This window comes from Chiloscyllium punctatum, chromosome 29 (assembly GCF_047496795.1).
Source record: "Chiloscyllium punctatum isolate Juve2018m chromosome 29, sChiPun1.3, whole genome shotgun sequence".
Taxonomy (NCBI): domain Eukaryota; kingdom Metazoa; phylum Chordata; class Chondrichthyes; order Orectolobiformes; family Hemiscylliidae; genus Chiloscyllium; species Chiloscyllium punctatum.
Genome location: NC_092767.1, coordinates 59,184,653 through 59,306,548, shown reverse-complemented (window position 1 = coordinate 59,306,548; position 121,896 = coordinate 59,184,653). Strand labels below are relative to the sequence as shown.

Genomic DNA, 121,896 nt, shown 5'->3' with positions numbered 1-121,896 from the left:
TCTTTTATGGGCTCTGAGTGTCTTCGCTGTCATTTATTGCCCATTCCTAGTTTGTATCTTGGGAAGGTGGTAGCAAGCTACATTCTTAAACCACTGCAGTCCATGATGATGTCCTATGATTTTGTGGGAGGAACAGTTTAGGAACTTGAAGGAGTGAGACCTGGCACTTTCCAGACAATTGAGTACTTCTGAAATTTAAAAAATCACACGACAACAGGTTTATTTGGAAGCACTAGTTTTCGGAGCTCCGTTCCTTAATCAGTGGTTGTGGTTGTTAAGACCATGCCCACAGAATGTATAACCAAAGGAGTCCAGTGTCATGGAGATATGATACAGTAAACAATCTGAGATTAAAGCTGTCATTTTTTAGAATGGGATATACTGGTTTCTGTTCTTTGTTATGTAAATCTCAGAACTTCTTTCAAATTACTTTCTCAAATTAGTTTAGCTTTTCAAACAATAGGTGTGAAGTCTGTCTGTGTCTCAATGTTTAGTCAGACGGCCAAGCCCTCTGTGTAGTTTTACAGAGTTTTACATGGATTCATGCAGTTTTTGAGCAAAATGAAATGCAATACTGCAAAAACAAATTCACCCCATAAGTTTATATGTGTGCGCACGTAGGAGCAACAGAGTGAGCGTGCATGTGAGTGTCTGCATGTGGGTGTGAGTGCACGTGATAGAGTGTGTGTATATGTGTAAGCTTGGTTAAGTGTGTGTGTCAGTGTGATGGGGTTAGTGTGGGGTGTGTATTTGTGTGTATATGAGAGAGCTTGTGTGTGACGGAGGGTCTGCGTGGTTGTGTGTGTGAGTGTGTGAGCATGTAAGAGTGTCTGTGTATGTGTGTTTGTGTGTGAGTGTATAGTGCAGTGGGGTCACCTAAAGTGTGACATGAACCCAAAGTCCTGGTTGAGGCCATCCCCATGGATACGGAACTTGGCTATCAGCTTCTGTTCAACCACTCTACATCGTTGCTTGTCCCGAAGTCCGCCTTGGAGGATGGTCAGCTGAAGGTCCGAGGCCGAATGACCCTGACTGGGAGGGAACACGCCTGCACGGTGATTGTTGTGCAGTGTCCATTCATCTGTTGCCGTAGCCTCTGCTTGGTCTCACCAATGTACCATGCCTCAGGGCATCCTTGCCTGCAGCATATGAGATAGACATCGTTAGCTCTCTGAAAGCTAGTGCTTCCAAACAAACCTGTTGGATTATAACCCGGTGTTGTATGATTTTTAACTTTGACCACCCCAGTCCAACACAGGCACCACCAAGTAGTCACTGCTCTAATGTAAAAAACGTGGCAAACAATTTGCATACAGCAATCTCCCACTTACAACAAAGTGACCAGTTCATCTGTTTTGGTGATGTTGATTGAAGGATAAATATTGGCCTGGACTCTGGGGAAAACTCGACTATTCTTATTTGAGTACATGTCATGGGACTTACCAGAGGGTAAGGTTGGTACCTCCCTTTTAAGAGAACACCCCTTGAGCAGTGCAGCATTCCATTGGTTTCAGTGCCTGTCAAGTTTATGCATTCAAATTCTCTGAGTCTAACCCTTACTATTAAATCTTATGATCAGGAGAGAAGAATATGGTCTCTCAACCATGGCTGATGCCTCAGTAAACAATAAGCACAATAAACATGGGAATAAACAGTGTCATGGTCTTGATTTGTCAAAATCAAATCTCCAAAGACTGCACCGTGCCTCAGCTGGTGAAGGGAGTATGCAATAAACTGTACAGAGCTGGAGGACTCAGCTTCAACTCTCACTTTGTGTAAAGCTGTGTACTTTGTGCACCTGATGACAATGTCAGTGTCAAAGGAGTTAATTTATTCACCAGGTCACCATTTCATAGGAGCGCAATGACAGTTCTCCTTGGTGTCCTGACCAATATTTCTCCCTGAACAACTTTCATGAGATCAGATTATTCTATTGAATAATATTGCCAATACATAGACCTTCAGACTGACTGCTCTACTCTCACCTTTATACTTCACAGCTTTCTCTCATCCTCTCAGCAAAACCATCAACATTTGTTTTCCTTACCTCCTTCTCTTCACTCTTCTCTTCTCTGTGTTCACCATATCTACAACATTCACCTCAAACTCTCATTGTGATCATGAGTTCCACATTTTTTTATTCATTTGTGGGAAGTGGGCATCACTGGCTGGCCAGCATTTATCGGCCAACCCTGATGAAGGGCTTTTGCCCAAACGTCGATTTTCCTGTTCCTCGGATGCTGCCTGACCTGCTGTGCTTTTTCAGCACCACATAATTTTGACTCTGAACTCCAGCATCTGCAGTCCCCATTTCTGCCCAGCATTTATTGTCCATTCCTAGTTGCCTTTGAGACGTTGGTGGTGAGCTGCCTTCTTAAACCGTTACAGTTCACATGCTGTAGGTTGACCCCTACTACTTTTAGGGAGGGAATCCTCACCACCCTTTGGGTAAAGGGGTTTTTATTGAATGCATCAGTAGATTTATTCATGATTATCTGACATGATTCAAGAAAAACACATTGGTCCATTCAAACTCAGTGACCTCACTGACACCAAACATAAAAGTATACACAGGAGAGAACTGCACCAGCCTGCACTGCATTCAATAAAATCATGGTTGATAGAATCATGGTCATAGGGCCATAGAGTTATACAGCACACAAACAGACCCTTAGGTCCAACCAGTCCATGCTGAACATAATTCCAAACTAAACTAGTTCTACCTACCTCCTGGCCCATATCCCTCCAAATCTTTTCTATTCATGAGCTTAGCTAAGTATCTTTTAAACATTGTAACTGTGCCCCACATTCACCGCTTCCTCAGGAAGTTCATTCAACACATGTACCAATCTCTGTGCTGAAGATTTGCCCTCATAACCCTCCTTAAAGATATTCCTTCCCCCCACCCCTACCCCAAGTCTTGAAATCCCCATCCTAGGGAAAACACACTTACCATTAGCCTATCTTAAAGAAACAAACAACTTACAATTGACTGATGTTTGAACTACAACGGAAACTTTTAAGAGCTCAACTCCTTGATGAATTATCAGTTTTACAGACTTGTGTTAAATAATGGGGAAGGGGAAAGCTCTCTGTTCAGCAGGTGCAAAGGTGAGTGATTTTGAATGCTTTTCTTTTATCTCCTATTCCTTCCTCTACCAAAAATGGGTTTTTACTTCAATTCTTTCTGAATTGCAGCAAAGTTAACATAGTTGAAAGTGGGCATACTCATGGCATTCCTGATGCTTATTCCACTTGAACTCATCCGACATACATTCTCTCGCCCTCTACACCACAAAAGTATTCATCAGCATCTTGGCGATTCTTGAAATTTTGGGGTGGGGGGCATTTTGTACTCTCTAGCCTGTGTAACAAAGCTGGTCCCTTTTTTCTAAAAGGTCTTCCTTTTCTCAAGGGTATTGTGGCCTGGGCTTTTTTCAGAATTGTTGTAAACAGCTCCCGGTTCTGATTAGACTGGCTTGGTACAGAGATTAAAGGGTATTTTTTGCTTATATGTAAACAGATGAGACTTCAAGTCAAAGTGGTCAAGTCTTAGAAGTGTCCTGTATAATGAAAGGGGAGTGGTTAGCTCTCTAGCTGAACAATTCAGTCCAGAACTAGTTAGGAGTTCAGCTGTGTGGAAACAGGCTGTGAAACTCTCTCTCTCTCCCTTTCTGCCCTTCTAACTTCAACCTTAAGCATATGTTCCATTATTACTTTTTTTCGAAAGAGGGTTTGATTATTGCTGTTGCATATAGTCGGAACAGCATAATTAAGTCTAGTTTGGATAGACTAAGTTCTGTAGGGTTACTTTATTCTGTTCTTTGTGTTTCATTGTGTAATTTTGTGAATACGTTTTTATCTGTTTGAAAACCAAGTAGTCAACCTAACTAACTTACCCCGGGTAATTTTCACTGTACACTTACTGAAACAAATTGCAAAGATATGATCTGGGCTGCCTGCTTAAGAATGTTTTGAGTGGTCTGGCCTAGTCCATAACACCTGTCCTACGAGCAGCTCAATGCTCATCCTAGACCAGTCTCCTGCCACCGTTCACAGGGATCTGGGAACCATCCTGTGTGGTCTCTTTGCCTTCATCTGCTCACATTCCAGCATGCTGCTTGGGGTCTCATGCTGTGGCCCCAAAAAAAAACCCAAAGAAACCATTCCTGGGCCCCGAGAAAATTCCTGACCTTGCACTCTACGCAACCGTCACTCCTGGTTGACAGCCCATGAAGACTGTGGGAGTCAAAGTGAGTCAGGAAGACAGTGCAGTCTCCTCACTGCACTCTCTCTAATGGCCCCTCATTTTAGTCTCCTCCACAAACCTCCAAGCATACTCTATCAGACACTTCTTCATCTTAAAAGATAAGATCATAATATTGAGGATCAGAAATAAGCCATTTATTCCATCGAATTTGCTCAGCCATTCAGTGAGATGCTGGCTAATCTGATAATACTTAACTCTATTTTCCTGACTTATTCCCATAATCCTTGATTCACTTAGTGATTAAAAATTGTCCTTCTCAGCCTTGAATACAGCAATAAAATAGACTCAGAATAACTACTTGAGGGTAAATCTATGGCACAGCAGTGGGTTCAAAAAAATGACTGACAGGAATATAGGCCCACATGTTCCCTTTAGGGTGAAATGTAGGACCAACAGGCCTGGAGAACCCTGGATATCTAGGAATATGCAAGATTGGATGAAAATGGAAGAACGATGCATAAAAGGTACGTAGGCAGCAAAACATTGGGGGTCATAGAGGAGGACAGGAAGTGCAAGGGAGCTAAAGAAAGCAATTAGGAGAGCAAAGAGGGGATTTGACAAAATGCGGGCAGGCAAGACTGGGGAGAATCCCACGATACTTTGCAAGTATTTCAAGTTGAAGAGAATAACCAGGGAATGGGTAGATCCCTTACGGCACTCAGGTGGGCAATCTATGTGTGAAGCTAGAGGATATTGGTAGAGTGTTAGATGAGAACTTCACACCTGTCTTTACTTGGGAGAAGGAGGATGCATGTAAATAATTTGACTACATGTACTGAGACGCTCTTGAGCAGATTGATGTAAGAAGCAAGGAAGTAAATGGACCCATCCCCAGGTCCACATGAGTTATATCCAGGGAGAAGATTATAGGCATTCTGACCAAATTTTTATAGTATCTCTTGCCACAGGGGAGACGTCAGAGGACTGGACGATAGGTATAGAATTATATAGAATCCCTACAATGTGGAAACAGGCCCTTCAGCCCAACAAGTCCACACTGACCCTCCGAAGAGTAACTCACCCAGACCCATTCCCCTACATTTACCCTGACTAATACACCTAACCTAAACATCCCAGAACACTATAGGCAATTTAGCATGGCCAACTCACCCTAACCTGCACAACTTTGGTTTGTGGGCGGAAACTGGAGCACCCGGAGGAAACTCATGAAGACATGGCGAGAACGTGCAAATTTCCACACAGACCGTCGCCCGAGGCAGGAATAGACCCTGGGTCGCTGGCACTGTGAACCACCGGGCCACTGTAACCACTGGGCCACCGTACCATCCCAAAATGTGGTTTTACTTTCCAAGAAGGGTGGTAGAGATAGACTAGGGAACTATAGACCAGCGAGTATAACATCAGTGATAGGGGTTAGTGTTGAGAAACATATCAACCATGATTGAATGGTAGACCAGACTTGATAGGGCAAATGGCCTAATTATGCTTCTGTATGTCATGGTCTAACCCTGATAAATGTGAGGTGATGCACTTTGGAAGAAGGACCAAGACAATGAAGTACACAGTGAGTGGCAGGACACTAGGAAACTCAAAGGTCTTAGTGTGTTTGTCCACAGATTCCTGAAGGTGGCAAGATAGGTTAAAAGGGTAAGAAGGCATTTGGGATGCTTGCCTTATCAGCAGTGGCATAAATTATACTAATGGTTTGGGGGGTGGCGGGGGGGGGGGGGGGGGGGGAACATGCTGGAACTTTGGTTAGGCCACAGCTGGAGTATTATGTACAGTTCTGCCCCCTGCACTGTAGGAGGGATGTAATTGGATGTTACAAAAAAGAAGTCGCTGGAAGATCTCAGCATGTTGCAGTATCTGTGGAGAGAAATCAGAATTAATGCTTTGGGTTGAGTGATCTTTCCTTAGAACTCACCAGGATGTTGCTAGGGATAGAGCATTTAGCTATGAAGAGAGGCTGGATAAGCTCAGGTTGCTTTCTTTGGAGCAGACAAGATTGAGGGGGTTACCTATTAGAGGTGTATAAGATTACAAGGAGCATGGACAGGATGAATTGAAAGCAGCTGGTTCCCTTAGTTGAAGGGTCAATAACCAGGAGGTATAATTTTAAAGTGAAAAGCAATAGGTTTAGAAGGGATTTGAGGAAAATCCTTCTCACCCATAGGGTAATGGGGTCTGGAAATATTGCCTGCGAAAGTAGTTGAGGTGGAAACTTCGTAACTTTTAAAGAGTAATTGAATGAGCTCTTGAAGTGTCATAACACTCAAGGCTATGGGCCTAGTGTGGGAAAGTGGGAGTAGATTAGACAATTGGGTATTGTTTGTGGTGCAGACCTGAATGGCCAAAGGGCCTCTTCTGTACCTGTATCATTCTATAATTTTAATTCACTTAATAGCCCAGTCTCCACAGCCCCCTGCCATAAATAATTCCACAAAGTAATTACAACCTGAGGGAAAAGAAATCCCCTTCATCTCTGTCTTAAGTGGGCATCCTTTTATTCTGAGATTCTGCCCTCTGTGTTAGGGTCTCCCATAAGTGGAAGCAATCTCTCCACAACCTACTCTGTCAAGCCCATCTAAGAATCTTATGTGTTTCAATCAGATCATCTTTCATTCTTTTGAACTCCAGCCAACTCAACCTCTCCTTGTAAGACAATCCCTCCATGCTCGGAATCAACTTTGTAAATGGTCTTTGGACTGCATCCAATGCCAGTGTATCTTTCTTTAGAGAAAGGGATCTTAAAAGATAAGGAAAACTGCTTCCAGTTTTTCTGAGTGTGTTCTGACTACTGTTTTGTTTTGTGCTTTGCAAGACCTCTCTGTGTTTATACTCCATTCCCTTTCAAGTAAGGTCAGAAGTCACATGATACCAGGTTATACCAGGTTTATTTGAAATCACAAGCTTTCGGAGTGCTACACGTTATTGCATGGACGAGTTGGACCGAAGGGTCTGTTTCCGTGCTGTGCATCTCTATGACACTATGAGTTCATCTGATGAAGGAGCAACACTCCGGAAGCTTGTGATTTCAAATAGACTTTTTGGACTATAATCTGGTATTATGTGACTTCTGACTTTGTCCACTGCAGTCCAACACCAGCACCTCCACACCTTTGAAATAAAGGCTAATAGCCCTTTCATCTTCCCTGATATTTGTTGAACATTACTGTGATTCATGCACAAGGAGCCCAAGTCCCGAGATGCTGCAGCTTCCTACAGACTTTTTCTATTCAAGTGATATTCCATTATTCTATTCTTCCTGCTAAAATGCAAAACCTTACATTTCTTCATTTATATTCCATCTGCCAAGTTTATGCTCATTTACCTAACCTGTCTGTATGTCTCTAAAGACCTCAAATCATGCCTTCCCATTATCCCCATCAGGTCACTCCTCAGAACTTTTGTTTCTAGATGGCCCAGCATGATTGACCTTTCCTAATAACCTTCTCTGTTTTTACTCTGGATCGCCAGCATTTGCAGTACTTTGTTTACATTGGTGTTTTCAACGCATTGCCTCTTCTCTTCCAGGTATGCCCACCTTGTAGAAGGTTTCTTCTCTCTGATGATACTTATTTTTTATTCTTTCAACTTGTTCACCTTTACTGCTTTCTAGTTCACTCATAACATTTGAATTCACATGGATTTGGACTGAAGCTCCATTCTTTGTGTTTCAACTCCATCCAGGACTATAGGTAATGTCATGACACACAACGCTGCTCAGACAGAATGTTTCTACTATGTCCTAAAATCCACACTCAATGCAATGTAATGTCATATGTACATTCTCAACCTCTCTGTCCATCAGCACCACCTCATTGACCAGCAGATTATAATTAGATTACCGACAGTGTGGAAACAGGCTCTTCGGCCAAACAAGTCCACACCACACCTCATAGGGAACAGTATGACGAGAAGCTGTTAATATAAGATAATCACCAAGAAAATAACAGGGAACTCATAAGAGACTGGTTAACATCAAACAGTGATGAGAACGTGGATCTCAGTACTGCAGGAATTGTTAAAGTGAATAATGCAGAGAGGTTTGAAGAACTTGATCATTCACATTTGGCAAATAAAAGGAGCCTCAGCAAACAGACTTCTGTACTGAATCAACACATTAAAACTTTACTGTGGATAAAGGGAAATAAGTACAAACTGGGAAGATGCAGGATGTCAGCTGACGAAGAGCTTATGCACAAAACATTGACTCTCCTACTCCTCAGATGCTGCTTTTCCAGCACCACACTTTTTGATACCGGCCAATTCAGTAAAATAGATTGTCTCACATACAATTCTAGCAACAAGAAGAGAACCCCAGCTTTCAGCTGAGGAAAAACAGCTTCCAGCTTCATGATTCTCCAACAGCAACTGCTACTGAAGGCTAAAACTAAACAAAACTCCTGGTTCTGTGAAAGCTTTACCCCACCCATTCAGGCTGCTTCTATTGTTCCAACTTTTAAAAAATCCCCAAAGCCCCTCACGCTGTTTATTTGAATACCTTTGGAGCAGACTGCAAGCACCTGTCCCAACCTTTCTTCATAAAAAGATACACGGCCAAATACACTTAAAGCCATAGTATTGTCACAATGATCATAGTTTATTTTATTAGGAACAGAATTTATTTTTTCAAAGATGCATTTATTTAATAATCATCTTCCAAGATCCAAGATGGCGGCGACCCAGCAAGTCTGAGACTATAGTGCTCCTCCCAAGACTTAGGCAAAGTGGGCCACCCGCCTCCACCACACTCACCAAATCATTTAAAATAGTTTTTACTTAATTCGTTGCTCTGTACTAAATTTAAACAGTCTAGTCTCCTGCAAAAATGACTAAGGGGAAAGGTGCACGCAGCTCTCAGCACACAGGAACCCCTCCCCCACCCTCCCCAGCTGCAGCAGAGGCGTCCACAGCCACCCCGGGAGACTCACCTATGGTGGCGATTCCTTTATTGAAGAGTCCCGGAGCAGAAGGAATTCACTCTTGGCCGCGCTACAAAAGCACAACTGAGACATTGAGGAAATCGAGCACCGAATCGGAGGGGCGGAGCTAAAGGCTGCGACCTCCAAGACTACCGCAGAATCAGGTCGTTGAAAACATATTCATTTGCTGGGCCTTTCTGAATGGAAAGATTAAGGCCAGCTTACAGCGTTCCTTGAGCAGTGGCTTCCACAGCTGTTAAATCTGGAGGCTGGATCAGGCCAGGTAAGGGTGGAATGGGCCTACCGGGTTGCAATGTGTAGGCCCAGCTCGAACCAGCGCCCCCGCCCGGTCCTGTTCCGGCTGCAGAGCTACAAGGAGAGGCAGATGCTCTTAGAAGCTTCCAGAAAGATCCCCAAGTTCATGATTTATAAAGGATTCAAGATTATGCTATTCCAGGACTTTTCCCCAGCTTTGGTCTGAAGAAGAAAGGCGTTTGACGAAGTGAAGAAGCGTTTAAGGGACTTAAACATTCAGTACTCCCTGTGCTACCCAGCGACGCGATGTTTTAGCCATGAAGGGTCCGTATACAACTTCAGATCGCCGGAGAAGGCCAAGCAGTTTCTGGACTCTCTTAGATAAATTGTAAGAGTTAATTCGAGTGGTGAATGATGTTGTTCTGCCCACCCCCACCCGGTTTACCCCCTTTTTTTTCCTTTCATTACCTTACTGTTTAATATTATCTCGGGGGGGGGGGGGCGGAAGAGAGGGATTTATTTATTTGTTCTTCACTTAGCGATTTTCTCCCCTTTATATATATATATATATATATATATATATAGGCTGGGGGTCTAGTTAATGTAGGTGGGGGGAGGTGGTTACCTTATCTTATTTTATCTCTGTCTTTAAGAGAGGGGCTGTTTTCCCCTGTTATTTTGTATTACTATATTTAATTATTATTTGTTGAGACTGTAATTTTATAGTTATATATGTTCATACATGGTATTAACATTACCAAAGATATCTAGGTGTTGGTGTGGGTGGGGAGGAGGGGTAGGGTACTCACTGTTAACTCTAGCTTTGTAGTACATTTGAATTTTCTTTATTCTATAGTGGGGTGCCTGGGTCAAGGTTTTGATGGACTTTTGGAAAGGAAGTGATGCCCCCTGGGAACAAGGGGGGAAATCTCCATTTAAATCTGTTTTATATTTTTTCCATTTAGAAATAGTTTTTTATTATATTGATGTGAGTGCATTAAAGAACCTCTATTTTTGTGAATTTTATATGTTCTATGCTCGGGATGTTTTGGATAGGGCTCCCCCTCCCGAGGGGTCTCAGGCTTGCCCGGACGACTATGGTTAATCAGTCGATTAAATGGTGCACCTGGAATGTCAAGGGGAGTAATTCACCAATCAAAAGGAAGAAAATATTATCAAACCTCAAGAAAGAAAAGGCTGATATAGCTCTCCTACAGCAGACACACTTATTGGATAAAGAACACTTGAAATTATGACAGGGTGGATTTGATCAGGCCTTCTTTTCTTCCTTCAGCTCAAAAAGTTGGGGAGTTGTCACCCTTATTCGGAAGAATCTCCCTTTCAAAATCCAAAATCAGATAAAAGACGAATCTGGAATATATATTCTGATTAAAGCCCTTATAAATGGAGAGGAATATGGGATCTTAAATCTGTATTGTCCCCCGGCACATCCTTTTAAATTTATAACAGAAGCCTTCTCCAAATTGATGGCTCTCGGTGCTCGTCATACAATTATAGGGGGAGATTTTAATTGTATTATGGACCCGGAAATAGATAGGATTCCCAAGAATACTGCAGGAGTATCCCCCAGATCCCCACTCCCTCTACACCCCACTCCCCCTACACCCCACTCCCCCTACACCCACTCCCCCTGCAACAGAACCCAGGCCATTCAATTGAAGATACTTCACAGGGCTCATACGGCACCGGACCAATTGGCAAAATTTAAGTCAGGAGCATCTCCTATGTGGTAAAAACAATGACTGCAGATGCTGAAAACCAAATACTGGATTAGTGGTGCTGGAAGAGCACAGCAGTTCAGGCAGCATCCAATGAGCAGCGAAATCGACGTTTCGGGCAAAAGCCCTTCATCAGCTCTTTTGTTTGGCTATTATTTATTTAAGATTTAATTGTATATCAGTGTTAATGCTCGGGTTTTTTATTTGTAAACTTGTAAAAATATGTTAAATTTTCAATAAAAATATCTATTAAAAAAATTAACTTCCAAAATGGGCTGGGAGTCAGGCTGGCAAATGTCTTACAATAGGTGACACAGTGGCTCAGTGGCTAGCACTACTGCCTCATAGCACCAGGGACCTGGGATTGATTCCAGCCTTGGCCCACAGTCTGTGTGGCATTTGCACATTTTCCTTGTGTCCACGTGGGTTTCCTTTGGCCACTCTGATTTCCTCCCACAATCCAAGGGTAGGGGAATGGTTCTGGGTGGGTTACTCTTTGGAGGGCTGGTGTGGACTTATTGGGCTGAATGGCCTGCCTCCAAACTATAGGGATTCTATGAATAGTTTTGCCAAGGAAATTTTTAAAAAATCTGTATATAGAACGGAGAGAGCAGAGTACTTTGAGAATAGAGAATTAAGAATAGCAATTGCATAACAGAGAGAGCAGACAACCCATTTAGCATATAAGTAATTATTAGACTGGGGTATTTATCTTTTTTGGAGTCAAGTAATAGACTTTATTCATTGCGTACACGTGAAATGGCACGGCAGTATTTTAAAATCTTCAACGGGATTTTCTTTTCTTGAATTTAAGTATGAAGGTGGCATACGAATGGGAGGAGCTTAATACCTCTCCCACCCTTTTAGGCATTGAGTTCGAGATTCCCCCACCCTCTAAGAGAAAATTATTTTTCTCAAATTCCCTGTAACCTTAAAACCAGTTACTGACCTCCCACGCCCTCACATCCCAACTAAGGGGTAAGGCCTACTTATCGACTCTGACCACCTTCACAACTTTGTTCACTTCAATCAGCTCCCCCTTAGCCTCCTCTGTTGAAAGGAAAACGGCGCTAGCCTTGTCCAGAAACAAGAATAATATAAGGCAAGTGTGACTGTAAACAGACAATGAACTCAAAGGTCACTTTGACAGGCATTGGGAGAGATCGGCGGAACACGTTTCTGATGAAAATCGAAACTAAATGTAAGTTTCGTTTCTGTGTGAGAGCCGACTCGCTTCCCGACAGTGTATTTTTCAGAGGGACAGTCGCAGTTGGGGGATTGCGCACAGACTAGCGCCAGAGATTCGCATTAGGACAGAATGGAACAGCAGCCCATCTATAACCCGGTATGTAGCTACAAACTGCCCCAGTGCCCGCAATCCCCATCCAGCACTCGCAAATACCAACTGGCCCAAAGCGTCAGCTCTCCGCCGCTGATTGTTTCCTCCGAGTAACCGCAATGTTGTGTTAAATTCACGAGTAAGAAGAGAATGAATTCACGGGGTGGGGGCGAGTGAAAGTGTGTGATAGACTGTGAGATAAAGAGAATGAGAGCGGGTGGGACAGAGTGAAGGAGAGTGGACGAGAGTGAGGGACTGAGGGAGAGACAGTGAGGAGGTGGAAGGTAGGAGGGAGAAGCAAGAAACTGATGGAGGAAGTAATGAGAGGGGAGGGCGTGATGGGGAAAGAACAGCAGGGACTGAGAGTAAAGCAGGGACTGAGAGAGAGTGAAGGGGAGAGAGTGGGATGGCGAGAATGAGGGCGTGAGGGAGAGAAGGGAGAATGAGGGAGAGTGTGAGGAAGAGGTGGAGGGAGAAAGAGAGGGTGAGTGAGGGACAGTGAGTGAGGGTGTGAGAGAGGGAAAGAAGTGAGGAAGTGAGTGAGGGGATGGGGATATGCTGTTGACCTGGTGATAGCAGAAGTTCCTCAGTTTTGTTTTTAACTTTGGTAAACATTGGGTCTCATAATTGGAGGACAGAGCGGACCGTTTGTCTGGCAGAGATACATCAATAAGATAAACTGCAGTAACTCAGCCAAGCTCCTTTCAACCCCACACTCATAAACTCAGAAGGACAGAGATAGCAGATGGATCACCAACACTACAGGAGAGGTACAGGAAGCAGTGAGGGGGTGGCCTGAGACAAGGGGGTGCTTTGTATGTATGGAGAAAATTCTGCAGCCACAGCAACATGGCGTAAGATAGAGTCTTGAGTATTCTACTTGTTCTATTTCAGATTATCCCTTTCATTGGGACTATCCTTGGTGGACTTCAAGATGGAAAGATGATTGTCGTTCAAGGGCAGGTGCCAGGACATGCCAAGAGGTAAGACAGGCGGAAGTGGGTACTTCAGATGTTGGAGATTAGAGTCAAGATTAGAGTGGTGCTGGAAAAGCACAGCAGGTCAGCCTGCATCCGAGGAGCGGGAAAATCGACGTTTCGGGCAGGATTCCTGATGAAGGGCTTTTGCCTGAAACATCAATTTTCCTGCTCCTCGGATGCTGCCTGACCTGCTGTGCTTTTCCAGCGCCACTCTAACCAAAAGAGGTAAGACAACCAGGTCTCACTGTTTGTCCTGTTCTGTCTTTGTCCCCATCCTCAACTGGTATCACTCCAGCACTGGTAACTGAACCTTCAGCTCCTAATGCCTTGGAGGAGTTCTCTCCTCAAACCTGTCTTTACGTAAGATGCTTTAACCACTTCGACCAAGCTTTCAGTTCTAGATCTGTAACATCTACTTTAAGGTCTTGGGACAGGGGCTCTGACTGAGTAATCATCAATTCTGCAAAGCACTTGGAATGGTTCACCACACCTGATTCCATTCTTTTCCATCTGATCGTAAGCAGAGAGTCCCTTGCAATGGCTTATCTTCCTGCTCCTGCATTGTTGCCCCTGCTGTTCTCCAAGACTATTCCTAGTCCACTTCTATTTCTCATCTACATGCTACTCTTTTGAGGCGTGATCTGAAAGTGCAGAATTTATCTTCAGATGCAACCTGACAACTTAGCTCTGCCATCATCTCTCTGCCAACCATCACCCCCAACTATATTTAAATTCACTTAATTTCACAGAATTGTCCCAAAACAGAAGGCAGCTTGACAGTACCCTCAGCGGAGTCACCCCATTTCTTTGACTTCTGCCCTCACCTCCCAGAACAACAATAAGGTTGCCCTTGTCCACAGTTTCCATTCCACCAGCTTTCACATTCAAAACACCATCCTCCACCATTACCACCATCTCAAAAAGATACCACCACCAAATACATCTTCCTCTCTCCTCTGTTCCAGAAAGACTATTCCTCTATGAAACCCTGAGTCTGCTCTATCACTCCAAATGCTTCCATGACATCTTCTCATGCAATCACAGATGTAACAATTGCCCTTTTACCGCCTACCTTCTTACTGTCCAATGTTCCAAATACAACTTCTAGGTGAATTTCCAGTGTTTCAGTTGTACATCTTTCAATCCAGTCTACTGTATTTACTGCTCACAATGCGGTCTCCTCTACATTGGTGAAACCAAACACAGACTGGCTAACAGTTTAGTGGAATACTTTTACTCTGCCCATAAGAATGACCCCCAACCTTTCATTTCCTTGCTATTTCAATGCACCATTTTGCTCTCAAGCTGTTTCTTACCTAGGCCTGCAGCAATGTTCCAGTGAAGCTCTGTGCAAAGTGGAAAAACAGCCCCTCATTTTTCATTTAGGTACTTTACAGGACTTCAGACTCAACATTAAGTTCAACAACTTGAGAGTATGAGCAGTGTTTTCCACTTTGATCAGAAGCCTCCTCAACATACCTAAGCACCTGCATTATGTCTTTTTTTTATCTTGTCGGCTTTGCTTTCAGCATCGTGGATCCATTTTCTCCTTCTCACTCCTATCATTAACACCTCTTTTACATCTTAATTGCTCTTTTACCATTTCATTTGTCACTCATGTGGGACCTTACTGAAAGTCTTTTGAAAATCCAAGGCTGCCCCTGACCAATTGGTTACATCCTTGAAAGATTCTAGCGTATTTATGACTTCCTTTTTCTAATTCTATGCTATCTAATCTTGTACTATTTTCCAAGTGCTCTATTTTTAAATCTTTGTTAATTGACTCCATTATTTTCTCCACAACTGATAGTCAGGCAAGCTGGTCTATGCTCTCTGTTCACCACCCTTTTTAAATAGTGGGGTTACATTAGCTACCTTCTGATCCATAGGAACTGTTTCAGAGCCTATAGGCTCTTGAAAGCTTCCACAAATGCGTCGATTATTTCCAGTGGTGGTCCCTTAAGTCTTTAAACCCACCATTTCCGCAACACCATTTCCCTAATAAAACATTAGACCCTTTGTTCCCTAATTCTTTGGGATGTTATTTGTGTTCTCCTGTTTGAAAACAGAATTAAACTATGTATTTAATTAATCTGCCATCTAGTTGTTCCCCATTTTAACATCATCTATTTTTGATTGGAAAGGCTCTACATTTGTCTTCACTAAACCTTTTCTCTTCATGTTAGTAGAAGCGCTTACAATCAGTTATGATGTTCCCTGCAAGCTTACTCTTGTACTATTTTCCCTCTCTTAATTAATCCCTTTGACCTTCTCCTAATCCTCAAATCTCCTGTTTTTTTTGGGAGGAATTTCTACAACCTTCCTTGGAACTAATGATATCCTTCCTTTCCCTTGTTCGCCATGGTTGGGCCACCTTTCCCGTTATATTTTTGTGCCCATCAGGAAAGAATAACTTCTTTGTGGATGCTGTCTGACCCGCTGTGATCTCCAGCATTGGTTGCTTTCAGGAAAGAACAATTGCTCAGTTCCTCCATATGCTCTTTAGATGTTGGCCATTGCCAATCTAGTCATCTCGTTAAAATAGTGTGTACCAATTTAGCACAACCAGCTCATATTTTTGTAGTTGCTTTATTTAGATTAAGGACCCTAGTCTCAGAATTAACTATGTCACTTTCTATCTTAACGAAGAATTCTATCTATGTCTCCGTCCGCCAAAGGGGCGAAACTGAGGACTGCAGATGATGGAGGTCAGAGTGGAAAGTGTGGTGCTGGAAAAGCACAGCAGGTCAGGCAGCATCCGAGGAGCAGGAAAATCGATGTTTCAGGCAAGAGTCCTTCATCTGGAAAACCTACCGAAATGTCGATTCTCCTGCTCCTCGGTTGCTGCCTGACCTGCTTTGCTTTTCCAGCACCACATTCTCAACTTTGTCCACCAAGGAACCTCATAGATTTAGATTACTAATATACCCTTCCAAGATGAGCTTATATCCAGTTTAGGATGACCTGTTGTCAAGTTGGTACCTTGATATATTGATCCAGAAAACCATCCCATACATCCTCCAGGAATTCCTCCTCTATGGAATTGTTACTGATTTGACCTGTCCAATCTAAATACAGAGTAATGTCACCCAAATTTCTGCTGTATCTCCATTGCTGGGGCCCTAATTTCATGTTTAATGCTTTCTCCAACATTACCATGCCAGTTTGTGGTCTGTGTACAATCCCCACTATGTTTTTCTGCCCCTTGGTGTTTCTAAGTTATACCCATTTGCTAGAACGAATATCTTCCCTCATTGTTACATCAATTTTCTCTTCAACCCTGCCTCCTTTACTTTTTTGTTTGTGCTTCCTAAAAACTAAATTCCTTGGATATTCAGTTCCCATCCCTAGTCACTCTGCTGTCACTAATCTCCCAATAATTTCATACCTACTTGTACATATTACCAGAGGAAATCTTTGCCCTTCCTCAAACTTGTGCTACTCAAACAATCCATTATGAAGTTACATTGTGCAGCAGCTTAAAGGATTCGGATGTATGGCTGCTGGAATATGGGAGGAGATGGGAAATTGAAATGGAATGTATAATTTCCTGATAATAATGCCAAAATTTGTTGTGATCATGATCCTGGATGCAAAAGTTCCACTGAGAAATAACAGGTATTTCATTTCCCTGGGGTCAGTTGCAGACTTTAACCTAGTGTATCCCACTGTTTGGAGCCAACAATTGTTCAACTCCAAATTTGCCAGTTAAAGTAAAACGCAAAAGTAAATTCCCAAAGTGGATATTTCACCTCCCTCAATAATCTATGGAAAGAACGCAATCTAAATTAGGAAAAAGACATCAACATTAGAAAGTGCAAATGAAAGTCTTTCATTTCGAAGGACCTTCTTCAACTCCCTCCCTTTGGAGATAGGCATCAGAAATGGCAATTGACGAGCTCAGAGCTGCAAAGTTGACTCGGAAAAGTCCTCCTTCCTCATGTCTAGGGCCATTACCAAAATTAGGACTATAAAGATGTTGCTTAACTCTCAGACCAATTAAGCAATATCCTTATAGTCATACTCACAGATTGATACATTACAAACCATTTCCAATCAACACAATCACCATTGCTGCGTATGTCCTGCCCGACTGGCACTGTTTTATACAGTCAGGAGGGAGTTAACCTGGGACTCCTCAACATTGACTGCAGACTATGAAGTCTCATGGCACCAGGTCAAACATGGACAATGAAATATTTACCACATACCACACTCCTTTGGCTGATGAATCTGTGCTCTTTCATGTTGAACATCAATTGGAGGGAGCACCGAGGGTAGCAAGGATGCAGAATGGACTCTGTGTGGGAGATCTGAATGACAACCTGCATACGTGGCAGCATCTGAGGAGCAGGAAAATCAACGTTTTGGGCAAAAGCACCAATCGTCGATTCTCCTGCTCCTCGAATGCTACCTGACCTGATGTGCTTTTCCAGCACCACACTTTTGACTCTAATCTCCAGCATTTGCAGCCCTCACTTTAGTCTAATTGCCACGAGTGGCTCAGCAGTACCATTACTGACTGCGTTGGTTGAGTCTTAAAAGACGTAGCTGCTCAACTGGGTCTGTGGCAGGTGGTAAGGAAAGTGGATAGAGAGAAAAACAAACCTGACCACATCCTCACCAAGCTGCCTGCTACAGATGTCTCTGCACAGAATAGCATGACAAGCAGTGATCACTGCACACAAAGTCTCAACTTTACATTGAGTGTTCTTTCCATCATGTTACTCGGCACTACCACTGTGTTCCATGGGATAGACTTCAAGCAAATCTAGCAACTCAAGACTGGGTATCTGTGAAGCCCTTTGGGCAATCAACAGTAACAGAATGGTACTCTAACATAAATCTGCAACCTCATGGCCTTGCATATCCCCTGCTCTATCATTACCATCAAGCCAGGGGATCAACCCTGGATAATCGAAGAGGAAGAATGACATGGCAGAAGCAGTACTAGGATGAGCTAACAGTGAGATGTCAACCTCGTGAAGCTACAACCAGGACTAATAAGCAGCAATAGACAGTCAAGACTAAATAATTCCTAAACCAACAGATCAGCCCTAAGCTCTGTAGTCCTGCTATATCCAGTTGTGAATGGTGGTGGACAATTAAATAACGATGGGGAGCCCAGTGCATCAGTGCAAAAGATATTTTTGAAGCATTTGTAACAATCTCCAGCCAGATGTATTGAGTGGATGATCTATCTTGGCCTCCTTCTGTGATCCCCAGACATTATACAATTCAGTTCACTCCATATGATGTGAAGAAATGCTTGGAGGCACTGGTAACTGAAAAGACTGTGAGCCCTGACAATATTCTGGTAGTAGTACTGAAGACTATGCTTCAGAATCTGCTGATCCCCCAGCCGCCAAGCCTCAAGACTGACATCTACCCTACAATGTGGAAAATTGTCCAGGTATGTCCTGTGCACAAAATGCAGGGCAAATCTAACCTGGCCAATTACTGCCCCATTAGCTCACCCCATCGTCCCCAACCCAAATCTGCTTAGAAAGTTACTGCTCACTGATACACGGATCGGACTTAACCAGAGGCCATTGACTTCAGTTCAAGCATGGACAGAAGAGCTGAACTTGGTAGGTGAGTTGTGAATGACTCCCTTGACATTAAGGCAGCATTTGCCTGAGTATGACATTAAATAGACCTTGCAAACTAGAGTCAGTGGCAATCGCGATGTGGAGGGGAGACCTCTCTGCTGGTTGCAGTCGTTTCTGGCACAAAAGATTCATTTGTTCTTTTTGGAAGTCAGTCATCTCAAGTCCAGGTCAGCTCTGCAGGATTTCCTCAGAATACTGTCCTAGGCTCAACCATCTACAGCTGCTTAATCAATGACCTTCCCTTTATCATAAGGTCAGGAGTGGGATGTTCACTGATGATTGTGCAATATTCAGCACCATTCACAAATGAAGCAGTCCATGGCAAAATACAACAAGTCCTGGACAACATTGAGGCTTGAGCAGACAAATGGCAGACAATGACTATTTCCTATGAGAGAATTTAACCATTGCTCCTTGACATTTAATGGCATTGCTATTACTGAATTCCTCCCTTATCAACATCCTGGGGGGTTACCATTGACCAGAAATTGAACTTAACTAGCCATATTAATTCAATGGTTACAAGAGGAAATCATAGGCTGGGAGTCCTGCCATAAGCAATTCATTTCCTGACTCCCAAAGCCTGACTCCCAGCTACAAATCCTGCCCATTTGACTGGGTCAGCGCAGCTCCAAAAACACTCAAGATACTTGAAACCACCCAAGATAAGCAGCCCACTTGATTGGCACCACATCCACAAACGTTCACTCCCTCTACCACCAACACACATTAGCAGCAGTGTGTACCATCTATAAGATGCATGCAGAAATTCACCAATTACAGGCATTCTAAGCCTGAGATCACTATCATCTAGAAGGACAAGAGCAGCAGAAATATGGGAATACACCCACCTGCAGCAAATTTCCCTCCAAGTCACTCACCATCCTCACTTGGAAATGTGTCACCATTTCTTCACTGTCACTGGGTCAAATTCCAGAAACTCCCTCCCTCATGATGTCATGTGTCTACTTGAACCAAGTGGACTGCAGTGGTTCAAGAAGGCAGCTCACCACAGCATTCTTGAGGTCAGCTCGGAATGGGCAATGATTGTTGACCTAGGCCAGCGAAGCCTATATCCCATGAATTAATTTTAAGAAAAATATTCATTTAAACCTCAGCCATAAACCCTGCCTCCATGTGTAAACAACACTTTTGGCCTCTATTTGGCCCTATTTTAATTACCCCTTGACTATTAAAATGTTGGTTTATGACATTGGTATTTTCTTTTATCTTAGTTGCTAGTCTTTTCCCATAACCCCGCATTGCTACTCTGACTTGTTTCATCACCTCCCTCTTAACCTTCTTATCACTCTTGGCTCAACTGTATTTTTTACATGACGTGTATTCCTTAGCTTACTCTCTATCACTTCCTTTGTCCTAAGTTTACCTACCTCTCCCTTTTGGGGAACTCTTTGAAGAATATACCCCTTTGACTGCCTGGTAGTCACTCATTCCCAAACTGCCTGCCTGCCCCCAACCCTGTGGTGTGACCAGTACTCTAACTACACAAACCACATAGTTCTCTATCTCATGGGTACACCACAATGACGCCAGCCACTCTTCGGTCTCCAAAGCCTGTTACTGGAGCTCTGAAATCTTTAGAGAGGAAAGGCAAGAAAATGGATTTGATGATGATAAGATCAGCCATAATCCCGTTCAATAGCAGAGCAGACTTGATAAGCCGTATGGCTACGTCTCCTCCTTTTCTTTGATCCACTCGTCTGATGTGTGCATCCTGGCTGGCCGGCATTTATCTTCTGCCCATAGTTACCCTTGAGGAAGTGGTGGTGAGCTACATTCTTGAATCACGGCAGTCCATGTGCAGGTAGACCAACAATGTCATTAAGGATGGAGTTCCAGGATTTTGTCCCCAGTGACACTGAAGTAACAGTGATATATTTCCAAATGAGGATGGTGAGTTTCTTGGAGGAGTTCTTGTAGTTGGGGTGTTATACTTGCTGCCCTCGTCTTTCATGGGTTTGGAAGGTGCTGTCTTAGGATCTGTGATGAATTTCTGCAGTTTATCTTGTAGATGGCTACTGAGTGCTAGGGACGGAGGGGCTTTTGTGAACGTATGTCAAATGAGCTGATTTGTCCTTGATAGTGTGCAGCTTCTTGAATGTTATTGGAGCTGCACTCATCTAGGCAAGTAGGGAGTATTCCATCACACACCTTGTAGATGGTAGGCGGACAATGGGAGTCAGATGCAGGATTTGCTTCAGGATTCGCAGTCCCTGACCTACTATTGTAGCCTCTGTATTTATATGGTTAGTCTAGTTCAATTTCTGGTCAATGGTAACTTCCAGGATGTTGGTTGCGGGAAATTTAGAGATGATAATGCTACTGAGTGTCACAGGGTGGTAGTTAGATTCTCCCTTATTGGAGTTGGCCATTGCCTTTCACTTGTATGACAGAACCAGGGGCATTATCTAAGAATTAGGGTCAGGCCATTCAGGAGAGATGTTCAAAAGCTGTTCTACATTTGAAGAGTAGTTGATGTTTGGAAATCTTTTCCTCTATCAATGGGCAATTCTAATCCAATTGTTAAATTTAAATCTCAGGTAGACAAATTTTTACTAAGCAATGCTATCAAGGAATGTTGGCTCAAGACAGGCATATGGAGTTAGGTCACAGATCAGCCATGATCTTATTGAATGGTGAACCAGGCTCGTGGGGCTGAATGGCCTACTCTTGTTGCTATGTTCTTATAAATGTTACTTATTGTCTTGTTTAAACTGGTGAGTCCCATTACAAGCTCCCATGAACCCTCTTCGGATCATACCACACTTCAACATATTTGCTTTCCCCACACAAACAACACTGACTACCAGGCATCTCATTCCAAATAGTAACCCGGAGTCCTTTCTCCAACCCCATTTTATCAGTCTGGTCTCAGGAATCCTCTTCCACATTCAAACTATAAGCATGTTCCTTAGGAATCTTTATCAAGGAATAGGACACTCTCAGTGAACTTCCCTTTCAAATCATAGCACTCTCCCAGACAGCACACTTCAAATATTAGGACACTCCCAGAGGAAACACTATACAGTTAATAGCATACTCTCAGGATTTCCCCTGTATTTTAAATTATAGGAAACCATTGTGCATCCTCCCCCTGCTCACCTTGCACACTCCCAAGCTGTACCCCAGAGATCTGTGCTGGGGGCCTAGCTGTTTGTTATGTACATGAACAACTCGGATGCGAATGTAGAAGGTATCATTTCCAAGGTTGCAGATTACAGAAAGGTTGGTGGTGTTGTCAATAGTGAACAAAATGGTGTCAGGCTATAGACAGATATTGTTCAGCTGGTAACTGGGCAGAGCAATGACAGATTGAATTTAATCCCGATAAGTGCAATGTCTAATAAACGAAGGATATACATAATGAATGGCAGGTGCCTAGGAATTACTGGGGATCAAAGGGACCTTGGTGTACAAGTTTATAGATTCCTGAAGCTGTCAGCTCAGGTAGACAGGATGGTGAAGAAAGTATACAGGATGCTTGCCTTCATTAAGTGGGGTGTAGAATATAGGAGCAAGGAGGTCTTGTTACAGCTTTACAAAACATTTGGTCAGGCTCATTGGAACATTTGGAATACTGTGTGCAGTTCTGTTCACCTCACTATAGGAAGGATGTGATTGCACTGGAGAAGCTGTAGAGGAGATTCATCAGAATGTTGCCTGGATTGGGAAATCACACTAATGAGGAGAGACTGGATAGGCTGGGTTTGTTTTCCCTGGAGCAGAGGAGGCTGAGGGGGAAGTTTGATTGAGGTATACAAAATTATGAGAGGCGTAGACAGGATAGATCATGAAAATCTTTTCTTCATGTGTCACAAAGCTGATCCCTTTTTTCTAAAAGCTGTTCCTTGACTCCAGGAGACTCTGTCCTTGATTATTTTTCAGATGGGCATAAACCGGTCCAGACTCCGATCAGTCTGGTTTAGTACAGAGATTAAAAGGATTTTGAGAGACCTTTTGTTGATATGTAAACAAATGATACTTCTGGCCAAAGTGGTCATGTGTTAGAAGTGACCTGTAGAATGAAAGGGGAGAGGTCAGCTCTGTAGCTGAGCAGTTTAGTTCAGTCCAGAAGTGTTGGGAGTTCAACAGTGATCTGTGTGGAAACTCTCTCTTCTGCCCTTCTAACTTCAACCTGTAAGCATCTGACCCCTTTTTGTACTGTGTTTTAAGGGGGGTTTGCTTATTGGGACTGTTGTGTATTTTCAGAATAGCATACTTAAGTCTAGTTTGGATAGACTGAGTCCTGTAGGGGTTCTTCATGTTCCATTGGGTAATTTTGTGAATTTTTTTTTGTCTGTTTTAATCCAGGTAATTTTCACTGTGTACTTACCAGAAGCAAATTGCAAAGTTATGGTCTGGGCTACCTGCTTAAGAATGTTTTGAGTGGTCTAGCCTTGTCCATTACACATGGCAGATGTGTCTAAGACTAGAGGGCAATAGTTTAAGGTTAAGAGTAAGTGGGGTAAAGAAGATCTGAGGAAAACTTTTTCACCTGGAGGATGGTAGAAATATGGAACGTACTGCCTGAGATGGTAGTGGAGGCAGCTACTCTCACATCATTCAAAATAGAGGTTCATAAAATCATGAGGGGCATGGATAGGATAAATAGGCAAAGTCTTTTCCCTGGGGTCGGGGAGTCCAGAACTAGAGGGCATAGGTTTAGGGTGAGAGGGGAAAGATATAAAAGGGACCTAAAGGGTAACGTTTTCATGCAAAGGGTGGTACGTGTATGGAATGAGCTGCCAGAGGATGTGTGGAGGCTGGTACAACTACAACATTTAAGAGGCATTTGGAAGGGTATATGAATAGGAAGGGTTTGGAGGGATATGGGCCGGGTGCTGGCAGTTGGTACTAGATTGGGTTGGGACATCTGGTCGGCATGGACGGGTTGGACCGAAGGGTCTGTTTCCATGCAGTACATCTATATGACTCTATGCATCTGGATGAACACTTAAAATACTAGGGCATAACAAGTAAATGGGCAATCCAGTATAGTTTACCATTTGTTGGTCAGCATAGACACAGCGGGCTGAAGGGCCTGTTTCTATTTTAGAAGACTCTATGATCCTCCCCCTGCCCCCAGCCACCACCACCACTACTATCTCATCCTTGTCTTTTGATAATAATCAGTTTCAGGGACACCTTATGTGTAATGTGCTGTAGCAGTGACTGTCACCATTCCCAGAACACTGGGAACCACATTGGGAGCAGCATGACTGCATCTGCATCTGTCTTTTTGCCTCATAGGTTTGCAGTGGATTTCCAGTGTGGCAGCAGTGTGAAGCCACGTTCTGATATTGCCTTTCACTTCAACATACGTTATGATGAGGGGACTGTGGTTTGCAACACATTGGAGCGTGAGCGTTGGGGAACAGAAGAGAGGAAGCCTCAGATACCTATCCCCACTGGCTCTTACTTTGAACTGATCTTCCACGTGCGTAGTTACTGTTTTCAGGTACGAGAAAAGACTTACTGACTCCATGGAAAGACGGTCCAATTATCTGACTTTATTCTGTAAGTGGCTGCCTGGCCAATATGACTGAAACTCAATGTTGAGGTGACCAGAGAGCCAGGTCCCAATTTGGACTCCTTGAAGCTGCTTTGTGTTCCAACATTATAGAGAATGCAATCTAAGATTGCCAATCCTGTAGGAATGGCCAGGTCTAATCTCCTGGACAAAGGCAGTGAGCAAACCAATTAGAAAAAAAAGATGACAAGCAATAAAGTAATTGTATTTTATAAAACTTTTCTTTTGTGATGCTTATTTACTAATTTTAAAGGTAATTGGATTTTAGTAGGAGGAGGGAAAGTGTAGTTTGCCAGTCAAGAGTCATCCAGTTTATTCTGTTTCCAACTGGAAGATCAGAGAGGGGTTTTTGAGGATGGACAAGTCAGGTGACCAGTAGGAGTGTGAGGGCAGGGGTAGAATGTTATGAGGGTCATGTGACAAAAATGCCCCATGAATGTGTCCCCCTGGAATTGGCCACCTGAAACCCAGGCAAAACAAGTTTGGGAAGGCCCTGGATAAAGAGATTATACTGTTGCATCAGGCTGGATAAACAGTATCTGCCAGATAGGATTGATACTTATCCTGAAACCTGCAGGATTTCACTTCAGTCTTGAATCTTGGGAATTAAATCTTGTAAGGAAGCGGGAGAGGGTGCGATTAATAAGTCTCATGAAGAATTCAAGATAAACTTCTTTGCACTGTGGTGAGAAAATCGCATATGTTGCCACAGTGGGTAGTTGAGGTGAATAACAAGAAATATATGAGGGAGAAAGGACAAGAAGGATATGCTGCTAAGGACATGTTGCTAGGGTGAGATGAAGTAAAGTAGGTTGGAGTTCACATAGAACAAACTTTTCATTCTGTTTTCTTTCTGTTAACACTGAGTAACACCATGGAGGAGATGAGAGAGAGCCTGAAATTTAATAAGTAACGTGCATGTTTTCTCTCTTACAAAGGTATCTGTGAATGGTTCTCATTTCCTTGAGTATTCTCACAGGATTTCCTACAATAGAGTGGACATACTCTCGATTTCTGGAGATGTCCATGTGAATACCCTCACCTTCAGAAACCCAAATGTAAGTAGCTTGTTGGCATTTGACAAGTGCAAGAGAGGACAGGGAGGCAGAGGGTAGTTTAGTTGAAGCTGCATTTTGAGCTCTGGCACTAACTGAGCTACTGATTAAAACTTGTTTGAAAATCTTTGTAACTATTCCACAAGACTTGTATAAATTTGAAGGATGACTTTCATTTACATGATGGTCTTCCAATCTCAATTTCCCTCACTCTACAAGTGGGGGTAATGACTGGGAAGGTGAAGGGTGAATTAGATTCTGAGGCCTACCGGAGCTTCAAAGCCTTAGACTCAATTTCTCTACCACTGCCCAAGACATGCCCACAATTAGCAGTGGATCCTTGCATGTGACTGTTGACAGCTTTGCCCGAATAGGCTAAAGTATGGAATAATGTGGATTAAATTAGATACATCTTCTTATAAACTAAACTATGAGCAGTCATCAGTTGGACTGGATTTAAAAAGTTATTGGATGTTGCAGTGACAGCACTGTAGGCATTCATTGGATGGAGAAGTTGCAATGGGCTGATTGGCCTTCCTTATGCATAATAACCTTGTCACCTGCATCAGTGCGGACGAGCCAAGTGGAAATTATTGATTGCCCAAGGGATCTGGGAAAGGAAATGTCCCCTTTCTTGGGCACCATTCAGAAACCTGCTTCAAAATGACACTGAAGAAGACTTGATGGAGTTGTGGATATGGGAGGAAGGTTCCCTTTCTTTCTAGTGGGGGAGTAATGACGAGCAAAACAAGTGCAGAAAATTCAAGAAGACTTTAAAAAGAAACAAAACATTTTCAATTAGAAAAAAGTGCAGGAGAAACTCAGCAGATCTATCAGGATCTGTGGGAAGAGAAACAGTGTTTATATTTCAAACACAATATGACTCTTGTTTTGAACTGAATAGATCTTAAGACCATAATAAATGGGAACAAGAGGAGGCCATTTGGCTCCTTGAGCCCAGTCCGCCATTCACTAAGATAATGGCTGATCTGAAACGCCTCACATTCACTTCCCTGCCCTTTCCCCTAATGGAAAATTATTTTCTGTTTTCTGGTTCTGACCAAGAATGTTGCCAAATACAAGTTTAGCTTCCTATTTCTAATTTAAGTGCCCTGAAATTTCAGGATATGACACTTTCCTTCCAGGTTCTTGTACTTTGGCCTGCACAAAGTTCTGATCATCAAACATCCCTTTGCTCGCTGAACAATTGTGGTCATTAGTGACTGAGTGACTTTATTTTTAAAATTCTCCTCGTGTTTCAATCCCTTTATAATCTTTTCCTTTGCTATCTTTGTAACCTGCTCAAGCTCTATGACTCTCTGAGATCTCTACATTCCTCCAACTTGAGTCTCTTGCGCATTTACGTTTCCTATATCTGCCATTGGTAGTCATACACTCAGTCATCAAGTCCCAAAGCTCTGGAATTGCCACCCACTGACCACAAAATCGGTCATATCCTGCTCTCTGATGCCTGGGTCCTTGATCACACGTGTCCCCATTCATCCAGACCCTCATGCTTTCTGACCTACATTGGCTCCTGGTCTTGCAAGTTTAGAATTCCCATCTCTTACTTTTAAATCCTTCTATGGCTTCATCCCTCTATCTCTTATCGAGTCCTATAACCCTGCGAGATAACTGTACATCTCCATTTTTTTGCATCTTGCATATCCCAATTATAGTTTTTCCACATTTGATGCGTGAACTTTCAACTGTTTGCATCTGAAGCTTTGGAGTTCTCTCCCAAACCTTCTCCATATCTCTAGCTCATCCCTCTTCCTGTGCATAGAATGGGGGTTCTCACATGATGGAGACATTGCTAGCTAAGCCAGCATTTATTGCCCTTCTCCAACTGCCCGTGCCACACTCTGTAAAGCCCGCCTCTTTGACAATGTCCCTATCCTAATGGGTTCTTCATGAAAGCAAAATATTGTGAATGCTGGAGATCTGTATTGAAAAAGGAACAGGAAATGCTGGAGAAACTCAGCAGGTCTGACAGCATCGGCAGAGAGAGACACAGCGGTAATGTTTCAAAACAGTTTTGAACAAGAGTCATTCTCGGGTTAATGTTAATGCTCTTCACAGGTCCTGCTAGATCTGCTGAGAGTCTCCAGCGTTTTCTGTTTTTATTTCTAGTATTTCATTCCTTGGCTTGCTTTAAATGTTTTATAATGTCAAAGGCACACTATAAACGCAAGCATTTCATGCTGTTCTGTTGTTGGCATACTATTTTGACCATCCCTAACTCCTGTTTTCTGATCCTCAATGTATTTTCAGGTTCCTCCACCTTATGCTCCTCCTGCTTACACTCCAATTCAAGCTTTCAATGTAAGTCTGCTTGTTTTGCATCTTTTCATAGTTTTTGCCAAGTGATTGATGTGAGTTAACTCAGCATTGCAACAGTGTCAGATTTGTCAATTGCCTTTGTGAATGCCTCTCTGGATCTGCCGTGTATAGAGAGTGATTTGCATGTGGAATGAACTTCCTGAGAAATGGTGGATGTGGTACAATTACGTTTAAAAGACATTTGGATGAATACATGATTAGGAAAGATTTGGAGGGATATTGGCCAGGAGCAGGTAGGTGGGACTAGTTTAGTTTTGGATTATGTTCGGCATGGACCGGTTGGACCGAAAGGTCTGTTTCCTTGCTGTTAGAGTCTATGATGTTATGACTATGAGACATGTATTAGAATGTTGTGGTAAGTGAGGAATTGGGTTTATTCTACAGCTGCCCGCAGCCCTGGGCAGGGGGTTCGGAACACAGTCAGGGTGACTGTGAAGAAGATAGAGGATCATACACCGCTCGACCGCACCCTGTTTATTAAGAAGGTACTGTTGGGATGCTGTGGGTTTGCTGCTGCGGATGTGTACTGCCTGCAGGATTTCCCTGGGGCAGGCTACTTTGATGTGCCCTTCAGAAGCGTGAAGCAGTGAGAACAGCTCCTGAAGGTCTTCAAGGAGAAGGAAGGGGAGCCGCTGTTTTCCATCTTGTCAGCGACCCCATTGTGTGTGCTTCCTGCGCAGAGGAATCGGGTTGTTACAATCCATATGTACAACCCTTATGTTCCAGCGGCTGATGTCCTGACCTTCCTGGGAAGGTACGTCCAAGTTGAGGGAGAAGCCACTGATGTGATCGACCCCTTTGGGATCTGGACCAGTAAGCGGCAGGTCAGGGTAACTCTGAGGGCCGATGATAGTGGGAATATCCTCCACCCACCCTCGAGCTTCGCAATTGGAGGGAGCAGAGGCTACCTGACATATGCAGGGCAGCCGAAAGTGTGCCGAACCTGCGGGAAGTCGGGACACGTGGCGGCGGATTGCAAAGTGACCATCTGCAGGAACTGCAAACAGGAGGGTCACTTGACTAAGGACTGTCGGGAGGAAAAGAGCTGCAACCTGTGTGGAGAGGCGGGCCATATGTATAAGACCTGCCCAAGACGGGGGGGCCCCACTTACGCACAGATAGCTGGAGGTGGCAATGTGAGCCGTGGACCCCCAAAGACCAGTAAGGTCCACCCGGAGAGCAGGGAAACGGAGTCTGGTGGCACCCAGAAAGAAGAACAGGCTGGAGTGGAGGAGGCAGCAGTCAGCGGGGAGACACAGCAGCTGATCCTAGCTCTAGCCGGGCAGATGGAAGAAATGGAGGAGGAGGTAATCAAGCAGGCGGAGGAGCGGATACCTGTTAAAAACAGGAAGAGGAAATCTTGCCAGGCCACCAAAGCCTCCCAGCAAAAGGGGAAAAGACGAGGGAGGGATGGCCAGCTCTTCGGAGGGGGAAGATGGATGCAAAGAAGGCCGTCGCCACCAGAAGAAGAGACAGAGCGCCGTCGGTAAAGAGGAGGGCACTTCCTCCCAACCAGGAAACAATGGACCCCCCGAAGTCCACCCTCCACCCAGTGACAACCAGGGGGTACCCACTGCCCCACAACTACAGGCAACCGAGAGCTGTGATCCTCTGACAGTCCCATTGTCAGACACAGAACTGGACAGTGAGGACCCTTGCCTCGGCTCAATGACACCAGAGCGGGTAAATGACCCCAGTGAGGAGCTGGATAGCTACCTCAGCCCAGCGAAGGTCCAGCAGTTTGTGCTTACCTTGGGGATGTAGACAAGCTACCCCAGAGACAGGACAGTCAAATGGACAATGGTAACCCCATAAACTGTGGGTTAAAGAAGTTTCATTTGCTTTCATATAACAGGGCAACCACTCAGTAGGTGGGTTCCGCTGAAGCCATAGCCAAATACCAAGAGACTGGATAGTTAATAAATGTAACTGTTAATAGGATAACTGTGAATTCGATTAATTCAATTTGTTCTTTTGTAATGTTAAGACATGCAATGTATATAACTATGAACAACATGGAAAATTGTACAAGTACCAGAGATTTATTTACATGAATAAAGTATATTTTGAAATTTAAAAAAATTATTCTTGGTGAATGTGCTTCAGTCGTCAGAATAACTTTATCCATTTGTATTTTCTTGTCATCTTTCCTTAAACGTTGCGATTAACTTAAATAAGATATAAATCAAAATTGTTCAAAGAAGGCTTTGTAAAAGGGAAATATGGGGATCATAGGGCAAAGAATGTAACTCTCTCATTCTGTTGGGGGCTTGGGAAACTCTCCCCCATCCTGTAGGGTGAGCTCTGTGTTCCTTTCCCATCTTGTATGTGGGAGCTGTGTGCATTCTGTCCATCCTTTAGGGGCTGAACTGTGCAAAATGCTCCCAGTCTGTAGGGGGCAAGCTGTAAATAGCCCTCCCATCGTTTAGGGAATGATCTGTGTTTAGCCTGGCCCATCCTATAGGTTGAGGGTGGGGCATAAGCTATGGATAGCCCTCAGATCCTGTTGAGCGGATAGTAAGTACCCCTCCCAAACTGCCTTCCAGTCTGACTTTTTGTTCCTTCACCAGCTTTGTTGTGACTTTGAACTTGTGTGTAATGTTTGTTCTCTGATATGTTCCAATTCCAAAGGAAGACCAAATTCCAATCACTTAATCTGAATTATTAACATCTTTTCTTCAGCAGCACTGTACACTCCACAATCCCCACCGCTCTCCCCCCAACTCATGCATAAATGTTGCCCCCTCCACACTTCACTTCAGCTCTGATGAAGAGGTATGTAGACTCTAAACGTGAGCTTGCTCTCTCTCCATGGATGCTGTCTGACCCACTGAGACCTCCAGCATTTGTTGTTTCCAGGACAGATCCCAGGATTTGTAGTAATTTGTTCTAACAATTGATACTGCATTAGAAGAGGGTGCTGATTGGTTGGTGAATAGATTCTGATTGGTAGGGCATTGCCATAGAAAATGAACCAGAAAACAGCTAACTGCCACTTTTTTGTTTAAATTCAAACCAGTGTGCTGAACTCTGATTGGTTGAATTGCTGCCATGTTGACAATGGTTATTGCACAGACTTTGTTCAGATGAAAAAGGCTGAATGTGTTGAAATGTTGTCTCTGTTTATGGAAGACCAGGTCATGTGTGCACATCTAGCATGTGTAAGTGAGCCAAACTGCAAGCCTGACTGTAAACCCTAAACTGGTTGTTAGTGTAATTATTGGCACAGTCAGGTTATTTTGCAAGAACTGTACAATGCAAGGTCACATTTAATGTTGGATATCGTGTTCTGAGTTTTGTAAGTGCTGGTTGGTTCGGTATGGTTAGTATTCTGCCTGTTATGAACAGCCTAAGAGGTGATCACCTTGTAAGATTCAAGAATATGAAGAGTAAAGACAAAAAAACTGCAGATGGTAGAAATCTGAACCAAGCACAGGGGTGGCACAGTGGCTCAGTGGTTAGCACTGCTGCCTCACAGCACCAGGAAACAGGGTTTAATTCCCACCTTGGGCCACTGTCTGTGTGGAGTTTGCACGTTCTCCCCGTGTCTGCGTTGGTTTCCTCTGGGTACTCCAGTTTCCTCCCACAGTCCAAAGATGTGCAGATCAGGTGGATTGGCCATGCTAAATTGCCCATAGTGTTAGGTGTATTAGTCAGGGTTAAATGTAGGGAATGGGTTTGGGTGGGTTACTCTTTGGAGGGTCAGTGTGGACTGGTTCGGCCAAATGGCCTGTTTCTGGAGAAACCCGGCAGCGTCTGTAGATGGAGCAACAGAGTTAGCATTTCAAGTCTGCTATGACTTCTCCTCAGAACGAGCTGAGATAATGAAGGGGGCTTGGCTGAGCAGAAATAGAGCATTAGTGCTACTTGGGAATTGTTTAAGAGTTAAAGGGCCTGACTGAGATGAGGAAAAGTTTGTTTACTCAGTGTTGTGAATTTGAAGAATTCTCAACTCCAAATAGTTGTGGCTGCTGCTGTGTTGAATATATTTGAGATCGGGATAGTCAGTTTTTTTTTGATTCTGTGAGAATCAAGAGATTTGGGGAGCATGCAAGAAAATGGGATTGAAGCACCAAACTTAACCATGATCATCTTGCATGTTTAGAGCATGTCTGATGAACTATTTGAAGTCCTGTCCATAGCTTTAAGTTAGAATTGAGAAGGGCACTGGTTTCAGCCCAGTTTAAGTGGAGCAGGTTATCATTTAAAAATAAAGAATGTGTAGGGTATGGGGAAACAAAGCAGAGAATGGGACTCGGTCGTGATGATCATTTGAAGAGCCAACGCAAGCATGATGAGCTGAATGGCCAATTTCCTCACAGTAACACTTCTGTGATTCTAAATAGAAGTATCAGTGCTCCTCAAATGGAGTCTTCTACGTTGCACACCTATCCTTGAGCCACACGTTTAATGTAATCTGTTTGGCTCGAAGCCATTTGACACATGACTGAGGTGACAATCCTGAGATGATCACCTTTCATGTTCTGCCTTTTCATTTGAAATATAACTCCCCAAATTGCAATATAGAACATCAATTCTACCTGTGTTCTATCCTATTAATTCTATCTCTGTCTTTGGTTCCCCTATGGACCACTGGATCTTTCTGTTCCCCCTCCAAGTCCATCTTTAGCCACAAGGAGATGTCATTAATTCTGACATCAAGCAGGCAACACAACCTTTGCAGTTCCCAGTCTATCCCCCTGATTACATTGTCTCCCATCTATACCTCTTTAGTATTTGCTTCCCCACTAGATTGGCTTTCTTCACCACTGTATCCTAGTCATTTTGCTCATCCACACTGCAGTCCCTCCTTTCACCTACACAGGCAATATAGTTCAGTGGCCAGGGCTCCTCTCTCGCTATCTATCTGCTGAATCCCCACAATTGTGCAGCTGGCAGTCACACAGCCTTTTGTCTCTGAATATTGACCAATTTTAAAGTTCTTTTCCTGTGGCCTCAACTTCACTTTCCTGTTTGCGCTCGATAACATTTGATTCCCTTATCAATTAAGAATCTATCAAAATCTGTCTTAAAAATATTCAATGGCCCAACCTCCATTACTCTCTGGAGAAGAGAATTTCACAAACTATCTTCTCAGAAAAGAGAACCTTCTCATCTCAGCTTCGTAAACAGGAGACCCTTATTTTTAAATGGAGTCTTTTAGTCCAAGAGGAAACATCTTATTGTATCTCTCCCATCAAATCCCTTCAGAACTCCTCTCGTTCTTCCAAAGTCAATTCTTGTCTTTGTTCTGGTGTCACATTTTGTTTGATAATGCTTGCGTGTAACCTTGAGATATTTTCCTACGTTAAAGGTATTGATGATGATAAGAACAAGAATTTCAGGAGCTCAATACTGCCACCTGCAGGGTCATGTTGATACTGCAGCCTTTCGGAAACAGTTTTAGTTCCTGGAGTAATCTTTAAAACTAAATTTTCAGATCAAGATTTGCGATGATTGAGAGATTGTGTTATTTCTTTGTCTCTCTCTTTTTTCCACAGCCTTTGTGGATGATATTGTGTTGTATTTTCCTCCTAGGTTCGCTCCACATTTAGCTCCAAACCTGCTTTACTTTTTGCTGCACCATGCAAGGAAGTTGTAAGTCTCGCTGTTTAAAGATTTGATTTTGGAGATGCCGGTGTTGGACTGGGGTGTACAAAGTTAAAAATCACACAACACCAAGTTATAGTCCAACAAGTTTGTGTGATTTTTAACTCTGTTTAGAGTTTAATTCTATCTTAACAGGTATTAAAGGTTGTACAAAAATGTGTTTTTTAGTGAGTGATGCAAGGGTCAGAACTAAACAAACCAAGAGAACATGTATGAGTTGTTCAATGTCAAACCTTATCACATGCACATAGAATGTAAATAAAACAACAAGAATACAGTTGTTGAAGTTGGACGGTATTCAGCCCAGTTTGACAAAGTTTCCCATGATGAGAGAAACAATCCCTACAGATGATCTTTGGCCTCAGACTTTCTCTTAAGAGTGGCCCACTTAATTTGGACAGATCAATCCATCCTATGTGGAACGACACCCCTACTCCCTTCCAAACTCATTCAATGCCCCGCCCCCAGCCCCCTTATCTTCACCTCCTCAGCCGCAACACAAGTTCATGTCAAGAGCAAACGATGAAAGCAAAGAGGCAGTAGAAGCTTATGACCATCCAGCCAAGCATTTGTAGGAGGCCTGTAGGAGGATAGAGATAGGCGCCATGTACAGGCTGCCCATGTCCAGCGGGACCTTTGTAAATCTATTGACTTTCCCCCCCCACCCCATCATAGGCGGCTCCACAAATGGTTGCAGGCAGCAGGCGAAATCGCTCGAAGGTGAGTCACATGGCATCACATGGGGAATTTATGTGGCTTGTTGGTGTGATAGCTGCTAAGGATTTGGAAAGGGCAAAGCTGAATTACAGCCAGATCTGGACTGGTGTATTTACCCATGTACTGTTACTATGGAAACAAGCTGAACAAATTAGAGGAGCGTCTCAAATTGACTTTTGATTCATTTTAATGAACTGGTGCAGACACGGTGGGCTTAATGACCTCCTTCCATACTGTAAAACTTCTATTATTCTGTGACTTGATTGTAGTGGCATTGGCTACAGAACAGGCTGATAAGCTTGAACTCAGTTAGTCAGCAACTTAGAATATTTATAGGAAAGAAAGAGGCCATTCAGCCCATTGTGTCTTTGCTGGTTGGTCCCAAGGCTAATCCCACTTTCCAACACTGGGTCCATAACCTTCTAGGTTACACAAAATGCCAAATGTAAATCCAAACATTTTTTCTTAATTTTGATGAGAGTTTTTGCCTCTATCACACTTTCCGGCAGTGAAGTTCCAGACACTGAACACTCTCTTGGTGAATACAGCACCCCTCTAATCTATTTTCAAATCAACCTGTTCGGAGATGTTCTAACACACTTCTGGAGCAGGTGAGACTTGAACCCGGGCCTCTGGCTCAGTTGTAGGACACTATCACTGCACCACAAGAGACCTTAAATCCAATAATCTAAACTAGCTTTGTTAACTCAATGCCTCTTGCCTACTGACGTTTCAGCACTGACGTCAGTGCTGAGTTTAACCTCAAAGACTGGGTGTTCAACTGATATTTTCATCCTTTTTTTTCTCACTCATCCTGGTTGGGACTGGCTGAATTGCTCACTCCTGTGGAACCCTATTGAACTCTGACTTCTTGCTCTGGTGCATGACCTGTCTTTGATTTTTGTTTGAATCTGATCACTTTTGCTATGTTTCATTCATTCAGTCTTGGAACAAGAAGGGACTTTTGTGCTGGACCGAAGTAAGGCCCGGAATCATTTTGTGGTGTTGGTACTCGCTGTGTAAACCATCACATTTTAAGATGGACAGAGACATTTTTCATCAGGCAGCTGTGCTTATTACAAGCAATCTTTGCATCTACTTGTTGAATTGGGTGCAACTTCAATTTGCTCAAATGTTTGCAACACTGAACAGATAATTAAAACTCGAAACCCAAATTATTACCTGATGCAATTATTTGCCACACCTCTGACACTGATGCAAAAGTTATGTCTTATTGCATGTCTGATCAGATCCACATCACTGCAAAAACAAATGAATCCCATGAGAAATCTGAAAAAGTGCATAAGACATCGCCTCCCTTCACCAGTGACTGTTACTGTGATGCATTATTCACCATCTACAGGATGAATTACAACTCACTTTAATGCCACTGGATACAAATCCTGGAACTCCCTCCCAAATAGAATATTGGGCACACCCTGAGGACTGAAGGGGCAGCTCACTACAACCTTCTTGAAGGCAGTTAGGAATAAGTAATAAATCCTGGCCTAGGCAATGACACCAATATCACTTGAATTAATGCACAAGAACTGTGCCAGTGACAGATCTGATAGGTTGTGCTTGTTTAAAAAAATGCATTCAGGGATTGAAGGTGTCGCTGTCTGGACCAGCATTATGACCCATCTCTAGTTGTCCTGGAAAAAGTGGGAGTGAGCTGCTTTCTTGAACTGCTGCAGTCCACATGCTGAAGGTAGACCCACCATGCCATTAGAGAGGGAGTTCCACAACTTTGACCCATTGACATGGAAGGAATGGTGATATAGTTCCGAATCAGGATGGTGAGGGGCTTGCAAGGGGTGGTGTTCCAATCTGCAAATCCATCCGTACGATCAATGAAAAAAATCAAATCCTAACCTCATTTCTTGTTTTTCAGAAAGCACCTACTCAAGTGACTGTAAATAATCCAGTGAGTATTTAGTTAAGTTTTTCTGGGCTTTCTTTTATGTAGAATTGGTACTGAATTAAAGTCGGATCATCTAAAAATTCCTGCTGAAGGTTAATAACATATTTAAATGGAAAAAGAGAAGGAAAGAGAAAGAGGTGAAAGTTATTGTTAGGAATATTGTATAACTTTAATTTGTATTTGTACATTTATCTGTTAGAGGAGACATGGTTTTAGTTTCATTTTAAACTTGCTTTTGTAGGCTTTGGACCTGCACTTAGAGGTCTGTTTGCTTTTTCTCCTTGTATCTCAATCTCTTCCTTCCTCACTGTCTCTCTCTCTCCCTGCCCCTCTCATACCATCTCACACTCTCCTGTGTCTCTGGACATACGTTGCCTAACCCATGGGTGCATACTTGATCCTCCCACCTCACTCTCCATTACTCACATAATGAGTACTGATGAAGAGTCACCAGATTCAAAATGTTAACTCTGCTTTCTTCCTACAGGTGTGGTCAGACCAGCTGAGTTTCTACAGCAATTACAGATCTCCAGCATCCGTAGTTCTTTAGTTTTATTTACTCCACTGCTGATCACCTGTCTTCTCATAGTCATAGAGATGTACAGCACAGAAACAGACCCTTCGTTCCAACTTGCCAACCAAATATCCCAACCTAATCCAGTCCCATTTGCTAGCACTTGGCCCATATTCCTCTAAACCCTTCTTATTCATATACCCATCCAGATGCCTTATAAATGCTGTAATTGTACCAGCCTCCACCATTTCCTCTGGCAGCTCATTCCATACACGTATCACCCTCTGCATGAAAACGTTGCCCCTTAGGTCCCCTTCATATCTTTCCCCTCTCGCCCTAAACCTATGCCCCCTAGTTCTGGACTCCCCCACCCAAGGGAAAATACCTTGTCTATTTATCCTATCCATGCCCCTCAGGATTTTATAAACCTCTATCAGGTCACCCCTCAGCCTCCGACACTCCAGGGAAAACAGCTCCAGCCTATTCAGCCTCTCCCTTTGCTCAAATCCTCCAACTCTGGCAACATCCTTGTAAATCTTTTCTGAACCCTTTCAAATGTCACAACATCTTTCCGATAGGAAGGAGACCAGAATTGCACGCAATATTCCAAACAGTGACCTAACTACAGCCGCAACAGTGACCTAACTACAGCTGCAACATGACCTCCCAACTCCTAAAATCAATACTCTGACCAAAAACGGAAAGCATACCGAACACCTTCTTCACTATCCTATCTACCTGCAATTCTACTTTCAAGGAAGTATGAATCTGCACTCCAAGGTCTCTTTGTCAACAACACTCCCTATGACCTTACCATTAATGTGTAAGTCCTGCTCTGATTTACTTTTCCAAAATACACCACCTCACATTTATTTAAATTAAACTCCATCCGCCACTCCTCAGCCCATTGGCCCATCTGATCAAGGTCCTGTTGCACCTTCTTCGCTGTCCACTACACCTCCAATTTTGGTGTAATCTGCAAACTTGCTAACTCTACCGTATATGTTCACATTTTTATAAATGATGAGAAGCAATGGACCCAGCACCGATCCTTGTGGCACACCACTGGTCACAGGCCTCCAGTCTGAAAAGCAACCCTCTACCACCACCCTCTGTCTTCTACCTTTGAGCCTCTGAATCCAAATGGCTAGTTCTGGCTATTGAGGGAGTGCAGCGTAGGTTCACGAGGTCAATTCCTGGAATGGCAGGATTGCCTTACACGGAAAGACTGAAGCGACTGGGCTTGTATACCCTTGAGTTTAGAAGACTGAGAGGGGATCTGATTGAAACGTATAGGCTTATGAAAGGACTGGACACTCTGGCAGGAGGGAACATATTTCCGTTGATGGGGGAGTGCCGAACCAGAGGACACAACTTAAAAATACGGGGTAGACCATTTAGGACAGAGATGAGGAGAAACTACTTCACCCAGAGAGTGGTGGCTGTGTGGAATGCTCTGCCCCAGAGGGCAGTGGAGGCCCAGTCTCTGGATTCTTTTAAGAAAGAATTGGATAGAGCTCTTAAAGATAGTGGAGTCAAGGGGTATGGAGATAAGGCTGGAACAGGATACTAATTAGGAATGATCAGCCATGATCATATTGAATGGCGGTGCAGGCTCGAAGGGCAGAATGGCCTACTCCTGCATCTATTGTCTATTGTCTATTGTCTATTGTCTATTGTCCCAGTATTCCATGAGATTTAATCTTGTCAAACAGTCTCCCTTAAGGAACCTTTTTCGAACGCCTTATTGAAGTCCACATAGATCACATCTACCGCTCTGCCCTCATCAATCCTCTTTGTTACTTCTTCAAAAAACTCAATGTAGTTTGTGAGACTTTATTTCCCACTAAGCCATGTTGACTATTCCTAATCAGTCCTTGCCTTTCCAAATACACGTAAATGCTGCCCTCAGGATTCCCTCCAACAACTTGCCCACCACTGATGCCAGGCTCACTGGTCTCTCATTCCCTACCTTTTCCTTACCACTTTCTTAAACAGTGGCACCACTTTAGCCAACCTCCAGTCTTCCGGCACCTCACCTGTGACTATTGATGATACAAGTATCACAGCAAGGGACCCAGCAATCACTTCCCTATCTTCCCACAGAGTTCTAGATGATACCTGATCAGGTCTTGTGGATTCATCCACTTCTATCTTTTTCAAGACATCCAGCACCTCCTCCTCTGTAATATGGACGTTTTCCAAGATGTCACCATCTATTTCCCTACATTCTATATCTACCATGTCCTTCTCCACAGTAAACACTGATGCAAAATACTCAGTTAGTATTTCCCCCATCTCCTGTAGCTCCATGTAGAGGCTGCCTTGCTAATCTTTTCTCCTCCCCCCCCCCCCCCCCCCCACACTTTTTCTCTCCCAGTCTCTTCCCACTCCCATCTCTCTCTCCATCCTTCATTATCACCCTCACCCCACCTACTCTTTTTCTCCCACGGCTTTCTGTACCAAATCTCAACCCCTTTCTCTCACCTCTACTTCATTCCATTCTTTTCTACCTCATCTGTCTGTTCTTCCCTTCCTGTCTGTATCCCCACAACCACCTCACTCTCCGATGCAACTGTCCCTCTCTTGGCTTTTGGCTCTTCCTTCCCTGCCCCCCACACCCTCACTCTCTGCCACTTGACCTGCTTTGTTGTAAGCAGAGGCTTATTAAAATGCACCTCATCCTCTTGCTGTCCATGACCTGTCCCCACTTCCTGTGGTGGTTAGACTCCCTTCTCCGCAAAGCATCTGGCGACATTTTCAGGTGTCAAAGGATCCTGCACCAGCACAAGTTAAAGAGAGTAGTTGTACAAATTTCAATTCAAATTCCTGGAATCCAGTGTCTGGGAATGTCCAGGTCCCAATATTGCCACTGTTGCTTTCAGAATACAGTTCCCCTGACACACGCCGATGGTCGAGAAACAAAGCTAGATTCCTCTGGAGGTGAGATACCTGGAATCACCTCCTCCTGATGGACTGCCATTTCTCTTTCAGCCGGTTCCATACCAGGCGTACATAGGAGGTATCAAGCCGCAGCAGAAGATAAAGATTATTGGGACTGTGAATGTCAAGCCTTACAGGTGTGGAAATTGAATAGAAGATTGTGTTTAAAGACATAGCGTTTAATGTTCTTTACAAATTGTTTGAAATTATTTGAACCCTATTGTTGGACAAGCCAGTCTGCCCAACACCTCAATTTCACAATTGTCAATCTTGTGTTCATTTCCAACCATGGTCTCATCCTGTTGAATCTTCATAAATATCACCACCCTCAGATTCTTGAGTGTTTGTGCTTTTCCTAATTCTGACCTCTTACACACCCTTACTTCTTTTTAGTAATGTTGTGGTGATGTCACTGCACTAGTAATCCAGGACCCCAGACTAATTTTCTGAGGACATGTACTTAAATTTGACCATAACAGGTGATGAAAATTGAATTCAATAAAAATCTGACATCAAAAAGCTGACCATGCAACTACTGTTGGTTGACATAGCGAATGGAGAAGGAAATCTGCCTTTCTTATTTGGTCTGGCCTATGTGACTCAAGACCCACAGCAATGGAATTGACTCTTACTTGCCCTCTGAATAATTTAGAATGGCCTAGCCAGTGATGTTTGCATTCCATGAATAATAATAATTCGAAAAATCAAAACAGGAGTTTCAAATCTTTTTCTGAGTTGGATCCCATTTCAAGGGTGGAAAATTGTCATGATCTCTCCGACCTGAGACAGTTCATGGAGGAGGGATGGTGGGGTCTGACCATTTTGTTACTCAAGTCAAGTTTGGCTTTGATTTGGGTTATTCAGGCCGGGCCAGTCATTTTGAATAATCTCACAGTTGGTCACTCAATCATCGTTCCATGGCAGCCATTGCTGCTGTCGACCATGACCCCAATGTTTTGGCACATGACTCTCACTTTGGAATGCTCTGTTTTACATGGTTTTGTTCCTGAATGAAGTTCTTCAGCGATGACATTGCTAAGTGCCCATTACGTAAGACCAGTGGATTTGTTTGTAATTTTGACACAATTTGAATTCAACGTTATTCCTTGTCTGATATTTGATCCAATACTCCCCAGATACTTATAGAATTGTGTCTGTCTATTTTTATTACTTGAATGATTGCTCCATGTTTTTAACCTGTTTACGGGGACGTTTTTCATATAAGCGTGACTCTGCTGTTCAATCTTCAGGGAGTGAACATTTTCCTTGGTTTACCTATGGTAATTTTTGTTTCAAACAGAGGAGGCCTCAAGAACAAAGAAATTTACAGCCCAGGAACAGGCCCTCCAACCCTGTGCCGTCCAAATCCACTGTCTGAACCTATCACCCAATTCCTAAAGATCTGTATCCCTCTGCTCCCCACCTACTCATGTATCTGTCCAGACGTAGCTTAAATGAATCTACCGTGCCTGCCTCTACTACCTCTGTTGGCAACAATTTCCAGGCACCTACCACCCTCTGTGTAAAGTATAAAGATGTGTAAAGTTATGCAAGGCCCAGCAAAGAGTGCCTAAGCAGCACCTGCTCCATTTAACATAAATTGCAATAAACTGGAGTCAGTGATGTTAAGTAATTTTCGAAAGGAGTGGGACGAGTTGAACATAACATTTTTACACCTTGGATGTGGTTGATTTCTTGAAAGAGTGATGGAGGCAGAAAAACGCAGCCTCTTTAAAGAGTGGGTGAATATTATTATCCCAGATTTCCTTTGCCTTACCATTGATGGCCACTAAGTTCTGAAATTCTCTACCTAAAACTCAACGCCTCTCTATCCTGTATAAAACTCAAATCATCTCCCAGTTGATGTTGTGCCTGTTTTTTTTTCAGGTTTACCATTAATCTGAAGGTGAGTTATTATGACAACATCGCCCTCCACATCAATCAAAGATTTGATGAAAATGCAGTAGTGAGGAACAGTTGCATCAACAAGAACTGGGGCACAGAGGAGAGGAGCCTGCCATTTCTCCCATTTTTGCCTGGTCAAACATTTGAGGTATGCTTTCTGCACGCTGCGTGGTCCTGATCAGACTTGCTGTGGATGAAATAAAAGCAAAGTATTGGAGAAGCTTAGCAGGTCTGGCAAGATCTGTGGACAGAAAGAGAGTTAATTAGAATATTGCATTTAGAATACTGTGTACAGTTCTGGTTGCCACATTACCAAAAGGATGTGGACGCTTTGGAGAGAGTGTAGAGAAGGTTTACACGGCTGTTGCCTGGTGGAAGGTGCTAGCAATGAAAACAGGTTGAGTAGGGTAGGATTGTTTTCATTAGAAAAAAAGAGATTGAGGGTGGACCTGATTTGAGGTCTACAAAATCATGAAGGGTATAGACAGGATGGACAGAGATAAGCTTTTTCCCAAGATGAGGGATTCAATAATGAGAAGTCACACATTCAAGGTGAGAGGTGAAAAGTTTAAGGGGGATACATGCAGAAAATCCTTTATACAGAGGGTGGTAGATGCCTGGAACGTGTTACCAACAGAGATAGTAGAGGCAGGCACGGTAGATTCATTTAAGGTGTGTCTGGATAGATGCATGAGCAGGTGGGGAGCAGAGGGATATTGATCTTTAGGAATTGGACGATAGGTTTAGATAGTGGATTTGGATCGGCACAGGTGGAAAGGGCCGAAGAGCCTATTCCTGTGCTGTAAATTTTCTTTTTTCTAATATTTCTAACGATTCTTCTTCAGAACTGTTCTGAAGCACTGTCAGCCTGTCATCCTGACCATGGAACATTCTGTCTGCACAGAAGCTGTCACACCTGCTGGGTTTCTCCAATGCTTTGTTTTGATTTCGGTTTCCAGTTTTTATTTTCTGTGAATAAGGCTGGTTTTGGAACACTAACTGTGTGTCTGTTAACTTTGAGCCCAACACTAGAACAATACTGAAGAGTTTTCTATTGAGGGAAAACTTTCCTAATCCCTCTCTCAGTGCATTCTATTTCCACGTTGACCAAATGTGGTTTGGGATTTATACTGAAGTCAAGCACTCCACTTGACTGCAACTTGAACATCTTGAGGCTGGGCAGCTGAGATTCCTTCCCGCAGCTGAGATTCCTTCCCCATGCCCAACCATTTCCCATCCTAGTCACCCGGGTGTGGGTCTTGCATCACTTTAGGCCAGCACAGATTGTAGTGTAAATCCAGTGTAAAGCTGTATCTTAAATCAATCTGGGTGCCTTGCTGGGCTTACAGGAGTTTTTTGAAGAGCTGACAGAAAGGGTTAATGAGGGCTCACTGTGCTATACATGAATGTCCAAAACACATTTGACTCTCAACAGATTTTTGAGGAAAGTTCTGGATCACTATATGAAAGGGACACCGGTAACATGGATTCAAAATTGGCTAGGAGATAGAAATCAAGAGTAATGGTCAATGGATATTTTTCAGGCTGAAGGAATGTTTGTAATGTAGTTCCCCAGGGGTCAATATTGGGACCCTTACTTTTCCTGATTTATATTAATGATCTGGATCTTGGTGTGCAGTGGACAATTTCTAAGATTTCAGATGACACTAGACTTGGAAGAAATATGAGGAGGATAGTGTGGATCTCAAAAGGATGTTTACAAGTTAGAGGGGATGGATAGGTGGCAGATTAGTTTTGATTCAGATATATGTGAGGTCAGAAGAATTCTGAAAGACAATATAAAATAGGGAGTATAATTTTAAAGTGAGCTGGGTGTATATGTGCACAGATCATTGAAGGTGATAGAATAAATAGAGAAAAAAGTTAACAAAGTACACAGCATCCTTGGATTTATTAATACAGTACAAGAGCAAGGGGTTGAAGCTGAACTTGTACAAATGACTAGTTAGACCTCAGCTGGAATATTGTGTACAGATGTGGGCACAATATTATAGGAAAGATGTGAATGTATTCGAGAGAATGCACAAGTGATTTGCTATGAATGGTTTCAAGTATAAGAAACTTCAGCTTTGAGGATGGACTGAAGAGGCTGGGACTGTTTCCTGGAAGGAAGAAAACTGAGAGAAGATCTGATTGAGGTTTTCAAAATCATGAATAGGCAAAATTTGATTTGATTTATTATTGTCACATGCACCTAGGTACAATGAAAAGTTTTGTTTTGCATGCAGTACAGGCATATAATACCAAATAAAGTGCATTAGGATAATAGAACGGGGCGATGTTACAGCTGCAGAGAAGGTGCACAAAGAATGAGATCAACATTTAAAATATGAGCGGTCCATTCAGAAGTCTAGTAACAGCGGGGAAGAAGCTGTTCTTGAATGTGTTTGTATGTGTGTTTAAGATTTTGAATTTCCTGCCTGATAGAAGAGGTTGGAAAAGATTATAACGAGGGTAGGAGGAATCTTTGAGTCCTGAGGCAGCGAGAACTATAGATGGAGTCGATGGATAGCAGGTTAGCTGACATGATGGACTGGGCTGTGTTCACAATTCTCTGTAGTTTGATACAGTCCTGGCAGAGCAGTTGCCATACCACGCTGTGATGCATCCAGATAGAATGCTTTCCCTGCTGCATCTGTAAAAAATTGGTAAGAATCTTCACAGGATTTCCTCAGCCTTCTGAGGAAGTAGAGGTGTTGTTGTGCTTTCTTGACTGTTGCATCAACGCGGATGGACCAGGACAGGTTGTTGGTGATCATCACTCCGAAGAACCTGAGACACTCTCGACCATCTCTGCCTCAGCTCCATTGCTGTAGACAGGGGTAAGCCCTCCACCTTGTGTCTTGAAGTCAATGACCAGTTCTTTCATTATGCTGATGTTGAGGGAGAGTTTGGTATCTTTACACTACACCTCTAAGCACTCTATCCTTTTTCTGTATTCTGTCTTGTCATTGTTTGAGATCTGGCCTACAGTAGTAGGTTTTTTCGTCAGCAAACTTGGGGTTAAGATGAAATTTGGTGACACAGTCATGAGTGTGTAGGGAGTATAGTAAGGGGCTGAGTATGCAGCCTTGCAGAGTGCTGGTGTTGAGGATTATTGTGGAGGTGTTGTTTCCTATTCTCACTGATTGTGGTGTGTGGGTCAGGAGTCATGGATCCAGTTGCAGATGGCAGAACAGAGACCTAAGTCCCAGAGTTTGGAGATTAATTTGGGTGGAATTATATGGTTGAAACTGGAGCTGTAGTCAAAATGTAGGACCCTGACATGGGTATCCTTGTTATCCAGATGTTCCAGGGATGAGTATAGGGCCGGCAAAATGGATAGAGTAGATGGGGTGAAGCTGTTGCTGTTGGTGAAAGAAACACAAATGAAAGGGCATAGATTTAAAGTGATGTGCAAATGAAACAAGGGTGATGTCAGAATTGAAATGGGAGATGACTGGAAGGTTAGGCTGGCCCCAAACAGTCCTCCCAAGTACCACCGCCCTCGCCTCCATCCAGGGCCCCAAACAGTCCATTCAGGTACCAACCTTCCTCACCTCCATCCAAGGCCCCAAACAGTTCTTCCATGTGTAACAGAGGTTTACCTGCATTGCCTCTACCCTAGTTTATTGCTCCCGATGTGGTTTTCCCTACTTCAGTGAGACCAAATGTAAACTAAGTGAACATTTGGGCCTGAAAGGGCTAGCCTGACCTCCTGGTCAATGCCCATTTCAATTTTTCCCACTCCCTCTCTGACATATCCATCCTTGGCCTCCTCCATTTCCACAGTGAATCAGACCACAAATTGGAGGAATACCTTATCTTCTCCTGGGCAGCCTGGAGCCCCGAGGACTCAACATTGAGTTATCCAATTTCAAATAACCTTCCCACCCATTCCCTGACTCCCCTTCCAGCCCTACTGACTCTTCCTTCCAACCGGATTCATGCCTCCCATCAACCAACCACTGCCCACTACCTGTGCTCACCTATCACTATCTCACCATTTCACCCGTCTCCCCACCATAACCCTCTGACCCACCGCCTTTATCTGCAATTCGCCCGACTCCCACCTCCATTCCTGAAGAAGGGTTCTACCCAAAATGTTGACTTCTCCACCTCCTGATGCTGCCTGGCTTGCTATGTTTTTCCAGCCTCCTGCTTGTCTACTCAGTAGGTTTGAACATGAGTATTCCTAACCCCAACTCACACTTCCTGTTGAAAGTGGCTTCCCACTGGAAATTGGGATATGGTGATTTTGCTGTTAAATCCTACCGTCAACGTAGATGCACTCAGAATTGTAGGATCAGGTGGCACACATGGACAGTTTTGCACTTGGTCCACAGCCCAGCTACGGATAGGCTTTCTTTGGCTTTCAGTTGGACTTGGATGGCTGTTTTTGAGCAAGTATGGCTCTTGTCTGTACATTTTGTTGGTTCAGATGGATATTAAAAATCCTATAGCACAACTCTAATAGTGTGAGAGTTTTTCCAATGTTCTGGTGAACCAGGCACCACCAGTCAACAAATTGATATTGTTCTTGCTGCTAATTTTGGATGCTGCATTGAAAATGTGATGCTTTAAGTGACAACTCTTCTGTGAACATTCTTGAGTCACAAAAAGTCTTTAGCATCACATTTTAAATGCGGCAAGTATCCAAAATTAGCAACAAGAACAGTTTGTTGACTGGTGGTGCCTGGTAATCCAATGTAAACACCTATCCTGTGTTGCTCAGGACTTTGTATCGAATCAACTCATAGAAGAGTATTTGAAAGTTGGCAGCTATTGATACATTTTTAATTATATCTTGTTAGATGCAGATTATGATTCAACCAATCTGCTACAAGATCTTAGTCAATGGAAGACACCTCTTCAACTTCAACCATCGTGTGCAGCCTCTGATTCAGATCGATCAATTGGAGGTCACTGGTGATGTCAGTCTTTCCCTTGTGGAGTACTAATGTTTTGAAGTAAACATTCTGCTTAATTTTATCCTTGGTAGAATACTTTCCCCTTCACAAGTACAAATTGTTTTAGGTTTGTCTTTTCTAGAAGAATAATCCTTTGATCTCGATCGTTAATCTAAATCCCCCTTCCACAGGGCCTAACCTGTGGTGATTTTGTTTGAGTGTAGTGAAGGAAGTCAACACCTCACTTGCATGATTAATAGCAGTGATTCATGTGGATCTCGTCTAGTGTTTGAGTTTTCCCCCTCCCCTTATTCCATACCCATCACAGCGATTTATAAAATAATACAATGACACAGAAAAGAAGAAGGCCTTTTGGTCTATTCGGTCAATACCATTTCTTTGAAAGAGCCATCCATATAGACCTACTCTCCTCTGAAAACACACAACAGTTTATAAAGGAGATATTGACCATATCATGAATTTGCTGTAGCATCTTGTGGAAATCCATGTGACACACCAAGATGGTGGCCAACAGATAACATTGAGGCGAACCCAAATGTTTGTTCAAAACACAAACATCTGTGAAATAAAATGCTCCATAGTCTTTTCACGTGGAGTACAAGTGTAGGAAAGGCCATTCCACCTCCAGTTCGATCATGCCTGACCTGTAGCTCAACTCCATTTTATTTACAGACTTGTTTCTAGTTCCAGGTTTCCTCAACCCTTTGTGCAAAAAGGTTCTTCTTAACATTTAACCTCCCCCACCCTACCTCCATTTAAACAACATGGCTTGAATTTTAAGCTTCTGGATTCCCGTTTAACCTTCTCACCAGCGGCTAGTTTCTCTCCATTTCAGACAGCAATAGTGTTTAAATGTTGTTGTAAACTCTATAATAACTGAATTATATCTTTTGACAGAACGTCTGTCTGTATAATGCTCTAATGATTTTAAAAATGTATACTGATGGAAACAACTTTTGCATGTTATTTGCTTGCTCCCATGTCAATGTTGTTGTCAATGTAACGGGTACAGAACTTGGCTATCAGTTTTTGCTCAGCAATTCCGCTTTGTTGTGTACCTCGAAGACCACATCGGAGGACGCTTACCCAAACATCAGAGGCTAAGTGTCCTTGACTGCTGAACCGTTCCCCGAATGGGAGGGAACATTCCTGTTTGGCAATGGTTGTCGGTGCCTATTTGTTCGTTGTCATCGCACCTGCATGTTCTCGCCATTATACCATACCATAGACAACATTGGCCGAGTCACGAGTATATGCCGTGAAGACCCATGAAGATGGCCTCAACAGTGATCAAGCATTCATGTCGCGTTATACCTAACCCCACTACACTGTTCTATATCTGCAAAATCTTCCTTACTGTCCTGTTTTGACACCATCACCATGACGAATTGTTATGATCTCTTGACCTTAATTAGCTTATATGGTTTGGATTACTTACTCAAGTTAGTCCCTCAACTCTTATATCTATCATGTTATTCCAGGCATTTTGTTTGCCTCCAGCACCACTTTATTTTTAATTCTTTGTAATTATCTCTCTCTGCCTCATTTAATCAGTTTATAGGCCATCCTTTTGCTTGTTATTCAGCTGCGTCTGTGTGCTTCTCTCTCACTTCACTTGACAAAGGGGCTATGTTCTGAAAGCTTGTGATTTCAAATAAATCTGTTGGACTATAACCTGGTGTTATGGGAGTTCTGACTTTGTCCACCCAAATCCAACACCGGTGCCTCCACATCGTAAGCCAAGAAACTCATTCCCCAGCTAGTCCACGGCCTTCCTCCAGTGCCTCTCTCCTGCTTTGATTTGATTTGATTTATTACTGTCATGTGTACCCAAGAACAGTGATAGGTGTTGGCCTTATGTGTTTTACTGGCAGATTGCGCTAAACAAGTGCATCTGGGTAACAGAACAGAGTGCAGGCTACAATGTTACAGCTACCAAGAAGGTGCAGAGAGAGATCAATATGAACATTGATTAGGTCCATTAAAAATTCTGGTAACAATGGGGAAGAAGCTGTTTATGTGTAGACAGAAGAGGATATAAATTGGGGTGGGAGGTGTCTTTGATTTATGTTGGTTAGTTTCCTAATGCAGCGAGCAGTATAGATGGAGTCAATGAATGGGAGGCTGGTTTGCATGATGGACTGGTCTGCGCTCTCAACTCTCTGTGGGTTCTTTGGAGCTTGGGAAGAGCAGTCACCATACTATGCTGTGATTCATCCAATAGGATACTTTCGATTGTGCACCTATAAATATTTTTAAGAATCTTGATGGACTTGCTGAATTTCTTTAGCCTCTTGAGGAACTAGAGATGTTGCTGGACTTTCTTGACAGTAGTGGGTGGACCAGGTGGGATTGTTAGGAACTTGACATTCTCGACCTCAGCATTACTGATGCACACAGACGCACATCAGTCCTCCACCTCACTCCCTGAGGTCAATGACCAGCTCCTTCGTTTTGCTGATATTGATGAAGAGATTGTTGTCCTTACACCATGCCATTAAGTACTCCTCCTGGACTTAATGTTGTTGGTGAAGAGATGCAAACAATGGTTAAATCTAATGGCATCAGATCAAATATAGGCTCTGAAACCTTCTGCTGATTACCCCCAATGATCTCCCTCAGCCAATGGATCTGAAGCCCTGCATGTTGAACACTATTTGAGAAAAATAGCATATAAAAAAAGAGAAAAATAGCACACTGGGTGGCAAGAGAACAGAATATACACTGAGTAGGGGATCTCAAGATCCATCACTAAGGAATCACAACTTAGTAGCACTGTGGAATCACAGAATTGTTATAACACTAAAGAAGGCCTTTACATACCAACAGATAAATTAGGAGCAGGAGTAATTATTCAGCCCCTTGAATCTGTTTCACCATTCAATAAGGTCATGGCTGATTTGTTTGTGTTTTGAATTCTACATTCCCATCTACCCTGATAACCCTTGGTTCCCCTGCCTAACAAGGATCCATCAACAAATACAAATAGTCAATAATTTTTTTTTCAGCCACAGTGTTGAGAATCCGCAACTCTGCCTGGACGAGTATGTGGCTGGACAGGCCGGCCAAAATAATTGATTTATGATGACCTTCAATAAAGTGGCCATACATTACAGCATGCTGGGAAATGTGACGTGACTAAAGTGACAATGTCAATCCCCATGCTGCAGTATCCAGACAGGCTGCAGGTACCCACATCGGTTTGCAAACAGACTTGACAGCTGCAGACCCTGCAATACACACCTGAAGTTGGACTTGCATGGGACAATGGAACATCGCCTTTGGGACAATTGGTAGCATGGCGTCATTTCCCAGACATGGAGGAGCCTAGCACCCTCACTTGGAGGAGGCTATATGCTCCCAGCACCTAACATTATGGACGCCTAAGGGCCACCTTACCATCAATGTACCAATCCTTATCAGGATAATCGAACCTGATCAATCCATTGGCAGATTCTCAAGACCCCTCTGAAAGGGTGTGTGATGATGCTGCTCTTTTAACAATGTTCTGTTATCCTTGGTTTCTTTTTTCAGAGTGGTCATAAGGACACAGACTCGGGGAGGTGTAGGTTTGAAGGATTTTAGGGCCAATTTGATTATAGCTAACAGATACTGCCTCAGGCAAAAGGCTTTCAGAAAACACTTGTACAAAGAAAGGGGAGCGGCCGGTCCTTCCAGCTCAGCTTCTCTCTGGTTTGGCTTGGCTTTAGTAAGCAGTCAGTTGTGAAGCTGCTGAACCGAAAGAAGCAGGTCCATGCTGATCCTCCCTCTCTCTGACATCTCTCCTGTAAAGGAGTTTGATTTGACCTTTTTTGGCAAGGAGCATTTTATGGGGATTGTTGCAAGTGTTTGGATTAGCATCATTAAGTTGGGACAATCTATTGGGTTTTCAAATAGGTTAAATTGTTCTGCACTATTTTCTCTTTTGTTTGTGCCAGCTGTATCACTCCTGGAATATCCACCTAACACCTGCTTAAAGCAACCAGCAAATTTAGGGTCCGGGCTAATTCTTTGAAACGTTTTGAAGGATAAGAATCGCTGCAAAATCCCGTTCAGGGGGGTAACTCAAGAATAACCACTGAAAGACACCCCTGAGACTCTCAGGGCCACCCTGCCATCAACGTGCCAAACCCTACCAGGATAATTGAACCTGATCAATCCATTGGCAGATTCTCAAGACCCTTCTGAGGGTCATATGGAGCCCAGCCAAGTGTGGTGGTATATGATTATGCAAAATTAAGTTAAAGCATAAGGTAGTTTGTAGTGTTTATTGTTAGCTTATAGCATACTTTATTGTTCTAATATTAATTGTGTCAAGTAAGTGAGTATTATTGAGCATCATTATTAAGAGTTGCCTCACAGTTCTTTTGTTGAATATATGAATTTAAATACAGTGTGGCAAGCACAATAGGCAGGAGGGGTAGATACCCTCATAACATTTAAGAAGTATTCAGATGTACACTTGTGATGCTAAGGCATGTAAGACTTTGGACCAAGTGAGATTAGAATTGTTTGGTGTTTTTTTTTGATGTACGAAGGGCCTATTTCTGTGCTGGAGATTTCATGACTCTCGTCTCACTGCCTTCTGAGGACAAGGGGTCCAAAATTGTACATGCCTTTGAAAGAAACTGTTTCTCCTTATCTCTGTCCTTGTAGGGTGACTGCTAAGTTGTAAATGGTGTGCCCAATGAAAGAAACTTTGTTTTTGCATTCAGCTTGTCAAGACATTTCAGGATCTTATATAATTCAAGAAATTCATATGATTTTTTTTATTCATCCTACCAAAATGTCCAACATTTTCCTCGTCTGAGAGATTTTTGTCTACTCACTCAAGCTAACTATGCCCCCTCACCCCCTATCATTGGGTGGCATGGTGGCTCAGTGGTTAGCACAGCTGTCTCACAGCTCTAGGGATCCCAGTTTGATTCAGAACAATGAACCTGCATTCTTGTTCAACAACATTCCCCAGACCTTACCATTAAATATATAAGCCTGTCCCAATTTCCCTTACCAAAATAAAGCACCTCACATTTATCTAGATTAAACTTCATCTGCCACTGTCGGTGAGTTCTATCGAGTTTCTGGACAATGGCAACCCCTAAGATAGCAGGGGTTCAATGATGGTAACATTATTGAATGCTGTTTGTAATAAGATCATTCCAATACTTTGTATTTTCTTTGTATAAGAAACTTTCATGTTATTTTGCTAAAACTACATAGGCAGCCTCTTGAGAATATATAACGAAAACAGCAAGTGCTAGAGGAATGCAACAGGTCTGCTAGCATCTGTAGAGAGAAAAACAAAGTTACCACTTAAAATCCAGTGACCTTTCATCATTACACTGAACTATGCTTGACCACTGTGTTAAATAAAAGGGAAAGTAGAATTTATGGTCTGTTAAGCTGGGTTTCATTCTGGGAACTGACATGTCCATTATTATGATGAATGCTGGGGTCATAACAATATGAACTGCAATGAGAAAATACAGGAAGGATCGGAACTAATTCAAATAGAGACTAAGTAAATCTCTGTCATATACAATGCAGCTCAACAGTCACTCCCCCAGAGTAAAGTTGTCAATGTGCCATCAAATCATGTTTACATTTGAATTTTTCCTACATATGAAAGTGTACAAGCTGGTGTGCCAGAAGGCGAATAGCAGAGAGAACCTGTTCCCACAACAGAACAGTCTGTTTCTGGTGTGACTACATCAATTAACTTCCAGTTTTTAAACTTTCCAGTATCCTTTCCCATAGTTTCCAAATTTTTATGGATTCTCAGTTATGAGGGTGCCCTTTTGTCTCTTCAGGGTAGATGATCAATTGAGGCCTCATTTCCATACATGCAGAATGTTATAATCATCTTGGCCATGGTTCTGAAGAGAGGAGATTCACCAGAGTGCATACATCCTCCGATTTTCTTGCAGATCACTTGAGACTCTGTTTTTAGTTTCCCCTTTTTTATTTGAGCATTTGCAGGGGAGAATGCACAACTAGTCAGGTTGAGATACAATCTCCCAGATTCAAATACAAATAAGTGCCTTGTACTTTATTCTTATTGTAACTGATAACATTGCTCTCTGGTCTGCTCTGGTAGAATCCAACTGGCATCCTTCAGACAGTAACTTGTTATACTACCTTATCACAATTCATTTTACCTGCATCATTCCTTATAAGATACGAGCTACATTCTTGCAGTGTCACTTAACCACTTTATACCAGCTAGGCAGTGATAATGTATTGGGTCTAACCCAGTTTGAGAGTCATACAGCATGGAAACACCCTTCTGTCCAACATGTCCATGCCAACCAAGCTGCCCAAACTAAACTAGGCCCACTTGCCTGCATTTAGTCCCAATCCCTGTAAACCTTTCCTATTCATGTACCTATCCAAATGTCTTTTAAATGTTCTAACTGTATCTACATCTACCATTTTGATTCCACTTTACAACCACCCTCTGTGTGAAAAGGCCCCTTTTAAAATCTTTCTCCTCTCACCTTAAATATGACCCCTATTTTGAACTCCCTCACCCTGGGGGAAAACAAACTTTGCTATTCACTTTATCTATGTCCAAGTTGGTTTTATAAACTTCTATAAGGTCACCACTCAACCTCCTATGTTCCAGTCAAAAGAAATTCCCAGCCAATCCAACCTCTTCTTATAAATCAAATCCTCCAGTCCTGGCAACATCCTGGTAAATATTTTGTGAAGCTTCTCAAATTTAATAATATTCTACCAATTTTGATTTTTCCCACAGCAGGGCAACCAAAACTGTACTCAGTACTCCAGAAGTGGCATCACCAATGACATCCCAACTCCTATACTCAATGCTCTGAGCAATGAAGGCAAGCACACTAAATGCCTTATAAAATCTGTCTACCTGTGACACAACTTTCAAAGAACTATGTACCCCTAGGTCTCTGTTTAACATCACTACCCAGGACCCTACCATTAACTGAAAAGTCACACTAGGCGAAAGTAAGTACTGCAGATGCTGGAGATTAGAGTCAAGAGTGTGGTGCTGGAAAAGCACAGCGGGTCAGGAAGCATCCGAGGAGCAGGAAAATCAACGTTTTGGGCAAAAGCCCTTCATCAGGAATTAGGCTCGGAGCCTTGCTGGTGGAGAGATAAATGGGAGGGGCTGGGGCTGGGCGGGGGGGGGAAGGTATTTGAGAATGCAACAGGTGAATGGAGGTGGGGGCAAAGGTGATAGGTCAGAGGGGAGGGTGCAGCAGATAGGTGGGAAGGAAGATGAACAGATGGGACAGATCATGAGGGCGGTGCTGAATTAGAAGGGCTTTCTGCTGCTATACTTGTAACTATTACATTCATACTTGTACGTGAATTCATCATTAACAAAACTCCCTCCCCATTATCAGTGAGAATTGTGCTGGTGTTCCAAGTTACTCCCTGTCCAGTTTCTATTATCTTATCTACAATTATTTTCTTATCTTTACTACGTATTATTGTTATCACACAAACTCTGGATGTCAAATATACAAGGTATAAAAGGAAATTATTTATTTGTTCTACATATTCAAGTCCATAGCCACTACCTCATTATAATCTCATACTAAGGTTGGACTTACTGTCGACTGCTGTCAAAGAATCATGTATGTCTTCTGTTATTAATATAGGCATTGTTGTGTGCCAACTTAAACATTTTTCACTTTTTTTTTGTAAAACTTGCAAATGATAATAAGTGACTATTCTATCCCATCTTTTGCACTGACAAAAAAAAACCCATCAACCATCCACATTAATCCCACTTTCCAGCACTAGACCCATAGCCTTGAATATCATGACATTTCAAGTGCTCCTGTAAGTACTTTTTGAAGGTTGTAAGGTTTCCTACCTGGGCAGTGAATTCCAGATTCTCACTATCCTTTGGCTGAAACAACTCTATTTCAAATTCCCCCAGAATGAGATCTGGAGGACAGCAGCGAGGCAGCTGATGAGTCCAGAGTGGGACTCTGGAATCTGGTATCGGCTGCCACATCGACAGAGGCCCGTGGTAGCTCAACATTGAGGTGATTTCCTAGTATCCAACAGCCCTGGAATCCTTTGGGCAGCTTTTGTGATGTCTTCCCAGGATCAGCAATGAGATAGGTCCTTGGAGCAGTTTCTGTGGAGTCTTGTGGCGTGGACGACCTGCTTCAGTGGTGGCTCCTGGCCCAGTATTCCAGCAGCCCTACGTGATGGTCTTGCAGCAGTACTGGCTTTTTCTTTACCCAAGAGCTGGGCATTGAACATCTTAAGAAAACAAGTTTTAAAAAAATTATATAATGTCTTCTGTTACTAATGTAGGCATCATGGTGTGGCAACTCAAACACTTTTCACTATTATTTTTGTAAAACGTGCAAATGATAATAAGTGACTATTCCATCCCATTTTTGACAAGGTTGTGTACCAAGAATCAAACCATTCTTGTGTTAAATAAACGTTCAATGTCTCTGCTTCAACAATGTTTTCTGGAACAGAGTTCCAAAGACTCATGACCTTTTGAGAGAAAACATTTCACCTCATCTCTATTTTGAATTGTCAATGAAAACATTTTAAATTAGAAGAGATCCTTTCCACGTCTACCATATCAACTCCTCAGGAGCTTATATATTTGAATCAAATATTCTCTTACTCTTCTAAAATCCAGCCTGCCTAGGTTTTTCTACTAAGACAACCCCCTAATTCCAGCCATTAGTCTGGTAAGCCTTCTTTGAAATGCCACCAATGCATTTATATCCTTCCTTGAATAAATTGACAATGCAGACTTACAAATGTGGTCTCATCAGTACTCTATATAAATTAAGCATAATGTCCCTAATTTTGTGTTCAACTCTCCTTGCAATTAACAATAGCATTCCATTAGCTATCCTAATTACTTGCTGTACCAGCACATCAAACTTTTGTGATTCACGTATGAGGACACAAAATTCTTTTCCATCTCAGAAGGTTCAATCTCTCAACATTTTCTTTCATTTATCCTGCAAAATGGTAAATTTCCACATATTTCATATTTACCAGATCTTTGGCCACTCACGTAACAAAACTCTAATCTTTTGATAGCCTTCTTCTGTCCTCTTTACAACTAACTTTCCTATCTATCACTATGTCATGAACAATCATATGTTGTGTCCTTTCATCTAAGTCACTGAGAATAAGTTATAGCCAGTTGAGGTCACACTGCTGATCCCCGTGGCACACCATCAGTCACACCTTGCCAAGCTGAAAAAGACCCACCATCTGCTTCCGGTTAGCCAGCTAATCTTCCAACCATGTCAATATGCTACCTCTTACACCATGGCATTGATGTTAAACATTATCAAATGTCTCCTGGAAATTTAAGTACAGTACATTTACTAATTCATCTTTACAACATCGTGAGTTCCGCGTGATTTTCCTCTCGGTAAATCATACTAACTCCGCCAAATTACCTTGAATTTAAGTGCCCTGTGATAATTTTCAGAACAGATTATTACATTTTCCTTATGCCAGATGTTAAGCTGTCTTGTTTTTCCAGTTTTCTGTCTCCGTCGCTTTATAAAAAGAAGGGATTTATTTGCTATTTTCTAACCAAATGGAACCTTGCCCGAATCTATAGCTATGGAAAATTAAAACCAATGCATCTGTAATGTTAAAAGATTAAATGGGAAGACTATATCCTGGCCACAGAGAAAAACGTCAAACTCTGCACAGATACATGGTTCACCATTGGGGTGGCCCACAACTTTGGCCAGCTTTGGCCCAGCGAGGATTCCTGACCTCTTCAGGCACCCACATACACAACACACTTTATGTCCAAAATCTCCTTAAGGCCATCCTCCTCCCGAAGCAATTGGCCATAATCAAACATGCTGCCCATGTCACAGACACTACAGATGTCAGCCATAGCAATGACAGAGCTGACCAAGCAGCCAAGGATGTGGCAAGGGCTTGCAATTCAATCGGCTCCACTATTAACCGGCAGGCACCCAACCGAAAACCTGCCTCAAAAACAAAAGATATTTCAGACATTGTCACGGTGCAGTGTTTACAGGGAGACACCCCTGATTCAGAAAAGCAGATATGGAAGACGCATGGGATCACTCCAGCTGGTCGAGTACGTATACCAGATACCTTGTTAACAATGCTCGTTGATTGCCTTCATACTGATACACACTTTGGCAAGGGGGGAGTTGAGTAGAATCATGTTGCGGACCTGGCGGCACCCCTGACTGGCCAAGGCAGTTCAAAAGTACGTCAGATTATGTTTGATATGTCAGCAAAATAATGCAGGTCTAGGGTGCAGTGTGTAACAGGAAAAACTCCCTTGCTAGTGGGTCCATTTGCATGTATTCAGTTTGATTTTATTGAACTTCTGTGTGTACATTATAATAAGTATTGCCTTGTTGTTATTGATGTCTTCAGTAGATGGATTGAGGCTTTTCCCACTACTAATAACACGGCCTCAATGGTGGCATGATTACTCCTAACTGAGATCATACTGAGGGTTTGGGGTGCTCCGACAGGTTAGTTCAGACAATGGCCCCCACTTGGTAGGGAAAGTTAACACAGAGCTGTGTGAAGTATTATATATCCAGCAGCAGCTCCATTGTGTCTACTACCCCCAGGGGTCAGGCATAGTGGAGAGGGAAAACGGGACCCTTAAAACCAAACTGACTAAGCTAGCATGTGAAATGGGCCTGAACTGGTGGAAGGTCTTGCCTTTGGCCCTGTATCATGAGGATTACCCCACACTCGACTACTGCTGAGATAATCTACGGCAGACCCAGTAGGACCCCTTGGGATGCAGATACAAACCCACCCACCTGCGTAGACCTAAATATTATGGGAGAGGAAATGCAGGCATGGTTTTGGCAGCTAATCTCGTCTCTAAAGTTCCTTCACTCACAGGTCAGGAAGGCCTTTTGATCACCACCTCAAGCAGTCAACCAGGATTCGAACAACCCAAATAAACTTCCCAACCTGCAGACAGGAGAGCACGTGCTGATCAAAAACTTGGACCGCCCCAAGCTCGGTCCTCGGAAAGGACCGTACCAGGTGCTCCTACAAACACCGATTGCAGTCAAAGACCAAGGACAAAGCAGCTGGGTCCATTTAAATGACTGTAAATGATTGTCCCCTCAAACAACCCTACAACTGTACTCGCAGTCTACGGCACTATAGCCGCCGTTGTGGCATTCGGCCAAGAGGACAATTTGTTCTTCCAGACTCAGATGGGTTTGCACGGTAATCAGACTGTATGTTGCCCACTCCCCCAGTCAGTAGATGCGCTGTTGTTGCTATTCCTGAGTGGGACCCTCTTAACCTGTACACGGTAGATACCTCAGACGCCCCCTGTGTAGGTCAGAGCAGGAACCATAGAAGGATGGCTTCGGGCTGGTGCATAGAGCTGATAAATTCAGATACCACTCAGCCCCCTAACTGCACAGGAACCCAGGGAAGAGAAGGTATCATTTCCCACAACCCCACAATCTATCTGCTTTGCTTCTTGGGATGGGGCTGGGGTTGTGCCTTGGTCCTCACAGATGCCTTATGTGCCCAGAAACAATTTACCTGCAAGCATTGCCAGGTCAACCACGGAATGCTCACCTGCACCTGTCATGAGCAAAGGTTACATGTTACTGCAAGACGGCTGTTCATTTGCGGGCACTGCAACGGTACCCACGTCAGCTCGGCCTTTTGGTCGTGCCCTTTTTCCAGCCAGGACAGGAGCTGGCAGTACATAACAGCCACAAAGCAATTAAGTGCTACTGGGTCATCAGAAGATTGTGCCAGTGAAGAGATATAGGACAGATTGGAGCACTGACTATCCCGCTCAGTGTGATCCTGAATGGCATACAGGCTGAGGTTCTGCTCCTGTCACAAACCCACAGCCACTTCCATCTCGAAGGACAAGGCCAGCAGATACATGGAAACACCACCTGCAGGTTCTCCTCCAAGTCGCTCACAATCCTGATCTGGAAATAAATCATTGTTCTTTCACCGTCACTGGGTCAAAATCCTAGAATTCTCTCCCCAGTGGCATTATGGGCCAATTTAAAGCATGTGGACTGCAATGGTTCAAGGCAGCAGCTCATCACCAGCTTTCAAGAGCAACTAAGGACAGGCAAAAAGTTCTGGCCAGCCAGTTACACTCATATCCCAACAATGAATAAAATAATTGTTTGCTGTGAACTCTAACAAGATGATTAAAATCAAAAACTAAAACAATGGTCCAGAAATTCCATACAGATTAATATAGTTTAACTTCTTATTTAATTGATTTTAAGATTGAATCTGGTCTGATTAAAAAATATTCACTGGTTTGGTGCTGCAGATTACTGGACAGGGGCCTCCTATGATGAACCTATCCAGGAATCCTTGATCATCGTAGAAATCATGCACCTTTTTTAAGTAGAGTGCTGTATTCTGAAGTTTAAAACTTCCAGCAGAGACATGACAGGTTATGTGAAAGACTAAGTGAGAGGGTAGGTTGGAAACAGTTGAATGGTGACAGGAGGATGAGGTGGGGCATACTGGTAGTTGAGGGAATTAGGGTGCCAAGTGAATGTAAGACATAAATGCCAGGTAAGATAATGAGTGCTTACAGTAAGTTGGAGAGTTGTCATCACAGGTGAGGTCAGAGTGTTGCGTTAAGGGTAGGTCTGGTGGGCTCAGGTCAGGAGTGCGGCTTGTAAGGAAACCCAAGGGGGTGTCATTGGTAAGGACTAATACTGAGTCAAACTTTCATTTTTTTCATCTTCTACCCTTTCCTGGATAGCAATTGAGCTTCAGGGAGATAGAACTGTCAGAATTCTTAAACTTTAAGGCTCTTTTCAAAGAGCTCTGGACACAGGAAAATTGTCCATTGGAATTTTCAATTTCCTTACATTTCCTTTTGCATCACTGATGCACAACTTCAGTTTACTCTGCTGAAACGAAGGGCTTTTGCCTGAAACGTCGATTTCGAAGCTACTTGGATGCTGCCTGAACTGCTGTGCTCTTCCAGCACCACTAATCTATAAAATATCTAGGTTAATGTCATTCAACAATGCTTCCTGATTTACTCAAAATATCAAATTCCATCTCAGTTAACCAAGTGATCAACATCAGTCGGAACAAATACAGTTCAATCTTGGATGTGAATAACAGCATTATGAACAGCAGAATCCAGCCCTGCAGTCACAGGTGAAGTTGATGGTGTCTCAGCAGATCAGATGACTGAGTGAATCCTTTCCCACAGAGGGAGCAGGTGAAACGCTTCTGCCCACCGTGAGTGCGTTGGTGCTTCAATAGGTACCTTTTACTTTTAAATCTCTTCTCACATTCACAACACTGAAAAGGTCTCTGATCAGAATGGACAAGTTCATGTTCAATGAGGTGGGATGACTGAGAAAATCCCTTCCCACACATAGAGCAGGTGAATGGCCTCTCCCCAGTGTGTGTTTGTTGGTGTCGCAATAGATGGGATGAATCAATGAATCCCTTCCCACACACTGAGCAGGTGAATGGCCTCTCCCAAGTGTGAACTCGCTGGTGTGTCAGCAGATCCTTTTTGCTTTTAAAACTTTTTTCACAGTCAGAGCACTGAAATGGTCTCTTATCAGAGTGTGTGAGTTTATGTTCAGTGAGATGGGGTGATTGAGTGAATCCCTTCCCACACACAGAGCAGACAAATGGCCTCTCTCCAGTATGAGCACGTTGGTGCGTCAATAAGGCAGATGATTGAATAAATCCCTTCCCACATATACAGCAGGTAAATGGCCTCTCTCCGGTGTGAATACGCCGATGAGTTTCCAGCTCATAAGGATAACTGAATTCCTTCTCACAGTCTCCACATTTACAAGGTTTATCCCCAGTATGACTGCGCTCATGTCTTGACAGGCTAGATGACTGGCTGAAGCCTCGTCCACACACAGGACACATGTATGGTTTCTCTCCACAGTGAATAGTGTTCTTTGCTTCAATATTCAAAGGCCGATGATGTTCATGAGAGTCTGTCAGATCTTGATGTGACATTTGGTTTATGCTTTACCTCAACACATTCTCCTTCTAAAAGCCTGTAAAATTGGGAAAAAAGAAAGCATAAAAGAGAATTCCAAAACACAAAGCAACTTTTGAAACTAAACTTAATGAATTTGCCCATTTGTGGATCAGGTACTAGGACATTGCCCATTGAAAGTGATGGATTATCTTTACCACAAGGACTGCAAAAGGTCCCAGAAGGCCTATCACTTTTTCAAAGGATCATAGGGGCAATAGATACTGGTCTGACTACTGATATGCATATTTTACCAAGTCATTATGAATCTATATTTGAAAATGGATTAAGAACTTTCAGAAAAATATTTACTGCTAAAATTGTTCTTCATATTGGAGGGGGTATATCTAGCAACCCCCTGAATATCAGCTAAAGTCTACTTTCCATGAGAGTCTGACATTAGCAGTTGTTAACCATTTTTTAAAGTTCAAGATGATTTGAGGTTAATCCCAGCGGCTCTTCCGTCATCTCTAACCAACGGAAAAAAACATGCAAGTGGACAGCATGCAAAAGGACATCTTCCGCATTCAACGCCTACCCTGATTTAAACCGGTTTATGTTTTTTTTAAATATTGCCGATGTTGGAAATTAAAGAGCGAGAATGCTGCAACCATGCATGAGGTCGGGTAGGAATTGTGAATTGTTTCTAGTCGCCGACCTACCGTGCGAATGTAATAAAAGACACATGGTGGCCCGTTTTGAGTAATGGCCGTCACCACTCCCACAATTCATAAGGCCTCAGAAACTACTCTATCCAACACGCGTCTTCACCGGGGGGGTTGAGAATGCGCGTACACCTTAGGGCTAACCGCAAGGCATTCTGGGCAGTTCCTTTGTTGTGAGTCAGACTCAGTTGAAACTGGAGAAAAAACGAGGAGGCGGCGGCTTGCATCAAGAAGACAAAACATCATCTATTTAATGATGTTCCCGTGCATCCTACAGCCCGGATCACGACGCACATTCACCGCTGGGCCTGCTTTGATTCGAGGCCCCTGAACCACTGAGACTCGATGTCCCTGAAGCTCCGCTCGCTCCCGTGCAATCTGGTGTCGCACTACGCTTGCGCCGTGCTGGCGGGCGTTAACTGGGTTGGTGTTTGTGGGGGGGGGGGAAAGGCGGCGTCTGCGCAGTTTGTCTCCGGTTATTGATAAGGCGTATTCAGGTTCGCCACGCATTCTGGGTATGTCCAACTGCCATTTCATGAATACGGTGTAGAAGTGCCGGTGTTGGACTGGAGTGGACAAAGTTAAAAAATAACACAACACCAGGTTGTAGTTCATTAACTTTATTTGGACATACACGCTTTCGGAATGGTGCTGCTTCGTCAGATAGCTAGTGGAGCAAGATTGGACCATAATCTAGTATTGTGTAATTTTTAATTTTATGAACAGTGCAGAGTAAAGTTCGTGTATGACAATCATTAAAAAGTTTGATTAAATTGGACGTTTTTCACACACAATCCACAATTGTCACCCAAGTTGTTGTTTCATTTCTAAGTTAAATATTTTGGTTTATAAACGGAACTAGATTTCTTCAATTGTGTTTCCCAGCTCAGATTCAATGGTGTCACCTTTCTTTTTACTCTCAGCCTCTCAGCTGAATCTGGTAGTATAATGTAGGTGAATGGTAATTGATTGCCCTGGGAGTCAACAGAAAGATAGTTCAAAGCTTCTGGGAGGCAAGGATGAAGCATGTTCTGTGATTGGTCTTGGTACTTGAGGGGTGGAAGCGGAGTCCCAGTACCATAAGACACCTTTAGGAAAGAAAGGGAGAAAAATCTAAACCTGCAACCTATCTTGAAGTCAAACCACAAGAAGGTGAAGAAAGAACATGCACAGTTTGAGAGATTTGTAGATAGAAGAGGGGGAAAATTCACGAGAAACAAAAACTGTTCAGAATTTCTAGTCTGCACTTAGAGTTTAACCTTTGTACAAGTTTTCAGGCTCATATTCCTCTGAAATATGGAACATTAAGACTTAATTTTTTGGGGGGGGGAGGAGGTGGTGTTAAATATGTTGAAAGGACAAACTAGAGAGAGACTAGTTCATCTGGTGAGGACAAGGAATGTAACATTGAACTCAGCGCTGCTCTACAGTGTTGTCAGGAGGCACTTCTTCACATAAAAGGTGTAAATGTGGAACATTGTCATTTCAGAAGCTGATGAGAATACGGGTTAATCAGAAATTTCAAAGCTATGTATTTCAGACTTTTGTAAATCAAGATTACTGAGGATTACAGGACAAAAGTGGTTAGATGCATTCAAGATTCAGATCAACTATGAATATCTAGGCTGAATGGCTTCCTCCTGTTTTTATGTTCCTACTTACTGTGATGAATTCTGTGAGTTCTATGAGGATGTAACTAGTAGAGTTGACAAGGGGGAGCCAATTTATGTGGTATATTTGGACTTTCAAAAGTGTTTGACAAAGTCCCCCATCAGAGATTATTATGCAAAATTAAAATGCATAGAATTGGAGGACGTGCATTGAGACAGATAGAAAACTGGTTGGCAGAGAGGGAGCGAAGAGTAGGAATTAATGGGTCCTTTTCAAATTGGCAAGCAGTAACTAGTTGGGTGCCACTGTGGATTGGTGTGGGGACTCCAGCTATTCAAAATTATATTAGTGATTTGGATGGGAGAACAAAATATAACATCTCAAAGTTTGCAGATGATACCAAGTTGAGTGAAAGGGTGAACTGTGACGAGGATGCAGAGATCCTTCAGCATGATCTGTACAGGTTGGGTGAGCTAGCAAATCAATGGCAGATGCAGTGTAATTTGGATAATTTGCTTTGGAAGCAAAAAGCAAGAAGGCAGATTACTATCTGAATAGCTGTAAATTGGGAGTGGGGAATATGCAGCAGGACCTGGCTATCCTTGTACACCAGTCACTGAAGGTAAGCATGTAGGTGCAGCAGGCGGGAAAGAAGGCAAATTGCCTTCATTGTGAGCAGTTTCATGTTGTTGTGGTTATACAGGACCTTGGTGAAGTCACACCAAGAATATTATATGCAATTTTGGTCTCCTTTTCTGAGGAAGGATGCTCTTGCTCTAGAGTGAGTGCAGTGAAGGGACTGATGTATGAGGTCAGGTTGACTAGGTTAGCATTGTTCACATTAGAGTTCAGATGAATGAGTGGGTATGTCACAGAAACTTATAAAATTCTACCAGGATTTGACAGGGCAGATGCAGGGAGGATATTTCCAATGATGGATATGTCCACAACCAGGGGTCACAGTTTGAGGATTTGGGGTAGACCATTTAGGATGGAGATGAGAAGACATTTCTTCACCCAGAGTGGTGAGCCTGTGGAATTCATTACAACAGGAAGTAGTTGATGCCAAAACATTGAAGGTATTCAAGAGGCAACTAGATACAGTGCTTGGGTGAATGGGATCAAAGTTTGTGGGGAGAAAGCAGGATTAGGTTATTGAGTTGGATGATTACCCATGTTTGTGATGAATGGCAGAGTTGGCTTGAAAGGCCAAATGACTTCTTCCTGCTCCTATCTTTTATATTTCTATGTTTTATGTTTCAATAGGGAATGAGAAAAACAGACAGGAAACTCAAATCAAACACCATGTCAAGATCTAACAAATTACTTAATCCATCTGTCTCTGAATGTCAGCAATCATTGAGTATAGAAGGAGGAGTGCTTGTGGGAAAAGATTTCAAATATCAGTTTAACATGGAAATCACAGAGATACACAGCTCCATGTGAAAGTGTTTTAATGGACTGACTATAAAGAGTTTTAACCAGTTACACAGCCTAAAAAATAATACCAATTCATTTTGAAGAGAAACTGTTTGTGTACTCATTGTGCAGACAAGGCTTCAATTGATCATCCAACCTGGAAAGACAGAAAGACACCAGCACCATGTAGAAACCATGGTGATGTGGGGACTGTGAGAAGCAATTCAACTATCCATCCCAGTTGGAAATTCATCAACGCAGTCATACTGGTGAGAGGCCATTCTCCTGTTCTGTGTGTAGGAAGGTATTTAGTAAGTTGTCTGGCCTTGTGATACATCTATGCATTCACACCAAGGAGAAGCCTTTTACCTGCTCAATGTGTGTAAAGGCTTTCACTGAGTTATCCAATCTTCAAGCACATCAACTTGTTCACACTGAAGAGAGACCTTTCAAATGTCCTAAATGTGAGAATAAGTACAAAAGCAAACAAGATCTGCTGACACACCAGCGCACTTACACTGGGCAAAGGCCATTCACTTGCGTGGGAAGAGTTTCTCTTGGTCATACAATCTGTTGAGCCTCCAACTTGTTCACAGTGAAGACAGTCCTTTTAAATGTTCCATCTGTGAGAGGAGGTTTGAAACAACAAAGGATCTGCAGGCACATCAATTTGTTCACACCAATCAGTGACTTTTTTAAAAGTGTTGACTGTGAGAAACGTTTTAAAAGCACAAAGGACCTGTTGACACACCAACACACTCACACTGGTGAGAGGCCATTCACCTGCTGTGTGTGTGGGAAGAGATTCACCCATTAATCTGACCAGTTCAGACACCAGCAAGTTCACATCTGACTGTAGGCATTCAATTCTGGCTGTCAATTGCAGCTAGTACTGAACCATCTTCATTCTAATACTTGGGTTTGGTTTCTGCTGACAAATTCCAATCCAGACAGAGGAGTTATTGTTCTGGATGAACAACTGAGGTTCTAACTTGCAGCTCCAATTGAGGGGCAAACGACGTCTGATGCCTTGAATTGTTTCATGTTGAAATCAGTTCAGATTATTACTTAAGAAGAAAAACCTAAAGGACAATCTCGCAGGATTGCTGTAACCAGAAAACAAAAAAAGCATTGTAGATTAAGCTTTCAGGCAAATTAAACAGGAAAGATACAAGGTTAAGTCTCATAGATGTTCCAGGCAGTTCATTGAGTGTAAATGGCATTAGTTTCAGCTGCAAAGTCCTTCAAATTCATGAAATTTCTCCATTAAAATTCCAGTTCATTTTCAAGAGTCTGATCCCAAGGATTTAGCATAACGCAACACCCAACCAGCTCAATATTCATAGGCACAGACTTGACCAACTTGCTTGATTCTGCTGATATTGTTCTTGATGCCATGGATCAATGGTAATATCAAAGAGCAGAAATAGCTGCAGAAACTGCATTTGCCATTGTCTCCTGAGCAATCTCCATCTTCAATCTGCCTGTAGTGCACCAGTGAGATCTGAGCTTGATGGTTCTGTAACTTATTTTCTGCATTTCAGTTTTAGTGTTCCTAGAAATCTGTAGGTTCAGTTTCCAGTTCAGTTCTGGTTAGAGTCTGTTTTAAATAATACATGCTTTAGAATCTATGGAACCATAGATTCTATCACACCTTGGAACAGTTATTAAAAGATAACTGGAACAATGTAACCGAATAGACCAGCATTTGTCTACAATCGGGAGCTAAGAAGGAAGAGAGACTAGTGCAGAATTGGCTCATCATTTTGAAACTTAAGGAAAAAAAATGTGCTAATACCATGTAGATTCAGCCAAAACTTCAATAATAAAACAAGCAGTATAAAGTAGACATGTACAAATCTGAACAATGAGAAAAATTATAAAGGGATAAGTTGGAAAGAGATTTTTAAAAAATCAGTGATTTAAAAAGAAAGAGATTCATTAGTAAGTAGATTTTCAGATGACGCAAACATTGTTGGTGATGTTGATAGTGAGCAGGATGGTCTCAGACTACAGTCAATGTTGATCAACTGGTAAATTATAGAATACTTCTGCTTTGCCACTTAGCACAGGCACAAAGCCAGGCAGCCTGTCATCATTGGCAGCAGTGATCAGTCAAGGGTGTGAATATGTTGCTGTATGTCACCTTGTTACATCTATCTCATACCTGCATCATATGCCAATAGCCCATGTGACAAACATACGTTGTCTGCACTTTTGACATTTTGACCAGATTATGTATTAAAATCACTTTACCCAAGTGCTTTTGCTGGTGAATCAGACAACTCGATTTTATTAACAAAATATTCCTTAGTAAAACTCAATGTGAGCATTTCCAAAATTTCCACAATATGTATTCTCTTTCTAGCACTATCTGACTGAAAAGGGATATTACCTACGATGATCCATGTTTGAGATGGGCCGTTGCAGTTTCCTTCCACTCCAATGCAGGGCTGGCTTTATTCTATGAAGCTGGTTCTCACAGGTCAGGGCAGATCTTCTCTTGGATCTTTTTGGGTTTCTGGGTAGTCTTCTGCCATAAGTTTTTCCATGATTAATTGCCGAGTCTTCACTTTGTCACTGAGAGAGGTGGTGTCCAGGTTTGTGTACTTATCCCATCATCCCGATCTTGAGAATGTTCTGTGGCCTTTGGCAAATGAATGGTGGCTCCTTTTTAATGATGTTTAATCAGTTATCTGTCAGACCTGATTTCTCCAGCTTGGATCAATTTAGAATGTCTGATTTTGGGCCCATGGTCACTTGACTAAATACTGCACATGCTTCAGCCAAGCAGCCATGTTTCAAAGTCTAAGGGATGTGGTTCCCAGACAAGACAAGGAAGAATATCAGTCCAGGGAATTGGCCACTTGAACTGGTTAGGCCCAGGGTTCCATTTTGTGAGCATCTACACTATAGGTCCATGTATCCAAAGCAAGCTTGCTGAACTTTGATGTCCAAGGCAGCAGTCAACTAGTGCATACAGAAAGCTAGATGGTCACATGCCAGAGGTAGCATGGTGCAATTTAGCGTCAGTGCAGTCCTCCAACTTTTGAGATAGCTTTCCCAGTGATTCCAGAAAACCTGCCTGCTGTTTCTATTTATGCTTTACAATGGAGATCTGAATTGATGACAACATAAGATCATCTTTTGCCTCAGGATTAATAGGTGCCTGGTGACTGGCATTCCTCTAATTGCCAGCTACCTGGGATGTTGTTCCTCACCTGATTGTGATATGTCAGTGATCTTCTCTCCAGCTGGTGCTCCGAATTCTAATCTGGCTAAAATACCCACCAAGGTGTCAGTATTTGAGAATGTGGAGGGGGCAGCCATACAAATGCATTCTCTGAGGCTTCCAGAGGAGGGAGTGTCTTGCAGGGTCAGCCTGTTAGCTGAGAATACTTTGCAGTATCTACTGACATCTGCTGGGACAACAGGGTAAAAGGGCCTTGAAAATGGGGGAGACATTTATGAACATCAAGAGAATATTCACAGTGGCGATGATGGGAGAGAAAGGCAATGATTCTTACTTGTTGCTGAGACATGGAGGTTTCAGCATCTCAACCCGAGTGGGCTCACTCATCAGAATGTTCTCCTCACAGGGGTGAGCAATTGTATGTTGAGCGCCCCCACCATCCATCTTGGCTCTCTCCACCCAATGTACATTTCTTAAATCAATGTGGGCCATTTTATCTTGGAACGGGACAAAGGGAGAGATTAAGTAAGATGGAAGTGAATAGCTCAGTTGTTAATGCTGCTGCAGGGTGGAGTGGGATGGGAGCAGTGGTGAGATGTCCTGGGTGAGTAGGCAGCTCATGCAGGGTTAGTAGGCATCAGTGGTTAAGAGTGACTGAGGGAAGACCCATATAATAGTGAGAATGGGAAGATATTGGCTTGGTGGTATTATTGCTAGGCTATTAATCCAGAGACCCAGGTAAATGTTTTGGGGACCAAGTTTGAATCCCACCACAGAAGATGGTGAAGTTTGAATTTCAATAAAAATCTGAAATTAATAATCCAATGATGACCATGAAACCACTATTGATTGGCAGAAAAATCTGGTTCACTAATGTCCTTTAGGGAAGGAAATTGCCACCCTCACCTGGTCTGGACTACATGTGATTCCAGATCCACAGAAATCCACAGACTCTTAGCTGCCCCCTGGTCAATTAGGATTGGATAATAAGTCTTTGAAAATTATATGTACAGGAAATATTAGATTAGATTAGATTACTTACAGTGTGGAAACAGGCCCTTCGGCCCAACAAGTCCACACCGCCCCGCCGAAGCGTAACCCACCCATACCCCTACATCTACATCTACATCTACCCCATACCTAACACTACGGGCAATTTAGCATGGCCAATTCACCTGACCTGCACATCTTTGGAGTGTGGGAGGAAACCGGAGCACCCGGAGGAAACCCACGCAGACACGGGGAGAACGTGCAAACTCCACACAGTCAGTCGCCTGAGGCGGGAATTGAACCCGGGTCTCTGGCGCTGTGAGGCAGCAGTGCTAACCACTGTGCTACCGTGCCGCCCACATATAGACTGCAAATATAGACTGCAAATTTGCATACAACATGGAGCATGCACAACTCTCTAGTGTAGAGGGTTCCAAAGATTTATAATCCTATTAAGGAATTTCTCCTCATCTGAGTCTGAAATCATTAGCACTTTACCCTGAGACTGTGCTCCTGTTCTGGATTTCCCTGTCGTGGGGAAATAACCTATCAGTGTCTGCTCTGTTGAAATCGTGTGTGTTTCAATGAACTGTACCACCTCCAAATACCTTTATATCATCAGCAAATTTGAGTGTAATACAGTCTCATTCTTCAAAAACATTATTAAAATGTATCTCAATATTTGAGTAACCAGGAAAAATCCCTAAAGCACTCCAGTAGTTCACTTTGCCAACTTGAACAGAGCCAATTTCTGCTTACTCTGTTTCATATTGGTTGACCAATCCTATGTCAATGTTAATATATCACCACCAACACCAGCAGCATTTTTCCTGTGCAATAACCTTTTATATGGCACCTTCATAAATGTCTTTTGGATATCTCAGTACATTACGTTTACTGGTTGTGTTTTATCCACCCTGCAATGATTACATCAGTGCTGTATTCAATTCTGGGTGTAACACCTCAGCATCAATGTCACAGCCTTTGATAGTATGAAGAAGAGATTAACCAGAATGGTAACTCAAATTACAACCTTCAGTTCTATGTAAAAATTGGAGTTGTTCTCCAGTTGAAAAGCACAGCAAAATAAAGTTAAATTAACTTATCATAGAGATTTTCAAAAACATGAAGAACTTTCACATTAATTATGGAAAAAGTGTTTTCAATGGCAGAAGCTTTAGTAATCAGGTGACACAGATTCAAGATAATTACCAAAAGATGTTTTTAAAAATCAATTGTGTTGTGATGTTCTGGGATGCATTGCTTGAATGCAGATGGAAGCTGCATTGTTGAGTATCATGACAGCAAGAAATAATTTAGAAATTTAGAGTCATGGAGTATGCAAACCAACCACATTACAGAAGAGGAAGTTCGGGCGATCTTAGAGAACATAAGGTGAATACATCTGTGGGAGCTGATCTAATGTATTCCAAAACATTGTGGCAAGACCTCACAATTATCTGTATTAAACTCCATTTGCCATTTTTCAGCCCACTTCCCCAGCTAATCAAGGTCCTACTGCAATTTCTGATAACCTTCCTCATTGTCCACGATACCTCCTATTTTCGTGTCATCTGCAAATTTACTACTCATGCATTGTACATTCTCATCCAAATCATTGATACAGATAACAAGCAGCACCAATCCCTGAGGCACATCTCTAGTCACAGGCCTTCATTTCCACAAGCATCCTTCCACTATTCCCCTCTGCTCCCTACCATCAAGCATTTTGTGCATCCAACTTACCAGCTCCCCCAGATTCTGTGTGATCTAATCTTCCAGAGCAGCCTACCATGCGGAACCTCAGTAAAGGCTTTACTGAAATCCACATAGAGTACATCTTCTTCCCTGTCCTCATCAACATTCCTGGTCACTTCATCAAAGAACTCTAATGAATTTGTGAGGCATGATCTTCGACACAGAAAGCCATGCTGATTATTCCTAATCAAACCCTGTCTTTCCAAATGCATGTATATCATATTTCTCAGAATCTTCTCAAGTAACTTATCCACCACAGATGTTATGGTTACTGGTCTATAGTTCCCAGGTTTTTCTTTGCAGCCCTTCTTGAATAAGGGCACAACATTTGCTACCCTCCACTCTTCTGGGACCTTACCCATTGCTAAAATAAATGATGCAAAAGTATCGGCCAGGGTCCCTGCAATTTCTTCTGCGGTCTCTTGCAGTGTTTTTGGATATATCTGGTCAGGACCAGGAGATTTATCCACCTTCATATATTCTAATACATCCAACACTGATGTGGACTGTCCCCAAGATATGACTACTAACTTCCCCAAGTTTCCAAGTCTTCAAAAATGCCATTCCTTAATTTGTCAGTGATGTTATTGTCAAATCATGCTGCTGAAATGCATGTTACCCCAGAACTACCTGTACTTTCATATGGAGGTAGTTACTACTCAATGATACAATCATTCATAAAATTGGCAAGGACAAAGTATCCTCAAGATGGATACAGGTAAAGAGAGCAGGAGAAATTTTGAGTCCATATATGATGTTACTTTACAGTTATTGAGTGAGGTGAGCTGTGGATAGGGGACTGCAGGATAATGAAAAGCACAAATTATGGAACTTGAATTTTAGAGCAAATTATGTAAATAGATTAACTGAAAAAAATGTCAACAATATTCTGATCGCCTCAGTCAGGTGGCAGCAGGAATTAAAACTAAAGCACACAGAAAGATGCAAGTGTTAGAACAGAAATGAATCAACAAACAGCCAGCTAGTCTGGCACTCTCTCTCTCGTCTCTCCCTCTTGCAGCTTTTAAGGGCCCTCACCACATGATCACCAACAAGCAGTAAGAACAGGATCCTTGACCCCACGATTAGATTAAGTTTGAATGTAAACAAATGTGACACGTGTTATGCACCAGACCAGGCCCCCTCAAATCATTTCAAGAAGGTAGGCCAGATCCTAACTTGTCTAGCTGTTTTGAGCAGGTATAAAGCAAATATTTCAGGAGTGACCAGCTGGTCAAAATCTCTTGGTTTTAAACAAAACAGAATTTAATTACAGAGTACTGAATGAAAGAGAACAGAATACAGAAAAAAGTAACCTATTCAAAAACCCAATAGATTATTGCAACTTAATGATGCTATTTCAAATTCCTTCAACAATCCCCATAAACAGCCCTTGGCAAACAAAAGGTAAAATCAAACACAGGGTCTTACAGGAGAGATGTCAGAGAGAGGGAGGATCAACATGGACCTGCTTCTTTGGGTCCAGCCGCTTCAAAACTGACTGCTTGCTCTGAACATCCATACTGCTTAACCCAAACCAAACCAGAGAAAATCTAGGAGAACTGGCCACTCTTCTTCCATTGTACAAGTTTGCTTTATAAAACTCAAAAGCTTCTTCAAGTAGACAAAATGGAGCCTCTGTCTTTACATCCCCTCTGAAAGAAAAGAAACCCAAGGACCACCTAACCTTGTTAAAGGAACAACACTATCACATGCAATTGTGCCATGACTGTAATTAAGAATATTACTACTATTAGTATAACTATGAAAACGTTAATGCTCTGTGAGGTCTTCTCAACCTTGATCCCATTGGAGGCAGACAGGCAAATGGTGAAATGAGAACATAATGTTCATATGACTTGCTGATTCCATCATGGTCTTGAACATACATCACTGGTAGGATATATTTACGGGTTGGTCTCCAAAGGCAATTATGATAATTAATTTGATGATACATCCTTATTGTCATATTGTTCATGTTAATGATGATTATTTTCATTGTAGATTTAAGTATCTGGTGTAGGTTATATACTGTTATTTTACAGTCTCACACAGTTATCGCTGATTTGTATCTGCATGTGCAATTGTAACATGTGCAAATGTAATATCAGCAGGGGTGGATTGTATAGGATGGGTTAGAATTGGTGATGACATTCCACACCTGTGTGACCTTGAAGAAGTCCTGTGATAGGTGACTCAAATTTCTTTATGTGCCAAAGACAGCACATATCAACTTCTTTTTCTGTACTTGTGGCTCATTGCACTGTACAAGTGAGAGAGCTTTGTTCTGAATCATTGGTCTTCCCCTCGGACCAGGACCGCGCACAGTGTCAAGAAAGAACTAAGCCTTCAGACCAGCTGTTGTTTGAGGAGTCCTTGATGGGCATAGGGGCATGAGACTTATTGTTGTTTTCCTTTCCTTTTCATTTTTAAAATTTACTTATTAAGTGTTCATATTTAAGTACATTTCTGTTGTTGAGCCTTCTCTTAACTACATTTAATCAAATCCGTTTGGATATATTTTGTGATCCAGATCTTAACCGTTTAGAGCATAAAAATATCTTTCATCATGTCATGTTCTTTTTTTGAATTCCACCTTAAATCTGTGCCCTCCAATTTCGATCCAATTTTTTTGAGGATGTAACTATGAAGATGGACGAGGGAGATCCAGCAGATGTAGTGTACCTAGACTTTCAGAAAGCTTTTGAAAAAGTCCCACATAGGAGGTTAGTGAGCAAAATTAGGGTGCATGGTATTGGGGGAAAAGTACTAACTTGGATTGAATTTTGGTTGGCTTGTAGGAAACAAAAAGTAGTGATAAATGGCTCCATTTTGGAATGGCAGGCAGTGACCAGTGGGGTATCGCAGGGATCAGTACTTGGACCACAGCTTTTTACAATATATGTTAATGATATAGACGATGGTATTAGTAATAACATTAGCAAATTTGCTGATGATACTAAGCTGAGTGGCAGGGTGAAATGAGATGAGGATGTTAGGAGATTACAGGGTGACCTGGACAAGTTAGGTGAGTGGTCAGATGCATGGCAGATGCAGTTTAATGTGGATAAATATATGGTTATCCACTTTGGTGGCAAGAACAGGAAGGCAGATTACTACCTAAATGGAATCAATTTAGGTAAAGGGGTGTTCTTGTACACCAGTGAATGAGGGTAAGCATGCAGGTACAGCAGGTAGTAAAGAAGGCTAATAGCATGCTGGCCTTCATAACAAGAGGGATTGAGTATAGAAGCAAAAAGGTTCTTCTGCAGCTGTACAGGGCCCTGGTGAGACCACACCTGGAGTACTGTGTGCAGTTCTGGTCTCCAAATTTGAGGAAAGACATTCTGGCTATTGAGGGAGTGCAGCGTAGGTTCACGAGGTCAATTCCTGGAATGGCCGGATTACCTTACACTGAAAGACTGGAGCGACTGGGCTTGTATCCCCTTGAGTTTAGAAGACTGAGAGGGGATCTGATTGAGACATATAAGATTATTAAAGGATTGGACACTCTGGAGGCAGGAAACATGTTTCCGCTGATGGGTGAGTGCCAAACCAGACGACACAGCTTAAAAATACGGGGTAGAACATTTAGGACAGAGATGAGGAGAAACTTCTTCACCCAGAGAGTGGTGGCTGTGTGGAATGCTCTGCCCCAGAGGGCAGTGGAGGCCCAGTCTCTGGATTCATTTAAGAAAGAGTTGGATAGAGCTCTCAAGGATAGTGGAATCAAGGGTTATGGAGATAAGGCAGGAACAGGATACTGATTAAGGATGATCAGTCATGATCATATTGAATGGTGGTGCAGGCTTGAAGGGCAGAATGGCCTACTCCTGCACCTATTGTCTATTGTCTATTACTAGGAATATTTTTCTTTATGCACTCTGTATAGACTTTCTACATGATTTTGCATATCTCGATCAAATCTTCACCAAACTTACTTTTGAATTGAATTGAACTAATTGTCACATGTACCAAGGCACAGTGAAAAGCTTTGTCTTGTGAGCAATACAGGCAGATCAGAGTTAAGTAGCATAGATAAGTAAATAATGGGTAAACAGCGGCAAAAACGAAAATGCAGGTACAGGCGAATGTTAAGAATTTGTGAGTCCATTCAGTATTCTAACAACTGTAGGGGAGAAACTGTTACGAAACTGGCTGGTGCATGTGTTCAGGCGTCTGTACCTTCTCCCTGATTGTACACGTTGTAGAAAAACATTGCCAGGATGGGATGCATCTTTGAGAGTGGGCCTGGTAGATGGACTCTATAGATCGGAGGTTGGCCTTTGTGATTGTCCAGGCTGAGTTCATTAATCTCTGTAACAGTCTCTGATCTTAATGGTACAGTTGCTATACCAGGTAGTGATACATCCAGACAGAATGCATGGTGCACCTATAAAAGTTGGCAAGGGTATTTGCCGTCATGCCAAATTTCCTCAGCTGCCTGAAGAAGAATAGACATTGTTGGGCGTCCACATGAAGAGTCCAAGAAAGCTTGTTGTGGATGACCACTCCCTGGAGCTTGACACTCTCCACTCGTTCCACCTCTATGCTGTTAATATGTAGAGGGGCATGAGTAACATCCCGCCGAAAGTCAATAATGGTTTCCTTGGCTTTGCTGGCATTGAGAGCTAGGTTGTTCTCAGTGCACCATTTTTCCAGGTCTTCCACGTCCTGTCTGTAGTCTGTTTTTTTACCATCTGAGATTCGACCGATAATGGTGGTATCATCAGCGAACTTATAAATGGTATTAGTCTGGTATTTGGCAATGTTGTCATGGGTATACACTGAGTGGAGTAGGGGGCTGAGTATGCACCCCTGGGGGGATCCAGTGTTGAGTGTTAGTGAGGATGAAATATTATCCCAAATCTTCACTGATTGTGGCCTGTGGGTCAGGAAACTTAGGATCCAGTTGCAGAGAGTGGGGCTTAGTCTGAGATAACTAAGGTTAGTAATCAGTTTTGAGGGGATAACAGTGTTGCAGGCTGAACTGTAGTCAATGAGTAGGATTCTTACACAGCTGTTCTTGGTGTCAAGATGTTCTCGGGAGGAGTGAAGGGCAAGTGATATGGCATCTGACATGAATCTGTTGGTCTGAGAGGCAAACTGGAGTGGGTCAAGAGTAGTGGGGAGGCTGGAGTTGATTAATGCCATTTCTCCAAGGAGAACAGCCAAGGCTTTTTTAAAATTGTGGATTGAAATGAGAAAATAACAGTTTTAAAACCAAGGATTGCTACATGGTTTGAAAGTAAAAAAAACTTGATACTAATTGTGAAATACTATTTCCATAGCTGTGGGTTACACTAATGGTGACATGCAAACTGAAGCTGAATGGTTGTGTACAAATGTAGCCTTGGTTGGTAACAAGTAATAGAATGATTTCTTTTATCGTGACCAGTTAGCACAGATAAAGGTCTTCTAACTGGCAACAACTGTGTGATGGGTTCTGAAGTAGTTGAACAGTTTGGGACCATAAACAAGATGGAGTCAGACCTTTGGACCTCCACCAGTTTAGGAGTTTAGCAGTAATCCACCTGAAGCCTGATGAAAAAATAAACAATTTTATCTTTCATTCAGTACTTACTGTAAGGTGTGACTTTTAGTTGATAAATCACAGAGTTTTCATAAGTGAACCAGCTACTTTGTACTTTTTTGCAAATCAATGGAAATATCTGGAGAATAACAACTGAAAAGCAACTTTTGACCAGCAGAAGAATCATAGGAATCATCTCAGCAATCCTTGTGAAATGGAAACAGTGAACTGCTTTCCCTTTGTCCATTCCTGTACTTTTAATGTCTGTATCTGTATGTACGTAAAGGGGTGTTTATGAGGAAATTAGAGTTTTAACTAGTAGAGTTATATGCTGATAGTTCATAATTGTTTACCTGTAGCTAGAATCTAATTGCTTATAATAAATTGTAATTTTTGTTAAGTACAAAAAAACTGGTGTATGCTTTGTCAACTGGGTGTGGACATCAGGTGAATTGAAGAGTCTGCATTTATAAAAAAAACTTAAAAAAAAAACTTTTATGATAACTCTGGGAATAGCAGGTCTTGATTTCCAGTGTCCCAGTGAGGTGTGACAAGATTAAATAATAAGTTTCAGGAAAGCTTTGGATAAATAAATAAAGACTATGAAGAAAGATCAAGGGATTGTAACTCATTTGATAATACACTGAAGAATCTGCACAGGCACGAAGATGTGAATGGTACCTTCTAACTGTGGACTAGTTTATGCCTGTTTCTTTGCCACAAATTCTGCCACCAACACCAGGCACTCATTCTCCTCCCTTCTCTCGTCCACATCTTACAGGAACCATTCCCACCTGGACAGACTTATCCACTCCTCGAACAACTCACCACACCTTCCTTTCAGAAGAAGCAGTGATTTACTTGTATTTCATTCAATCTAAGCTCTGTGTGGAAAAATGTCCGCAAACTTCCACTTGTATGCTACTCCAACACACCACTATGTTCCCATGCCAACATTTCTGTCCCAGGCTTGCTGTTGTGCTCCGGTGAAGCTCAATATGAGGGGAAGGAATAACACTTCATCTTCTGTTTAGATAGGACTCAACACTGAGTTTAACAATTTCAAAGCATCCATATTTGCTACCCTTCTCCACACCTCTCGGTCCTGCTCTGTATGGGTCGTTCTGAGCTATCATATTTTCACTAATCACACTTCCCATTAACATTTATTTAGCATTTATTTCTTGACTGACTTATTATCAGCACTCCTTTTGTCTGTTTCTAATTTCCCTCCCTCAATGTGTACCTTCTTTACCTATTCGAAAAACTCCATTCCGTCTCCCAACCTCACATGAATACTACTATTTTTCAGCTGCTTTTCAGTGGTGACGAAGGGCCACTGGACCCGAAATGTTAACTGTTTTTGTTTCCCCAGATGCCGCCAGACCTGCTGAACTTCTCGAGCACTTTTTGCTTCAGATCTCCAACATCCTCAGTTGTTCCATTAAATGACCACCTGAAGGCAATGGCAAATGCCCCTACCCAGAATACCCCGCGAGACAGAAGCAGCTCTGGTTCCCGCAGAAGGGCGGCTCTGCGCAGGCGCACGACTTGCCCGCCCCCGCGATGACCGCAGGCCGAGTGACGCATGCGCAGTGCGACACCAGGCGGCTGAACGCGCGACCGGCGAAAGCATCGAGAAGATCTGAATCGCGGCCCCGAATCAGAGTCACTGGGTCCCCAGGACCCGAGGGAAGGGGTGCACCATTAAACAGATGGTCTTGTGCTTCCCCGATTCGAGCCGCCGTCTCACGCTTTCTTTTCTCATTTTCACTGAGTCTGACGCATAACAAAGGGACTGTCCAGAAGACCTCACGCATGTGCACGGAGAGCCGGTGTACAATGGATAGAGCGGTTTCCGAGCCGTGAGGAATTGTGGGAACTGCAGCCGCTATTAACGAAGCCTTTGATGTGGAATTGTGGATTACACTGGCATGGAGATCGGCCAGAAAACTGTCGGTTTAACCTTGAGTACATGTGAGTATAGTCGTACCAAGTAATTTCAGCAGTAAAATTGTAAAAGGTGATACATTCAAAGTTTGGGAGAAGATTTGTAGCTCGGGTGCTCGTTGTTGTGGTCGTGTTCGCCGAGCTGGGAATTTGTGTTGCAGACGTTTCGTCCCCTGTCTAAGTGACATCCTCAGTGCTTGGAAGCCTCCTGTGAATCGCTTCTGTGATGTTTCCTCCGGCATTTATAGTAATTTGTATCTGCCGCTTCCGGTTGTCAGTTCCAGCTGCAGTGGCCGATATATTGGGTCTAGGTCGGTGTACTTATTGATTTGAATCTGTGGATGAGTGCCATGCGTCTAGGAATTCCCTGGCTGTTCTCTGTTTGACTTGTCCTATAATAGTAGTGTTGTCCCAGTTGAACTCATGTTGCTTGTCATCTGCGTGTGTGGCTACTAAGGATAGCTGGTCATGTCGTTTCGTGGCTAGTTGGTGTTCATGGATGCGGACTATTAGCTGTCTTCCTGTTTGTCCTATGTAGTGTTTTGTGCAGTCCTTGCATGGGATTTTGTACACTACATTGGTTTTGCTCATGCTGGGTATTGAATCCTTCGTCCTGGTGAGTTGTTGTCTGAGAATGGCTGTTGGTTTGTGTGCTGTTATGAGTCCTAGTGGTCGCAGTAGTCTGGCTGTCAGTTCAGAAATGTTTTTGATGTATGGTAGTGTGGCTAGTCCTTTGGGTTGTGGCATGTCCTCATTCCGTTGTCTTTCCCTTAGGCATCTGTTGATGAAATTGTGGGTGCATCTGTTTTTGTTCTTCCTCTTTTTGCAGTTCTGGTGTACTGCAGTGTGTTGTGGTCCTTTTGTCTTGATGCAACTGCTTTTGTGTGTGTTGGGGTGGTTGCTTTTGTAGTTTAGGACTTGGTCTGTGTGTGTGGCTTTCCTGTATACCTTTGTGGTGAAATGTCCATTCGGTGTTCTCTGTACCATCACATCTAGGAATGGGAGTTGGTTGTCCTTTTCTTCCTCTCTAGTGAATCGGATTCCTGTGAGTGTGGTGTTGATCCGGTGTGTGTTCTCTATTTCTGTGTTTTTAATGATTACAGAGGTATCATCTACATATCTGACCCAGAGTTTGGGTTGAATTTGCGGTAAGACTGTTTGTTCTAACCTTTGCATTATTGCTTCTGCTATGAGTCCAGAGATAGGTGAGCCCATGGGTGTGCTGTTAATTTGTTCATATATTTAGTTGTTGAATGTGAAGTGTGTTGTGAGGCACAGGTCCAGTAGTTTGAGTATGCAATCTTTATTGATAGGTTCCTGGTCTTGTTGTCTGTTCTGTATGTCCAGCAGGTTGGCTATTATTTCTCTGGCTAGAGTTTTGTCGATAGAGGTGAAGAGTGCCGTTACATCAAATGAGACCATTGTTTCTTCCTTGACTATGTGTATATTTCTGACGATGTCCAAGAATTCCTATGTTGACTGTATAGAGTGTCTGGGTCCGCTGATTAGCTGTTTCAGTTTCTACTGTAGTTCTTTAGCCAGTTTGTGTGATGGTGTCCCTGGTAGTGATACTATGGGTCTGAGTGGGATGTTTGTTTTGTGCAGAAGCAGTAATGCAATGGACTCATAGCAGAAGCAGTCATGTAAAGGTTAGAACAAACAGCCTTTCCGCAAATTCAACCCAAACCCAAAGGACTAGCCACACTACCATACATCAAAAACATTTCTGAACTGACAACCAGACTACTGCGACCACTAGGACTCATAACAGCACACAAACCAACAGTCACTCTCAGACAACAACTCACCAGGACAAAGGACCCGATACCCAGCTTGAGCAAAACCAACACAATATACAAAATCCCATGCAAGGACTGCACAACACACTACATAGGACAAACAGGAAGACAGCTAACGATCCACATCCATGAACACCAACTAGCCACGAAACGACATGACCAGCTATCCTTAGTAGCCACACACGCAGATGACAAGCAACATGAGTTTGACTGGGACAACACTACTATTATAGGACAAGCCAAACAGAGAACAGCCAGGGAATTCCTAGAGGCATGGCACTCATCCACAGATTCTATCAACAAACACATCGACCTGGACCTAATATACCAGCCACTGCAGCGGACAGCTGGAACTGACAACCGGAAGCGGCAGAGACAAACCACTATAAATGCCGGAGGAAAGATCACAGAAGCGCTTCACAGGAGGCTCCCAAGCACTGAGGATGTCACCTAGACAGGGGATGAAATGTCTGCAACACAAATCCCAGCTCGGCGAACAGAACCACAACAAGGTGATACATTATAGGATGCTAAACCAGCTGCTCCTTAATCCGAAAAAAAAATTGTATAGATATAAGTATTATTGAAGAGGCTTTTAAACCATTTGACTATGTATGTACAGATTTTAAAAGATTAGTTTTATCGAATGTAGGTTTTTATGAAAACGCTGTGGCTTTCAGTCACATTTTTTCTATTACTAGCATCACAGATCACCATTTCATTTATTTTCAATTGCACAATCTGCCTTTTTGAATTTTCGTTCCTTTTCATTTCTTTTCGTTGTTTTGTATTAATTTTACAGAATACCAGAAGGGATGCATCTGGAGGCAGGAAACCTAAGTCTATCATCATATCAAATCCTGAAAGAGCCCCTTGGAATTGTCAGAACAGGAATATCATCAGCTTTTAAATGTGGATAAATATTTGTCCATTCTACCTATGGGAAAAAAAAATTCAAGTGAGAGTGTTTAAGTGGAGTACTGTGGAAAGAGCTTGAAATTGGAAAAATATGTCACATAACTCATACACATGGTTCATTCTGTGCACAGGGCTGATTCTCCAACTAGGAGAAACTCAAGGGCAGTCACACTATGGAGAAACCTTGGAAATGTGAGGACTGTGGGAAGCAATTTAATTACCCCTCAAAGCTAGAAACTCATCGGCGCAGTCACACTGGGGAAAGACCATTCACCTGTTCCGTATGTGGGAAAGGATTCACTCTGTTGTCCAACCTCCAGACACATCAAAGGGTTCACACTGGGGAGAAACCATTCACCTGCACTGACTGTGGACAGCGTTTCACTACATTATCCAACTTGCTTAAACACCAGCGTATTCATACAGATCAAAGACCTTTTAAATGTTCTGACTGTGAAAAGAGCTTTAAGAGCAGAAATGAATTGTTGACACACCAACGCACTCATACTGGTGAGAGACCATTCTCCTGCTCTTTGTGTGGAAAGGGATTCACTCAATTATCACACCTTCTCAGACACCAGCGGGTTCACACTGGGGAGAGGCCATTCAGCTGCTCAGCCTGTGGGAAAGGATTCGCCAATTCATCTGAGCTTCTTAGACACCAGCCAGTTCACACTCGGGAGAGACCGTTCACCTGCTCCATTTGTGGGAAAGGATTCACTCGATCATTCACCCTGCTGAAACACCAGCGAGTTCACAAGTGACACAAGGGAATGGATTTTGCTGATCTCACTGTTATTCATCATTGCCTGGAGTGTTATTGTACAAAGCTGAATGTGGTGCAGGAACAAAGAGATCTAGAGGGGCAAATTGCATCCTTTCCCAGGGTGCTTATGTGCTTTTTAACATATGGAGGACAGAAATGTGCAAAGCACTTGAATTGCAGGATGGCCACGGTTCTAACATAATTTCATTACTTTCAACTACCGCCAAATATATAATGAGACAGAATTAATTATCTTGTAACAAATTATCTATAAACAAAAATGATCATAACATGACAAAATATCATGTTATGTATGTAGAGTATGTAGACAGAGTTGGCAATAGTGCAGTAGCAAAATAGGTTAAAGGATACAATGGTGTGAAGCACTGAGAGGTGTTTATGGAAATATTTCCACACCAGACAAAGATATATTGCACTGAGAAGGAAATGCTCTTTGAGAGACAGGCACCACTAAACTAAAGAAGTTAAATATGGAATCAAAATAGAAAATGGTGGGGAAGTTCAGCAGGTCTGTGGAGAGTGAAACAAGTGTAAATGTTCAAGTACTGCTCCTCCGAACTGAGGGGAGAGGCAGAAAGTGATGGGCTTTAAACTATAGAAAAGGATGGAGATGAGCAAGTGGAACAGTGGTGAGAAGGTGAAGGAAAATTATTGATAAGTGGAAAAATGAGGATTAATGATTGTAAAGAAAAGAGAAGTTCAGAGTAGATGCTACTAGGAGAATATAGGTCAGCTATGCTGAAAGCAAAACTAAGAAAAGCAGATACTGGGTTGGGATGGCTGGTTTGCAGGCAGAGAAACAAAATGGGAGAGAGAGTTCATGGTCTGAAATTGTTGAACCCGTAGTTGAGTCCTGAAGACTGTAATTAGCTTAAATGCAAAATGAGGTGCTGTTCCTCCAACTTGCAGTGGGCTTTGCCAGAATACAGGACTTGGACAGAAATGTAATCATGAGAATAAGATGGTGTATTAAAAAAGCAAGTGACTTGGGGGTCAGTGTAATGGTTGCTGACTGACCAGAGATGCCCTGCAAAGTGGTTACCCAGTCTAATCCTGGTCTTGCCAATGTAGAGGAGACTACATTGTGAGTAGCGAATGCATTACATTAGATTTGAAGAAGTCCAAGTAAATCACTGCTTTACTTGAAAGGAGTGTGGGGGACTTTAGATAATGAGAAGAGAGGTGGGAAAAGGGCAAGTGTTACACCATCAATTATATGAGAAGATGCCAATGGAGGGAGATGAGGTTTTGAAGGGAGACCAGGATGTCAAAGAGGGACTGCTACTTCTGGAATGTTCACAGGGGTGGATTGTAGCATTATGCTGGAGGTGGTCAAAATAGTAGAGAATGATTCCTTGCATATGATGTGTTGGGAAATGAGGACAAGCATATTGTTTCGGGAAGGATGAGGTCAGAGGTCAGAGTCAAGCATGGTTAAGGCCACTATCCAGCCCAATGGGTGCAAACTTCATCAGAACAGAAAAAGAAACTTTGGTGTGGGCATGGGTATTCACGTGAATTTAAATGGTCCAGCTGAGATCAGGTTTCCCAAAAGTGCACTTAATGGCCCACTTCCCATACTGATGAAAAGCAAAACTTCTGGAATTGGGGTGGGACTTTCATTTTAAAGGTTCTTGGAGTCTCACTAATTCATGAACATGTAGCCCTTTATGTCTATACGTCATGAGGCCCCAGTGCTGATCCCTGTGGCACTCTTATTAGTTACAGCCTGTCAACCCAAACAATTATCCCTATTCTCTGCTTTCTGTTGTTTAAACAATCTTCTACTCCTGTTCATATGCCATGAACTTTTAATTTGTGAAGTAACCTTTGAAATGGCACTTTATTGAATGCCGTCAGGAAATCCCATTTATTCATCTTATTGTTACTTTTTAACGAACAAATTAGTAAATATGACTTTCTTTCAACATTGAACTAGCCAAGTGTAACAATGAATTGTAGTTATCTCACAATGGTCTTCCCCATAATGGCACAGATAGCAATCATAAAAACTGTATCAGTGATGACAGCACAGTCAACAACAGAGGCTAGCTGCAATGCTTCATTAATGTGCTGATGCTACATGTTGGGAACACTATAACAAGATTGCATCCATTTATTACTGTATCAGTGTGAATAGTTTTGATTCAAAGATGAGGAGTAGATGAAGTGGGAAGTAAGAACAGAAATAGCATCATTCACAGACTTGAAATGAGCTTTGAGGTATCTTGAAGTCAAAACTGGAATTTTGTGCAAGTTCTGATTAAAGTGAAATTGAAGCATGAATGCTCAATGGTTTAATCCTATTGAATTGATGTGTACAGTATGGCAGCTGATAATGGCAGCCACACTGGTCACCAGCAAAGTAATTTGTCCACTTGATGGGAGGAAAATATTCTTTCTGGTCTTTGTCAGAAACTGTGTCTTCAGGTTGAAATCTTAAACCAAGTCTCTGTCTGCTCTCTCAGGTGACCATAAGATTCTGTGATATGATTTGAAGGACATCAAGAGTTGTTTATGGTGTTCTTAGCAAAGTAATTATAACATAATTGTAACAAGATCTATACATAAATGGCTGAAGGAAGCATGTGGAGAAATGGACATTGAAAATGCTAAAAAGAAATAGTGGTTGCCTTGAAATTTTATGTTACTGTTTTCATATCATGAACATGCTCAATGCTTGATGATACATTTCTTTTTTTTAAAAAAGGTTGATCTTAATATCTGTCTGTCTTTTAAGAATGAAGCATGGATGGAGCCCAATTTCTGATGGGAGTGGAACAGGCTTGTCTGTCCTTGATAGGATTTGATGGCATGAGTAGTGTGCTACCTGGGCACATGCTTGACTGACAATATGAACACTGATCTTTCAAGTTATACTGATGTAATTTTGTTTCTGCTTTACCACATGTTGGGATTCTTCCTTTAGGGATAGACAATAAATTGACTGATGAGATTGATTATAGGTATTAGTACTGAATGACTGATGATTTGATGTTTCTAATGTGTATGTGTATTCATTCACAAACACTTTGTGAATGAAGACATGTGCAACTTACTATGCTTTTGGTAATAAATATATTGTATTCAGTGCCCTGAAAAGTTGTATAAAATGCACATTTGCTTTGGGTAATTATGTGACAATTGGACCTCATTCAATTGCAATCAATGTGGTATTTACAGGTTTGACCACGAAAACTGTACAAAATAATGACCAGCCTGTGCACATGTTACACCATTAATGTCACATTTGACTAAGCTTTGTCTGCCTTATAAATAGGAACCCTCCTGCTTTCTCTTTACAGTAGTCATTGCCAGGGGTAGCTTACATTCTCTCTGACTGTGACTGAAAGTTTTCTGTTAATCCTGAGGCTGGGACGATCATTTCTCAATGTTTCAGACAGTGTTTTCTTTCACATGAGACATGTCAGTTGCATTCAGGCCATGTCAGGGAATCCAAGAGCACGTGTTATCCTTGGGTTCATCAATCAGGATGGGCATTTTTCATTCATGTGCCTGATTTTGCAAGTATCCTCTTTTCAAATAAACATTTGTTGCTCTGTTTAAGAACAACATATTTTCCTAAAGGACTATAAACTCAAAAATGCAAGTTGGACACTGCTATGTAGCTAAAAGATACCAAGTGAGTTCTTTTTTTGAATTCTGAAACTTCAAGCTCAAGTGGGATTGAGTGGTGTACAGTTTAAGTACACAATGTTTGGAGCGGTGAAGTAGGTACTACTGACAGTGGCACCAGGAGTCATTGAGTTAAGGAAAAGCTGCCAGACAACAGCCTTTCATTGGTCTAGCTCCAGTTTGTTACAGTGAATGCAGTGGAAGACACATGGTAGAAGCCTACAAATTTACCATTTCTCTCTGTGACTGAAAAGACAACAATTCTAGACTCATTCGAAAAAAGAATTCTCATACAAGAAAAGACTTTGGTCCACCTGAACGGCTGTTAAAATGAATATTGATCATTGGCTCTGCAGGCAACATTGTGTGACCATTACAGGAAAATATTAAAAGAAGTGCGATAAACCATCCCTGCTGGTTTTGAGTTTGACTTCAAGCATCTGTCTTTATTTTTCCATCTAAAATGTTTCTATCAAACCATCTGGTTTTGTGTGTCTTATTTATGAATTAATCTGAATAAGTTGCATAGTAAATTTGTTATTGTCCTGTATATCACAAAACTTAGTGTGAATTACTTTTGTCCTGAATTGCAGTCCATAATGCAAATCCATTATCTTGCTTGTGTTATTGGATTGTGTCATGTTTGTGATGGGATTATGAAAAGTGAGGCTTGATTATAATTGAATCGTGTCATGTGACTTTTATGGAGAACCTGACTAGGACGATAATGAAGAAACTTGACTATGTGTGAAGCATCGAAATTTTATTTCTAAAATTGTAATCTGAACTCCAATCTTAGTCTGTCCTGAGATTAGGGTGTGTTCAGGTGAGATGGAATTTAATCCCACTCAGTTTGACTTCATTGCTAGAGAGATTAGTTTAAAAGCAGGGAGGTTATGTTGCAGCTGTATAGGGTGTTGCTGAGGCCACACATGGAGTACTGCATTCAGCTTTGGTCTCCTTACTTGAGAAAGGATGTGCTGGCACTAGAGGAGATGCAGAGAAGATTCACTACGTTGATTCTGGAGTTGAGAGGGTTGGCTTATGAGGAGAGATGAAAAAGACTAGGATTATAATCTTTGGAATTTAGAAGAATGAGGGGGCACCTTATAGAAACATATAAAATTATGAAGCAAATAGATAAGATAGAAGGAGGGAGCTTGTTTCCACTGGTGGGTAAAACTAGAACAAGAGGGCATAACCTCAAAACAAGGGGGAGCAGATTTAGGCCTGAATTGAGGAGGAACTTATTCACCCAAAGAGTTGTGAATCTATGGAATTCCTTGCCCCGTGAAGTAGTTGAGGCTTTCTCATTGGATATTTTTAAAGCTAAGATAGATATTTTTTGAACAGTGAACGAATTAAGGGTTATGGTGAGAGGGCGGGTTAGTGGAGCTGAGGTCACAAAAAGATCAGTTATGATCTTATTGAATGGTGGAGCAGGTTCAAATGGCCAGATTGCCTACCCCTGCTCCTGTTTCTTATGTTATTATGACAAGTTCGTCTGAAAGAATTACGGGATTCGAGAGAGATAATCCCCCATTTAACATCAGTCTTGGCATTTCCTGTTGGCAGGCAAACTACATATGACCCTGCGTTAGACTGAATTTACAGGTTTGATTTTAGTAAAGAGTCAGTTGTTATTTTGCCAAGTGTGAATATTCAGAGCTTTGTTCATTTGATTTTTAAGTTGTTTGTTTTGTGTACCTTGAAATAGTTGATTCCTGTTGAAATTTTATGTCGGTGCTTTTATGCTGTGAGCATGCTCTCTCATTATTGATGTAATTTGTAAAGCAAAATGGTTGATTTTGATAGCGATATGTTAAAGTTACTCCCAGCAGAAAGCAGATTTTCTTGATGAAGATAGAATTAATGCATAAAAGTATTAGCATCAAAGTTGCAAATGTGAAATTATCTAAAATGCATGCATATTTAACTTTACAACAGTCTTATTGGTTAATAGACATGCTGTGATCAAACACCCCATGTTGTCAACTGGCAGAAGGTTGTCAATGGATTTCTGAGCAACCCACCCAGATATTAATGATAACTTTCATTAATTCTAGATCGGAAGAAGAATCATTATACTTGAAATGTTAACTCTTCTTCTGTCTCCACAGATGCTGCCAGACTTGCCTTTTCTGTTTCTATTTCTCATCAAAACATTTGACTCCTCCACTAGTTCTTCACTTTCAAAGACACAGCCTCTAAATTTCCTCAACCATCACTCCAAAGTGGACTGCTTCACTGACTTCTCTTCCTGGTAATTCAGTCACTTTTAAATGTATCAGTTCTTTTCAGCACAACTGTTAAATTGAATTGTTGACAAATAGAACATATTCGATCAATAAAGGAGGTGTAGCCGATTAATAATATAATGCTCTGCTGGAGCAATAACATGCTGGCATGCTGAGGGTCTCATGTTACAGAAACACCACAGTAAATTCACAATTGTGATCAATGATTTTGACTGAATCGCAGGAATGCAATGGCACAGCTGAAGGCCATTTAGTTCAATGTTTACATGCTGATATTCTTTTGAAACTATTATGAGATTCCTTAAACAAGCAGGGACAATCTCCCAGGATGAGATCATCAGCTGTTCATTCCATTCTGTAATGTAAGGATGACCTTAGGTATATTGGACAAATGACTTCTAAGCTTGGTATGACAGTCGCATTAGCTAATATATATGAATAAATACTTCCGATCCTTTTCCAGGTTTTTTACCTGTCCTAGTTTATGGATTCCTTTGGGAACAAGTCATGCTGCCTTGTACCTGCAAAGGGAATGTCCCAGTCTTGGAAGTCGAGTACACGCATTTTGGGGGCTATCCAACTGGGAAAATTTATACTACCTTGTCCATTGAAGCCATACTTCAGTACAAGACTGAAGATCCGAGACAGAGCAAACCTATTCAAAGATCAACTGGGCAGGGCAGCCGATCAATTGTGACCTTTGACCTCATGGAATCAGACCAGAATGAGTACCTGTATCAGGTTCTTGAGAAGATGGATCTGAATTTTCATCGACATTCACCTCTCTCTAATAAATTATCTGTTTCAGTATTCTGCATTTAATCTTTAATTTTTATGAAAAGGCTAGTACACTGGTTATGATATTGGATCAGTAATCCAGAGGACTTGACTAATAATCCAGAGAAAATTAGTTCAAATCCCAACACGGTACCTTTAGAATTTAAATCCTGTTTACTTAAATAGAAATCCAGAGACGTAAGAGATTTGATCCAAATAAAGGTGATCAATGCTCTTTTAGTTAGTCTTCTACATTCTAACTTTTCTAAATATGAGATCATTCAAAACTCTGCTATCCATGTTTTAACTCACAGCCATATCTCTTCATGTGAAACTGGAACATTTAACAGTGCTACACTCGCTGTCCAGAAACTTGCTGCATTAGTCCCTGGTTATTGGGATGGTGGATGTACAGCCCTGAACTTCTCTGGCAGGCTTTACAAAGCTGCTCCTTGGTGTGTACCCCAGTTATTCCAACATCCTATGGACATTTTCTACATTGCTCCCTGTATCTGTAAACCTACATTCATCCTGACAGTCAAACATCTCAACAGTCTTGCACCTTTCCATGTCTGTCATTTCCTCAAACATGCAACTCTCATAGAACTCCTTAAACTTTTGCCTGTAGAGAAATTGAAATTTTGATCTGCAAGTTATGCCTTCAGATGGTTGGACACTGACGAATTCTTTCTTTAAAACTCTTGCTGCTGCGCCAGCACTCTTTTCATTTCACCTGTTTGACCAAGTTTTTGCTCACATGCCCTTATCCTTCTTAATGTGGATCCTTGCAAAGATTTTTTTGATAACGACTTCTGCAACTCAGGATTGTGGCTTAATCCTCACTTACACTCAATGATTTCGAACCACCCCTGTGACCAGGTCAGCAGTAATTTTAATCAATAGAAAGACAATCTTGGTACCTTGATGAGTACAGGTCCTGTGAAGTATCCAACTTTTAACCATTGCCCCCCCTATACACTGTTCTCCCTAATACTCTGAGCTCTACTATCGTGCAGCTCCTATAACCCTTGGTTCTCATGGTGTTAAGTGTAATTTAAACAGTCTGTGCTCCTAAACAGCTCCTCTACATTCTGTTGGATTCTCTTAATGGAACCCAATTTTCCTGCTGGCTTTCCTCCTAAGAAATATAATAAATTGTCATGAGCTATTAAATGACAATGATTTTCCAAAACGTCTTTTCAGATTGAAACATGAGCCTTTGTGCTAACAGCAGCTGAGCACCAGGATGGAGTGGTGAGAGAACAAAACCTTCTAAGGAATGGGGACATCCAGTGTTGACTCAGTTTTCACTAAACAAGAACCTGGATCAGGAAGAGGGAGATCAGCCCAGTGTGTGTGTGGTCAATGTTGATTCCTGCTAGGGTCTCTGAGCTCAGGATCAGCAAATCACTGTTCACGTTGCACAGACCTTTCAGACATGCAGAGTCTGAAGAGAGATGAGCTACCAGAGAAAGTGTTGTCACTTTACTAGAAAAACTGATATTTTATTTTCTGTGTTATATCTCAGCATTACTGCTACAGACAGTATTGAAATCCAGCTATCAGATACAAATTGAACTTTATCTGTGTAATCCATTGGTAACTCCCAGTGTGAGACTAATTTCTACTCAATATCCACTTGATGAGCAATTGGGAACATTTCTGATTAATTTGTTCATTTTAACTTGTTCTTCACGCAGGGGATGCTGGATGGGTCAATTTATTGTCCATCTTTAATCGCAGCAGTCTTTGTAGTGATGAACTGTGGTGAACATGGGAAGAGGCAAGAGTAGCAACCACTTGTTTTGTGTTAATTCATAGGATGTGGGCTTCGTTGTTCATGTGAGTATTTAACTGCCCATTCCTTATTGGCATGGATAAAAATGTAGTGAGTTATCTCCTTGAAGCACTGCAGTCAGTGTGGTGTAGATGCCAGTGCCATTACGGAAAGAGGTCCAGGATTTTGACACAGTGACAGCGAAGGAACAGCAATATACTTTCAAGTTAGAATGGTGAGTGACCTGGAAGGGAGCCAGCAGGGAATGGTTCTCCTAAGCATCTGCTGTTCTTGTCCTATGTGGTGAGTTCATGATTGTGGAAGGACAATTGAAAAAGCTTTTTGCTGGAGATGGACTCAATCAGGCAAGTGGACGTATACTATAAACTGACTGACTCCCACAGCTACCTAGATTACACCTCTTCCCACCCTGCCCCCTGTAAAAACACCATCCCATGTTCCCAATTCCTTCGCCTTCGTCCCATCTGCTCCCAGGAGGACCAATTCCAATACCGAACAACCCAGATGGCTTCCTTCTTCAAAGACCACAATTTCCCCTCAGACAGGGTTGACGATGCTCTCCACCACTTCCTGCTCCTCTGCCCTGGAACCCCACCCCTCCAATTGCCACTAGGTCAGAACCCCACTGGTCCTCACCTACCACCCCACCAACCTCCAGATACATCGGATCATCCTTCGTCATTTCCGCCACCTCCAAACGGACCCCACCACCAAGGATATATTTCCCTCCCCTCCCCTATCAGCGTTCCGGAAAGACCACTCCCTCCGCGACTCCCTTGTCAGATCCACACCCCCCACCAACCCAACCTCCACTCCCGGCACCTTCACCTGCAACCGCAAAAAATGCAAAACATGCGCCCACACCTCCCACCTCACTTCCCTCCAAGGCCCCAAGGGATCCTTCAATATCCATCAGAAATTCACCTGCACCTCCACACACATCATTTACTGGATCCGCTGCACCCGATGTGGCCTCCTATACATTGGGGAGACAGGCCGCCTACTTGCGGAACGTTTCAGAGAACACCTCTGGGACACCCGCACCAACCAACCCAACCGCCCCGTGGCTGAACACTTTAATTCCCCCTCCCACTCTGCCAAGGATATGCAAGTCCTTGGCCTCCTCCATCGCCAGACCATGGCAACATGACACCTGGAGGAAGAGCGACTCATTTTCCACCTAGGAACCCTCAAACCACAAGGGATGAATGCAGATTTCCTCATTTCCCCTCCCGCCACCTTTTCTCAGTCCCAACCCTCAGACTCAGCACCGCCTTCTTGACCTGCAATCTTCTTCCTGACCTCTCCGCCCCCACCCCCTCTCCGGCCTATCACCCTCACCTTAACCTCCTTCCACCTATCGCATTCCCAACGCCCCTCCCCCAAGTCCCTCCTCCCTACCTTTTATCTTAGCCTGCTTGGCACACCCTCCTCATTCCTGAAGAAGGGCTTATGCCTGAAATGTCGATTCTCCTTCTCCTTTGATGCTGCCTGACCTGCTGCGCTTTTCTAGCAACACATTTTTAAGTGGAAAGTAATCCAGCACTCTCCTGACTTATGTCTTGCAGATGGTGAAAAGTCTTAGAGAATTCAGGAGGTGAATTGTTTGTTAATCCGGTTTAGTTTCTGGTTGATGGTAACCTCCAAGATGTTGATAGTGGGATGATTCAGTGGTGGTAATGCCACTGAATGTTGTTATTGCCAGCAAATGTTTTAGAAACAGGATTTATACTCTTGTTGTTTTACAAATTTAAATTGAATTGACCTTTGTAGCACTCCATTTATTGCATTCCGCCTTATTGAAAAATAATCCCTTTATTCCTATTCTGTTCCTTAATCCTCAGCCCATGTTAATATATTGAGACAATGTATGCAAGCCATGTGTCCCCCAGAGGACACTGGAAGTGCCAGACAATGCGGTAGATTCCAGAGACCAGATAGTGACAGCATTCCAAACCAACCACGAGTGCATACCAAACAGTGTAACGGTAATGAAACGTCTTTCCAACCTACATGGTAAGATGATATGGCAAAGACCAGAGGACATAAATACAAGGAGAGGAGAAAATGGTTTAGAGGAGATCTGAGAAAAATGTTTTCACCAAGAGGGTTGTGGATATTTGGAACATGCTGCCTGAGAGGGTAGTGAAGAGTGGTACTCTCGCAACATTTATGAAGCATCTGGATAAAATGCCAAGGCATAGTAGTCTATGGACCAAGTGCAGATAAATGTGATTAGTGCAGTTTGGTGTTTGTTGGTTGGCACAAACATGGTAGGCTGAAGGACCTGTTTCTATGCTAAATAATTGTATGATGGGAGAAATGGAACATTGTTACATGATGTAACCAGACATTCGGCATGAATGAAGACAATCAAAGGATGCAATTCAACAGAAGCATTTGCCATCACCTGGATTATATGTCCATGGATGCAGGGGCAGTATAGATTATGCGCAAGACCAAAATCTGTGCAGGTGCAATGATGCTTCCCATTCAGTGAAGTGAATGTATCCACAGAAGTGGCAGCTGATGGCTCAATCCACCACTGCCAAAGTAATCACACACAGTGTTCCAAGATCTGCCTCTGGAAACTAATAAACTTTAATGTTGCTACAATAACTCACTGATCAGCACAGATATTTGATGTTGTAGTTACCATTCCTGGTATCGTATACAGAAGGATGAAAACCACAGAGAAGATTAATTATGTTAAGTTGGTTACAATTAAATGTGAGATATACAGATCATATATGGATACTGGAATCTTTCTAATCAATCTCCTTCAATGTGACCCTTTTAATGTTTTCACCAAGAAACAGTGCCTCACTAGAGGCACTGTTTCTCCATTTCTTTGGCAAATTGAACTGGAAAACCCCACCCTCTGTCCATTATGAATGCACACATCATTTACTGATCTACAAGAAGCTGTTAATCCCAAACCGGGAGAAGGTGTTTGGGATACCTGACAGCAATGAAATTATGTGATCAAAGTGTCCTAGAGATTACTCACAATTAGGGGTGGACATAGCAGGATCAAAGAGAACATGACATTTTAAAAAAAAAAATCAAGAAGTTGCATTTTTCTAGTGCCTTTACCACATTAGGATGTCCCAAAGTGTTTCACAGCCAATGAAGTGTTTTACTTGAAGTTAGATTAGATTAGATTACTTACAGTGTGGAAACAGGCCCTTCGGCCCAACAAGCCCACACCGCCCCGCCGAAGCGTAACCCACCCATACCCCTACATCTACATTTACCCCTTACCTAACACTATGGGCAATTTAGCATGGCCAATTCACCTGGCCTGCACATCTTTGGACTGTGGGAGGAAACCGGAGCACCCAGAGGAAACCCACGCAGACACGGGGAGAACGTGCAAACTCCACACAGTCAGTCGCCTGAGGCGGGAAGTTCACGCGCTGTTATAATGTAATAAACACTGTTTCCATAAACATAAATATGGGAATGAGCTTGATCATCAGTTAGAGCCCTGGTGGAAAGATAACATTGGTCCCACACAACCTGCGAGAACTCAGCATACTCTTCTTCAAAATACTGGTTGAGGGATCTCCAACAGGTTCTTGAAAGGGCAGCAGAAGCTTAGTTTAATGTCTCAACCAAAAGACAACACCTCTGGCTGTGCAACATTCCATCAGTGCTGACCCACCGACAGTGCAGCATTCCTTCAGTACTAATTCTCCAACTGTGCAGCACTCCCTTAGTACTGACCCTTGAACATGCAGCTTTCACTCAGTACTGACAATCTAACATTGCAGCACTTGCAACACTGACCTCCAGCAAATCAGCATTCCTTCAGTATTGGCCCTTAAACTGTACAGAATGTCCTCAATACTGACCCTTTGCACACCCATGCAGCACTGAATCTCCATTAGGGCAGCATCCCTTAGTGCAGACTTTCACTGCAGCATTCCATTAGTATGATCCCTCAACATTGTACCTTGACAGTATTGCATTGCCACAGTTTTGATCATTTGGGTCCCTTTAATATGTGAACCAGTCTCTGGGTTAATTTGCCTCCCTACTTCGCTTCCTGTTACCTCGGCGGTTATGAATGGTTTTACTCAAGCAAACATTCTGTATCCAGGAAGGAGAGAAGGGAGAAATTGATGATGGCAGATTCTTCCCAAGCAACGATCATGGAAAAATTGGTACCAGTGTTGACAGATATGATTGTCAGTGAGTGAATTCTTGAACAGCAGGACTTATGTATTTATTACACAGGAGTGTTTTTAGGCTGAACAGTGTCCTTCCAGTGTCTTGTCTTCAACAGTCTTGGGTTTGTTACAAATGTGTAATTACTCTCCCCTTGATGTTGAGCACCAATTGTCTCTGTTTTTAGTCTCCCACATCCACCATTGCCAGCCAGAGAGAGAGAGAGAGACTGCCCTGTCAGCTAATCTTTGAAGCCCTTGTGACATGCAGATTTATCTTGCATGGTTCACCATGCTGAAATCCTCCTGTGTGATAATGTCCTGTTGAACACAACTGGTATTGTATGGAATTGCAAGTTAGACAGTAAGACTCAAGCATAACAAGTGTAACTGGAAACAAAGCCGATTTCTCAATAAGAAGTTAACAAAGCATTGAGTTGACAAACTTAATGACATTTTAAAAGCTTTTTTTAACTAATTTCTACAAATGAAGTTCTGGATAGAACAAGATTCAATTGAAGAATCCAGAATCTTTGTAAATAAATATGTAATATTATTAATGATTCCCACCGATTAGATGAGAGATGTGAGTATGGAGATTTGAAGAAAGGTCAAGAGATCAGAGACCACAAAGTTGTATGTCTTTCTGGTGAGTCCTTGTCAAATTTATTACGGTCAAAAAAAGACCTCAATATGGAGAAAGCTGGTTAGAGACATGTCCAGAAGTGGAGCAGTTCAATTCTCAAAGGAGTAGAAAAACTTTGTACAGATCATCAATGGAACCTATTTATTTCCTTAAGATCAAGATGGTAAAATAAGTGAAAGAGAAAAAAAATACAGCTGGGTGACAAATGCAAGATGTCAAGAATTGATCTGCAGTTGATGCTGCAGTACTGTAAAAACTTAAAAGGCAGGAGCAGAGTCCTTCCTGCCATTGAAGCAAACTATTTTAACTGCAAGAAATAGCTCATTTTCAGGGATGTGTAAAATCAGAACATTGTCACTGAACAACCATAAAAATAAAGTCTTCACTCGTAAATTTACCAACAAAGTCTACAGTTATTAAGTTTGCGTAGATTTTCATTGATGTTAGACCAGAAGGTGTGATGAATGATCCTGATTGAATATCTCCACACATGTATATTTAGGTCAATGGGCTTCTCATGAACTTCAGATTAGACACAGGAGCAAGAGGAGCAATCATGTCAGGTAGAGAACCTTGGTTAGCAAAACAGTGCATACAACCAAGAGAAATCCAGTCATGTCATCCAGGAGACATAGAATTAAAAGTTAACAGTATGCTGCATGTCACTGTCCAATGCAGACAGAATAAATAATAGAAAGTTAACATATTTGCATCATCAAAATGTTTTATTCTTCAGCAGAGGAATTTGAATTGATCTGAATCTTGTTCAGAATATTGAAGAATTTAGCAAACAGAAGGAACTCAACAGATTACCTCCAAGAATATAAAGATTTAATTCAAGATTGATGAGATTTGTTTGTGACACACTTTAGGGACAAAGCAAACTGCACACAACAGTAGATGCACTTTCTAGAGCAAATGTATTACACAATGAGATGTTAGGTTTACCAAGGAGACTTATTGTACATTCAGTCTACTTCAACACAATGGCCATCAAGTCAGAATAGATTCAATAAATTCATCAGGAACAGATGCAGGATCAGGAATCATCAAATTCCATCAATATTGTACAGTACAGAGGGTGAACCGAACCAACTACCTGGTTGTATAATCATAGTAATTACTTTGAACCCAAAAACACTATTGTCAACAGAGCAGAGAAAGTTCACTCGATTGATATCTGGAATGGGAGTTGGGGAGAGCATTATTATTTGAGGGAGTGTTGGACCGGCTAGGTTTATATCCATTGAAGTTTCAAACATTGACACAGATAAGAATTTGATAAGGTGGATCCCTAAAAGATATTTCCCATTATGGGAGAATATAGAAATATGGGAGACAGTTGGAACGCTATCCCAGAGTCAGGTGATTGACTATTTTTAAGGCAGATGTAGCTAGATTCTTGACAAACCAGGGAGTCAAAGTATTTCGGAGTAGGAGGGAATTTGATGATGAGGCATCACATAATCTTATTGAATTCTGGGGCTGCCTCACGGAAACAAATGATATATTCCTGCTTCCAATTTGTATGTCATACATCTACAATGAGAGATTAGTTTTTCCAACTTCAGAGAAGCCATATCATGATTAAATAGACATCACCAAATGGAGAGCAAGGACTCAGATATTGTGTTTTGGCTTAGAATTTTGAGGGAATGTGAAATAATTGCACTGAGACTGGTAGTCTGTCTCCAAGTCACCCTTTATTTACATGTGGACAGTACATGAGAGCTGACCAAGCAGCTCAAAGCCAGTCCTTGGAATAAGGAGACTTTCTGAATTTCCCATTCATGTCTGTCAGCCAGGGCTCACTGATTGATATGGGTGAATAACCCCAATCAATGATCTCATAGTCAATGAGATCCACCTGGCCCTCGTTCCAATCACTTATGAAGAAATTTGATCCAAATATTGTTTTTTTAAAGATCATGTGGATCCATCCTGAATCTTTAAAAGCATTGGTTATGACAGTAACAATATTGCACATTCAAGGAACAAGGAGATTGGATGGAGTTATACAGTCTGGAGATTTACAGAGAAGTTATGCTACCCAGCTTGTGAGGATAAGATTATATATTTTTTTTTGTTGAGCTCAATTGGTGAGAATTTGCCCTGCCTGAAAAGCCATTGCTTTCCCTCTTTCATTCTTTACAATCCCTTTCAGTAAAGGACATGAAAACCCAGGAGAGAATTCATGAGAATCTCCTCCACCATTTGAAGTAAGGGAATTCAGTCAAATACAACAGTTCCAAGAAGGAATCACAATGCCCAAAACCTGTGTGTCCAAAATAGCTTAAGAACCAGAACACTACTTGGGGCAATCTGTGAGTTATTCTTTCTCCATGAGTTTTAACTATTACTTGGCCAAAGTACTTTAAAGTTAATATTTTTCATTTTTCTGTTTCTCTTCTGACTTGTGTCCTTGTGTCTGCACATGTGTGCGCGCTGTAGGCTAAAACAACTTGGATGATTTGTTCCTAACATTGAACTTGATACAGATTGAGACCTATACAATTTGCTATACCTACGTGTGGAGCCTGAAGAGGTACGTGAGGTCCTAAATGAATACTTTGTGTCAGAGAAGGAATTGGTGGAGGATGAGCTCAGGGAAGGGAGTGTCAAATTTCTAGTCCAAGTTACTATTAAAAAGGAAGAGGTGTTGTGCATTTTAAAAAGTATTAAGGTAAATAAGTCCCTCTATCCTGATGGGATCTATCCCAGAATATTGAGGGAGGCAAGAAAACAAATTGCTGGAGCATTGACAGACATCTTTGTATCCTCTTTGGCCACAGGGGAGATCCCAAAGGACTGGATAATAGCCAATGTTGTCCCATTGTTTAAGAAGGGTGGCAGGGATAATCTAGGAAATTACAGGTCTGTGAGCCTCATGTCAGTGGTAGGGAAATTATTGGAAAAGCTTCTCAGGGACAAGATCCATATGCAATTAATCTAGATGAATTGAAAGTAAAAGCTTTTATATTATGAATGTAGAAGGAGTCATCAAATTATTGAAAGAAATATATTTGCAACCCATACAATTCCACATTTTGTAAATATTAACATTTTTGAGTACTTTGCAGAAAATAGTGGATTCCAACCTATCACAAGTTCACCAAGACATCACAGTAAAGCTGAACAAGAAATCAGAACTATCAAGTCACTTTTGTAAAACAAGGAAAATTTTCAAACAGTATTATTGAACTACAGATCATTGTAATTTTGACTGGCGCCTTTTGCATTATCGGTGGGAACAAAACTCAAAACTTAACTTCCTATTCTACCTAAACAATTCTTTCCAAGATTATAAGCCAAAAAGTCCAAGACAAAGAGAAATCTTACAGAAAGCAACAAGCCAGGAATTACAAGAAAATATATGAAGAATTTACTGTAAGATGAAGTAATCTTATTTCAATATATTAAGAAATTCAGTTACATATTGGGATGAACAATATAGAACCCTGAAATCTTGAGGGAGAAGAAACTGTGTTGCATTGAGTGAATAACAGGTGGGAGATGGTGCTTATATTGCTGCAAACAAGGGTTGTGTCACTGTTATGAAACAAAGGAACTTCCATTTCGTTGACAGCAATCACGAGAGATCTGATTGTTTGTGAAAACATACGTGGCTTCTTCCCAACCCCTGGTACATTTGCAGAGATTCATAGATAACATAAGTCATCACTGAGAATGGAGCCAGGTTGATGGCAAGAACCAATTTAACAAGTGGTAATGAATCTTAAGCAATCTGAGATGATATCTGCTTCTGGCCATGACATTGAAATTTGTTTAGAAAATGTCTGTCTTGTCAATTTATGAGTTGTAGTAGTATACAGGATTTCAATATAAAAGCAAATTTGCATTGGTGAGACGTATCACAAGTAATCAGATGTGTAGTTGTTGTACACACATTAAAAACTATGGACCAAATGCTGGAAAATGGGATAGATTAGTTGGGTTTTTGTTTTCGACTAGCACAGACTAGATGGGGCTGTAAACCTCAATGGTCTGTGAAATATATTTCCATGCAGTCTGATTTGGTGATTGCCTCATTTCTTCAAATTTTTATTAGAATACAAAATAATGTAATTTGTGTTTTATTTGCTCACTGTAACTTTCACCTTTAGTTCTTTTCTCTCAACTGAATGTGAAGACCACATGTTTTCACTTACATTTCTTTTGGACCATGCACTAGAAAAGGAAGATACTGTTTAAACTAAGGACTTGTACAAAGAGATGGCCAAAAAAAAATTTAAAGGGTCATGTTTTCTAGAGCACATTGTGAGTTGTGTATAATATTGTTTATTTGTGAAAGAGAGAGAAAAAAGCAGACAGCATAGAATTGATGGATTCTGAAATGGGACAACTGCTTGACAATGACATTTTGATTGGATCCTGTCCAGGTGACCATGGCTTGGGTGGGCTCAGTGTAGGAGACAAAAACTCATCAAGTCCTGTGATCCAGATTGGTACTGTTGAACTCTGTTTCCCTGATACTTTCACATTGAGGATAATGGGCCTCAGGCTAAATATCCAGTAAACAAGGTCCTCTACCAGCCTACTCTTACCTTGCAACACTTCACTCAGCCCACTCCACTATCAAGATCCATAGTGAGCTATTGTATACTGTAGATCAGTTCCTCTCAATAAGGGCAGGCATTGATAATGAACTTCAACATTGTTTCCAGTGTGGCAGCACAGCCTCTGTCTGAGGAACAGAGTATTTGATGACAAAGGTCTCAAACCTGACATCAAGCTCATAGTCTACAGGGCAGCAGCATTACCAGAAATCCTGTATGTATCAAATACATTGACAATGTATTGCAGCAATCACCTCAAATCCCTTGAGAAATAGCACCAGCAAAGCTGCTGCAAAGTCCTGCAAGTTCATTGATTGGCAGGATATTCAGTCCAATATCAATGTTGTCTCTCAGGCCAACTTCCCCAGTATCAACACACTGGATATGATCAATTAGCTATGTTGGCTGAGCAACACTGTCTGCATGCCTGACATAAAACTCCCAAAGCAAGCTCTCTCTGCCAATCTTCAATACAACAAATGGCCACCAAGAGAAGCACTTCAAGGATGCTCTCAGATCCTCTTTGGAAATAATTCAATGCTTCAACTGGCTCATGGAAATCTCTACCCCAGGGCGACCCAATTTGGAGATGGAAGTAAAGGAGCTAGCCATTTTGAACATCCCTGACCAGCTCTGATGGAGGCCAAGTGGAAACAGCTGAAGGAACTTGCAAACATCCAAGCATCCCATTCATCCTCCTTTTCAAGTACCATCTGCCTCACCAGAGGATATGAATCCAGCTTTGGATTGTTTAATTTCCTCAGGACCCATAAGTCTGGGAAGAAAGTCATCATGGATCCCAAGGGATTTTCTAAGGAAGAGAAAGTAAGACTTATGAAACTGAGACACTCTTAAAATATCTGATGGTAAAAATATCAGCGACATGACATTATTAGATTGCTTCATGTTTGGTAAAACTGGGAGAAGACCATGCAAACTCAGAAAACAAGCAAGAAAGGTGAGGGACTTTCAAGCGAGTGTATTTGAAGTATCGTCCTGTTTAAAATAAAAATGAAGACTGCTGTTTAGCTTTGAAGTGAAAGATGCAAACACTTCTCTTATGTTATGTACTCGTGTGAAAGTTTGTAAGTTCAACACAGGGAAGACCATTGGAAGCAGTTTGAGCTGTTGTTCATGCTGTATATTAGACTTGAATTAACAACAAGTTGAGGAATCAAATAAAGAATCCATTTGAAATGAGGAGCATTGCATCCATGATATAAAATTGATGTGCATTTGGTAGTCTTGTTGAAATCAACTGCACTCAATTCTTATCTTTGTCATAATTTTGTACTTTGGTTTAAATTTGGCATGTTTTCTTCAGGCAGTATAATATTCAGTTACCTTCTGGGAAATTGCCTTTGTTTTAAGTTCTCTGCAAGTTCAACGATCGATGGACACAAATCCAGATTTGAACCCCAGCTTGTATTAGTTGATGTCAGTGACAATGTCTATTCATTACTATTTCTCTGCACAAGAGTGGGCGTCTAACAATGTTCAGGTTTGTGCAAGGAAATAACAGATGCGGAATGGAGGCTGTATCAGGAGATTTGTGAACTAAAGAAAGGAAGAATGTTCTCTGTTCTATAATGTGTTCATTAGCCTCAGTGCTGGCAAGATTACCTTGAGCCTCTGTAGATTATGCCCAGGCCATGATGGGGAGCATACTCTGCAATATTGATGTTACAGTTTTGCAGAGTTGACCACCAAGGTGTAAAGCTGAAAATGTGTTGCTGGAAAAGCGCAGCAGGTCAGGCAGCATCCAAGGAACAGGAGAATCGACGTTTTGGGCATAAGCCCTTCTTCAGGAAGCTCTTTTCCTCCCTCTACAAGGTCGTCTTACAAGGATGCCTTCCTTGAAGAAGCTCTCTTCCTCCCTCTACAAGACTGATCTCCAGCATCTGCAGTCCTCACTTTCTCCACCAAACTGTAAATCATTGTTCCACTGACTGCATTGTTTTTAAGAAAAAATGAGCAGTGACTATTTTCCAGCATAAAATGTTGAATGATCTTATTGGCAATGCTTTAATCTGGTAGTTGTTGTTTAGTGTTGAGATGAATCATGAAAAGTCTTGAGTAATTTAATATGACGTGATACCAGGAACACACTGTTTGGGATTTCCTTTGGGAAAACGCAGAACTCTGTTCGGTGTGGAATAATACCAGGGAAAAGCTGAGGAGTCATATCTTTCCAGTTAATTGTCAAATCATGCAGTCCTTGCTTTTAAGTAATCATTTTCACTCTCTGTAATCACTTAAGTGCTTTAAATCCATTATTTTGACACAATTAGGGATCATTGTTGCAATGCCTTGCCTAATTTTTTTTCCCCACTAGGGGTATTCCCCAAGAAGGACATAGATAATGGAAAGATTAGGGAGGAGTATGTTGAAATTCTAGGGTATGTTGATATTAAGGAGGTGTTTTGGTGTCTTGAAACACATTAGGATAGATGAGTCCCTAGGGCCTGATAGGATCTCATCCAGGATACTGAGGAAGGCAAAGGAGGAGACTGTTGGGGCCTTGACAGAGATCTTTGTATCCTCTTTCGCTGCAGGTTAGATACCAGGAGACTGGAGAAAAGCCAATGTTGTTCCTTTGTTGAAGAAGGACAACAAGGATAATCGAGGAATTTATAGGCTGGTGAGCTTTACGTTTTTGGGAAATTATTGGAGAAGATTCTTAGGGACTGGAGTTACTCTCATTTGGAAAAGAATGGACTTATTAGGGATAGTCAGCAAGACTTTGTGTTGGGGGAGGTATTGTCTCATAAATTTGATTGAGTCTTTGAGGAAGTTCCAAAGATTATTGATGAGGCCGGGGTAGTGGATGTTGTTTCCATAGACATTTGACAAGGTCCCTCATGATAGGCTGAGCCAGAAGATTAAGTCAGATGGGACCCACAATGAGTTGGTATCTTGGATAAAAAAAAAAGGCTTGTTTGTAGAAGACAGAGGATAGTTGTGGAGTGATTCTTTTCTGACTGGAGGTCTGTAACCAGTGGTGTTCCACAAGGATCAGCACTGGGACCTCTGTTGTTTGTTATACGTATGAAAGATTTGGATGACAATGTAGATGGTCTGACTAGTGAATTTGCAGACCACACAAAAATTATTGGAGTTGTGGATAGTGAGAAGGTTGTCAAAGGATACAGCAAGATATAGATCAGTTGTGAAGTTGGATGAGAAATGGCGGATGAAGTTTAATCAAGACAAATGTGAGGTGATGCATCTTGGGAAGTCAAATGTAAATGGGAAGTATGTAGTAAATATAGAATCCTGAGGAAGATTAATATACAGAGGGATCTTGGGATGCAAGTTGATAGCTCCCTGACACTGGCTAAACAAGTAGAAAGGTGGTAAAGAAGGCATATGGCCTGCTTCCTTTCATCGGCCAGACATTGAGTATGAACATTGGTAAGTCATGTTACAACTGTATCAAATTTTAGTAACAACACAGTTGGAGTAATGTGAGCACATCTGGTTGGCACACTATAGGAAGGACATGGAGGCTTTGGAGAAGGTGCAAAAGTGGTTTACCAGGATGTTGCCTTGATTGGAGTGCATCAGCTACAAGGAAAGATTGTGCAAACTTGCAATATTTTTGATAGTGCATTGGAGGCTGAGGAGTAAACTGACAGAAGTATATAAAATAACAGAGATATGGATTGGGTGGGGAGTCAGAGCATTTTTTCCCCCAGGGTAGACATGTCAATTTGCACAGATACGTGAACAAAGCAGGGAATAGTGGGTTATAGAGCACGTGCAGATAAATGGGATTAGTTTACAATGGCTTTATAGTCAGCACAGACATGATCAGCCAATAAACCTGTTCCTGTGCTTTACTGTTCTATGTTCTATGTAGTGGGAAAGTAGACACCCAATTCTCTTTAGAGTGAGTAAAACAGGAAGATTTGATAAGGTTATTTGATCAGTAGAGACACCACTTAGTTAACTAGCCAATATGTGAATGTAGAGGAATTACTTCCAACAAAACAACACCCTCATAACCTTAGCCTGGTAAAACAAGCTTATGTGGATAAAGAAATTCACTCCGTGCTAAAAAACGAATCGCATGATTAAACTGAATCAAAGCAATCTAAGTGCACCGATGGTGTTAGATAGGTGGACTAGATTGTGCATAGCGTAGAAAAGTAAAAGCAGTAACAAAATAGATTAAGACCCAATTATTCAGTTAGAAGTTTGGATCAATAAGGTGGGCAGTGCCTCTTTCCTTACTGAGGCTACTGGTAAGTGCCATTAACACCGAGTCAATGAGATATTTGCTTCTATTATATCAAATGGATTGCACCATTGTGGAGTCATGCTATTCACAAAATTACATAATTTTATAGTACAATATGAGTCCATTCAACCCATTATGTCTGCACCAGCTCCCACATGTGCTACCCACCAAGTCCCATTCTCCAGCCCTATCTCTGTTGCCCTTTAAATTCATCACTTTCAAACATATATCCAGCTTTCTTTCAAAACCTCTTTATGGGATCTGACTTTACCACTTTCCCAAGAAGTGCATTTAAATTTGTAACAACTCTCTGAACAAACACAGAAAAATAGAAAATGGAGATGTTAATCCTCTTTTCTCTCCGAGCTCTCTTGCTGGGTTTAAAAATGACCCAGTTACTTTCTAAAGATTGAATCAAATATGCCGATTGTGTAGTGCATTTGGATGATGCCTTCATACAGAGCGACACCTGGAAGAAATATGTAAAACAATTATTAAAGTTGTTTAAGCATTTACAATATCTGGTTAGTTTAAATTTGACCAAGAGTGATTTTGCAAAAGTGTGATTTCACACTTAGGATACTTTGTAGGATAAGACAAGTATTGTCAAGAACAGAGAAAGTAAAGGTTCAGATAGAATTCTCTGTTCGTAAAACTAAACAAGAAGTCATAAGATTTCTGGGGAATATGTGTTTATTTATGGGAAATTTGTGCTAACTTCAGCACAATAGCTGCTTTTCTAACAGATTAGTTATGAAAATAAGCAAATGTAATATGGTTAAAAAGGAGAAATTGTTTTTGAGATGCAGAAGATAATCTTAGTGAATGAACCAGTGTTGGCTGCTCCTGACTTTGCTACACTTTGCTTGTGACTCAGCCTTATTTCAAGATAATGAATTGGGAATAGAGAAGCCAGTTGGGCACTTTTCTCAGAAACTGAGCCAATATGTGTATTCTACATTGCGAAGGTCTGGGCTTGTTACTGGTTCTTAAACGTTTTGAAATTTATGACCGTTGCAACCACAAAGTAGCGCTAAAATGTTTTGACCATAATCCCTTGGCCTTTTTAGCAGACTTTAAAACTCAAAATATGAGATTGTTTTGATGGACCTTGTTAATTCAACCATATATTAATTTGGTTTATATTGCTGGAAAAGATAATTTAATTGCAGACACATTATGAAGAATGTAATGATACAAGAATAGTTTGAACATTTTTGAAGATAAGCATAAGAAATTGCATAAATTCTCCAGAAGGATAAAGCAAAACTAAATGCATGTAACGTTTTTGGTTCATTGTCTAGATATCAGATTTAGATTGTGAAAAAATTCGTTTAGAAATGACATTTCCTCTCTTCATGTGTAAAGGCATGTAAAGATTGCATTTTTTTAACACAAACTAGGAAAGATCAAAGTTTGGACACTGCTTTATTGCAGAATGTACCAAGCTTGAAGGTCAAAAGTGAAACTGTGTATTCACTTATTAGTTCACAAAGGCATACAACTTTTGGAGGTGAAGGATTAATTTGTTATGTGAGACAAGCTGACATTAAGTACCTTTGGGTTGAAAAGCTGCCTAGCAAAAGCTTTGTACTTTAAATTTCCAATTTGTCACAGAACTAAGTGGGAGCTTGCACTTAGACCTCCAGGATGCTTACAGGTCTCTCTCTTTTTAACCCATTGTGAGGGAACAAAATGCAATAACTCCAAAAGGAAGAACTTCTAACTCAAGCATAAACTTAGGTCCAATTGACAGGCTATCGAATTCAGGATCTATTGTTGCTCTGGGGTGACAGCAATGTGATCTCATTGCCAAAAGTCAAGACACCTATAAGAAAGTCACCTTATTCCAAGCTTATAGTTTGGACTCTTGATCCATAGAATGTATTCGTTTTTCCAAATGCGTTTGTAGATTTAATGGGAATATAATTTAAGTGATGATTAGTGAGTTTTGCTCTGTCCTAGATAGCAGGCAAATTAACCATCTTGGTAAATCACTTGGTCATTTTTACATTTGTGACAATTGTGGAATAGTTGGCTTCATTTCCAGTGCATTCTTCCCATGAGAATCATAACAACTTTGAAAGGTAGAGTAAGCAGGAAAGAGAGCGTAATGTCAGAACTTGGAATGTACAGAGAGTTGTAATCAGAAATGTGTGCATCTGCAGGATGTACCTGCAGTTATGGAGACAAAACCTGAGGCTGATGTAAACCATCAGTGGAGGGACTAACAGTTGATCCAGAGCAGTTCAAAGTTTAAGGAAGAGGCTGTTAAATATGAGTTATCAATTATGGCCACACTTAACAGGTGCATCTTAAATTCTGTTCCCAGATTAGTTTGAATTGACAGCTAGCGGGAACTCTTTTCTATAGGAAAACTATGGTTGCAATTTTATGGAGTTACTGTAAACCATTTTAAAATGATGACAGCTCTCAATTTTGGGATTCTTGCCTCCCATTTCTAGCAGCCCCAAGGTTCGCTGATGAGCTCTCATCCTGCATTTGTTACATCTCCAGCTCCTTGCATTTACAACTCTGGCCTCTCAGCGAAGATTGTTGATGAAGTCATCCCCAGTGTTGAAAGTGATGAGAGGCCTTGTGCGAGTGAGTTAGAACATCAATCATTTCATGTTATCAATGTTACTGAACAGATTGGTTTGATTCTTCCACTGGAGGCATTTATGTCTATTTGTGTTCTCTGTCTGAAGGAGGAGTTCTGGGCAAAGGTGGATGTAGGTCCTAATGCTAAGGTGAAGAATGTATTTGGGTTAATGGTAAGTCATGTTAACCTATGATCTTGCAATGATTCAGTGGTTCAAAATTCAGAATTCATCTAGATTGATAGCAAATATAACCAGTTGGAATGTAAATCTCAGGTTTTCATATTGCCTAAGTGACTGAACCTGCTATTCTCGTATCTGTTTTAGGAGTATAGGAATACAGGGTTTTGACTCCAGTAATGATTCATTATCAGCATGAATTGAAACAAACATTGAAGACAAACTAACTCACTCTGCCTAGGGTCTCATTTTAGTTTTATTTAGACAGTGAAGAGAAGTTAAACATTTAGAAGGATAAGAGAGGATTGGATTGAAACAAATACATTCTAACAGGACTGAACAGAGTAGATGTGAGGAGGATGTTTCCCTGTTTGGGGAGTTTAGAAACAGAGAAAACAGTTGCAGGATATGGGGTGGACCATTAAGATCTGAGATGAGGAAAGATTTCTTGACTCAAAGGGTAGTGAATCTATGGAATTCTCTACAACAGAAGGCTGTAGAAGCCAAGTCACTCAATATATTCAAGAAAGAGATCGATAAACTTCTTGATTTTAATGGCATTAAACAGGTATGGGGAGAAAGCTAGAATATGGCATTGAGAAAGAGCAATTAGCCATGATCATACTGAATGAAGGATTGAATGGTCTACAATTGCTCCTAGCTTCTATGGTTAAGTTTCTGTGATTATCCCAATTGTTTTGACAGGATAGGTAGCTTGACATGAGATGAAGTGTTACACTCATTGACCCATCTTCTACCTAACCTGATTATTATTCCTTTGTTTTAGAAGCAAAATTGCAAGAAATAGTTACCATGCTTAGGAAGGTAGAAGAGAGACTTGCTAGCATGGAAGAAAGTGGGCCTGTCAAAAAGAAAATGAATAAAGAACGCTTGAAAGATCCTCTCAGCACAGTGGACAGGCACAACATTCAACTGCTCAGAGAATCTCTTCTGAAAGCTATCATCCTGTTTTTAGGTCTGGCTGTTTGATTAAGTCAAATAGTGCCAATTTGTCTGAGAACAACCTTTTAAATGTGAATTAATGCAGGCCGATGACACCAATTATTTTAGTGCCTTTTGGGATCTCTTAGAGAAGGGGCTGTGGGTCCTTGCAGGGACAGAACCCTCAGTGATTTCTTTATCAATCTGTCTTTGGTTAATTCACAATCCCAGGCAAGGATGTGGGGCAATGTGTATTGTGAGATATGGGATGTTGAAGCCACATGAACAGTGACCAATCACTGCTCAGCAGGTGAGTATGAAGTGGCACGACTCCTGATTTATTGGTTGTTTCTGTACCCATGCTGGCATTGTACATAATTTAATTTCTTCAAATACAAGAATTACTGAATCTCTTTGTATGGTTGCTAAGTTTATATAAATAAGAGCTACTGTTCCCCTAATAGGGATGGAAACTGTAAGCTGTTTGTGGAGACAGAGGTTGTTACCTTGGTTCTTAAAGAATGCTTTGTGCCTATTTACACAAAATGGGAGGAATGACCAGACATTGCAATCAGGGGTGGGGTCTGTGAAAGATAAAAGCCTGTTTCTTTAAAATCATCCTTATCATCAACATGCCCCTCCCCACCTGTAGCCAAATATTGTCTTTGATGACAAGAAAAAGACAGAAAGATTTGCATTTATATAGCATCATTCACAACTTCAAGATGTCCCAAATTTTACACCAATTAAGTACATTTGAAATGATTTTACTGTTGTAGGAAATAACCACTCAATTAATAGTGTAGCCTTGATTTAACTTCTCTCTTGACAAATGGAGAATTAGCTCTGCAGCAGAAATGGGTTTAAACTGAAGCAAGCAGAAATGTAAGGGCTTGAGTGGTTGTGTAACAAAGACAACTGGCACATTGAATAATCAGGAAAAGTTAAGATTATCCTGATGAGTGCAAGATGAAAGCCTTCAACACAACGTGTCTTTTTTAAACAGTACTTAAGAAAAGACAGAACAAGTTTTAGAACAAGCTGTGAGCTGAAAAGTAGTTATTCAAACAGAGGTAAAGGCAGGACAGATAAACTATATCAAAACATTATCTAGGAAAGCTGTCATAATCGAATTGCATAATGGTCTGTGTTTATTCAAACTTAAGTTACTGCACTTGACCAAAATGCCAACAAGACTTATAAAATAAGGACTATTTTTATCATATTTTGCTCAGCCATGAGAATGTTTGAAAATACTAATCTCAAATTTCATAATTCTCAGGAAAGATATAGATCATTGATAAAGTAAAACTGCACGAGACAAAGGCACCATCCCTGATTAATTAAGGAAATTCACGGTCGTATTCAATAGAAAGAAAATGTACAAAACTGTGAAGATTATAGGTCGAATGATTGAATGGACTTTTGGGAACAAGCAAAATAATGAGGGATGATCAAGTCTATGAGAAAAAGCTAGCCAGAAATATAAAATCAAATTGTAAGAGTTATTTAAAACGGGTAAAAAAATTGAAATGAGTGTTGGTCTCAGAAGGTGAGTTTCTCTCCTACTGGACAATTACTAATGTGAAACAATTGAAATATTGAACAGATATTGTGTGACTTCACCCCAAAAGGGCCAAAACAATCCCAGGAGTACTTGAAAATTGAAAGGTAAAAAGGAGCGAGGATTTTAAAAGAACCAGTGTCACATGGAAAACAATAAGAAATAAAGGCTGATCAGTCCCCTGGACCTCATGGTCTATATTCAAGGTCTTAAAAGAAGAGGCTGCATAGATAATAGGCACATTGCTTATGATCTTCCAAGATTCCACACATTCTGAAAAGATCCTAATGGATAGGAAAACCACAAATATAACAACTCTATTCAAGAAAGGCAGGAGACAGATGCAGGAGAACAGGTCAAGTTAACTTATTAGATGTCAAAAAGAAAATGCTAAAATCCATTCAGTAGAATGGCAGGAAATATGGAACACTGTAATGCAATTGGGCAAAGTGAACATAGTTTTACTAAAGACAAATTGTGCAATTAATGTTACAAAACTTTTATGTATTTACTGGCTAGAAATCACTTTTAAATTTTTAAAAGGGGTAAGGCAGCAAGTTGTTAAGATGAACATAGAATGGTTTGTGCTTTTGTAATTTCTACATAGGCTTAGAACAATCTCAAGTGTCCAGAAAAACTTATTAAATGACCCAGGGTGAAGTGCCCTTCCTTGGGATGGATGGAATTCAGACATACAATTACCTGTGGATTTATCAAAAATTAAAATCCATGGACTTGCATATTCACTGTCACCGTGTTTGATAGTTTAGGGAGATCTGCAGAGATACTATCTCATCATAGCTTTGTGTGAGCAGGCACCATTTTATTTCAAAGTCTTCTTAATTTGAACAATTTAAGAAGAAAATTGAAATACTGATACCATAATTGAAAAAGGCTTAAAATAATAAATCTTATTCACTTCGAGGACCACAGAGAAGCAGAAGGTCCTGCTTGAAAACGTTCTCTCCCTCCTTCATCCTTGCAAACTTGAACCCCGTCTGCTGTTTTACTACTCATATGGCAAATTGAGATAACTCATCCAGCAGTTGCTGTTTCCAGAAAAACAAATAAATCATCTGTCTACATTTCTAATCATCCTGATATTGAAACCAGCTGAAGCTCAGCTTTGACCTACGTATGAGAACTGTAAAACTCATCTATCTTTATTGGACTTTAAACGTTGCTGAAAATATTCTCCCACTTTGTAACAAATACAATGTTGTGTGCCTCAGATGCATCAGCTTGCCTGAACTAGTTGGCCTTCGAATCATGAAGGATTAGGGAAAACATTCAGGGAGTTCTTCCACCACTTCCCCAAGAAGGAAAAGGTACAAAAGATAATGTAATTGATTTATGTGTGGATGTTGGTGCCACTATTGTTTTACTTGGACTGGGTTAAATCCAACAAATTTTCTTTTCAAAAAAGAAATCTCTAGAAAACCTCTCAGTTTTTGTCTTTTATAATGATGGCACATAAGACTGTTAATCACTCATTGTTTTGGCAAGCATATCTTCTTAGAAAAACATTTTGTGGCCAAACAAAGTTAAAAGAAAAGGTTAAAAGATTAGCAAGCAAAGTTAGAAACTATGCAAAGAGTAACATTAATTCATTAAAGTTCTTTGAAGAACTAATAAGCAAAGTAGTAAAAGAGGAATCTGTAAAAATTATGTGCTCATATTTCCAAAAGATATTCAATTTGGCCATGTCAAATATTACAGTCATCAAAGGAGATGGAGGTGGTGTAGCGGTAATGTCTCTGGGACAGAACACAAGGCTAATATTTTGTGGCCATGAGTTTGGAGCCCACCATGGCAGAATTCAAAACCTAGAATTAAAGGCTAGCCTAATGGCAACTACTGGTGATTGCCAATGAAAACACATCTAGTTCACTAATGTTCCTTAAGGTAGGGAATCAGTCATCCTTACCTGATCTGGCTGACATGTGACTTCAGACCCACAGCAGTGTGGCTGACTTTTAACTGCCCTCTGTATAAACTGGGTATTTTGGGTTATCGATGTGCAGCTTGTGTAGTGCCCACAGGGATCGGACCTGCGACATTGACAATTTACAATCTATATGAACAACTTGGATGAAAGAACTGAATGTATAACAGCTAAGTTTGCTCTTGATGCAAGGATAGTCAAAGGAATAAATTGTGAAGGGGGGATATAGGGTACTTGCAAACAGATATAACAGGTTAAGTGAATGGGCAAAACATTGGCAGATAATGTGGAAATGAGCAGTGCAATGTGGGAAAATGTGAACTTGTCCACTTTGGCAAGAAGAACAGAAAAGCAGCATGTTATTTAAATAGTGGCAAAAGCAGGGTTCTATAGTACAAATTGATCCTATGAAAGACAAATACTGCAAGAGCAGCAAGTGATTAGGAAGGCAAGTGGAATTAGATTAGATTAGATTAGATTACTTACAGTGTGGATACAGGCCCTTCGGCCCAACAAGTCCACACCGCCCCGCCGAAGCGTAACCCACCCATACCCCTACATCGACATTTACCCCTTACCTAACACTATGGGCAATTTAGCATGGCCAATTCACCTGGCCTGCACATCTTTGGACTGTGGGAGGAAACCGGAGCACCCGGAGGAAACCCACGCAGACACGGGGAGAACGTGCAAACTCCACACAGTCAGTCGCCTGAGGCGGGAATTGAACCCGGGTCTCAGGCGCTGTGAGGCAGCAGTGCTAACCACTGTGCCACCGTGCCGCCCACAATGATATCATTTATTGCAAGAGGAAATCAAGTATAAAAATAAATAAGTAATGCTACAACTGTAAGGCCTTAGTAAATTCGCACCTAGAACACTATTTGCAATTTTGTTCTCCTTAATCAAGGAAATATATAATTGTATTAAAAACAGTTCAGAGAAGGTTCACCCAACTGATTCCTCTAATGAACGGTTTGTCTAAGGAAGAAAGGTTGAGCAGATTGGGAATTTGAAAGAATGAGGGATGATCTTATTGTAGTGTATAAGACCTTGATAGGTCATGACAGGGTAGATGCTGATAGGATGTTTCCCCTTGTGGGAGACACTAGGACTAGGGTACACAGTTTTAAAACAAGGGGTTTCCCATTTAAATTGGTGATTAGAGATTTCATTCACAAGTTTGTAAGTCTGTGGAATTGTCTTTTCCAGAGAGCAGAAGAGACAGGGTCATTGAATATATTCAAGGTGGAGTAGATAAATCTTCAACATAAGGGAAAAAAAGAGGTCAAGGGTTATTGGGGGAATGGGGTAAGACAAGAAAGTGGAGTTGAGGCCACAAGCAGATCAACTCTAACCTTATCCACTGGTGAAGCAGTCCTACTTCTGTTCCTAATTCTTGTGTCCTTGCAATTGTTTCCAGCGTTTGGGACAGAAGTGCTAATAGTTTTTCTTCCTATTACTCTACATGTTAAATGGTTCCAAATTCTCCCATAGGAAATAAGCTCCAATAATTGGGAGTTCATTGTCCCATGCAGTCACTGCTGCGGATGTGAACTGTTTCTTGGCTGTCGTAGCAAGCTCAGAGAATGAATATCTTTTACATTCAGTCTGTCTTTTTCATTGTTGTGTAAACTGCAATATTTATTTCCCAACCTTGGTCACCTTGTAACCATATATCTATAATGGAGATCTAAATAATTTTTCATCATTAATTCCTCTATTCTAGTGAATTCTTCACATATTTCAATAAAGAGTCTCATGTTGACCTTGTTGGACAGATCTAGGCTAATGTGTTTGGAGATAACATAATAATCCAGGATGGTCTCTTCCAATGAAAGGTTTGATATAATTTCCATGCATTTTTGATTTTGTTGTTGAACCAGGGAAATCCTGTTCCGATTTGCAGATTTTGACAATGATTGTGATGCAGCAGCCAGCTGCTTTAGCTGTGCTTCATAAATGAAGGGTTCATCCCCAAAGTTCCAAATCCAATTAGTCTCCCTATAACAGCAGATGTTGCAACTCCCATTGTTGTGTTGGTTTTCAGAGAAAGGTTGAACTGCAACTGCTACATCACAAGAGTATACTAATTCATGTATAATTGAAGTAATGTTTATTGTCTCCCTGTGTCATGGCCGCAAAAGACTTCTTGATAATCAGAATTATTCCCATAATGTCTCCAAGATTGGCTTCCAATAGTTTTAAGACGATATTTTGTAATGGTAGAAATGAGAATAAAAATGTACTAAAGCTAGTCAAGAACATCAGCTGAAACTTCCTTGCCTGAATTCCATGTTTCCAGTGTATTTCTTGGGACTGGATTTTATGGAGCTTGGCTATGGGTAGGAGTATGAGCTGAAGTTGTTTGGTTGCCAACTCCTGTCTCCATCTTTGACAAACACTTGATGGGTGGCCAATTAACGGTTGGGCAACTGGCCGATTGAGATTGGAATGACTGGGTCAAAAGGGGCAGATCATGAAGTGGAAATTACTTCCCAGTTAAAGGCACCGATGGCAGGAACTATGGCAATTGGCCAATTTGGAGGCTGAAGTTGTCACAAGACTATTAAACCAATTGAACTATAGCTGCAGGTAACAGTTGATTTAAATGTGGAGGTTTACTGCCCACTTAGTGAATCAATCCAGATGCTATTCCAAGGAGGAAAGGACAAATAAATGCCCATCTCCCCTTTGGTTAGGTAGTGTTTTGGAAAAAAGCTCAAATGCAATCTTTTAATAGTCTCTGTTTCTCCATAATGGAGGAGGGAGTGGTGACGACCTTCATGGTTTGATGATGATCCCTTATGAGTCCCCCTCCAAGTTGGTGGGGAGGGATGTCCTTGTTGGAGGAGATCTCCCAGACAGGCCAAAGCAATCTGGGGAGAGGCAGGAGCAGAGATCGACAGCCATGGGATGAGAACCTGACTGCTGTTCAGGGAAGAGCTGACTGACACCTTGAGATCCACTAGGGTGAGTGTACAACTGTTTTGGAGTTCTAGATTGTGAGGGTATAAAGTGGATGGAATTTGGGCTTGTCTCCTACAAACACACTACCTTACATAGCAACCAGGTTTTGGGTTTGTGGGAGATGAAACTCCTGTACCAGTTACTGGCAAGCAACATTGAGTAATGGTGGCCCTCAACAATGGCTACCAATTTGAAGATATGATTAGAACAAACTCGCAGCATCTTCATTACAATGTTCCTTTTCATTTGCAGGAAAGGAGGATACACGAAGTCCATTGTGATAAAGATGGATAAAGGCTTATGTATTTTACCTGCATTTGAGTTAAATTTGGATTTTAAGTGGTGATATATAGATTCTTCTGTATGTCTGAAGGATTTGATTATTGGCTTGAGTATTTCTGTATCTGTAGTGATTTTTTTAGTAAACAGTCTGTGAGAATTCGTTTATAACGTTTATAACTATTAACCAATGGGTTTTATTTACCTAAGGAAGGCTTATGACCTAGCAAAGTATACAATTGTGCCTCGGCGTTTCTGTTAGAAATTTCTTGACTTACTTTTCAGTGAAACGCCCAAAGCTTTGAGAAAGAGAGTTGTATTTTCAGTTTATGGCAGTTCAACATAAGTTCAACATGTGCAAAGTTGCTATTGAGAAAGGGAGAAGAAAATGAGACTGGATGCTAAATTGCCTTAATGTTGAGTTAGTGACAGTCCCAGCCTGGAAATGCTTTGACAAAATACTGAAGAGGTTATTTGAAGCTGAGAAAAATTTAAGCTCAGGTGTACGATAGCTCCAGAAAGAAGCCATAAGATATTTCAGACTGGGGGCTGAATCTTAGCATTTTTTGACCAAGTGTAAATCATGCAGAATTGGTGGAACAATTCTCAATGTATTTTACCAGCCACTCTCATTGTTGTGTGAGTCCATTTCAGTCCCATCTCATCATACGTTGTTCATGGAGGAAATCACCACTGAATGGGGGTTTTCATATGACCTGCATTCCTTAAAGATGGAGGAATGCTGCCATCTGCAGACCTTGCTGCTCAACTGTATTTGGAGTCAGGACGGATGGCAGAGAGGGACCTAGAGATCCTTGTGAATGGAGAGGAGTCCTATACCTGGTTGGCTGGCAGAAGTGGCCTTACCATCACACTATGGTTGAAATTGCCACCTAGTGCTATCTCTAGGATGAGGAGGACTGAGCAGCAGTGCAGGACCAAGTGCAATGCTCTTCTCTGTTTTTGACTGCCTCACACTTACCCATGAAATTGCACCCACCTTCCACTCTGCTCATTCTCTGACAATGACATCTCTCTGATGGACGCAACACCATCCCTCACTCACTCTCATTATCTCTCTTCTACAATTCTAATGTCAACATTGCCTCCTCATTCCCTCTGAGCATTCCAATAACTTTCCCCTATGAACCGGCACTCATAGCTGTGTTCTGTTTTATGTCATAGTTGTAGAAGACATCCCATGACACAGCTCTGTGACGCTGCACATGATAGGGGTCAGTGGAGTTGGGGAGGTGGGGTTGGCTGCTGTTGGACATCTGTGTCTCACCCTCCTCCCTTAACTCTATATCTCTGAGTGAGTATAATTGCTTATTGGACTGATTTACTGAGGGTCTGAAGTGTTTAATTTAAATAGTTGAGAATTCCAGGGTTTTTGTTTTGTGACCTTTTAGATCAGTCACAGCACGGAAATAGGCCCTTCAGTCCAACCAGTCCATGCCAAACATAATCCCAAACTAAACTAGTACCACCTGCCTGCTTCTGGCCCATATCCCTCCAAACCTTTCCTATTCATGCATCCATCCAAATGTCTCTTAAATGTTGTAATTGCACCCGTGTTTACCACTTGCTCAGGAAGTTCATTCCACATGCAAACAGCCCTTGTGTAAAAAAATTGCCTTTTATGTCTTTTTTAAATCTCTCTCCTCTCACATAAAAAATGTTGAAATGCCCACTCTTAGGAAAAAGACAATTACCATCAACTCTATCTATACCCCTCATTATTTTATAAACTTCTATCAGGTCACCTTTCAACTCCAGTGAGAGGAGTCCCAGCCAATTCAAATGCCATTCATAAGAATTGACTATCTGTGTCACAAAGATGAGAGAAGACCTGGGACATACATTGTTAAAACTTAACTGCTGCCTGAGGTCTAAGATATGGTTCTAAGATTCACCCAATTTGGGTGGACAAAAGGAGCAGCAGTGAGCAATACAGGGAACAGCACATTTCAGAATGATAGCCCTGGTCATCTTCAGTTGACAGCTCAGACATTAATTGGAAGTGAATTTGTGACAACAGCTGAATGAAGTTCACTGAGAATATGGAGCTTGGACAGCATAATCTATATAAAGCCTTATCCTCAGTAGCACCAAGATGCCACAGGTACATAGCAACTGAAAAACTTAAATAAAATGTCGGTTCCCAATAAGCTGGAGGAAAAAGAATGCCAGAGACTGACAAAGGTTTATCTGAAAGATTTCTGTCAGAGTCATGCATGCATAAGTATGGTTGGTTACTAGAACTCAGCTCCCAGAAACCGCCAATGCAAGAGAGATTGTATGAGATATGCTGAAAGGTGAAAGAGTGCACGCCGATCACCATTCATGGCTTCATGACTGTCTAGACGGGACAATGAGAACATTGCTTAACATTTTTGGGAAAAGTAGCAATTAATGATCCTAAATTTTGGCAAAGTAAGAGAAGGGCCCTTATCTCTCACCCTATTGGCTCACTTTTACTCACCACATACTCTCTTTCTAGGGAATGGTGGTAAAGCATTTTTATGAGTAAAGGCATAGTGTTATCGCCAGACATTAATTCTTACAATCAGGTATAGGCATTATCCGAAAAGCGACTGGCCTGGATGGAGTTCCCAGTCGTGAACTCAGATTCAATGTGAGCCAGCTGGCGGGCATATTTGCAGGCATCTTGAGCCACACCTTATTGTATTCTGAAGTCCCAATCTGCTTCAAGAAGACAACCATCATCCCAGTGCCAACGAAAAATCATGTGACTTCCATAATTATGAAGTACTTTAAGAGGTTAGTCATGGTTCATATCAACTTCAGCCTCCCAGGTTGCCTTTATCCTTTGCAACCATTGCAATAGACACATGGCAGACACCAACTCTCTGGCCCTATGCTCATCCCTGGAACATCTGGATAACAAAGGTACCTATGTCAGGTTTCTGCTTATTGACTATAGCTCTGCTTTCAATACCATAATTCCAAACCAACTCATCTTCAAACTCTGAGATCTAAGTCTTGGCTCCCCCCTGTATAACTGGATCCTCATCTTCCTGACCAATCGACTACAATCAGTAAGAGCAGACAAGAAGAACTCTTCCACTATAATCCTCAACACTGATGCCCTGGAAGGCTGTGCACTGAGCCCCTGCTGTATTCCTTAAACACTCATGAATGTGCGGTCAAATTCCGCCCCAACTCTATGTATAAGTTTGCTGACGACACTACTGTTGTAGGTTGGATCTCAAACAATGACTAGACAGAATACAGAAAAGAAATTAGCGGCATGGTGTAAAGATAACAATTTCCCCATCAATATCAGCAAAATGAAAGTGCTCATTACTGACTTCAGAAAGTGGAGTGGAGGGCACACTCCTGTCTGCATCAACGATGTGGAAATGGTCGATAGCATCAATGTCTGAGGAGTGATGATTACTAACAATCTGTCCTGGTCCACCTACATTGAAATGGTGGTCAAGAAAGTACAACAGCATCTCTACTTCCTTAGGAGGCTAAGCAAGTTCGGCATGTTGACAAAAACTCATCAATTTTTATAGATGCACCAGAGAAAGCATCCTATCTCAACCATCACAGCATGGCATCTGCACTTCCCAAGACTGCAAGAAACTACAGGGTCATGAACACAGCCCAGTTCATCACACAAACCAGCCTTCCATCCACTGATTCCATCTATACTTCCTGTTGCCTCAGGAAAGCAACCAAAATAATCAAAGACCCCCTCCAACCTGATTATGCTCTCTTCCACCTTCTTCCATTGGATAGAAGATATAAAAGTTTGAAGAAACAGATTCAAAAACAGCTTCTTCCCCGTTGTTATCAGACTTTTGAACAAACCTCTCAAATGCTAATTCTGATCTCTTTCTCTGCACCTTCTCTGCAGCTGTAACACTGTATTCTGCACTCTTGTTTTGCTACCTTGATGCATTTTGTATGGTATAATCTGCCTGTATTGCACACAAAACAGCACTTTTCACTATGTCTTGGGAAATGTGACAACAATAAATAAAGCTTAAAATTAGTTGATTTTCTGGGGACCTAGGTTTGAACCCTGTCATACAGATGGTAGAATTTGAATAAATCGATTTTAAAAATCTTGAATTAAGAATCTAATGAAACCATTGTTAATTGTTAGGAAAACCCATCTGGTTCACTAATGTCCTTTAGGGAAGAAACTGCTGACCTTATCTGATTTGGCCAATGTATGACACTCTAGATCCACAGCAATTATGATTGACTTCAACTGCCTTCTGGGCAATAAAAATGGTGACCTAGCCAGTATTACCCACATCCTGTGAATGAATAAAAAAGAAAATTTGGTCAAAGACTCCTGATACCAAAGAGAGGATGACAGGAGTCTAATTCCAAACATCTTGTGATCGATGTCAGGATTGAGTGCAGGAGTGCGATTGTTGCATTATTCCAGTCATTGTTTATCATCTGCCATGGCAACACATCTCTCACAGCTAGTGAACACATTGTTTGGGACATTGACATTACAGTTCACAAATATATTCTCAAAAGATATTTCACGAGAATAATGTGCATTTTTACTTCTATTGTCTGTGCTGCTCGTTGGATGCTGCCTGAACTGCTGTGCTCTTCCAGCACCACTAATCCAGTATGTGCTGTAAGTTATGTCAGTGCATTTAATCAACTCAGTATCCAATTTGTGAAGAAAACCATGTTGTCAAAAATCTAAATAATGATAACTTTTTGTCAATGTGGATATCACTTCAAAGGTGAAGATAGTTCTTCAGAGATATGCTGCCCAAGTGAATCAAACATGCAGCATAGTATCCTAGGCTCAATCACCTTCACCTGCTTCATCAATGACTTTTAATGTTGATTTAAAGCAAAGGGCAGGTTTAGAGGAGACTTAAGGGAGATTTTGCTTCGTATAAAGGTGATGGGTATCTGGGACTTACTATCTGAAAGAGTGGTAAAGGTAGGAACCATCACAATATTCAAGAAGTAATTAGGTGATCACTGATGCATGATACTGTACAGTGCTATGGACCAAACGTTGGAAAATGAGACTTGAGTAGATAAATGCTTGATGACCAGTATAAACACAATAGACTGATGGGTCTCTTTTCATGTTGCAAAATTCTTTACCCTTTCATTGATCATAAGATCAGAAGTTCACTGATGATTGCACAATGTTCAGCATAATTGCCATTCCTCAGATACTGAAGCAGTCTGTATCCTCATGCAACACAGCCTTGGCAATATTCAGGTTTGGGCTGACAAATGACAAGTAACATTTGCACACATAAAGTGCCAGGTAGTGACCATTTCCAACAAGAGAAAATCTAACCATTGCCTGTTGACATTCAATGTCAATGCCATTGCTGAATCATTCTGGGGTTATTGTTCGCCAGAAGTTGAACTAGCCATGCAAATACTGTAGCTACAAAAGCAGGACATAGGCTAAGAATCCTGCAGCAGCTAACTCAACATCAGTCATCCCAAGCTAATCTCCTAACGACAAAGCAAAAGTCAGGAATATCCTGGAATACTGTCCAATTTGCCTGGATGAGTGCAGCTCCAACAACAAGAAACTTGATGCTATCCAGGACAAAGCATCCTACTTGGTTGGCATCCCTATCCATTACATTGTAGTAGTAATTCACCAAACCTCTACCACCTACAAAGACAAGGGCAGCAGATGTATAGAAATACCACCACCCGCAAGATCTCTTTCAAGCCACTCACCATTATGACTTAGAAATGTATTGCCTTTCCTTCATTATCATGAGGGTCAGCATTAATAACAGTGTTGTGGATGTCCCTACATCCCCAAGGACTGCAATGGTTCAAGAAGGCAGTTCAACACCATCACTTCCATGCCAATTAGTGTTCCCCACATTGCATGAGCAGCATTGCTAAAAATGGCAGGAAGAATGTAGAAAATTAATAGAGATGGCTGTTACAGATACATGGCTACAGACAGACAATAACATAGTTAAACAATCACTTCTCTTTCTTGAAACGTGATTGCTTTTTAGTGATTAATTCTTCCAGATGTTCATTATAACATGAATATTTATTGAACTCCCTTGTAAGAACCATCAATCTGATTCTAGCTGAAGAATGGTTTGGAAAATGAGATTCTGAAATGACTGTTTTCACATTAATTTGTTCAGGAAGCAGGAAACCTTTGTTTGATGATGGAGTGTTATAGTGTAGGACTGAGTTTATTTTATGACAATACTCTTCAAACATAATTGTCATATTCTTCAGTGATCAGTTATATATGTGCTCTCTGTATAAAACATAACTGAAAAACAGGGTAGATAATTCAATTGAATGCAAGCTACCATTCTGGATACATCATGACCTATTAAGAAGCATTGAGAAGGACTAATTCAGGCAATGTAAAGATGCTGTATTTAAAAATTGTTGGAATGTGGATGTTGCGAAGTTGGGTACAGTACTTATAGATTGGGAGACAGGAAGTTCGAATTTGGTGTTTGTAAAGTGCTGGGGGGTGGGGAAAGCCTTGCATGATCCCTTTAAAAGATCACGTGCTTTTTCTGTGCTTAGAGATTTGTGAGCAGCAGCTTGAAAGTTTGCAAGCACCCGAATTAAAACATTTGTATTGATCGGCCACACAGTAAGCAGATCAATCAGTAGGTTTTACTAAGACATTAGGCTTTTGAATTTAAGCAAGCAATTTGAACCAGGTACTTAGATACCAAGTTTAAATATTAAATTTAAGTCTGATGATTTTGACAACATAGGACCAATCCTAATGTAAGAAATATTGATATGTCATTATGGGTGTAAAAGGAAGGGGGCAGTTGGACAAAGACCCCAGAGCTAGCTGCCAGAGCTAATGGCCCTCAGCTTTCAAAAGAGAATTACTAGCTCTCGCAGCCTCCTCTATGATTTAGAGAAAGCACCATCTAAATAATAACGGTATCAACAGCACAACTTGACAGAGAAGACACAGAACATTCCGGAAGACACGTAACCTGGCTGTAATTTTGAGAGACTAAATTATTTTTTTTAATATATGCGTAGAACTTCAAACTATTGGAACAGTGTACCATTAGAGTCTTGCTTTATTCGGGAATAGTTAGTAGTTTGAAGAATTTGATTCAGTTTGTTAATAGTTTAGTTAATTTGTTCACTCTTAGAGTTAGATAAATAAATTGTTGCTTGTTGATTTTAAAGTGAATGTCAGGGATTTATTTTATTTAACCACTAGAAGAGCTGAAAGGCAGATTATGCCAATTTTCACAATCCTTTTACAGATTATTGGGTGAGGTGCTCCTCTTTGGGTGCTTTGGTTTTAGTTCTCAGAGGGAGATCATCCTCTGCTTTGTGATAGTGAATAATGAAGAAAACATTACTACTGTAATTAGAAAGAATATTCCTGATGGATTGTCCAGTCAAATTATAAAGATAGAAATTATATATAAGAAAGGGATGATCACCTGAATGGAATTGTACTATAGGCTCCCCAACATTCAGAGGGAAATTGAGGAGCAAATATACAGAGAGATGTCAGATATACGTAAGAATAGTAGAGTTGTAATAGTAAGGGATTTTAATTTTCCAAACATTGACTGGGACTGCCATAGTGTTAAAGGGTTGATGGTGAAAAATTTACTAAATGTGTTCAAGAAAAATTTCTTCATCAATGTAAAAATGTACCTATGAGAGAAGGAGCAAAACTTGATCTTTTCTTGGGAAATAAGGTAGAGCAAGTGACTGAAGTGTTAGTAGGGGAACACTTTGGGACTAGTGATCATAATTCTATTAGTTTTTAAATAGTCGTGGAAACCTTCCATAAAAGTTAAAGTGCTTAACTGGACTAAGGCAAATTTTAATGGTATGAGACAAGAACTTTTGAAAGTTGATTGGAGTAGACTGTTCACAGGTAAAGGAATATTTGAGAAATGTGAGGCTTTCAAAAGTGTAATAACTAGAGTTCAGAGGAATTATGTTCCTGTTAGAATGAAAGGTAAGGCTGGTAAGATTAGGTAAAAATGAATGCATAAAGATATTGAAATTTTGTTCAAGAATCAGAAAGAATCATATATTAGATACAGACAACTGGGATCAGATGAATCGC

General features: G+C 41.6%; 1 protein-coding gene and 2 long non-coding RNA genes across 8 annotated transcripts; 2 read left to right on the top strand and 1 right to left on the bottom strand.

Moving 5' to 3' along the window:
* Positions 1–12,082: 12,082 nt before the first annotated feature.
* LOC140454440 (galectin-9B-like) lies at positions 12,083–48,248 on the top strand. Of its 5 annotated transcripts, none has more exons than XM_072549174.1 (11): positions 12,083–12,252; positions 13,384–13,472; positions 24,353–24,560; positions 25,571–25,690; positions 27,962–28,012; positions 33,569–33,628; positions 34,316–34,360; positions 36,252–36,284; positions 39,790–39,875; positions 41,626–41,791; positions 46,458–48,248. In XM_072549174.1, exons 2-11 carry the CDS (start codon positions 13,432–13,434, stop codon positions 46,602–46,604), a joined length of 957 nt encoding a protein of 318 aa, XP_072405275.1. In that variant the 5' UTR covers positions 12,083–12,252; positions 13,384–13,431; the 3' UTR covers positions 46,605–48,248. The 5 variants fall into 5 exon arrangements, with proteins under 5 accessions (XP_072405275.1, XP_072405277.1, XP_072405273.1 ...); XM_072549176.1 differs by lacking the exon at positions 12,083–12,252 and adding an exon at positions 12,272–12,351; XM_072549172.1 differs by lacking the exon at positions 12,083–12,252 and adding an exon at positions 12,358–12,495.
* An 82-nt stretch (positions 48,249–48,330) lies between these two features.
* LOC140454441 (uncharacterized) lies at positions 48,331–61,628 on the bottom strand. 2 transcript variants are annotated; one of them, XR_011952689.1, is made up of 3 exons: positions 61,257–61,628; positions 59,162–60,613; positions 48,331–54,827 (listed from the first exon to the last, which is right to left on the bottom strand). It is a non-coding gene; the product is annotated as an uncharacterized lncRNA (long non-coding RNA). The 2 variants fall into 2 exon arrangements; XR_011952688.1 differs by lacking the exon at positions 48,331–54,827 and having other exon boundaries at positions 56,892–60,613.
* A 15,729-nt stretch (positions 61,629–77,357) lies between these two features.
* Positions 77,358–85,263, top strand: LOC140454439 (uncharacterized). The gene is made up of 2 exons (XR_011952687.1): positions 77,358–77,740; positions 80,315–85,263. It is a non-coding gene; the product is annotated as an uncharacterized lncRNA (long non-coding RNA).
* The last annotated feature ends 36,633 nt before the right edge of the window (positions 85,264–121,896 follow it).

Bases quoted from the DNA above. Each gene is read 5' to 3' on its own strand.
- LOC140454440 (XM_072549172.1), top strand. From the start codon at position 12,469: ATGGAACAGCAGCCCATCTATAACCCG. The intron at 12,496-13,383 runs GTATGTAGCTAC...GTTCTATTTCAG, and splicing joins AGCAGCCCATCTATAACCCG to ATTATCCCTTTCATTGGGAC. The intron at 41,792-46,457 runs GTATGCTTTCTG...ATATCTTGTTAG, and splicing joins TGCCTGGTCAAACATTTGAG to ATGCAGATTATGATTCAACC.